At 34.5% G+C, this 144,179-nt stretch overlaps 1 protein-coding gene across 1 annotated transcript; it reads right to left on the minus strand.

Moving 5' to 3' along the window:
* Window positions 1-16,525: 16,525 nt before the first annotated feature.
* LOC142317467 (venom protease-like) lies at window positions 16,526-97,640 on the minus strand. The gene is made up of 7 exons (XM_075354034.1): window positions 97,523-97,640; window positions 82,873-82,936; window positions 63,640-63,817; window positions 60,347-60,573; window positions 41,415-41,620; window positions 35,924-35,978; window positions 16,526-16,644 (listed from the first exon to the last, which is right to left on the minus strand). The coding sequence occupies exons 1-7, from the start codon at window positions 97,577-97,579 to the stop codon at window positions 16,526-16,528; spliced, it is 906 nt and encodes a 301-aa protein (XP_075210149.1). The 5' UTR covers window positions 97,580-97,640.
* Between the last annotated feature and the right edge of the window lie 46,539 nt (window positions 97,641-144,179).

Raw genomic sequence — 144,179 nt, forward strand, 5'->3', positions numbered from 1 at the left:
CATGCAGATGTGTACTGAACAATCCAAAAGGCATTATTTTTTTGGATTCAGAAATGGTTCCAAGTCCATATAGAAACAGATTTAGTAATCTGTTTTATTAAATAAAACTCATAGTTCACTTTCAACTGATTCAAAATATTAAGCTAAGTTATTAACTGAAATGTTTAATACCTTTAACATTCTCTTTTATTAGGGATTATGTTTTCTTTAAATAATTTTTTAATTTGAATTAAATGTTAATTTAAATTCAGTATAATAGATTATAAACTATTATGTTATAAAATATATTCGATATTAACATTTGATATTTATAAAAAGTTTTATCTATAAGATAAGTTCATACCTGCAAAAACATTTTTTATGTTCATAATTGTTAACATTGAACAAAATTTAATTATATTGAAGTCAGTCGGCAATGATCTCATTTTCTTCCTTAGTTTCATTTTAAACTCGTCAATCACTACTTCCGTAATATTGTATTAACAGAAGAGCTGTGCGTGATAATGTATATTTCGTTTGTTAGTCAATAGTTTTCTTTTGCCTTTATAATTTTGTTACAAACTATTATGCATTCACTTTTGGTAATTTCATCAAAGCTTTCTCAATAGATTTTTATTATGCTTTGGCTGCTATTAATTACATTTAAGTCTGAAAGAGAGCAATATATCTTAGTATAGCCTTAATTGTTGTTAATATCATCTTAATATTACCTTAATATCACCTTTTTTATTGTGTTTTTAAGATAATCTTGGTTTCAACAATTTAGTGTCCATGTTGATTCGTTTTTCATGTTACCATTCAAACACCACCTCCTTTGAACTGTGTATTGGTACTTTACTTAGTTGAACATATAAGGCATTATCAATTACTACCCTAAAATTTATTGAAAATTATCTCAGATTCTGCCTATATTGTAAAATAATTATGGTAATCTTCAAGCAAAGTTCCAGTCTTGTACATTTGATTTAAACGCCATATCCCCATTATGTTGTATAATAATCTTGGATCTTTATCTACATGAATTTTGAATCTTCTACCCTGTCATATACACAATCTTTTGTATGAAATGAGACTATAAGATATAAGATAATCTAAATAAACAATGAGCCTATTTATACCTCCATAGTTTTTTATGTTTATTGAATATTTTTTCCTCTAAATATCAGTTTTACTGCTAAGTAATGTCGGTCTGTTTTCTATTTTTTTTTTATGCTATTTAAATATTTACACTTGGTAAAAGCTGTTGATCCTTTAATGAGAAGCATGAAGATGACATAGTTGGCAAGTATTTTTCATCATTATAACTGCTTTTACTACAATTTTTAAATTTGTTATTCAAAATTTTTCTACTGTCTAAACACTGTCAGCATTTTATTACTATATTAAATTTCTTAATATAAGGAACTGTTGCTTATTTATGGGAAACCAACATGTTTATGACTAATATTTTTCTAACTATTATTTGTTTCAGTTGGAATTCCAGTTAGTACTTAACAATGATGGTAATTGTAAGAAATTATTATATGTGTGATAGTTAACCTTATGCAGGGTTTCCTTTTAAAAGTGAATTTATGTTAACAAAATATTTATTGTTACTTGTACTTGACCGTACTAAGTTACAGTCAAGGTACATCATAATTATAAGTAATTATGATGCTTGGTAACTGAATTTATTGTAGGTGTTTAATAAACAGCATTTTTAGAATGTAAGATAACTACTTCTAAGTCATTTCTGCTGGAACTTTGATGGTTTATATGTAATTAAATTATCCCACAACTGTTTAAAATATCCCATAATGATGTTTAAAGTACCCCATAACTACAAAAAAAATAATTTTTTAGAAAATCATCTTTTTTAGAATTTGTTGGAATAATTTATATTTTACTTAATCGTAGAATATTTTGCTCTGTTTGTTTTATAATGTTGAATACTTCAGATATTATATTTAGTTAAAAGGGGTATAATTTTTTATTATTGTGCGGTTGTTTATGTTTGTATGTCTGTCTAAATTAATTGACTTATATACAGACATTTTTATGCATGTATTGTGCATTTGTGTTTGGATAATCTTTTTTATGTATTTATTTTACATTAATTTTTAAGTGGATAATTGAAGATGTAATTCACATCTTCAGAATGAAACTAGTGTTGAGGTGAAAAGAAGCTGTATTCTGTACACCTTAATTTTGACAAAATTTTGCTGTAAATATTCATTTTTAGATTGAACATATAGTTCTGTTTTCAAATATTATTTTTACTTCTTTGTCATTGTCTACTGCAGCATTGCTTATCCAGATGTACACAGAACTAAAAAAAGCAAATATTAAAATACTTTGTTATTAATATTTAATTTGTAGTTAGATTATCATTTTAATGGAGTAAAAGTCTCCTGAGCATGAAAACATCACGTAACTTCAGATAGTAAATTTTTAATTACACCTTATTTCAGCCAAGATTCATATAGGCTTGTTCAATTTTTCTCTATAAAATTGCTGTTTTTATTTCGTACAAGATTAAAAATTGTCATGGCTATTAATTAAACAAACTAGTATAATTAATTTGTTTTCTGTTATCTTGAAATAACTTGAGCATAACATAATTGTTTTGTAATAATTTATTTTTTATTCTAAAATATTTAAATAAGTAACTTTAACAGTGATGAAACTTCTTTATACAAGAAAACTTCTTTATTAAACTTCTTAATTTTGTTTCATTTTGTTAGGTATTATCTCTGCAGATTTGCTAATAATTGTGGGCTCATAATTATAACACATTATTTTAAAACCTAGTTCAAATTAAATAATAATCACTCTTACAATTTTCTTTTGCTATTTATTTTGTTTACTGTTATGTGGGTATTTGTTATTTTTACTGTTTAAAAAATTAAGGAAATTCTTAAATCAGCAGAAGCAAACTTAGGCGGAATAAAGAGAACTGGTAGAAAACCTTGGGTTTCAGACGATATATTGCAGCTGATGGATTAACGTAGAAAATATAAGAATGCTAGTGATGAAGAAAGTAAAAGGAACTATCGGCAATTAAGAAATGCTATTGACAGGAAGTGCAAACTGGCGAAAGAAGAGTGGATTAAAGAAAAGTGTTCAGAAGTGGAAAGAGAAATGAACATTGGTAAAATAGACGGAGCATACAGGAAAGTTAAGGAAAATTTTGGGGTACATAAATTAAAATCTAATAATGTGTTAAACAAAGACGGTACACCGATATATAATACGAAAGGTAAAGTCGATAGATGGCTGGTATATATTGAAGACTTATACGGAGGAAATGAATTAGAAAATGGTGTTATAGAGGAAGAGGAGGAAGTTGAGGAGGATGAAATGGGAGAAACAATACTGAGATCTGAATTTAAGAGAGCATTAAAAGATTTAAATGGCAGAAAGGCTCCTGGAATAGACAGAATACCTGTAGAATTACTGCGCAGTACAAGTGAGGAAGCGATTGATAGATTATACAAACTGGTGTGTAATATTTATGAAAAAGGGGAATTTCCTTCAACCTTCAAAAAAAGTGTTATAGTCATGATACCAAAGAAAGCAGGGGAAGATAAATATGAAGAATACAGAACAATTAGTTTAACTAGTCATGCATCAAAAGTCTTAACTAGAATTCTATACAGAAGAATTGAGAGGAGAGTGGAAGAAGTGTTAGGAGAAGACCAATTTGGTTTCAGGAAAAGTATAGGGACAAGGGAAGCAATTTTAGGCCTCAGATTAATAGTAGAAGGAAGATTAAAGAAAAACAAACCGACATACTTGGCGTTTATAGACCTAGAAAAGGCATTCGATAACGTAGACTGGAATAAAATGTTCAGCATTTTAAAAAAATTAGGGTTCAAATACAGAGATAGAAGAACAATTGCTAACATGTACAGGAACCAAACAGCAACAGTAACAATTGAAGAACATATGAAAGAAGCCGTAATAAGAAAGGGAGTTCGACAAGGGTGTTCCCTGTCTCCGTTACTTTTTAATCTTTACATGGAACTAGCAGTTAATGATGTTAAAGAACAATTTAGATTCGGAGTAACAGTACAAGGTGAAAAGATAAAGATGCTACGATTTGCTGATGATATAGTAATTCTAGCCGAGAGTAAAAAGGATTTAGAAGAAACAATGAACGTTATAGATGAAGTCCTACGCAAGAACTATCGTATGAAAATAAACAAGAAGAAAACCAAAGTAATGAAATGTAGTAGAAATAACAAAGATGGGCCGCTGAATGTGAAAATAGGAGGAGAAAGATTACGGAGGTAGCAGAATTTTGTTATTTGGGAGGTAGAATTACTAAAGATGGACGAAGCAGGAGCGATATAAAATGCCGAATAGCACAAGCTAAACGAGTAAGAAACATAATTTGTTTACATCAAAAATTAATTTAAATGCCAGGAAAAGATTTTTGAAAGTGTATGTTTGGAGCGTCGCTTTATATGGAAGTGAAACTTGGACGATCGGAGTATCTGAGAAGAAAAGATTAGAAGCTTTTGAAATGCGGTGCTATAGGAGAATGTTAAAAATCAGACGGGTGGATAAAGTGACAAACGAAGAGGTATTGCGGCAAATAGATGAAGAAAGAAGCATTTGGAAAAATATAGTTAAAAGAAGAGACAGACTTATAGGCCACATATTAAGGCATCCTGGAATAGTCGCTTTAATATTGGAAGGACAGGTAGAAGGAAAAAATTGTGTAGGCAGGCCACGTTTGTAGAGGGTCTACTGAAATGAAATGTCTAGCACTAGATAGGGAATCTTGGAGAGCTGCATCAAACCAGTCAAATGACTGAAGACAAAAAAAAAAAATTAGTAACATTAGATAGTTTCAGATTCTATTGTCAATGAATGCTTCCTTTATCGACGGGTAATCAATTCTTCCAACAAAACTAATGAATATTAGTTTATTGTAATTTTAAAAACAATAAAATAAAATTGTTTGTAGTTAATGCAGCGTGTCACAGTTATTGTGTGTTTTATTACTTGAACACTTTATTTACTATATATTTCTGCTTAAAATGTTTTCAACGTGCAATTATAGAACCATGAAAAAAAACATTGTTTTTAAAAATTTACTCAAAACATAAATTTTAAATTGGCACCCACATATTTATATGCATCTATATTATGTATATATGCATGTATGTATTTATATGGATCCTTATTTTTTTAATGCATACTGCACAGAATTAGTTGAAAATATTTAATTAGGCCTACTTTTTTACTACCTCTTTTGTTTTTAAATGCTTTCATATTGTAATCGTATTTTTTAATATGATTTTCAAAAATATGTGTAATCAAAAAGTTTTTAAACAATAGACAGAAATTAAATGAGTATGTTCTCTTAGTCTCATTTTATTAAACATTTGTTTTCTGAAAGTTTAATGCTATTGACGTTTTAAGTAATCTTTATTACTTAAAACTTTAATGTTTTAATGCCATATACATATTTTGTATTTATTATAAACATAATCAACCTTTGATTTGTTAAATTACAAGGTAATTGAAGTAACTACCATTAGTACAAAAATCACTTAATTTTTCCTCCACGAGTGATTTTTCATTGTTTTCAATATATATATATATATATATATATATATATATATATGTATATAAGGATGTCATAACATTTATAAATTATATATAAACTATACAAAATTATTAGTGCCCATATGTTTCTATGATAGTTATTATTAAAAGCTAAGTCTAATGATTGTTATCAAACAGTCATTTTATCTGAAATGATGTGTGCTCACTGCTTAGTAATCATATGTACTTTATTTGTAATTTATACGTTTTTTGATGTCCAACTGAGCCTGAAATAGCATGAAAGTGTTCGTAGAGAAAAATTTACAATTTCCCTCTACAAACACTAAAAAATTGTAAATTATCTTTAAGAAATTGGTGTTTATTTTAATTTTCTTATAAAAACCTACTCATAAAAACGCAATTTAATTAAATGTGTAATCAGAAATGGGTCGACGGTAAAGTTTCATTATCAAATCAACTAACTAATCATGTTAGTTGACTTATAACTAACTCATGTTATATGTGACCTGCAAACTAGTTATCCTATTAAAAATTTACTGCATGGTTCCTTTTTATTCAGACTTATCTTAAAACTTATTCCCCTTGAATTTTTCTATCCACTATTAAGTGGATAGAAAAATACCATTCTTTCACATCACATTTTAAAAGCCTTAACTTAACCTTTCTGGCTTTCTTACATCGATGTTTTGCTGTTTTACAGTACCAAATTCTGTCAATGAAGTTAGTTTTTTAAAAATTTCGTTCAAATTCCTTAATCTATGATTGCAGATTGGTTTCTTCATAATGGTTTTCATTTGTTGAGCTAATCTGCATTCAATTTCTTTTTTCACAAGCTATATTTAAATTTTCTGCCTATAACTGTTACTGCTTTCTGTACAGGATGATTCCAAATAGCATGGCAGATGATTCTATAGCTAAAAATAAGGAAAAAACTCATGAACATAAGTCAGAAAACAGTTCATTAGCGATTTTCAGCTTGCGAAACATTTTTTTTTTAGGTTCATGGCTCAATGGAGAGCGATGCTTGCATTTTTTGCTTACAAATCTGATGGAACTCTTGGAAGATATTCCACTTGCACACAGAGTGCAGAACTTCTAGAAGCTGAATTTCTCAAATTTGTGTTAAATTTTAATAGACGTTATTTACATCAATTTTTTCAGAATTAAATTCTCTACAAAGTTAACTAGAAATTGTTTTTTGTTTATTGGTAAATTTACAAAGTTATTTTATTCCAAACTTAAATAGTGTATTTTCTGACAAAATCTTTTTGTGTTTTACCCTGTTTTTCTTAAAGCCTAAGGAAGAAAGAGGTCTGTGACCACTTTTATTCAGTTTCTTAGATTAAAACCCATAAGGAAACAAAATTTACCCCAACAATTTTCATACAGTTTACTTTCACAGAGGGAGCAGAAAACAGGGCTAAATGTTTTGTGAGCTGAAACTCGCTAACAAACCATTTTCTGACCTACGAGGTGTTGAGAAAAGTAATAAGACTGACTTTTTACTTACCAAAGTTTTTATTTTTTTCAAACAACAATATTATCCCCTTCAAAGTAGTTCCCTTGGGCAGCTATACACTGGCGGAGTCATTGTTCCCACTCCTGGTGGCAGCGCTGGAAGGTTTCAACTGGTAGGCCTTTTAATTGGTCGGTCACAGTCTTTTGAATGTTCTCCAGAGTTCCAAAATGACATCCTTTTAAGACATGTTTAAATTTCGGGAAAAGGAAAAAGTCAAGAGGACTCAAATCAGGTGAATAAGGGGGTTGAGGAACCGTAGGAATGCATTTTGAGGTCAAAACTTCCATGATGGAATTGGTCGATGACACGGGGCATTGTCATGATGAAGCATCTACTTGTCTGCATTGTCTGGTCTCACACGAATCACTCTTTTCCTGAGCCTTTCAAGGACACCTTTGTAAAACACTTGGTTGACAGTTTGTCCTGGAGGAACAAATTATTTATGCACGATTTCCTTACTGTCAAAAAAACAAATCTTGATCTTTGATCTGGTTTTGATCTTTGATTTGCTCATTCAACATTTTTTTAATCGAGATGACAGAGTGTGCTACTCTTCACTTTGACGCTTTGTTTCAGGATCATACTCAAATATCCAGGATTCATTACCTGTGATCACACGATTGAAGAATTCTTGGTCATTGTCAATCCTCTCAAGAAGATCAACACACACGTTTCTTCAATTGTCCTTCTGTTCAATTGTGAGGTTTTTCAGTACCAATTTCACACAAACCATTCGCATGTCCAAATCATCTGTCAAAATTTAATGTATGGTGAAAGTGTTAAATTTAACTGTTCACTCATCATCCTTATCGTTAAACAATGGTCTGATCTCACAAGGACCCTCACAGGCTCAACATTTACGTCAGATTTTGAAGTTGAAGGTCCCTGAGCAAGGTTGATCTTCAATGTGTTCTTGGCACTCCAAAAATGATTTGTGCCAGTGGAAAACTTGTGCTCTTGATAAGCAATGTTCCCCATAGACCTGTTTCAACTTTTCAAAGGTCACACTCGTGAATTCCCCAAGTTTAACACAAAACTTGATTGCACATTGTTGCTCTAAATTCCGATGCTCCATTTTCGTAACACACAACAAAAACACAACTTCACTGATGACACTGTCAAAAATAATGTGTTGGCTGAACAGAGTTGAAACTCGTACTGAGCATGTGGAAGGGATGAACAAACCGGTCTAGCACAGACCGGTAGACATAGCGTTGACAGATCACTCGCAATGTTACAAATCTCATTACTTTTCTCACACACCTCGTATGTTTATACGAGCTTTTTTCTTATTTTTGGCTGTAGAATCATTTCTCAAGGGATTACCATACAATTTGGAATCACCTCTAAAATTAGACGTAATACAATCTTATTAAAATTTGCAGGAACTACCTAGTTTCATACATTTTCATACTCTTCCAATCCTATTTCACCTAACAAACAGTATATCATTTAATTCATGATATGCCACACAGTTTTCTAAATTTTTCTTTTAACTTGTTAACTGTTTGATTGATTTCTAACTGGTGTTTTACATCTTACTTCCTTTTTCTTTTTAGCCTCCGGAACCACTGAACGGTATCATACTTCAGAGGATGAATGTAAATGAAGTGTAGTCTTTTACAGTCTGAGGTCTGCATTTCAGAAACCGTATTTCAGATATCAATTCTCTAAATTGTTCTCTTCAGCATCTGTCTTCCCTGAAATTATTTAATTTTCATTTTCAGTGACTGATAATGCTGTTCTTACTCTGGTGGTAGCTGATATTTTTCCGGCAGTTTTTTGAACTTAGACACATATTTGGAATGTCATAAGAAAGTATATCAGATTTAAATCATATTTGTTTAGTTCGTATGATCTTGGGAATTTATTATTTTTTTTATTTTATCAAATATGTCACAATGCTCCTTCTTTTTGTGTGAAGATTGTTATCGATGTTACTGAATTTGTGATGTGAATTTATGAAATACTTAGTAAATGTTGACCTTGTTGCTGTGGAGTTTAAGTGTTCATTATATCTCTGTTTGAAGATATAGTATCCCAGTATCCCATCAGAGAGCAGTGAATTGTGATCATGCTTTTGGTAGTTTAGTGTAGTTTATATTTTTGTTGTTTTAAAGGCCATATTACATCCACATTTTTTAATTGTGAAATATTTTTCATAGCCAATTTATGCATGTTTATGTGATGTTTTTTCTTTAATTTTTTATCACTGTTTTTATTTTTACATTTTTTTTTTATTATTTTGTGTAGACATATGCTCTTATGTCTGTGGATGCAAGTTATTATATTATAGTCTTAAGATCTATGCGGTCTTCAGATATCACAGGTGTTTAAATAGTCTGTGGATTAGAAATCTAAAAGCAGTTAGTTTATATTAAGTGTATGGTTTAAGGTTTATGAGTAAGAACATCTATCATTGTTGCGCTTTTCTATGTATTTTTTAAATTCTTTTCTGTTGGTTGCTTTTTGTGATGGTGAGTTCGGAAAATAAGTTTGTTCAATTGCTTGTGTTCAATAATTAAGTTTAAATTACATTTTTTTTTTGTTCATTTATGCAATTAATTGTTCACATTGTCTTGAATTTCCTCGATACAATTAGATGGCTTCATTAACATGTCTGTGCCAGTTTACTATTTCATGAGAGTGTTTGTTATCAGTATGTATGCAGAAAAAATACTGGGATGTTTGAAATAGAGAAGCCCATAAAATGACCATTTGTTTTATGTAATAAAAATACATGTTGCAAAAATATAAAAGTATTTTGAAAACAAAACTACAAATAGCATTAATTAATACTCAGATTAATAAAAATTAATACTATTACAACAGTTATAGTTTTTACGTAAAATCTAAAGGTGGTTCCTCCCTACAAGCTGCTTCTACATGCATCATCTACCACACTCCTATAATCCTGCATGCAGAACATGTGCTACTGGTTGTCACATAAGTAATGCGTATGGGCGATTTAAAAATAATTTTCATAAATAACTACGCTACGTCATAGAAAATCATAACATTATAGCCTGTAACAAATAAACAACTCATTTCATATACTTTTGTATTACATCATTATTACTGTTTATTTGTAGCAAAACCTTAGTTTAACATACTTGAAAAAAAAAAACACATTACTTTCAACAAATAAATAAATTATTTTATATATATCTTGAACAAAATATTAGGCATAAATAATTTTATTTGTAATAACAAATTTCCAAAACATATTTTGTTATCATATTAGTGACATCATAATTATATGGTGCCAGTCGCAACAAATTAATTGATATGCTTTTGGAGTACACTATTTTGGATGCTGGTGTGAGTAGAATTTGCTGAGTGATGTTAAGAGCAGTAGTGGGAATGCCATAGTGTGATATGGACTCACCTTCAGTTATTGCTTACACTATAGTAAGAGCTGTTAATTTTAAACTGCCTCTGCACAGAGTATCATTATTTTACACAAAATATTGGTAAATCAAACTGCAAACTTTGCAACAAGTCATTTTTCATTCAGAAATTGTTTTTATCATCATAATTTATAACTTTCTTTTATAAATATTCTGAAAGGTAGATGCTATTGAAATGTTAAGAAAAATAACAAAAATGGTTTTTCTTCAGTTTTTTTTTAAAATGAAATAATTTGACCGATTTCAAATTGTTACTTTTTTTAATGTAGGAAATTACTGTCTTTTAAATAAATTTTCTGTCATTCACATTTATAAAATGCATTGCCAGTGGAAGTAATCTAAGTTTAAAAAAGCCAGCAATGAACTGCATGACTTTCCCGGCTGTGCTGGTCAAGTTTTGCAATTTGTTTTTTAAGTTGTATTTATCTATATCTACACGATAAAATAATTACTTTTTATTGAAAAACAATAACCAAAATTCTTTTTTCCACATTTTTTAGCAAAAAAATGTATTTCTAATTTTATGATAATACTTAAATAAATACAAAATAACCTGATTATTTTTATACTTGTGAGGCCTTAATGAAAGTTAAATGGTGGGACTATTGTTTTGTGTTGTTCTTTCTTTATTATAATTTTATCATAATACATTTTAATGTTATTGATATAAACAATTTTTTTTAATATATAAAATTACATGTTTGATTATATTTGAATCTTTTAATTATAATTTTTGAAGTCAGGATGCTCAACAAGATGAGGTAATAACTAAAATTTCTTAATATTAATAACACAGTTTTGAAAAATATGTTTCCAACCTTTTGAAAATTTTGGGCTCATGCATCAGGAAAAATATTCACTAAATTTAATAATTTAGTTTTAATGATTAAAATATTCACTAACATTGATTTTAATAAGTTAAAATGAAAATTTAAAAAATATGATTTGGGAGCTCCCCATCAAGGGAGAGTGGTTAAGTTATTTTACTTGATTGTTTAACAGAATACGTTTTGAGAATTAAAAATTTGAAATTGTAAACAAATTTTTTCATATTTTGGGGCTACCAGACCCAAATGGAGCTGATCTAGTAGAATTAATTTTTAAGAAAATATTCCCTAAGTGGTGATAGTAAATTTAAAAAAACAAAGATTTGGCCATAATTCTAAATAAAGTTGTAATTTTCTCGGAAGAGGGTGAAAGTTTTTGGCTAATTTTTTTCAAGAGATACCAAAGAGTAAAAGCTATCAAAAAATTTGGATTTTTACATTTTTAACGCAATGGGTAACTTGTGAGATTTATTTAAATGTAAAAAGAAATATTTTTTTACCACAGACCATTGGAAAGGAATGGGCAAAAAGTTTTTTTAGTGGATTTAAGGCCAATTGTAGAAAATGCAGATGTAAAAACACTCATAAACTCATTTTTTGAAGCAAGATATAATATATAAAGTCATTTTTGAGGGAGGGGATGAATATTAATTAAAGATTTTTGGTAAACTGTGATCTTGATAAAAAAAAACTTTTATAAGAAAATGATTTTGTTAAAGTGCTCCAGTAAAGGTTTGAAATTTTACTTTGGCCTAAACATCCCCACCTCTTTTTCCAGTTTCTACAAAAATTTAATACATTCTTTCCCCCAAAGGTAGTACCTACGTTTGAAGAAAATCGGTTGAAGGGGTCCAGAGTTAGAAGACCAAATACAGTTCAACATACATACAAACAGGTTGATCTGATGACTGTTTTTTTTTTATTTACTGAAAATAAATCGAGCCCTATATTACATTATCATAATCATAAATTATTTTTATTCTGCTGCCATTTCAGGTTTTAATTTATAGCCGTAGTTTTTAGACTTTCATTCATTTATATAGCTGCCACAATTAATCTTGAAGCTTGGACTACGATGGCTAGTACGGTGCCTTTTATCCAAACTGAAAACATTCAGATTAATTTTCATTCGCAGAAGCAAATTGCTTTCTTGTAAGTTTAATTTATTATTCTATGTTACTGAATGGTATTATGGATTATTTTAAAATATTTTCTAAATCTGTTGTTGATACTTTATAAATGATTAAGTATTTTGATTTAAAATGATTTAAGATTTAAGATTTTTGAATGATTTAAGTATTTCAAAAACTTCTAATCTTTTCTTTTCAGGTACTCCAATTGTACAAAGTTTCACTTCCATGTAAAGCTACACTCCAAAAATATACTTTGAAAAATCTTTTCCTGACGCTTAATTTAATTTTTGATGTAAGCAAATTATATTTTTGATTGAAAGCTTGTTTTGCTTGTACAATGTGGCATTTTATATCGTTCTTGCTTCGTTCATCTTTAGTAACTCTACTTCCCAAATAACAAAATTCTTCTTCCTTCGTAATCTTTTCTCTTTTTGTATTCAGTGGTCGATCTACATTATTTCTACTACATATCATTACTTTCGTTTTGTTCTTGTTTATTTTCATTTGGTAGTTCTTGCGTAGGACTTCATCCATGCCTTTCACTGTTTCTTCTAAGTCTTTTTTACTCTGCAAAAATTACTATATCATCAGAAAATCGTAATATCTTCATCATTTCATCTTGCACTGTTATTCCGGATCTAAATTATTCTTTAACATCATTAACTGATAGTTCTATGTAAAGAACGGGTATAGGGAACATCCTTGTCAGACTCCATTTTATTACTGCTTCTTTCTTATGTTCTTCGATTATTATTGTTGTAGTTTGGTTCTTGTAAATGTTAGCAATTGTTCTTCTATCTCCATACTTGAATCCTACATTTTTAAAATGCTTAACATTTTATTCCAATCTGTGTTATCAAATGCCTTTTCTAAGTCTATAAATGCCAACCTAGTATGTTGGTTTTTTCTTTAATCTTCCTTCTACTATTAATCGTGAGTGCTAAAATTGCATCCGTTGTCCCTATACTTTTCCTGAAACCAAATTGGTCTTCTCCTAACACTTCTTCCACTCTCCTCTCAATTCTTCTGTTCGGAATTTTAGTTAAGATTTTTGATGCATGAGTAGTTAAGCTAATTGTTTTGTATTCTTTACACTTATATACTCCTGCTTTCTTTGGTATCATGACAATAATTCTTTTTGAACAAAGACAGAACTTCCCCTTTTTTGTAAATATTACAGACCAGTTTGTATAATCTATCGCTTCCTCATATGCACTGCACAGTAATTATGCAGGTATCCTGTTCATCCCAGGAGCCTTTCTGCCAATCAAATCTCTTAATGTTCTCTCAAATTCAGATCTCAGTATTGTGTCTCTCTTTTCATCCTCTTTGATCTCTTCCTCTTTCTCTATAACACTCAGTTTCTAATTCATTTCCTTTGTGTTACTCTTCAATATATTCCACCCACCTATCAACCTTTTCTTTAGTATTATAAATCGGTGTACCACTTTGTTTAACACATTATTAGATTTTACAAGGCATGTTTTTAAAGTAAGTACTCTTTTAAAATTAAAAAAAAAGTTCACTATTCTTAACAAATTTTTATTTTTACGTGAAAGCCTGTCGTTACTTTTCTACATAATTGCCACCAATATTAAGGCACTTGTCATATTGTGCAACCAGCTTTTGAACACTGCCATCATAGAAGTATGTCGCCTGACTTAATGACCAGTGCCTGACCGCCTGACCACTGCAACACAATCACAATTTTCAATAATTTAGGTGTTTGGTCATAATTTCATTGGCAACACTAGTTGAAACTTGAGGAAACTCTTCAGTTAGCAAAGAAATCGTAAAGAGTCTTTTCTCTTCCACTTTTACGTCAACTTTCTGTACCAAATCTTCAGTAATGACAGAAGACCGTCTATTCTGTTGCTCATCATAAACATTCTGGCAGTCTTTAAAAGTTCTAACCCATTTTCGTACCATTCTATCATTCATAATATTTTCTCCATACACTTCACTTATGTGACGATGAATTTTAGCCACTTTCATGCCTTTAGCACTAAGAAAACAAATCATACCACATATTTCACAGTCAATGGGATTCTCGATTAGTGAAGGCATTTTAAATACTCGCAAACAAATGTAAATACAGTCAAATATTTCCATAATGGCGTCTGTGCCAACAGATGCAGGTACACAGTGCGCATGTGTAGAATGCCGACCATAGCGGCAAAATATCAAAATGCTACTTACTTTAAAAACATGCCTCGTAATTTATGTACCACAAAATTCTCCTTAACTTTCCTGTATGCTCTTCTATTTTACCAGTGATCATTTCTCTTTCCACTTCTGAACACTTTTCTTTAATCCACTCTTCTTTCACTAATTTGCACTTCCTGTTTATAATATTTCTTAACTGTCGATAGTTCCGTTTACCTTCTTCATCACTAGCATTCTTATACTTTTTACGTTCATCCATCAGCTCCAATACATCCTTTGATATCAAAGATTTTCTACCAGTTTTCTTTGTTCCCCCTAAGTTTGCTTCTACTGATTTAAGAATTTCCTTTTTAACATTCTCCCATTTTTCTTCTGTTGTTTCTACCTTACTACTTTTACTCATACCTCTTGCGATGTCCTTGTCAAAAATCTTCTTTACCTCCTCTTCGTCAAGCTTCTCTAGATTCCACTGATTCATCTGACACCTTTTCCTCAGGTTTTTAAACCCCTGTTTTAAGTCGGTCCCCTCTTTCATTCTTTTTGTACAGCTCGCATTCACCCTCAATATTTCCTTCCCTGCCTTTTCCAATGCTTGCATTCCAGTGTTCAGCTATTATTAAATTTTCATTCCCTTTTATGTGTTTAACTGCCTTCTTTGTATACACATTCTACCTCATCACAATCATGGGTACTTGTAGGCATATAGATGTTAACAATCGTTGTTGACTTAGGTTTTGATTTTATCCTTATTAACAATGATTCTATCGCTATGCATTTTGAAATAATCTACTTTCTTCCCTATCTTCTTGTTCATTAAAAAACCTACTCCTGCCTGCCTTTTATTTGAAGCTGAGTTAATTATTCTAAAACCACCTGACCAAAAGTTGTTTCCTCTTCCCACCAAACCTCGCTAATTCCTATTATATCTACATTTAACTTATCCATTTCCCCTCTTTAAATTTTCTAACCTACCAACCTAATTATCAAGTAGGTTATTAACCTACTTTTTTTAGACTAACATTCCACGCTCTGACTCATAGAACATTATTTTTTAATTTTCTGGTGACCTGTTTGTTAGTAGTCCCCACCTGGAGATCGGGACGGGGGACTAGTTTACCTCTGGAATATTTTACCAAGGAAGGCGCCTCCATCTTTGTTACATGAAAATGCAGAGGGATATATTTTCTTGGGAAAAAAACAGCTGTAGTTTTCCATTGCTTTCAGCTGCGCAGTACTCAGAAAATTAAGTGATGCTGATATGGCCATTTAAGTCCTCTTGATCTATGCCCTTAACAACTACTGAAAGAGCTGCTGCCCTCTTTCAGGAATCATTCCTTATTTTGGCTCTCAACAGATACCTTTCTGATGTTGTTGCACCTTCAGTCCACCTACTGTGTATTTCTGAGCACTCAATCTCCTTCACCATCGGCAATGTCTCATAGTTCATAGGGAGCTGACATATATAAATATAGTTTATAATCAATCGTGATTTTATTTATTGTAAAGACAAAAATAAACAAGTCATATATTATAACTCAGGAAATGAATCACCTTTCTTAGAATCAAATCAAGAAACATCATAGCTACAGCATATTGTTTGCAATTAAATTTGACTATATGTACACTGGGTGTTGCATTTTGATTCCCCCCCCCCCCAGGCGATTTTCTCATAAGCTAATTGATGAATGTGTTTGTCTATTCACACAACATGTGTTGTTAAATGGTTAATTTAACAACAAAAGCTTAATGGTGCATTTATGTACATGAGTATGCTAACTTTTTATTACTGCTATTTCATGGTGGTTTTAAAACCTGTGTAATAAATAATGAGTCCAGAAAACATATTTTGTGACAAAATAGTTTATTTTATAATATATGTATATAAATAAACTAAAAAAAATTAAAAACCTGTTAACTGCAATATACTGCATCTTGTGTGTTATTATACACCCAATCTAAGTAATGTGGTAATCTTGTGTAAATGCCAGGATGGTACTTTAACGCACATTCTATACCCCAAGATACAATACCTGAAAAATAAATTGTTATTGTAGTTTTATAACTAATACTGTTTTAATAAGCGATTAAGTATTGTAACACAGTTATCAATTATCCATTCAATGAAGTGAAATAAATCTGCAATAAAGATGTAAAACTTTCTAAAAGAAAGTAATTAAATCAATATTACTACCTTTACAATTTAAATCAATTATTGTTTATTTATAATAACTTTAATTTTATTATACCAGTAGTCTATAGAATCATATTTATTATGATATAAAATATCTCAAATGTCTTATAATTTACTGAGTGCAATTTAATATAAGTAAAGAATATTAAAAAATACATATTGATTTAAGTACTTGATAATTTATTTTTAACGGGAAATGAAAAAAATGGAAGTTATCTAAATCAGACGTACCTGAAAATTTTTCTGTTTAATGTTCTCAAAGTTTACTTTTCATCTTTTCACAAAATAGAAGTATTATATCATAACAGTTGCTTGCTTTTAAATGATTAAAATTGCATGTTTGCTCTACTGTGACCTATGATGAGATCTGGTTCTTACTTTTCACTCTTGAAGAGAACAGGCGGTAATGAAAGTAGCAATTCTTCTCATTGAAGAAAACCAAAACAATTTCTTAAGGAGGAAAAATTAAAGTTATAAGGACCATTGTTTATCTGAACCCTTACTACTCAAAAATGTCATTGCATTGTACTCAACTCTAACTTAAATTACATAAAAGCAAAAGCAATGCTGACTGTCGGAATGGATTTCAAAAAAGTACACGAAAATTCAATTTTGCTTCTTCAGAGTATTTCTTCTTAATATTTCTATATTAAATCTGGCAATGTCAACTCATGATGTTCTGCCTTAATTTATTTTACACCTCTGACCTCGCTTCATTCAGTTATTAATTATTTGAACATCTGAAACAATTTTTTAAAGGGTAAAATATTAAACCTAAAGATTCAGCATTTTCGAACTTTACGGAATATAGGGTTTCTCTAGCCAATCGGTCATATCTTTTCTTCTGGAGTTAAAATTTGCCGCTTTATCAATACCTGTATTGTAATAAGGGGCGTTATCAACAACTACTACTGACATTGGTGGAAGATTTGAAATCAACTTTTGAACTGGCTTTACAAGTTAGTAATGCGTTCGGAATAAAACCGATTTCTCTTCCAGCTTGAATTACTTTTAAACGGTCACCTTTATTAATCGGCCCATGAAACCCTCAACAATACCATCAGACCACGACTTTGTCGAACAATGCAAGCTTAAAACGTACGTTTCATCCAAATAAATAATTGTAGCATCGCTTTGTCTGTACTTAGCCGTTGCCTGCAGATATTCAATTCTTTTCCACCTGATATCGGATTTCTCAATTAAACGTTTTCTGTTATTTTCGGAAAACTGCCCAGTCCACTGACAGGTTTCGAACGTCGTTTATACTTTTTCGGCGTGCTAAAAGAACACGATGTTGATTGAAGAATGATGACTTTTTTCTCTTCTGAGTCTTTGAACCTGTGTTCTTGATATCCTTCAAGCAGCAGCAGTTGCTTGGAATCTGGTCTATGACGGAATTCTCGGGCTGATTTATCCTCTGGGTGTTTTCCCAGTGGCTTTTGCTGACGACTTGGCCTTGGTTGTTACTGGAAAAACTGAAGTAGAGGTATCGGAGAAGGCAAACGCAGCGATACGAATGGCAGAAGTCTGGATGTCTACTAAAGGCTTAAAACTTTCGCACGGTAAAACAAAATACGTAGTCATGACAGGTCGTAGGAGAATATCTGACATCCTAATTCGAGTAGGGGGTAATCTTGTCCAGCAACAGACTTCAGCCAAATATTTAGGGATCTGGCTTGACAAGAGGAGGAGTTTTACGGCACACGTGAATGAAATACGTAAACGAGCTGAATGCACGGTTAAAAATCTTAGCAGATTACTCGGTAATATGACAGGATCCAGAACTGCGAAGCGTAAGATTTACGCTCGCGTAGTTAATTCCATCTTACTTTACGGTATACAAGTCTGGGAAAGAGCTCTGCGTGCCGACAAGAACAGAAGAGCCCTTGAAGGAATTCAACGGCGCATAGGCTTAAGAGTGATATGCGCATATTCTTCAGTCTCCACCGAGGCAGTACTCGTAATTGCAGAGTTCCTCCGCTTAAACAACTGGCGGAGATGCGAGTGAGTATAGCACGTGGACAACCTTCTAAAGAAGCATATGAAGAGATGCTGCGTAATTGGCAACATCGTTGGGATGTAGCCAACACGGGACGATGGACACATCGTTTGATACCTTTGATCCGACCGTGGATAGAAAGGAAGTTCGGGGACATAAATTACTGGATAACGCAATTTTTTACAGGGCATGGGTCGTTCAGGTCCTATTTATGTGCGAGACTAAGGGTAGATAACAACAACTGTCCTTACTGTGGGGCATATGATTCCCCTGAACATGTAGTATTTGAATGTAACCGTTGGACTGAAAGCAGGCAATCCTGTGTAAGACGTATAGGGCCATTATCTACGGAGAATGTGGTGGATAAAATGCTACTTAACGAGGATAACTTTAATGTGATCTCGTCGTTTATAACCGCAGTTATAGAGAAGAAAGATGAGGAAGCTCGTCAAGAAGAAACCGCTCGCTGATAACGGCTTGTATGTGGAATTTCCACCTACGAAATAAAAGAGCTAACCGGTGAACTGACCTGCCGTGCCGGACATACAGCCGGCGGGCGGGGAGGCGAGCTAGAGTAAAGGACACTCCTCTGGCGCGAGTCAAACTTGATTGTAGATCCGTTCCAGAGGAGTAGGTGGAAATATAAAAAAAAAAAAAAAAAAGAAAAAAAAAGCAGCAGCAGTTCTTCTTCGCATTTTTGAGTGCCAGTTATATGTTTGTCATCAGTTAATTTACCTACTTTTAGAGCTTCTTTTTTCATAAGTTTTATTTTCTTAATTACGGATTTAAATTCTGACATAACAAACCGCACTAATAATACACGAACAAAAACAAAAACTGATATTTTACAAAAAATTTGTGAAAAACAATGTAATTATAAAATAATATGATCGCACAAAAACGCTACCCCAATAGTTTCACTGAACACGATGTAAACTGAGCTAAAGTTTATTTCTTTATACCCCCACATTGTGTACTACGAATAACGGATCTAAATATAATCGTGACGAAAGACATCTTTGTAACTGCTTGTATAAATATTTATAGTCCTGTACATGATACTAATCAGAGCATTAGTCATTGGTTAAGGAATTTTTATCGATTACAAGATTGAGCATTTCTATTCATATAATCGACTCGAGTAGAAAAGTGGAAAGAATTGAACACACAATATAAATGTATGGTTTGGGCGTCCGAATTGTTAGTAAGTCGAAAAATTAATAATTACGCATAAAAATTATGTTTTGGAAAACAATAATACAATTAGATGTCAGCACGTGACATCACAAGCTCGTAGATTCGCCGGGGCAATTATAAACACAAAGGTTAACTGTGAAACCATTATCTTGTATAACCCGAGCTGATGGTTTTTAATGATATTTATTTTATTAATATTGTTTTTTGTTAAACATGTAATTAAATTTTATTTTATTAAAATTAACCTATAATTTTAACAGTATTATATTGTATCTTAAGTTTTATTATCTGTGCAATAATTTAGTAGGTAAATAATACACACTTACATTTGTAACACTATATGACTGACCATTTGTTTTGAAATATATGAATTCATTTAAAAGTAGTGAAAGTGACAGAAAGGCCCCTTTCTGTTAGAAAATAATAAAAGAGACATACACGCCCATTGCTAAATTTCTTTATTCCAAAAGAGAGGAATAAAATTTAACGATAGAAATTTTTATTTATTGTGCCAACCAGTAAAGCGTAGTGGTAACATATGTACATTTCTACGAAAAGATTATAGGCTCATATCTCAGTCAGTCTTTGCATTTTGCATATATAATTCATTTCTTATCATGAAAATGGATATTAAAAAAATTGAACATCAGATTGTAGTTGCCAGGATGAATAAAATATGTGTATACAGTATATACTCGCGTACACGCGCATTTTTTTTTCTTAAAATCATGAATTTACGTGATACTGCGTGATACTCAGGGATTCCCAATTATTTGTATATGGCCCAGTATTTATATTTACCATTTTACTACATATTGTGGTTTAATATACGGTAGTAACGTTAATAAGTAACGTTAATTCAAAACCTAGCACAAAAGATAGGGCTTCATATCTCTTTCGAAAAAACTGAACTAATGGCCATAGATCCTCTGGTAATAGAGCACATTACGGTAAACAATCAGAAAATTAAAATAGTAAAACAATTTAAATATCTAGGGGAAATAATAACTTATAATTTAAATGAAAAAGTGACATGGCAAAACAGGACAAATAAAATGATTAAATCCCAAAAATTAACTCGGTCAACATATAACAAAAAATGCCTTTCTGCTAAAACAAAACTTAAACATTATAAAACTGTAGTACAGCCAGAAATCACCTACGGAAGCGAGACCCTTTTCAAAATCACTCAGAAAAACCGAATTGAAAAAATTCTGAAAATAGAGAGGATAATTGTCAGAACGTGTATCAATAAAAAACACCAAAAAGAAGGCCGATGGTGGATTGTGCCAAATGAGGCGGTGTATCGAGAAATAGAGCCTGTTACTGATACTATGCGGAAAAAAAGAATCTCTTTCTTCGGTCATCTCATAAGGACACCGCAAACAAGACTGTCAAGAAATATCATTGAAAAGCTCTGGTTCCAAAAGCTAGAAGTAGGATGGATCAAAGAAATTAGAGAAGATATGAAAGAATTGGGAATTTCCCTGACTGACCTACAGAATTAAACTGGAAAAATTACAAAGCTAAAAGATAAAAGCATTAGATTTAAACAAAAGACAGACAAACGACAAAATACAACGAAGAGGGTGTTTACGGATGAAGAAAAGAAAGCAAGATCTGAACGGATGAAGAAATACTGGGCAGCTCGAAAGAGTAAAATAGCACGCTTTTCTCAGAAAAGATCCAACTAAAATTGACTTAAGTGGTCCCATGTTGGCCGTAAAAGCATAATAATAATAATAATACGGTAGTAACGTTAACAAATCGTGACGTGTGTCTAATTTTGATTTCACATCAGTAACTTAATATTAGTCGCATACATTATATCAACATTGTCTGTTTATAAATTTTTGTTATAACATTTATTATTGTTCATTATCCTTTTTTTCATTTTTTTTTTTTTTTTTTTTTTTTGTTTAACCTCCGGGACCGCAGTTAAGCAACTTTTTTTCCGCAGAGGATGAGATGAATGCTTTGTAGCGTGTGTGAAAAATGTCATGTCTGACCGGGATTCGTATCCAGGACCTCCGAGTGAAAGGCCGAGACGCTAACACTCGCGCCACGGAGGCCGGCTATTATTCATCATCCTGTGTTTTTATATAGGACACAAGTCGTCTCAGCTAAATACATAACAGTATTGATTTTTTTTTTAATATAGTGAAGGAACACATTTTATAATTATACTAATCTTTTCCAGTTTGTACTTAAAGCGAGCTTAAAATGAACTCTGTAAAACATTTGTGTTTCATTTACGGTCGTCGAAAAATTAAAAGATATTCGTGTAGTTGAGGAAATCGTGCAGAATCCGCAAATTTGATATTTCGGAATCATTTTTAAGAGATTGGAAAAAGAAAATATGTATATAATAGTAATATATAAAATTGTTGATTGTATACAGTAGGATTGTAGTAAAAGAAGAAGAGCATTCGCGGCGGGATTCGGTAATTTCCTGTAGTAGAAGAGTAGTTGTATTCTTACATTCAAGACATACGCGAACAAGAATTTGTTGTTTTAACAGAAATGACACAATTAAAAGCTCCAAAAATCGTAAGGGAAATTAAAATACCGAATTTTAAAGCGAGTCGAGAATGGTTAAATTGTTTTATGAATAGATATGAACTGACAATAGGAAATACATCTATTTGTCAACTTTTGTCGGATGCCTCTGAGGAAAAATTATTGACTTTCCCCTTTTTTTTTTTTTGTCTTCAGTCATTTGACTGGTTTGATGCAGCTCTCCAAGATTCCCTATCTAGTGCTAGTCGTTTCATTTCAGTATACCCTCTACATCCTACATCCCTAACAATTTGTTTTACATATTCCAAACGTGGCCTGCCTACACAATTTTTTCCTTCTACCTGTCCTTCCAATATTAAAGCGACTATTCCAGGATGCCTTAGTATGTGGCCTATAAGTCTGTCTCTTCTTTTAACTATATTTTTCCAAATGCTTCTTTCTTCATCTATTTGCCGCAATACCTCTTCATTTGTCACTTTATCCACCCATCTGATTTTTAACATTCGCCTATAGCACCATATTTCAAAAGCTTCTAATCTTTTCTTCTCAGATACTCCGATTGTCCAAGTTTCACTTCCATATAAAGCGACACTCCAAACACACACTTTCAAAAATCTTTTCCTGACATTTAAATTAATTTTTGATGTAAACAAATTATATTTCTTACTGAAGGCTCGTTTCGCTTGTGCTATTCGGCATTTTATATCGCTCCTGCTTCGTCCATCTTTAGTAATTTTACTCCCCAAATAACAAAATTCTTCTACCTCCATAATCTTTTCTCCTCCTATTTTCACATTCAGTGGTCCGTCTTTGTTATTTCTACTACATTTCATTACTTTTGTTTTGTTCTTGTTTATTTTCATGCGATAGTTTTTGCGTAGGACTTCATCTATGCCGTTCATTGTTTCTTCTAAATCCTTTTTACTCTCGGCTAGAATTACTATATCATCAGCAAATCGTAGCATCTTTACCTTTTCACCTTGTACTGTTACTCCGAATCTAAATTGTTCTTTTTGACTTTCCCCAGGGACATGTAATTCAGTTTCAAGAAAATATCTTTTTAACGGGGCAAATAGATCAAGGGTCGGTTTACTTCGATATACCAGCAGATTCAACAGGGTGATAAAACTTGTTGCGTGCGTACATGCGGTTATGAAAAACAGCCGCGTACAGTCATGAAGACGGTATTGTAGATGGCAAAAAATCCACCATTTATTGTATTTAAAAGAAAAATCCTTCCAAAAATTCCTGCTGGAGTCATTGTTAGGTGCCAAAAGAAAAAGGATGAATGGATAACGCAATAGTTTTGATGTAATAAAGTCTATGAAAAAAAAAATCAACTTTTATTATTAAAAGCAAAACGGAACAAAAAAATGTTATGAATTTGTAAAGATTAAAATTAGCTGTTTTTAGTACAATAAATTTAAACCTAATTAAAATATTTTTAATTCTTTTTCATTTTGTATCGCCAAACTAATGATATCTTCGCGTTCCTTGATGAGGACAGCAACATTGAGAATGCAAGTTATCATAACATAAACACTTTTTGCTTGTATGCATCGCATTTCATCCAACCCATAAACAGTATCCTAAAGGAGTAAGGTCCAATGATCAAGTTGGCCAATTTACCGGCCCTCTTCATCCAATTAATTTACTAGTAAATCTTTTATCTAAGAATTGTCCTGCTTCATTCGTGAAATGAGTTGGCGCTCCATCAAGTTGGAGTACATTTCAATTCGTTTTGCCGATGAGAACTTTTGAAGCACTGTAAGAAATTCATTGTTTAAAAATGCCAAATAACCCCTACACATACGTTGTTCTAGTATGAAAGGGCCTATTACTTGGTTATCGATTATGCCACACCAAATGTTCACTGAAATTCGTCGCTGGAAATCTGATTCAAATTTAGTGGATTTTCTCAGACCACCGATGCGAAATCTGTATGTTGTTTATGCCATTATAGGTAAAAGTTGTTTCGTTCAGAAATAGTATGAACTGAATAAATTGGTAACACTGATAGACAAAAAAATAAATTAATGTTTCTCTAAATATAATACAATTTCTTGAATTGCTTTTTTGCATACGTTACAGATCTGTAAATACATTTTTTCTATCACCCTTAGTTTTAAATAAATTACGCTTCAAAAAAATAAAAATAAATAAGGGAAAATATAATTAAATCTGTAAAATTTATAATTTTGCATGACCATACCTGTGTTAGAATGATCTCTTTGATGCTTTTCTTTTATAAATAGCCTCAGGCACATCCCTAATTAATGTCTAACAGTAATCGGCTAGCATGTTAGTATTCCGTTTCCCTTTATAACGGCTTTCATCACCTAAATGTCTTGGTTAAAACGTTCACCATGTTCGTCACTTACGTCTCCGAAGTTGTCCGGGAAAAAATCCAGATGTGAGTGGAGGAAATGTATTTTCAAATACATATTACATCCCATAGTTCTAAATGAAGTAAGAACTTCATTATCAATTAACAATATCTTGGTAATTGTCGGACTTTTATTTGCCGAAAAAAGTATTGTAGACGTCTTTAAATGAAGCCCAAGCTGCACTTTCCATATTATTTAACATAGTGTTAAATACATCATCTTTGACCAACTTTCTTATTTGAGGAGCAACAAATATTCTTTCTTTAATTTTTCCGTCACTTAATTCGGAAATTTCTGCTTGATGTACGAAAATTTGGGGCTATCCTTCTTCGTTTCTTTTAAAAAAATTTTCGTTAGTCTTAGCTTGATACGGTGAGGGGGTAAAACTATTTTTTGGTTCAACTAACGGCTCATGAATAAGATTTTTCCCATTTGGAGTTAAGTTGTCTCGTTTCTTCCACTCTTTGGTAACAATGATTATCCCTAGCTCGGCTGTCCCATTCGCAAAGAAAACACATGTACTTAGTGTATCCTAACTGCATGCCTAACAAAATAGCTATAATTCAAATCACTACATATGTTCCAGCTATGTTTTATATAATATATTTTTTCAAGAACGTCTTTAATCACATCGTATGTGTTTTTCAAATTAATATCAAGCAATTGGTATCGAATGATATTTGTTACCGTTGAGTAGTAGAACTACTTTTTAACTATACTCTTACGAATCTATGAAAAAGCGCCAGTCCTCAGGTTTATGAACTTGCCCTAAGTGCAACATAAGCTTATTAATATTTGTGCAATAAACTGAATTATTTTCATCAATAAAGTACCGAGAAAGTTCTTTTTGTTGGCTTCGAAAGCCCGAAAACTTTGTATTTTTTAAAAGTAAATATCAATCTTATAGTTTTGATCCTAACAGTTGAGCTTAATTCACCTTATCATATAAAATGTGGCTTATTGGAAGATAATTCAAAATCAAAATCATTGTTATCTTCTTTAGTACTGCCTGATTCTTCATCGCTGCTTTCGAAACATACATTCACAGGTAGCTCAGGACTGGAATATATGTTCACTGCGAGGTACAGGCCTGATTACAATGAAGGATATTTAACAGTATGTTTAGATTTTTTTTAGAAATTCCAGACACACTTGTTAAACAAAAGTAACAATCGATTACATGATACTTTATTTCACGCCAAACCATAGGTACACCAAATGGCAAAGCCTTCCGTTTACCTTTCAGCCATCCTCTTAATTATACAGAAAAATTAGTGTATACTAAATGAGGAGCCCACGTCTTATCCTGATCACCAATTTTGCACTGAAAGTACAAATGATGTGCTTTTTTAATTTAAGGTGTAATGTTTTTCCGTTTGATTTTGCAATAAACTCACCACATACATAAGAAAAGGCATCCACATCTTTTACACAATTTCGAGGCATTATGACACTTCACTGTTAACAAACTTAAGACAGCAATAAAACTGAACAAAATTAATTAATTTCTAAATCCAGTGCTTAATACAAACATATCAAAGCTGCGTTCTCAGCTAAATGTTTTGACCTGCGCAGACATGATTAATTTTGTCTATGCAGGTCAGGCTTGTCTACTACGATATGATTTAATTCTTTACCTTGTATTGTTTATTTATAACTTAAAAATTACGTTATATTATTTCCAAGTTAAAAAATAGAAAATGAGGAGCTTAAAATACAATATAGGAGATTAAAATGCTAACTATACATTGAAAAAAAAATATCCTTTAGTTAAAATTTAAAAATATTTCAAAAATGGTAGGTGATAAAAAGATTCTGAGATTATATAAAAATGTGATATATTGATATCACATTTCCTTTTCAGCATAAAAAAAAAAAACAAACAAAAAACATATTAAAATCATGTATCGCATGTTTTTTTTGTTTTTTTTTGTCTTCAGTCATTTGACTGGTTTGATGCAGCTCTCAAAGATTCCCTATCTAGTGCTAGTTGTTTCATTTCAGTATACCCTCTTCATCCTACATCCCTAACAATCTTTCTTTTTCCTGTTTAGCCTCCGGTAACTACCGTTTAGATAATTCTTCAGAGGATGAATGAGGATGATATGTATGAGTGTAAATGAAATGTAGTCTTGTACAGTCTCAGTTCAACCATTCCTGAGATGTGTGGTTAATTGAAACCCGACCGCCAAAGAACACCGGTATCCACGATCTAGTATTCAAATCCGTGTAAAAATAACTGACTTTACTAGGACTTGAACGCTGGAACTCTCGACTTCCAAATCAGCTGATTTGGGAACACGCGGTCACCACTAGACCATCCCGATAGATTTATTGTATAGTCCAGATTGCTCAAACCATATCTCTAAGTATTGTTTTATTTTTTTGTTGACCTCCAAGTCCGCAGTCAAGCAATTATTTCCTCACAGGATGAGATGAGTGTTTTGTAGCGTGTGTGAAAAAGGATGATGCCTGTTCTGGATTCGAACCCAGGACCTCCGGGTAAAAGGCCGAGACGCTACCACTCGCGCCACGGAGGTGTAGTATCTGACATAGAGCATCATACCTATTCTTATATCATCGACCTTGATGTTTATTTGACGAATTTTGCGGCGCCCTACCACCGCTACTGCTTGCGTTTTTTGGGGTGTTAGCTTTAAACCCCTGGCATACAACCAATCACTCACTCGTTTTATGGCTTTATTTGCAGCCCTCTTCACATCTTCCTTTGTTCGACCTGCTACTAACATTCCCAGATCGTCGGCATAGACAATCAATTCGACATTTTGAAAGCACATCCTCAACACCCCGTCAAAAGTAATGTCCCATAGAACGGGACTTAGTGCTGATCCCTGCGGGACACCGTTCTGCGAATAGAATCTGACTTCTCCTTCTGTTGCAGCTAATAACTCTCTTTCATATAAGAAGTCACATATTGTAGCTTTTAAATAGGAGCTAATGCCTCTTTTCCGTAATTTTTCTTTTACCACAGCACACGGAATGCTACCAAATGCATTGTGGACATCCAGGAGGACCGGCAAAGGAATCTTCCTGGTCCACCAGGTGCCCGCTCTACATGTCTCGCTAATCACTTTGCGGAGTGTGTCGACGGTGGATCTCCCTTTTACAAAGCCGTATTGGGCTGGCGAGAGACCCCCGCTACCCCTAGTTCTACCTAGATCCTCTCGGCTAATAATCGTTCATTCAACCTGCCTAACGTAGGCAGCAGGCATATCAGGCGGTACGTTGGTTCCCGTCCAAGGGATGAGTAAGAGCCTTCCTTGCTTCCATGATGCCGGGAATATGCATCCTTCTAGAGCATTATTTAGGGCTTCCAAGATGATCCATGGGTGTGTCAGACCTAGGCTCTTTCAGACCGTGCCCAGTACTCCACCCCGACCTGGGTTTCTCCTGCTGTTCGTTCTTGCCAATGCCCAACGGATTTCATCTATACTAAATCATCTCCTTTCATTACTAGTTATCTGGACTCTCTCCGTTACCTCGGTCTGGAAGAGGCTCTCTATCGCACGCAGGGTCTGTCCTCTGGATAAGAGAGGGAGTAGCGACCGAATTTCTACATCAACACGCGGTACGCCCTTCCCCATGGGTCATCATTGAGATTCATCACTATCTTCTTCCAAACCTGTCGCTTCGAGATTTTAATTTTGGCACAGAGTTCTTCCTGCCACTCTTATATAGAATCTCCGCTCGTACTACGACTCCCGGTATTATTTGTAGTGCGCGTTGAAGTCATCTTCTGGCTGCTTGTGTGGTGGTTCGCAGTGTCACAATTTCACGTGTCCACCAATAGACCTGTTTTCTAACTCTATTGAGCTGCGGCCTAAGTCTATTCTTTCAGTATCTCCAGCAAATCTTCAGGACTCTCGTTGAGCGAGTCTTCCATCTTAACCACCACTGCCTCCGTGAGCGATAAGATCTGTGACTCCGACGGCTCCCAGTTGGTGCCGTTCTACCTGGTTTCCCAACTGAATGTCGAGTAGTGGTATGGTTCCATGGTCGCTTGCAAATTCTTCATCCAACACATCCTTCAAGACTATCCCTAGGTATTAGCCTATCGGGAATCACAGTGATATGTATAATCTAGCCAGTACCGAGCCCTACAAACGTCTGTACATCGGGCGTGTTTAATTCTGTCATGTCAGAGGCTACTAGCAGTGCAGCCAGCCTATATCCCCTTCGGGTCGATCTTGTCCCATTTAGTTCAATACTCTCAGTATTGAAGTCTCCAGTGAGAATTATCAGCTGATTCGTCGTCCGCATAGCTTCCTCTCATTCGTGTATAAATTCTTCAAATCGTTCATTGCCGCAATTAGGTGAGATAAAACTGCTGATAAGTACGCACCGAGTCAGGATAATCACAGCAAAACCTCTGCCTGCTTTAACCTCTAGAACTGCAAAGCGGTTCGATATATTTCTCATGGCCATATCACCCTCTTCATCTATATGCCAGCTCTCGGCGGCTACTGCCCACTTATTCGGTTCCGTGATTGGTAGAAAATCGACATCCTTCTGAACGGCCACCCACCATACTAAATCGTGAGCTGCCTGCCTTCTTTTTACAATAAGTCGTGGACATTTAATGTTCTAGTTGACGGCATTCCCGGCCTCCGGTCCGGTCCGCGTATTTGCCGCAATCCAGGCACTTAATGGCCCAGTGACCAGCGCCGCCACAGTTGTAACACAAATTGGCGCGGTTGGGCCCACTTCAGTTCGCCGCCACATGCCCCAAACTCCAACATCTGTAGCATCTCACTACTTTGATACGGGGCTCTATCCGGCAGGAGTCCCATCCTATTCTGACTCTATTCTTGTCGGCCAGGATCTTCATTCCTCTTTTACTCACCATAGTGGTCGTGGAAAAAAATCTCTGATCCTTGTTTACTTCTATTAGCCTGTCGAATCTTGTAAATCAACCATCCACTCCGATGTAGGCCTTATTGCCAATGGCAATAAGGTCAATGCAACCAAAAACGAAGTAAGAAGTTAGTCCGTTATCCAATACTCTTAATTTTCATTAAAACACATCCACCAAAATTCCATCCAACAGTTCTAATCGTCCAAATAAAAAAAAAACAACAAAAAACTATCCAAAAGCATGAAAAACGCGGAACAAGTGCTCTATGTTCGAGTGTTCTTACTCAACTTTGAGGTGCATCTGTCGAAAGATTCCACCATGTTTTTTCCCTGTAGATAATGTAATGGAATACTATAATATTTTTGACCGTATGTTAAAAAAATGTATGATTCTTGATTTGACTTGAAAAATTATTATTTTTTTAAGATTGTTTTCAGAACTGAATTTAATTTTTTTTTTGAGTAATCACATAGAACTTAAAAAAAAAATTCTTTAGGTTTGACAAAAAAGTTTGTGTAATTGCCAATTAACAAATTTTGAATGAAATTTAATTCTGAGAAAATTGATGTAAATAAAATAATAAATATTAAATATGAAAGTTGTATTTAGAGATTTGACTTCAATTAAAAACAGATAATGTCTAAACTAACAGAAGAAAAGCAATGCCTAATTTAATACAGTTATTTTATTTACAAATAACTGATTATTATAAAATATTTTCAGTTGAATTCTATTTCTGTGAACAGCTTTCTACAACTTTGAAAATCACTGATTAAATTTAATTTGAATGTGATTTTTTTGTTCATACACTATTATATACTGGTAAACATTTGGCTATTTCAATTATGATATGAATTTAATTTTTAATTGTATTTATGTTTAAGATTTAAGTTCACTTTATGTTTATAAAACTAAAAACTAAAATTTTGTTTTAACTGACTAACAGTGGCTGACTCTTATTCATTCATGCTGAATACACCAATATATGATGGAAATGGAAAATCAGCTTCAATTGCAGAGAACCCATATAGGTATCCTAGTTGCAGAATTTCCAAAATAAATTACTTAGAAGAATTTTTAACAACTTGTGTGAGTGGTACTTTTCCTAGAGCTGATATTTCATCTCAAAGTGCCCGTAAACATGAAGATAACTTGAAAATATTCTTCCTCAAACAATTAAACAAAGCCCCACAACAAGTTTCCAAAAAAAAATCAGGCCAACTTAAAGTTCCAAAATCTTGTTCATGGTGACATTAAATTTTCATGGATTGTATCCATTTCACAGTTAGAAATGACAGAACTCTCAGCCTAAAGATTATGCATTATGACTGCAATTTATTGAAAAACTAACATTTGTCTTTGCAAAAACCTCATACTATGTCAACTCCAATAAACAGAGGTTATATTAATGGTAAAAGACTATAAGAAAATGTGCTCAAATTCCTTATGTATCAAATTGCTAATGGAAATTAATTAAGAACAAAATAGGTCTGAGCATAATCTGGGACATAACAGTTTTGAGTTCCAACTCATTAATAATTATGTAATCCATTTGGACAACTTGACTCCTTCCTCTAAAATAAGAAATGTCAAAGTTATACCCAAAGACACGTTCCTCAATTTTTTTACAATATACCATGACCACTCTGTATCAAGCTTTTTGAAAATCCAAAAATTGATCATTGCCTAATATTTTAATAATTTTCCTAATTAAGAATGTAGCTAATAAGGTTATACATTGCACTTAGAAGTACAGAGTAATTCAAAATGATAAACTCAATTTTGTAACTCTGTATTCCAAATCAAGAACTAATGACAAATGTAAATTACATCTGATAATACTCACAATAAAGTTTAAGAAACAGTTCATAAATGTTTAATGTGGTCTCCTTCAGCTGCTTGGTACACATTTAAGTGATAGCTGAACTCATCTGAGGAAGCATGTCTTGTGTATTACTGAGTTCACTCCAGCTGTGATATGGTTCCACAGGTCGGCCAGATTTGTTTGTAAAGGTGGTACGTAAACTGCATCTTCACAAACCCCCACAGGAAAAGTCATATAACGAGATATCAGGTGATCTTGAAGGTCAGAATTGAAGAGCCAGGTCTTCATTCGCAATGCATCGTATCCATCATTGAGGTAGAAATTCAATTGGCTTCATTTCATTTAAAGATTCATTCATATATGTTCATCAAACATCTAGGTGCCAATGAGGGGGATCTCTGTCCTGTTGAAAAATAAAGTCTTGTGAATCTTCATTTAATAAAGGGAAAAGCCAGTTTTCTGGCATGTCTTGATACATTTTTCCACTAACCATGTGTTTTGCAAATAAGAATGGTCCATAAACCTTTGCTTGTGATAGGGCGCAAAACACATTAATCTTGGGGCAGTCTCTCTCAAGTTGCAATGTGCCATGATGATTTTGTAGACCTCATATGCAAACCATTGTGTCTATTCACTTTTCCACTGAGATGGAGGACACTTTATTGCTAAAAATTAAACATGGAAGAAAAGCATCATCCTCCATGTTTTCAAACATTTGATTACAAAATTCACACTTTAGTTTGTCACCTCCATGAAGAGCCTTTAAAAGTAGCAGGCGGTTTGACTTGAAAAGTAAACAATGCCTCAAAACATGCCAGACAGTTGGTTGAGGTATTCCAAATTCTCTGCTCGCCCTATGGGTTGACTTTCTTGGGCTTTCTTCAATTCATCTCACATTCTCCTCTGCCACACATGGTTGCCTCATGCTCTTGCCTATACAGAGGCACCCTGTTTGTTCAAACTGGTGAAACCAACGACATATGCTCTCCCTTGTTGGACAATCAATGTTAAATCATAAACAAAATGCATGCTGAATTGCAGTTGCTGACTGAGCTTTACCATACTCAAGAACACAGATAAACTTGTGTTGCACTTTAGCACTCACAAGTAACAAATCTCATATTAGTGGTCATTCATGCAATTAGATGTGCTCTAGTAATGTTATTCAAATCTACTCTGTCAACTACTAAGTAGATCAATCAGGTTCAATGTGTAGTTCAGGAAATATATAGTTATTAAATTGAGTCTATTATTTAGAATTTCTCTGTATTTATATCACTTTAGAAACCAAACTGAATAGTTAATAAAATTTTATGCTTTTTTTAAATAATCTACAAGCTTAGTTTTACACATTTCTCTATGACCTTGGATATGCAAGTGAGGAGAAAGGTAGGACAATAATTGTTCAGGAAGATTTTTGTTTACCCTTGTAGATTTTGAAAACAATGGTATGTTCATCTCCTAAGGAAAGCAACCATGCTGCAAGGTACTGATTTTCCAGATATCAGAGGAATTATTTATTAACAATTTAGAATAGAGAATCGGTGCCAGGTACTAATTTACTATATAAGTTCTTGATAAGCATATCAACTTCATTTAGGTTTATTGCCTTCAAGAAAATGGAATGGCTAAACCCTTGATTGAGTACACACCTAAATTTGTAGTCTTACTTTTTTACTTATAATTTGATCAGAGATTGTATCCTAATACTAATAGGATGTTTTTTAAATTCCTCTGATATCTCCTTCCTTTCATCACATCTAATTTTATGCCCATTACAAGAAAAATATCAAAAACAGTTTTTGGCCTCCCAGTAATATTTGTAACCTCATCTACAAAAGTCACTGAGCTAGACTTGTACCAAACAAATTCTTTCTGGAAATATTTTTCCTAGTGTAAAACCATCTTTAAGATTCTGTTATACTTTTGTTTATACTAATTAACTAATTGCATATTAAAAAGTCACTTAATTTATCTAGGAGATATTTTATCTCCTTATCTTACACATTTTATTAAACTACACGTGATCTAAAGTTTAAGATTAAACACTTTATTTTTACCCCCCCCCCACTCTGAAAAATCCCAGAATCATTTAAATGTTGAAACATAAGTACTTAAGTAAATTATTGTAAAACAAGTAAAACCTTATACAAAATCAATCTCTGATTGAACTGATTTGAATGTGAATAATATATTGATAGAAAATGAGACGTTCATAAAATAAAATGCGACCAAATGAGCATATTTACATATCTAATGATAACAGACCATGAACGAAAAAATAAATTTTAGAAATATAGGAGCAAACAAAAATAAAACTAAAAAAAACATCAAATTAGCTGAGCATCTTGTAAAAACAGCTGACAATACAGTTATAGGACTTTCCCGCCACACGGATTTTTTCTGATGCACGGCTTACACATACAACTTAATTAAAAATATTCATAATTTTATTTAAATACAATATTTTTTGTTTATTTAATTCAGTGATTTTAACTAAAGCGCGCGCTCACACCGTATTTCATTCGCGTGGGTGTGGTGGTACTAGCGACCAGTTTAAATACTTCTTACACTTTAAATATTATTCATTTATTTAATTCTACCGCTCACTTGTGAAGTTACAACATAGCTGTCTACTACAGCAGCTATACGTCAGTGCTAAACTAGCGCTCCTTATGGTGAGAAGGGGTACTAATGACGCACTGTACCCACTTAGCTACTAATTTATTTAGAACTTTTTTTGATCGGAGTTGCGATTTTGCGAAAGAATGTTTTTGGAAATATTATTTTTTAATTGTTAACAGATGTGCCTGAAGATGTGTTGAAGATTTAAAGGCATCAATGCCTCATATATAGAAGTAATCTGACCATGTTTGATTGAAATCGGTCCAGTAGTTCTGGAGACATAAGGTGAAATTTTAGGGTGAGACACCTAACACCGAACACACACACGAACATACGAATATCCCAAAAATTTCCATCCGGTTTTTTTGGGTACCTCAGGTGTCAAAACGTCAAGATCTAGTGAAAACCCCATATGACCAAACTGGACCGATTACCATACTTTCCTTTCTGTAGCTATACCGCTAGGTGGGAAAGTAAAAATTTTTTTTGATAATTTAAGGTTTTTAAACATGTGATAAGTGTATTTTTGTTAATTTAAGAAATATTTTGCAGATTTAACTGAATCATACACAATAATAAATTTAATAATAATAATAATAATAATAATAATAATAATAATAAGGAAATAATAATTTTTTAAATATTTTAGAGAAAAATCTGGTTATCTAAAAATATTCTAATCCGGTAATTATTTAATTTTTGTAGAGAGGAGTCAAAAAAATACTTATAATTTTTTTTTTAGTTTTTTTAATTAAGGAATAAACTTGGTGCTTTTTAAAAAATAATTTTAATTTTCAAATTTTTTTTTTAAATAAAAAATGTGAAAAAAATTAGTGGCCCATATTTATTTTCTTATAACTTTACTTCCTTGTATGAAATAAAGAAAGTATTGTGATCGCGAAAAATTTCAGTTTCTAGATTTCAACGGAAATATCCATTTAACCTTCCCTGAAACCATTTTGACTAATTTCGGCATGACGTCTGTACGTACGTATGTATGTATATATACGTAAGTATGTATCTCGCATAACTCAAAAACGATTAGCCGTTGAAATTTTTGATTGAAGACTGATGTAACATCTAGTTGTGTACCTTCTCTTTTGATTGCAATCGACTGAACCAAAAGTGTCCAAAAAAAACAAAATATAAAAATATCTGGATTTTTAACTTTTTCTCAACTGCAGTAGCCCTCATTGAAAACTTTTCAACAATATATCATAATTGGTACTTATTTTCATTTGTTCCAGAGTTATAGCCAAATGAAATTTTAATTAATGTAATATCTGGATCTTACAATGGAAAGGCACATCGTTCGAATCAGAATTCATCTTCTTTTTTTTAACTTTTATTTTTAATTTAAATGTAATGATTTAATAATAATTATTAACTTCTGATTGTAAAATTTTTTTTACGATAAATAATAATTCAATAACAACAATAATAAAAAAAAAAAAAAAAAAAAAAAAATGAAATTGTATTAGAAGTTATAAATGAAATTAAAATGTTATGTACTTTTAAAAATGTGTATATGCAATTTAATAGTCGTACATGGAAGTCATGCGTTGTCCACATCAAATTTTTTGGTTTTATTTTTACTGAACTGACAAAGATTAATATTAAAAGTATACACGTATGTACAAGGAGGAATAATGTTAATAGAATTCTTGTAATAACAAAATAAAAAGTTACCAATCTGAACGAATCCTCTATCTTCATAAACCACCATTGGACCACCACTGTCACCCTGTGAAAATTTTATTTACAGTTTTTTATTATCAAATAATCTATGTTAATTCAATAATAAATATTTTTAAAAAGTAATCATTTATTTGCAACTTTACGAGGTAGAATTTAGTTATTTAATATAAGAGTGCTTTATAAGGATTTTTGATTATTATTATTACTATTTATGCAACTATTTCAGGCAGTTGCTAATTATTCTCATTTTAATCCTTTACTTTCATTGTTTTGATTTCTTAAACTTCTTTATGTTGTCCTTACTATTATTATTATTTATTTTTTGCTTATAATATAACATAAGATAATATGATCCTCCTCTATGAATCATGAGACCTTGCCGTTGGTGAGGGGGCTTGAGTGCTCAGGGATACAGAGTAGCTGGACCGAAGGTGCAACCATATCGGAGAGGTATCTGTTGAGAGCCAGACTAAGGAATGATTCCTGAAAGAGGGCAGCACCTCTTTCAGTAGTTGTTAAGGGCGTGAGTCAGAATGACTAAAACGGCCATATCAACATCACTCAGTCCTCTGAGTACTGCGCAGCTGAAAGCAATGGAAAACTACAGCTGCTTTTTTTCCAAGAAAATGTGGCTCTCTGCATTTTCATATAACAATGATGGAGGCGCCTTCCTTAGTAAAATATTCCGGAGGTAAACTAGTCCCCCATTCGGATCTCCGGGTGGGGACTACTAAGGAAGGGGTCACCGGAAAATTAAAAAATAATATTCTACGAGTCGGAGCGTGGAATGTTAGAAGTTTAAAAAAGGTTGGTAGGCTAGAAAATTTAAAAAGGGAAATGGATAGGGTAAATGTGGATGTAGTAGGAATTAGTGAGGTTCGGTGGGAAGAGGAAGGTGACTTTTGGTCAGGTGATTTTAGAATAATTAACTCAGCTTCAAATAATGGGCAGGCAGAAGTAGGTTTCATAATGAACAAGAAGATAGAGAAGAGAGTAGAGTATTTCAAAACGCATAGCGATAGAATCATTGTAATAAGGATAAAATCAATACCTAAACCGACAACGATTGTTAACGTCTATACGCCTACAAGCGCCCATGATGATGATGAGGTAGAGTGTGTATACGAAGAGATTGATGAACCAATTAAACACGTAAAAGGAGATGAAAATTTAATAATAGTTGGAGATTGGAATGCAAGTATTGGAAAAGGCAAGGAAGGAAAAATATAGTGGGTGAATACGGGCTGGGCAAAAGGAATGAAAGAGGTGACCGACTTATAGAGTTTTGCACGAAGTATAATTTAGTAATTGCCAACACCCAATTTAAAAATCATAATAGAAGAATATACACTTGGAAAAAGCCAGGCGATACTGCAAGGTATCAGATAGATTATATCATGGTTAAGCAAAGATTTAGAAATCAACTCTTTGACTGCAAAACTTACCCTGGAGCAGACATTGATAGTGACCATAATTTGGTGATAATGAAATGTAGATTGGGGTTTAAAAACCTGAAGAAAAGGTGTCAGATGAATCGGTGGAATTTAGAGAAGCTTGAGGAGAAGAGGAGGTAAAGAAGATTTTTGAGGAAGACATCGCAAGAGGTCTGAGTAAAAAAGATAAGGTAGAAAATGTAGAAGAAGAATGGGAGAATGTTAAAAAGGAAATTCTTAAATCAGCAGAAGCAAACTTAGGCAGAATAAAGAGAACTGGTAGAAAACCTTGGGTTTCAGACGATATATTGCAGCTGATGGATGAACGTAGAAAATATAAGAATGCTGGTGATGAAGAAAGTAAAAGGAACTATCGGCAATTAAGAAATTCTATTGACAGGAAGTGCAAACTGGCGAAAGAAGAGTGGATTAAAGAAAAGTGTTCAGAAGTGGAAAGAGAAATGAACATTGGTAAAATAGACGGAGCATACAGGAAAGTTAAGGAAACTTTTGGGGTACATAAATTAAAATCTAATAATGTGTTAAACAAAGATGGTACACCGATACTTCAAAAAAAGTGTTATAGTCATGATACCAAAGAAAGCAGGGGCAGATAAATGTGAAGAATACAGAACAATTAATTTAACTAGTCATGCATCAAAAATCTTAACTAGAATTCTGTACAGAAGAATTGAGAGGAGAGTGGAGGAAGTGTTAGGAGAAGACCAATTTGGTTTCAGGAAAAGTATAGGGACAAGGGAAGCAATTTTAGGCCTCAGATTAATAGTAGAAGAAAGATTAAAGAAAAACAAACCAACATACTTGGCGTTTATAGACCTAGAAAAGGCATTCGATAACATAGACTGTAATAAAATGTTCAGCATTTTAAAAAATTAGGGTTCAAATACAGAGATAGAAGAACAATTGCTAACATGTACTGGAACCATACAGCATCAGTAATAATTGAAGAACATAAGAAAGAAGGCATAATAAGAAAGGGAGTCCGACAAGGATGTTCCCTATCTCCGTTACTTTTTAATCTTTACATGGAACTAGCAGTTAATGATGTTAAAAAACAATTTAGATTCGGAGTAACAGTATAAGGTGTAAAGATAAAGATGCTACGATTTGCTGATGATATAGTAATTCTAGCCGAGAGTAAAAAGGATTTAGAAGAAACAATGAATGGCATAGATGAAGTCCTACGCAAGAACTATCGCATGAAAATAAACAAGAAGAAAACAAAAGTAATGAAATGTAGTAGAAATAACAAAGATGGACCGCTGAATGTGAAAATAGGAGGAGAAAAGATTATGGAGGTAGAAGAATATTGTTATTTGGGAAGTAGAATTACTAAAGATGGACGAAGCAGGAGCGATATAAAATGCCGAATTGCACAAGCGAAACGAGCCTTCAGTAAGAAATATAATTTCTTTACACCAAAAATTAATTTAAATGTCAGGAAAAGATTTTTGAAAGTATATGTTTGGAGTGTCGCTTTATATGGAAGTGAAACTTAGACGATCGGAGTTTCTGAGAAGAAAAGATTAGAAGCTTTTGAAATGCTGTGCTATAGGAGAATGTTAAAAATCAGATGGATGGATAAAGTGACAAATGAAGAGGTATTGCGACAAATTGATGAAGAAAGAAGCATTTGGAAAAATATAGTTAAAAGAAGAGACAGACTTATAGGCCACACTGGCATACTAAGGAATCCTGGAATAGTCGCTTTAATATTGGAAGGACAGGTAGAAGGAAAAAATTGTGTAGGCAGGCCACGTTTGGAATATGTAAAACAAATTGTTAGGGATGTAGGATGTAGTGGGTAACTGAAATGAAACGACTAGCACTAGATAGGGAATCTTGGAGAGCTGCATCAAACCAGTCAAATGACTGAAGACATAAAAAAAAAACATAGATAGTTATTTCATATAGTAAGATATTATAAACTAACGATAACAACATGTATACACGTATATATTTTTATATATGAGATTGTGATCTCCTGCTACTACATCACATACTTCATATGAAATCATTGAGTTCACCACAAGTTTTTATTAAAATACCTTCTCATACAAGTAACTGTTGACCTATTTCTCAGGTATATAAAAATATATTTATTTATTTATTTCCCATTTTAAAATTTTATTTCTCCATTCAATGTAACCTATTTACTACACTATAAAGAGGTTTTTTTTGTGAAGAAAAAAACTATAAGTTCTTGTTTTCAAATGCAGTTTGTATTTATAAGCATAGTCCTCACAATTAAAAACTTGTGTGCTTGAAAAAATGGCTAGTATTACAAAAAAACATCCACTTAACATGAGTTTTTCTCTTTTAGAAAAGAAAGGGAAGAACCATTCTGCAGGGTAGAAGGAAGGTCAGTTTAGCTCTCAGGGTAATTTTAAAATGCAGGCTTATAAAGAATGAAGCTACTTAGATGGCATTTGCAAATCAAACAAAGGAATTTAATATTTATACGTATTAAAATGAAATAAAATGTTTAAAATTTTAAAGAAAATAGACTAACTATCAAAGGGGAAAGTATAAAATCATTGAGATTGTTTTGGAGAAACCAGAAAATGAGTTACAAGAAATTCTGTGTGGCATGGATTCATTGCCATAAGTGAAATTCAATTTGAAAATAAATAGTAATAAGACGTAGATAGTGAGACGGTGAAAGAAAATAAAATAATGAACAGTTAAAATAAGGGATATTCGGAAAATCTCTTGTAATCAGAAATTTATCTAAAAAATTGAATTACAAAGAATGGATGAAGTTATAGAGATCAAAGCAGACAGGAACAAACAAGTAGAACTTTTATGCAGAATAGCATGAATGCTTTCAGCAGATCCAAATTAGATACCAGCAGAAAGTTCTGCTGTTGTCAAATATGGATCTCACTTTTTTAAATACTCATGTAAGTGTAGCATGTTATAGTACATTTTGGAACATAGTTAATTGGAAAATGCAAAGGAAAAGAACAGAAGAAATGTGATGTAACAGAAGGATTTTAAAAATTACATTGATTGATAAACAGATGTTAAGACAAACAGATGTGGAGAGAAATTTGTGACCGACTTGTAGACTGACAAACTAACTTGAGGGATCAGTAGGATATAAAAATAATACTGATTTAGGAAGACTAGGGAAAAACAGGGCTGAACTCTTTGGTACTGCTTAATTTTTTAAGGCAGTAAACATTTTAAAAACAATTTAAATTTAGGAATAGTTCAGTTTTTTATAACGGGGTTTAGAAAGCAAAAGAGGGTTTGAATCTCAACACCAATATATTTCTTAATTTTTTTTTAGATAAAAAGCTTTTACTCACTAGGATACATTTTGAAAAGAACAATATAAATATCCCAGTATTTCACCTTTTTTCAGAAGTAATTTATTGCAAGACCGGGGAACATGGATTTTCAAAATCTTTTCTCCTTTAATACAGTCATGAACCAGAAGAAACATGTTCCACACTTTGGTATATATGTGATAATTGATTTTCTTCTCATGGACTTAATTTAATATCTATAAATTATTAATCAAATCATCATGAAGTTATATGGAGATAATGTTACTGTTTAGCCTATGACAATCAGGAAAGTAGTTTTAATGCAGTTAAGGAATCATTCATTTTGCTTTGGTAGTTCTAGAAATTAATTCAGTGGAACAAACATACATATACAAACAAGCAAATCCTGATTCTTTACATAATTATATAAATTACTTGTTTTAATTTCAACTTTATCATCTGTGTAATAATTATTTATCTTCATTTTTATTAAATGTTGTAACAGCAGTCTGTTATATAATATAGTTAGCGTGATATCTGTACAGTTTAGTATAGTAGTTAGGAATGAATGAAAAGTAATCAATACTGTTATTGTTGAATGACTTATCAGGTATTATGACTACAACAATTAACTACTTGGTTTTTACCTAATTATTATTTTTCAAAGCTAAAAAAAATATAAATTTATTTTCCACATTTAACACATGTGCTTAATATAATTTAGTCCTGAGTAAATGAAAGTTTATAACTTACTTGGCATGCATCAGTACCAATGTTGTAACCACAGAACATAGCTAAAGTATCTTCAGCAAAATGTTCACCTAAAGTTTTGATAGACATACATTTCTGATCATTAATTACTTGTATTGTTGCCTCACGAGGGAATTGTGAGAGTTTTCCTTTGTATGACATAGTGCCCCAACCACTAATAAAACCATAAACTCCTTCATACCTAAATACTGAGACATAAAAGAATGTATTGGCCATCAGTTCAACAAATTAGAGATTAATAGTAACTATTAAAAACATCACTGAAGTTTGCATTTATGGGAAATGAAAAAAATGGAATGATGTGTTGTAAAATGATTGTTATGAAAAAAAAGATGGAACAGTTAGTTTTAATGAAAAGAATTAATTAGATACTAAATATAAATAAATAAAAACAAGTAAAATTATTATTGTTATTATAAACAACGTTTTATACCTTGATTCAATTTAAATTGAAATAAATCTGTTTTAAGGTTGTAGGGGAGAGTAAACTGCATTCCCTTCAACCCGATACTTCTTTAACAGCTAGAATGAGTATCATCCTGGAAGTTAGGATAAATGCCAACATCCATTCTCATACCTAATAAACCAGGTCATAAAAATCAGTTGTTTGCAAACAATGCTGGGTTCAGTTTTGAAGATGTTATTAACACTTATTAGAGGCTAATGACTAGAACAGCTGACATTACTTACAGTTTTTTAATAAAAACTAATTAAAGAGAATGGCCGTGGGATAAAGATTGGCTGGAAAACCCCATAAATATCAAAAATTAAAATTGATAGTTGATAGAAATAAAAAAAAAAAAAAAATATTTCTACCAGAAATATCATTTCTGCTCTCTAGCTAAAAAAGAGAAAGGGAACACTTAAATTGTTGTCTTATTAATGGTGTTTTGCATACATTCCTTTCATAATTTGATATATGAATAGATATTGATACATAAAGTTTCACCATGTCTGTTTTTGTAGCCCAATTAATAATTCATTGGTTAGTGGTGTATTGATTTATAAATGAATCTATATTCTTGAGTGGCACTTTAATATCTGCGGAAAAGTAACTTTTGAGTTAATACAAAATCTTCTATCTCTCCTGCTCCTTTAATCACAGGTACTCCTTTCTGAATAAAATTCTGCAAATTTGTGAAGTATTGTGGACTGGTGGACACCCACTTCCTACACAAGGGCTAAGTGAGATAGTTTATTCTTTTACTCCTACAATAGTTCCTCTAAGGATAGATTATTATTTCCTATCACTTCTAATCTTTAAAGGGTTCTTCTCCAATATCAGTTCTAAAGGCGAAATCTGCTTAGAATATTCTAATAATCTAAGCACAGGCTAGGATGATTCTGCTTAGAATAGAGACACAAAAGTATTCTTGATGTTTGGTTGCTCAGGAATTCCATTTCCTGCCCAAGCTGTATGATAAGCCTAGTGGTTGAAGTAACCATCAGGTGGCTCAATGACAGTTGTTTGGCCAGCTGTAAACTAACATGTAAAAATAGACTGGAATTTTTGGTTCTACCAGTGGCTGCCAACCCCAAGTTATATGGAAGTAACCACCATATTTACCATAACATTGATTCAGGTTTGGACTTCTCAAACTTTTTTGAGAAGTCTTTCCCAACCTGGATCTTCTCAAATTTCTATCAGATTTGCAAATTACCTTGTAATTTATAAACAGTACGATCATTTAATCATGCGCATCATTTGTCTTGAGCATACTGACATTAAGTAACCATGTTTTAGCAATTTTTGAAAGTTACATAAGCGATGACATCAATAGTCAGAAAAAAAGATGTTTTTTTTTTTTATTCCCTCATGCTTGGACCGAGTATCACAATGATACATAACACAGTTCAGGGAGGAGTGAACTATGGTCTTTTCTTTCCCCACAAGAGAACAAGAGAGTCCCGGTGTCTCATCACTGCCATCTATCTGTGCATGCACAAATGAATAGCAGCTCAGCAGAGAACTATGCCTCATCCCTTCGTTGCCCCTTCAGCTCTACCCTTCTGCTGAAGGATACGTGTAACGTAATCGGATATTGCCCGAAATTGCGTTTCATCCGCCATCATATGATCAACGACATTTCTCTAATAATAATAGTCCACTAATTAATTCATATTGCTGACGTTCCCTGTTCCACACCCGTCAGTAAAACAAGACATGCTCCGGTTTATCAAACTACCCGCAAGACAGGCAGAAGGGTTCTCCAGCCCTCTGTCACGCATGCAAGTACACCCGGAACACGCCGTTACCAGTCAAAAACTGGGTCAGTCAGTAGGACTGACCCAGTTGGTAGACTTACCAAATTTTTTATTGATTCAAGGTTTCACTTGCAGAATTAGCGCATGAATCCACCGCTCTGTAGAGGACCGACCCCAGCGGGCCTCTAATACATTCGGTCCACCATCTCAGCTTTGGCTGCTCCATGAAGAAGTCCAATCCGCATGGCAGCGAGTTGTTGAAACGGAGGGACCCCGCAATGAGCAACACCGTCTTAGTCGAGACAGAAGAATATGCCTACACAATGCCGAGAGCGATCCTCCGCTGCACCTCCTCAATTATACGGCGATTCCGGTCCCTCCTCAATGCTTGTGACCAAATCTCAATTCCATATAGTAGCACTGAATTTGCAACATTACCATACAGGGCTATTTTTGAGGTTCGAGGGCCGGCTACAATGCTCTGCAACCTACTGAGGTCAGTTACCATCGTCCCTTCCTTCTCCGACGTCTCTTTAACATGTACCGTGAAGGAGCGGTGATGGTTTAACCATACTCCTAAATATTTCGCCGCCTCCACTAGGAAAATGAGACTGTCTCCAACATTAATTCGTAGCGGAGGCATGGAACGCCTTCCTGCAGGACAGATAAAAAATGTCTTATCAAAGGAAATTGTCAGTTCTTTGCCCTCCAACCAGTCTGGCACAAGGTGAATTGCCACGTTGGCAGTAGCAACCACCTCGTCAGCGTATTTCGTGGAGATCACCAGCGCAAGGTCGTCTGCAAAGGCGATCGGCACCACCCCGGCTGGGTAGTGGAGACGAAGCACACCGTCAAATACCACAGTCACAGGGTCGGGCTAATCTACGATCCCTGTGGAACTCCACACTTGGATGGAAACCGAAGTCGACACCCCGGCGTGTCAACCAGCCATCTGTTTTCTAGATAACGCTGCGCAAGCCATCTCGTACCTTCACCTATCTGTTTAGCCCTTAATGCTTCAAAACCCGCACCAACGTATCGAATCAAATGCATTCTTGACATTAAGAAGCACGACAACTGTAATGCGCCTAGTACGCCAGGTGCCAGCATGTGCTCCCTTGACCAAGCGGCATACCCGCCTCACAGCGTCTGGAGCAGATTTGCCTTTGCGGAAGCCATACTGATATGGCCGATAGACCAACATGTCCTGCTTCAGCGAAGCTTCGAGCATTTTTTTCTAGTACTTTGCAGATGAAATTCGTGACACATATCGGGTGGTAGATGTTTGGTTGTCCAGGCTTCAGTAACATACCAACCCACATTCCTTCCATGACTGAGGTAAGATATCAGATAGTAGGAAACCGTTCATAATCTCAAGCATTTCTATCGGGGTCTTCTCTACAAGGATCCGAATGAACTCTGTGGGGACGCCATCCGGCCCCGCACTGGTATGTAGTTTTTGCCGTTTCCCGGCTTGCAGTAGTTCGTCCATAGTGAAGAGTGACGAGTCTTCAATGACAGTTTCCACCCCCGTAGGATCATCCACTTCGGGAAACAACGTCTGAACAGCCCCCAAAACTTGTTCCTCTGTGAGGACTCTCTTTTTCTTTCTTTACTGTTTAGCCTCCGGTAACTACAGTTTAGATAATTCTTCAGAGGATGAATGAGGATAATATGTATGAGTGTAAATGAAGTGTAGTCTTGTACAGTATCAGTTCAACCACTCCTGAGATGTGTGGTTAATTGAAACCCAACCACTAAAGAACACCGGTATCCACGATCTAGTATTCAAGTGCGTGTAAAAATAACTGGCTTTACTAGGACTTGAACGCTGGAACTCTCGACTTCCAAATTAGCTGATTTAGGAAGACGCGTTCACCACTAGACCAAGCCGGTGGGTTTTCCTCTGTGAGGACTGGAGCTCTTCTCCCAAACTTGCCTATTACCGGCCGAAAAGCCGTTCCCCCAAGGATCTCAATAGCCCTCACACAAGAAGAGCCGCCAACAGCTCTTCTTGGCTTCCATAATAATCGCATTGTATGCTTCCCTAGCCACTGCAAAACAATGACCAGCCGACACTTGAAATTCCAGAGAATCACCAACATCTTTTCATGGATTGTTTGACTTGTTTTACTAGGTCGGCATACGAGTGGCCAGCGGATCGAGCGACAACTGTACCACTCTCCTTCTCGGCCGTCGTTGAACGATGTATTGGAGGTGCGACCACATCACGCCTCTGAGTAGTAACTTGATGCTCCACCACCTTGACAGTAGACCCATCCCGGGTAACCAGGTACAAGATCAGCCGTTCGACACATTTCCCAAGCTTATCAGATGAAAAATAAAGACCGCTTAAATGATTCACGTCCAGTACCTCTCAGCGCAATGAAAATCGGTAAAAGAGACGCTTCTTCTTTAGTCTTGGCATCATAGAATACCGTGAGACATCGTGGAGATAGCACAGATTCCTTCTGGACTAAAAAGCGGGAACAGTCTTCTTCATGTCTCTCACAGAAGCTCCAAGGTACAACTCACGATTCCCGGGGGACGAAAGATTAACATAACGGCACGTATCCATCATAGCAATTGATTTCTTGGCCACCCGAGTCACCAGGGCCATTACACTATGCGACCAAGACCTGCCCACCGTCTCTAGCAATTCCTTGTGAGACAGGACCGGGATAAGAAGTCTTTTACCTCATTTTCCTTCGGGAGGGTTTGAATAGCTACCTCAGCATGTGGCGAAGTTGGTGTTCCCCCCTCCCCGAAGAAGCCTCGAACAAGGACTGTCCAGGCCCCGTGGGACAGCCTCCTTTTCATCATTAACATCTGCTGCAAGGCATACTTGATCCCCCTTTTGGGCACTCCTGTAGAAAGCCTTCTCTACTGCACCAAATAGTTCACGTAAAGCCACCACAGCGCCAGAATTGGCCGGGATTTGGGTCTGCCCTTCACACGGCGCTGGAAGATCCATATATTCTGTCCCAGCCAAAGAATCACCAGATTCCCTGTCTAACCCAGCCACAGGACTCTCTTCCGCTCGAAGTTTCCTTTTCGGGCCAGACAACGGTGGAGATCGTGATTTCGGACTTTTTTGCGTGCTTTCAGCTCCTCTATAGAGCCTTCCTCCATATTTTTCACACAAGGGCCCAAAACCAAGTCAGACAACTCGCCATTTGATGAGCAAACAGATCCCGTAGGATTACAAGACCATACAACCTCCTCGACATGAGATTGGTCCTCTCCCATTACTCCTCACTTCGGCCGCCGTCCTCCACCAGCTTTAGTCTTCATGGTCGAAGAAACAGATACAGACTTGCCCTACCCGGACGAACCGGGTGAAGAGCACTCCGTAACTACCACTCCCCGTCTAGTACTTGTAAGGAATTGCGAGAAGCCTGTCGCACAACTTTCTCTATTTTTTACATAGACTCATCACGATTCACCGGTAACATCCCCTACTCACTAGCGGAATCCGACATCGTCAATTAAATATATCGTAAATATAACTCGAAGAAAAACAAGTCAAAACGTAAACAAATGTATACGTGGTTACAAAAACAAACAATCCCTAACAATGTTAGGTTAGGATAGAAAAAACGGAAAAAGTAAATTAAACCAACAAAACTCAATAAAAACGAACAAAACGAAACGCAAAAACAATACAAACGATGTTCAGTTTTTGGTCAAGGACGCAGACATAACGTTGTTCGAGAAACCACAGTTTTGCCCATTTCGCATTAAACGGACTAGGGTTTGTCAACAAATCAGTGAATGGTGTTATAAACAACATAACTCAAGGTTTTTTTATTACAATTCTGACCTGTGTGGGAATGACGTTACCAGCTATCGCCTGTCTGCTCTCTGTGTGCGTTGGATGTATTAGCTTCGGTGCTGTGTACATAGTTCTTTTGTTGTCAATATATCGTCGCATCAAACTCTTTACAAGATTTTAGTTTTCGAAAGACTTTATTTAATGTTTTACTTTCTGCTCACGGCTGTTTCTGTATTGTCGGAAAAGCTAGAATTAGATTATTTTTTTAAAGTGAAATGTTGTGCTCGGTATAAGGCTCGTCGTGCTATGTGTTTTCGTACTGCGAGTTAAAAATATATGTCTGAATTCCTGTTTTTTTATTTTTTTATTTTGTGAATGTATTAATTATTCTCAGTTAAGTCTTCTCTTCTTGTGTTTCTAGTATAATTATGTATTAAACAAATTCAAATAATGCTGATGTCCTGCTTTATTTGGATTTTTTTCTTATTCATAATCACTACCCAATCCAGACCATCAGATCCTCTCAGAACAAACAACAACAAAAGAAAATTACAACAAATTGCGGCCGTGGTGTAGGAGCTTTACCAAACACATCTGCACCCTATCGAACCCCTTCATGTATCCAGAAAAACAGATATTGGTCGACATAAAATCTACATATCTTACATGAATCACTACTGCACTCACAGAAGGTTTGTCGTCTAATTTCTCGACAACTAATAGTGGGCCCGAATTTTTACAAAACCCTTGACAGTCCGGCATACCACTATATAATTGTGCAATTTGTTGCTCTTCTTCAGCCTGATGAATGCTATTTGTTATCGACAACAAGACGGGGCAACGTGCCATACATCCAAAAAACAGCATGGAAATTTTGAAGAAATGTTTGGTGATCGCGTGATCTCAGAAGGTCTGTGTTCCCCTGATTTATGGTCACCAGACTTTTCTGTGGGGTTTTCTTGAAAGGACGTATATATATCGAGAAAACCCACATACTCTACAAGGCTTGGAGCGAGCCATTACTGCAGAAATGAATTCCCTTGATGTCCTTATGAATGTTAGCCTTGATGTCCTACTAAAAGGGTGTCAAAAAATATGGTATGAATATATGGTGTGATGGGTTCAGACCTGCCTTGAGGAAAATGGTAGACATTTCCAACGTTGTAAGACATTACCAGTTGTGAATAAGAGATAAGAGAGATTAGAGTTGTGTACAGAGATACTCATACTTGATTTGATTCATCGAATATACATAACTACATTCCATGAACCAAATTAAATGTGAGTATCTCTGTATTATAGTCCATAATAGAATTATTATAGTACATAGTATCATGATGTGCACGATGAAATACTGTTTAAAGTACTGTATAATGTATATTGAAAAAAAATAGTGAAAATAAATTTCAACCGAATATAATATATATATATATATATTTAATAATTTAATATTATACGAAATATAAATTATCAAAACACAGTAATTAGATATGTTATACTTACCATACTAATTCCAATAATTGATTTTTGCGGGAAATATTACATGATTCTAGTACTGGACAGTAAAATTTTCGTATACGTCCATAATAATTTAAAAAAGTTTTAAAATAAAATTATCTCAAGAAACTGAAAAATTATAAATATGTTTCATTGTAATTATAGAATTAAATACCAAATGAAGATGCGGGATCCCGTGAAAATCGATTATTGGAATTAATATGGTAAGTGTAACTTATCTAATTACTGCGTTTTGTTGGTTTATATTTTATATAACATTACATTTTATTAACGCAGTGGTCTATAAGGTAATGAATTATTCGAATATTCAACAAAAAAAAGTATATATATGTATGTGTGTGTGTGTGTGTTTCATTTTAATCACCCCAGGTTTCTTTTTTCTCTTAAAATACGCACAATACAAAAAATGACAACATAAGTTACTCAGATTGAATAGGGACACCTCGTGGTGACCTTGGATCTGAACTTGACCTTGACCTTATTTCATTTAACAGGATTTTTCAAATGGAATGTCCTATTTTTGACCCCACCAATGAAAAGAGCAGAAAATTTTACATTGGAATATATATATGTATGTATGTATGTGGTTACACATATGACCTTTTTTCAGAAAAAAAAACCGGTTTAATATTTATACATAACACTTATATGTTAATCCGCTATAACGACTTTAATGTAATGTGAGTGGATTGCGACTGCGCGGTAACACGTGATATGGTGACTAGATATTTATGCGCATTGTGAACTGTCCGATCGGTGCGTGCGATGGGCCCAGTGTGCCAGTCTTTATCAGATTGCAGGAGTGTGTAAATTGACTTGTTTTAACGGGGTCTACGTAAATAAATGTGAGTTGAAATTATTTAAATGAAATTCAGAACCGACTTCAATGTTTATTATTTCGTGGTACAGACTACATTGTTTATCAGTCTGATATTATTGTAATTTTTATACTGTAAGAAATATCGATTTCTAAGTATTTTAACTTATTTATTTATTTTTAGTCCAAAATGTCAGATCTTTGGAATTATTTCAAAAAAGTTGAAAAAGATAAGGCGCGTTGTAATTACTATAATAAAATGTTAACTTGCAAAGGTTCATCCACGAGCAACCTACACAATAATTTAGATACAGTTTATGAAAAAATTAACGGGCAAAAAAAAAAATCATCTGATGCCGGCCTTAGTTCACAAAAACAAGCCAGCATCTTTAATTTCTTGAAAAGGAGTAGTTTAGAAGAAATTGTATCAAGACAAAAAACTGTACCCACGGAAAACCTTTCTATAATTCTAGTTGAGTGGACTAGCAAGAGAAATCGCAGATATTTGAATATCAACGTACACCATCTTGAAAAAGATTTTTTAAGATTAATTCCGATATCAAGTTCTTGTGATATTAAGAGAACGTTAAAAACTGGTTTCCGATAAGCTAAAAATTTTTCATTTGGACTTAGCAACTGATATAGTTGCATCACTGAATGATGGTGCTGCTGTTATGAAAAGGTTAGGCAAATTTCATCGATAATTAATCAACTGTTCTTTTAATATGCCGTACACTTAGCAGTTACTGACGTATTATATAAATATCAAAATCCTGTTGAAACAGATGTAAAATGTTGCAAGTGAGGACTCTGTAAATAACGAGTCTGAAGATGACTATGAGAAGTTAACCCCGTTGACATGGATGATTATAGATTAACTATTTTTGTGTTATTAGATAATTACAAAAAAACTTATTTCTCAAATAAGAGAAATTTGCAAATATTTCATAAAATCCCCTGTCAAAAATAATATTCTTCAGAATTATTTGAAGTAGAAATACGGAAAAGAATTAAATCTGATTCTTGATTGTCAAACGAGATGGAATAGTTTAGAGGCATGTTAAAAAGATTTGTACATTTAAAAGAATGTGTTATTTTAATTCCGAATGACCTTAATGCTTCTCACATGTGGAATGAAGATGAAGAATATTGCAAAACTGTAGAGCTTCTTAAAGTTTTAGGACCAATAAGATTAGCTGCCGAAACCATAAGCAAACAAGACGCGAATTTATTAACAAGTGAAAGCATATTTGAATTTTTGTATGGTGTTTAAAAAAATTGAAAACTGAAATTGGTTGCAAGTTAAAGATACGAATAATATACACGCTATAAAGATACGAATTGAACAAGTAAGAAACAAGGGATTACTAACACTTCTTATTTACAAAATTCAGAGACCGTTTGGGCAAAGTCTTCTTGTAAATTTCTTCCATTAGCTACCAAAACTGACATCATTTAGTTATCCGGATAAATATTATCAAGGTTATTTAAAGATTATTCTACAGACGATGATTACGATGTTAAAAAAAGGGGACGAAGAAGAAAATGAAGTCATATCTATGATGACAAATGTTATGGAAATAGAAATAAATAAGTATCTCCAAGAACCTGAAGAAGTGACTTCCTCTAGTTCTCAAACATTAAAGCAGGAGTTTTAGGTCTTAAAGGCTACAAATAGAAGAACAAAAAATTTAGATTTATTATTTGATGCTTTAAAGACAATTAATTCAGTAGCAAGTGAGCGATTTTTTTTCTATTTCTGGTAATTTTGTTTCCAAAATAAGGACATGACAAAGCAATAAATCCATAGAGGTTCTTTGCTTAAATATACATAAATATAAATCATTTGTTATTTTCTTTGACTTTTTAAAGGTAATATTTTATTATTTTAATAATTTTATGTATGTACGTATGTATTATGTTTCCCTTTTTAGTATTTTTGAATTTTTTTTTTGTCTTCAGTCATTTGACTGGTTTGATGCAGCTCTCCAAAGATTCCCTATCTAGTGCTAGTCGTTTCATTTCAGTATATCCTCTACATCCTACATCCCTAACAATTTGTTTTACATATTCCAAACGTGGCCTGCCTACACAATTTTTTCCTTCTACCTGTCCTTCCAATATTAAAGCGACTATTCCAGGATGCCTTAGTATGTGGCCTATAAGTCTGTCTCTTCTTTTAACTATATTTTTCCAAATGCTTCTTTCTTCACCTATTTGTCGCAATATCTCTTCATTTGTCACTTTATCCACCCATCTGATTTTTAACATTCTCCTATAGCACCGCATTTCAAAAGCTTCTAATCTTTTCTTCTCAGATACTCCGATCGTCCAAGTTTCACTTCCATATAAAGCGACACTCCAAACATATACTTTCAAAAATCTTTTCCTGACATTTAAATTAATTTTTGATGTAAACAAATTATATTTCTTACTGAAGGCTCGTTTCGCTTGTGCTATTCAGCATTTTATATCGCTCCTGCTTCGTCCATCTTTAGTAATTCTATTTCCCAAATAACAAAATTCTTCTACCTCCATAATCCTTTTTCCTCCTATTTTCACATTCAGCGGTCCATCTTTGTTATTTCTAGTACATTTCATTACTTTTGTTTTGTTCTTGTTTATTTTCATGCGATAGTTCTTGCGTAGGACTTCATCTATGCCGTTCATTGTTTCTTCTAAATCCTTTTTATTCTCGACTAGAATTACTACATCATCAGCAAATCGTAGCATCTTTATCTTTTCACCTTGTACTGTTACTCCGAATCTAAATTGTTCTTTAACATCATTAACTGCTAGATCCATGTAAAGATTAAAAAGTAACGGAGATAGGGAACATCCTTGTCGGACTCCCTTTCTTATTACGGCTTCTTTCTTATGTTCTTCAATTGTTACTGTTGCTGTTTGGTTCCTGTACATGTTAGCGATTGTTCTTCTATCTCTGTATTTGAACCCTAATTTTTTTAAAATGCTGAACATTTTATTCCGGTCTACGTTATCGAATGCCTTTTCTAGGTCTATAAACGCCAAGTATGTTGGTTTGTTTTTCTTTAATCTTCCTTCTACTATTAATCTGAGGCCTAAAATTGCTTCCCTTGTCCCTATACTTTTCCTGAAACCAAATTGATCTTCTCCTAACACTTTAGAAGAATAAACACTTTTTTAGAATAAAAAAATTTCTATTCTAAGTTGTAAATATGTCTTGTATTTTATCTGTAAAACTCGAAACCGGTTTAAACCTGTTTCATGGAAAAGTTAAAATTCGAAAACCACTCTTTTAATAAGTCGGTTTTTGTTATCGAGGTTATTTAAAGATTATTCTACAAAAGATGATTATGATGTTAAAAAAAGTGAATCTTTTTATAATATCATACGGCTATCAGAGATAGTGTTATATGGGTGGTAGAGTTCTTCCCTTTTCTTTTTCCTGTTTAGCCTCCGGTAACTACCGTTTAGATAATACTTCTGAGTATGAATGAGGATGATATGTATGAATGTGAATGAAGTGTAGTCTTGTACATTCTCAGTTCGACCGTTCCTGAGATGTGTGGTTAATTGAAACCCAACCACCAAAGAACACCGGTATCCACGATCTAGTATTCCAATCCGTGTAAAAATAGCTGGCTTTACTAGGACTTGAACGCTGGAACTCTCGACTTCCAAATCAGCTGATTTGGGAAGACGCGTTCACCACTAGACCAACCCGGTGGGTCACGGGTGGTAGAGTTAGACGGAGATAAATGTACGGAGTTTTATATGAGTTACTCACGTTTTTTTTGAAGGTCATACAATATTCCTGGAATATTTATATTCCAGGTCATTTATCTCATAAACTACGGTAAAGAGCATAAAAATGACTTTTCACTTTATCTGATGGTGACCTTGACCATGACCTTGATATTCCTTTTGGAGGTCATCCCAAGATCATTGAGATGTTTCAAATGAAATTGCATTTTTCGACAGCACCAATGAAAGAGCGAAAAATGTCACGTCGACGTACTTGAATTTAATTAGAACGTTTTATGATTATATTTTATTTTCATTTACTCCAGCTTCTTGAAGTTCATAGTTTAAGAGCTAATCGCATACGGCATTCAATTAACACAATTTGCTGATTCAAGGCAGTACCAGATATCAATCTCTTTTCACAACTTAGGTACTAGTGACTGTAAATATCTGGGAAAAGCATCCAACACTATCTCTGATGGTTAGTCGTATGACCTCTAAAACTTTTCCAAGGTAATATGTGTGACCAAATATTCCAATGTAAAATTTTCTGTTCTTTTCATTGATGGAGTAAAAAATATAGGTCAATTCATTTAAAAAATCGTGTTGGTCAAACTCAAGGTCACTATGAGGTGCCCTCCTCCAATCTGAGTAACTTCTGTTTAGGTCATTTTTTATATTGTGGGTAGTTAACGAGAAAATCGCCTGGGGCAATTAAAATGAAACATTCTGTATATATATATATATATATATATATATATATATATATATATATATATATATATATATATATATAAGACCCTAATTCAAAAAAGTACTGAAATACTATTCAATATCCTGAATCGATCAACAGAATATTTGTTTGTACATTCCTTATGAGTATATGAGTATTTATTGCACTCATCATACATGCCAGAATAAGTAGTTACATGCCACATTCAAAATACACACAATAAAATATTAACTTTCTAGATCTCACCACATCTGGAGTAGGCAACAAACAGATTTTCAAAATATGAAGGTAATCAATCCATGGATGAAGTCATTTCTTGGTGAGAATCCATCATAATAAAAGAAAATAAATAATAAATGTTTCAATTTTGTTGTTTATTTTTTATTTTTTTGTTATGAAGATAAATGATACACTTGAAAAATCGTCACAACTTACCCTCACATCACACATCTATGATGCATTACATGGTACGTGGTGCACATGGTGAATAATAATATAGAAAAACTCAACACAGTTAATATTTAATCCATCCACAGCTAAAGATACGAGGATTACTCTTTTTCAAGGTCCGATCGTCGCGAAATAAAAACCCGCGCAAAAATCGGATGAATCTTTGCGCATATCTGTTGCGCAGCGTCTCTAATATGGCCTTCAATCACGCCGCGTCACTTCGTTTAGTTCTGAACACGCAGTTAGCACGTAAACATGTCTACAACAATAGCATCTCCCTCCAAATGTGAAGTGGGTGCGGTAATTCGATTTCTTCAGGCTGAGGGGTGTAATGCAGCTGAAATTCATCGACGAGTAAGTAATGTGTACGGTGAAACTTCAATGAGTGACAGCAAAGTGTGACAATGGTTCAGAAACTTTAAAGCAGGACGTACAGATGTTCATGATTCAGGCGGTCAGGGAAGGAAGCGATGTTCTCGTTGAGCGAGTGGATGAGGAAATTCGAGAAAATCGTCGGTTTACAATTTCTGTATTGAGTGATTCATTTCCTGACATTTCAAAGTCAGCTCTCTACACCATTGTGAGTGAGAGACTTCAGTACCGCAAATTGTGTGCGAGATGGGTTCCCAAGATGCTGTCCGACCATTACAAAACAATGAGAATGGACGCCTCCCTAACGTTTCTCCGGCGCTACCACAATGAAGGAGAAAATATTTTGAACAAAATTGTTACAGGGGACGAGACATGGATCCATTTCGAAACTGAAGAAATAAAAGAATAATCCAAACAGCGGATGCATTCTCATTCTCCTAGTAAACGAAAGAAGTTCAAGCGAACCTTCTCCAACAGAAAGTGTATGGCTACTGTTTTCTGGGACCGGAATGGAGTTCTCTTGGTGGAATTCATGAAACGTGACACGACCATCACTGCAGCCTCATACTGCGTGACTCTTCAACGTCTACGAAGGGCAATTCTAAATAAACGGAGAGGAATGCTATCATCAGGCATTGTCTTTCTCCATGACAATGCTCGGCCGTACACTGCAGCTGTAACAAAGAAGCTCCTGCAGCGCTTTCGTTGGGAAGTGTTTGATCACCCACTATACAGCCCGGACTTGGCTCCATCCGATTTTCACCTCTTTGCTCACATGAAACGCTGGCTAGGAAGACAACATTTTGGCACAGACATAGAGCTGCAGACCAGCGTAGAAACATGGCTGAAAACACAGGCGGCTCCGTTCTATGACGAGGATATTGGAAAGTTGATACCACGCTACGACAAATGTCTAAATCGGAGTGGCGACTATGTAGGGAAATAGCGTAACTATGTAAGTACTTGTTACAAATAAAAAAATTTTTATTCTCACTGTGGTTTTAATTTCGTGACCGATCGGACCTTGAAAAAAAAAATAATCCTCCTTGTTATATAAAATGTAAAACAAAAGTGCACCTAAAAAAATATATAATGCCAATACACACCAGAAACATTGATAAAAAATATATCTATTGTAAGAAGACAGGCTATTGTCTTGTTTCAAAAAACAAATAAGATTCACAAGACCATATGTCAAATTAAATATTAATAAAGAAATAAACCTAAAAAAATAAAAAATAAAAAACTGTAGCCTTTACACTATTTATAACACAAGTTTTATTGGATACATATTTATCTATAGATTCAAAACATTAAACACATTTAACATTAAAAGCATTTAACAGAACATCAGTATCTAATACTGTACAAATCATGTCTTAGAAAATAAATAAACACAAAGTATCAACCACAATATCCATACATTACATAAAAGCTCTATTCATGTGAATAATATCATATTTACAAATACCGAGTGATATTTAAGTATGGAAACAGCTTTATACTGCATATCTGAGAGGTATTTTGGGACTGAAGAAATGGGGTTCTACGTAGTTAAAAAAAAATTTGCATTATGATGGGTTTTTAATTTTTGTCGGCCATATTGAATCAAACTTAATTTTTTAAACATCAAGGTGGACATACTCATGATTTCGATTTTAAATTTTACAAGAAAAACAATGGCGAAACCCGTTTTTCCGTTAATGCATTCGTTATCGAGTTACAAGCATTTAAATTTGCAATGACGGAAAAATCGTGTTAACAATAAAACGAGATAAAATGCGTTGCATGAACAATTTTATTGCTTTTACATTCATAATGCATAAAATAACGACATTAAACAATGCTATAATAATAAACAAAACCTACAAAAAATTAAACGGCTAAACTGCAAATTAACTGATATTATTTTCTAAATAAAAATTAACTTCCAGTGTTAATATCAGGTAATATTTGTTACTTATTAGCTGTTAATTTACGATAATGCAGTTTGTATTACGTTGAAACAAAGCAGCTTATTACTTATTACTTTTTTACTTTGGTAAAATTTGATAAGTGCTATTAACAAAATTAAGCTGTAGCCCTAGTAATTCAAATTCGTTTTTTGTGAATCTATTATTATTAGTTTCCTGGTTCATTTATTTACTTTTATTAAATGTTAATGCCTTTTTTAAGTGAAAGAAACGGGTACTGTAAAGAGTCGTCCTCGGACCGGTAGACCAACAAAGTCATTAGCTGTATTGGAGGCCTTAGTTGAAGACCTTTTTCGACTCGGAAAGCTGTTATCCAACATAATATCAGTTATTTTTCAGTTCGGAGAATTCTTAAAACAAATAAATTTCATCGATATAAGCTACATCTGGTGCAAGAACTTTCGGAATATGATTCTGAGCGCCGAGTTGAGTACCGTGATATTATAATGTAAAAATTAGACATAGACGCAAATTTTTCCAATTAAATAATATTTACTGATGAAGCGACTTTTATGTTAAATAGCCATGTGAATAAGCAAAACTGTCGATATTGGTTAAACGATATGACATTTAAATTAAAATCAAAAATTAATTTAAATGTCAGGAAAAGATTTTTGAAAGTGTATATTTGGAGTGTCCCTTTATATGGAAGTGAAACTTGGACGATCGGAGTATCTGAGAAGAAAAGATTAGAAGCTTTTGTAATGCGGTGCTATAGGAGAATGTTAAAAATCAGACGGGTGGATAAAGTGACAAATGAAGAGGTATTGCTGTAAATAGATGAAGAAAGTAGCATTTGGAAAAATATAGTTAAAAGAAGAGACAGACTTATAGGCCACATACTAAGGCATCCTGGAATAGTCGCTTTAATATTGGAAGGACAGGTAGAAGGGAAAAATTGTGTAGGCAGGCCACGTTTGGAGTATGTAAAACAAATTGTTAGGGATGTAGCATGTAGAGAGTATACTGAAATGAAACGACTAGCACTAGATAGGGAATCTTGGAGAGCTGCATCAAACCAGTCAAATGACTGAAGACAAAAAAAAAAAAAAAGAAAAAAAAAGTCGATATTGGAGCGATAATTATCCCAGATGAATGTTGAAAGCTCATACATAGCACCCTCAGAAAGTGAACGTTTGAGCGGAAATCGTTGGTCATTGTATTGTAGAGCCTTTTACTTTATATGAGAATCTTATAGGAGATGCTGACAGCAGCTTTTTATCATATACAAGTTTACTAAATATTCGGGAAAATGTTGGAGAAGCATTAAATAGTAACGTACGGTTTCAGCAACGTGGGGCACCACCTCATTATTACCTAAGAGCACGGAAAATTTTAAAGAATTTTTTCAAATCGCTGGATAGCTTGTAGACGAGCCATAGGATTGCCTGTCAGGAACCCAGACCGGCCTACTCTGGATTACTTTATTTGGGGGTAACTGAAACATAATGTTTACAAAACAGTACCTGCTGCACTGTCGAATTGAAAAGATGAATAATTGACGAATGTGCTTGTGTACCACCAGACATAATACAAGTTATAAACGGATATTACTAGAGGTTAGCACACTTCCAAGCTACAGTGGGGAAGTAATTTGAACATTTATTGTAGAATGGGAATGCTTTCAAAATTTATTTCATTAGTAATTTACGATCGAAAATATATATTTAAAATTTTTAAATAAATATTTTAATATTTAAAATAAATAATATCAGTTAATATATCCGTTTAACTTGTTCTTGTGTTGCTATTAGTTATTGTTTTTTTTTGTTTTCAGTCATTTGACTGGTTTGATGCAGCTCTCCAAGATTCCCTATCTAGTGCTAGTCGTTTCATTTCAGTATACCCTCTACATCCATCCCTAATAATTTGTTTTACATATTCCAAACGTGGCCTGCCTACACAATTTTTCCCTTCTACCTGTCCTTCCAATATTAAAGCGACTATTCCAGGATGCCTTAGTATGTGGCCTATAAGTCTGTCTCTTCTTTTAACTATATTTTTCCAAACGCTTCTTTCTTCATCTATTTGCCGCAATACCTCTTCATTTGTCACTTTATCCACCCGTCTGATTTTTAACATTCTCCTATAGCACCGCATTTCAAAAGCTTCTAATCTTTTCTTCTCAGTTACTCCGATCGTCCAAGTTTCACTTCCATATAAAGCGACGCTCCAAACATATACTTTCAAAAATCTTCTCCTGACATTTAAATTAATTTTTGATGTAAACAAATTATATTTCTTACTGAAGGCTCGTTTCGCTTGTGCTATTTGGCATTTTATATCGCTCCTGCTTCGTCCATCTTTAGTAATTCTACTTCCCAAATAACAAAATTCTTCTACCTCCGTAATCTTTCCTCCTCCTATTTTCACATTCAGCGGTCCATCTTTGTTATTTCTACTACATTTCATTACTTTTGTTTTCTTCTTGTTTATTTTCATACAATAGTTCTTGCGTAGAACTTCATGTATGCCGTTCACTGTTTCTTCTAAATCCTTTTTACTCTCGGCTAGAATTACGATATCATCAGCAAATCTTAGTTATTGTTTATTATTATCAATATTGTAGCACTGTTTAAAGTTCGTTATTGTATGATTATGAATGTAAAATGCAATAAAATTGTTCATGCAGCGCGTTTTACATAATTTTATTGTTAACACGATTTTTCCGTCATTGCAAATTTGAATACTTATAACTCGATAACGAATTTATTAACAGAAAAACGGGTTTCACCATTGTTTTTCTTGTAAAGTTTAAAATCTAAATCATGTGTCATATGTCCATCTTCCTGTTTAAAAAAATTAAGTTTGATTCCATATAGCGGATTCAAGATGGCGGACAAAAGTTAAAAATCTACCATAATGTAGATTTTTTTTTAACTATGTAGAAACTCATTTCTTTCTGTCTCAAAATACCTCTCAGATATGCAGTATAAAGCTGTTTCCATACTTAAATATCACCCGATATATAAATAAATATAGGAGAGATCAGTTATTTGGTCACACATTAAATGTATTTTTTTTTTTTGTAAAATGAGAACCATTGACACCACCTGTGAATATTTCTGGTACCACTTTGTCTAAGTATTCAGAAAGTTAGTAATTATATATTTAGTTTTTTTGAAGTTGAAACTGCGTTTATTCATTGTGAAGAAAAACAATATTATTGTTGTTATTAAGATAATAATTACTATTATTTTTTCTGCTAAAATCACTATAGTTTTGTATCTTGAGTAGTGCTTACCTTTCTTAGCTAAAATATGTACAGGTCTTAAACAGTAATAATAATATTAACGTATTAATTAAACAAATAATTTTTTTTTAGATTAAAATTTAAATACTTACTTTTCTGAGGCAAACAAACGGGAGAAACAGCATCATTATATGTTATTTCTTTGTGTAATTTAATAAGAGCTACATCATGTACATCATGCAAAGAGTCGCCGTGAAATAACTTTGGCATTTTTATAGCCGAGACAAAAAAATACTGTTTAGATCTTTCATCATCATAATTTCTGTTATATGCTCCCAAAACAACAATAAAACGATGTATTTCAGTAATATCTTGTTTTCTAGAAATCAACATGAAAAATGTTACCAGTTTTATTTGTGCAAGATGTTTATATGCAAATTAATTAATTTTTATCATTCAGAATATTGAACAATGAACAAAAAAGAACCGCGCATAAATATTGCGGTATAACATAATAATAATAATACTTATATATAATACTTATATATAATTATTAGTATTAAAGAATTTACAAAACAGATATACATACAAGATTGTTATAAAGTATTTGAAGATTCGGTACATCATAGCAAGGCATTAGGGCATTTTGAGAAATTATATCAGCAGCGTTGAATGCTCTCTCCGATTCTACGGTTTGTGTAACTACCAGTGATTCATGCATAATTTGTATTCATTTTATCTTCTTAAAAAAAACTACAGTCTGGTCTCTAGTTTGCAGAATCCAGATCTCACGAACTAAATACTATTCAAGGAACATTTAGAATCTGAGAGACATTCTCTTTAGCTCTTTCATTGTTTTAAAAGAATATACTATATGCAGAGTTCGATATAAATTTATTTTATCAAAAAAGTCACTAAAACATCTTCTAGAATCATTTTCCACAAACCATCATGAAGAAGTCCTTCTTACTGTACGATCTTCACCGAAGTTTGAGCCAATAGAGAATAATCTTCAGATATGATTACAGTACAGTAGAAAAATCAGAAGGAATATTAGTTCTTTTATGGCACAGAGTATCAGAAAAATAACTCCGGAGATTCAAGGACAAATATAGTTTTGATTTTACAGCAATCAATATGTAATCTTAAAGCGATAACAATTAAGTTCTTCTCTGCTGTGGTACACCGTTACGCAGTTCAAGCTGTTATAAGCCCGGGTTTCAGTACCACGACATCGTCACAAGGAGAGCGCAGTGCGTTTACGGTCTGCAGAAACAAATTCAGTGACTATCGTACAAAGATACTATACGCGAGTCTATCATAGAAATTCTCTAAAAGATAAAAGCATATGTAAGTTGGTTACAAACAGTTGTTTTTTTTTTAACCGGAAGCCTTTGGAAAGGAAATTTATCAGGTAAGCCTAAAACAAGTACCGAAAACAGAATGAATTCGATTGTCTTGACAACGAACTCTAAAACTTTTAATTCGTAACGTTAGTCGTTGAATTGCCATTGCCAACACCCAATTTAAAAATCATAATAGAAGAATATACACTTGGAAAAAGCCAGGCGATACTACAAGGTATCAGATAGATTATATCATGGTTAAGCAAAGAATTAGAAATCAACTCGTTGACTGCAAAACTTACCCTGGAGTAGACATTGATAGCGACCATAATTTGGTGATAATGAAATGTAGATTGGGGTTAAAAAACCTGAAGAAAGGGTGTCAGATAAATCGGTGGAATTTAGAGAAGCTTGAGGAAGAGGAGGTAAAGAAGATTTTTGAGGAGGACATCGCAAGAGGTCTAAGTAAAAAAAATAAGGTAGAAAATGTAGAAGAAGAATGGGAGAATGTTAAAAAGGAAATTTATAAATCAGCAGAAGCAAACTTAGGCGGAATAAAGAGAACTGGTAGAAAACCTTGGGTTTCAGACGATATATTGGAGCTGATGGAATATGAACGTAGAAAATATAAGAATGCTAGTGATGAAGAAAGTAAAAGGAACTATAAAACTATAAAAGGACAGGTAGAAGGAAAAAATTGTGTAGGCAGGCCACGTTTGGAATATGTAAAACAAATTGTTAGGGATGTAGGATGTAGAGGGTATACTGAAATGAAACGACTAGCACTAGATAGGGAATCTTGGAGAGCTGCATCAAACTAGTCAAATGACTGAAGACAAAAAAAAAAAAGTCGTTGAATAAACATTTCTAAAACCAGTTCCATGATGTTGTTTGCAAGTAATTGTAACTTCATATTTTTACTGTTGCTAAAACATGTAATTAAACCTAACGATAAGCCACAGAGTTCAATTTGTATTGACAATTTAGATTGCATTTCTGCTGATAAAAATTACCTGAAGCGCATTTTAATTTTTATAAAACAACATTTTACATTCATTTAAGTCGTAAATTGCCACAACTGTCAGAAAGTTAATTTGTAACATTATATCATGCATAAACAAACTTTTATAAAACTGCAGGACAACTATTCAGTTGTAAAAAATCTACAGATAATTAATTGAAACTCATTTTACAGAAAATGAAGAAAAACTCCAAAACTAGATTTCTGCAAAATACTTTATTCGTGAGAATTTTATTAATATCCACAGCAATGTAGATAAGGTAGAATAAAACTTTTGTGAAGTTATAGAAGAAACTCCACAGTATACTAAATGGAAGATTTAGATTGCCTGAATGTAAATCAATAAAAAAATGGAATTGAAAATACAAAAATTAGTATTATTTCATTATTGATGAGTTTAAATTAATGTGCTGAAATGAATACCGACATTCATTGCTTTCCAGTAATTTTTTTTTTTGAGAAGGATTAAAGTAAAATGTTTTATAAATAAACATTAATGTGTTACATTGCTCTTAAATATTCTATTTTTTCTTGTGCATTTTCATCACCAATACCGTTTTAGAAATCGAAAAGCTTTTAATGTAAAACTAATAATTTATTATTAGAAGTTTTAATATTACAGGATATTACTTCGTCAGTCATAAATATAACTTTGTTCAGAAATATAATAAATATGATATAACTTTAAATTTATATAGTAAATTATACTGTAATTACTAATTTTTTAGGTATACATTTTCTTTCAAAATACTCCTTCAAAATATTTGAGAAAGAAAAGACAGTCTTTGATAAGATAATGTGAAAAAGCAGATCCATACTTAAAACAAAAGCATAGACTAGAAAGTCAATGAATTTTCTATCAATTTATCTATTAAATTAATGTATCAATCATGCTGACTAATACATTTAATTTACAGACAAAATGAGCTATCACTTGTACTTATTGCCAAATCTGATCATTATTTTAACAGTAAATTAATGATGGGTTTTTGCAGTCTGAACTAATACGAATTAAGAAAAGTCTCATTAAAAGGGAAAAAAATATTATATGCTAATTTTATAAACTGGTATAACCTACTTTTCATCAAATACACAGTGGCCTGCAGTCAAAATATATTTATTGTTAATTACTGATCCTCCACAATGAAATTTATTGTCTTTTAATATTATTGTCAGCCATGGGTATTTATGAGGCTTTGTTTGCACTCCTCCAACGATTCGTGGCATCAGAACATCATCATTTGCTTGGCCGCATCCTTCAAAACAGATGATAAAAAAAAAAAAAAAACATTAGACATCAAAAAACTGTGTTTTTTATATTTGACATTAAAGTCAGATATATGATTATAAAGGATCAAATTTTCCTTACTGCAGTTAGAGGTAGTATGTGTAACTAATATCTGGAACTGATGTAAAAGAAATGTTCTAGCATAAAGTTTTACTTGTACTTCTATAAATTTCTGTCAAGCCATTTATTTATCTCTCAAAAAGAAATGAACTTATAAATAATAAACAGATATTTTTCACTTTGCTCATTGAAAATAAACTAAATTAATGGGAATTAATTTACACGATCGATATTCAAACGGGTTTAATTAAATGCATCCAACCCGTGTTTAGTCTTATTCAGTTGGTAAATTCTCTCTCTTACATAACGATGTAGACAACATGTTTTTACGTATTAAATTTATTAGGTTTATTAATGAATTAATACATCTCAGCTCCAAATTAAATTTAATACAAGTCTTCACTGACTGCCATCGCATGATGGAAATAATTTTTATATCATGCTGCACAAATCAACACGAGTCAGGTGATGACTTTTTTTTTTTCTCTACTCCCCTGGGCCGGACCGACTTGATTACGCCACCCAGGGGAGTGTCCGTTACTCTAATAGGCCCTCCCCGCCTACCGGCTATATACCGGCATGGCAGGTCAGGCCTACCGGTGGCTCTTTTGAGATTTTTTATTCTCTATTATGTCCTCTATGGAACCACATCATACCTACAAGTCGTGATGTGATCCCCGGAACTTTCATAATACTCTCTTGTCCCTACAGCACACCCCAAGGAGTCCTCAGCGGATCATTGAAACCAGCACACCTAAGCATGCTGGCTCTCACCGCTGAGGCTGTCCACCCGACCTAACATACTAGAAACCCATACTTCTTTCATCTTTATTCTTCTGTTTTAGTACTGTCTTTATATAATCAGCGACCTTCCTCCAGTTCTCCTTACTGCTGAGCATGAAATCCACGCTCTCCTTCGGCGTTTTTCCATGAATACCTGCGTCGTGTCTTAGTCTTATCCATTTATTACATACTAAAAACGTATGCTCAGAATCATCGTCCTGTTCGCAGTACATGCACGTGGGTTCATTCCTTTTTCCCACCTTATGGAGATAACCATTGAAACACCCATGTCCCGTCAGGAACTGGGTGATCCAATAGTCAGTTTCTCCATGCCGCCTGTTTATCCATCCTGTTAATTCTGGAATTAAGGTTCTTGTCCATCCAGCCACTCCAGCCTCCGCCCATCTCTCCTGCCAGATTCTATGTATGTTTTCCCTGACTTCATTTTCTGCTCTCCCTAAAAACCTGTCAGTTCTATATCTGGCGATAAGGTTAATCGGTAACATTCCCGAGAGCACACAGAGAGCCTCGTAAGAAACAGTTCTATAGGCAGATACTACTCCTAGTAGTATCCCCCTGTGTGCTCTCTTCAACCTGTCTCTATTTCTGCTAATAGTGAGAGCACAACTCCATGCCGGCACGGCATACATCATTGTGATAACTTGCATCACGAAGTTACCCACGTCACTAGTTGCCGCCGATCACAACTTAGTTAACTAACAGAGAACAATTATCATAGAAAAAATGTAAGAAATATATATCTAGTCGGTTTCCAATCATTTACTTAGTAGAGTAATGTAAAAAATACGTATTATTATATCATTTCCATATGTGTAACCTTAATTTAATGTTATTGCATAACATTAGCGGAAATTTTCTTTTAACATCTAGGGATGATGTACGAGTAGGTGTTAAAATATCATTTTTCGAAATTAAATTAATTCTTTTTACGTACATTTTTTCGTTCAATATTTTGTAACTTCCTCTTGCGTAATTTCATTTTTTTTTAAATATATAATATTATCTTTATAAAATTTCGTTATTAAGGAAGGTGTTGTCTCTCTATTTCCTTTGATGACGACTAACTTATTCATTATTTTTTTATTTCGATTTATTTTTTCTTTGTTAACTGTATTTTTGTTTCCCGTCTGGCCCCTTACTGTCGGAATAATTTAATTTCTTATCAAAGCTTTTTTGCAGTGATGTGAATCTTCGAATAAATTATAATCTTTGGCTTTTTAGAACCAGTTTCTTTTATAAATGTTTATTTTTATTTAAATGAGTGAAACTTTCTAAATTAACAACACCTGAGTCGCAAATATCAAAGTGTAAAGCGTGACTGTTACGGGTGGCTAGTGTTATTTCACTTCGTTCCAGTTTCTCTGCATTTGGTGATTCTGAATCGGTAAGTTTATTCATACCAGAAACCAGAATGGTTTTCGTAACTATAACTTTACCTTATGAGTTGCCTCCGCAACTATTATACAGCTGTATTACACAGCTTTTGCTGTATTATACAGCAAAAGGGTACGGTTAAATGTACCGGTTTGTTGGCACACTTAATTTTTCGCAGTTGGGCCGTTAAGCATTAGGGAAAAGAGACTGAGGAAATGCAACAGAACTCAGCAGGAAAATATAATTAAACTTACGATAAATATTTTAAAACGAAGTTATTTTCCTTAAATTATTTGTATAGTTATTAATGATAATTACTGTTGTTGTCGTCGTTGTTAGTAGGGCTTAGGGTTGGAAACCAAAGTGCATTGAACATTAAATACATCTTTTATTGTGATGGGTAAATAATAGTGCAGTATACAGATAATTCCAGAAACAGGTAAGTGTAGTACTTAATACACCGCCGTTAGTACTTAAGACCATTCATGAAAATGTTATGTTAATGTTTATTTCCGCGGCAGGACGGTTAGAAGGGTCGTATTCCATACAAAGGAGAGAGCCCTGCTTGGATTTTTCCTGATGTTTTGTTTTATAAATTATGTTTTTGTTGTTGTTTTTGTCCTTTGTTTTGTTTCATTGTTTCTGTGTTGTTATTGTTCCGTATAAGATTATTATGGTTCTTGTTGTATGTAACTCAATCTTACCTTCTACGGGTAGGTAGTTCAAATCCTTTGTTCAGTCTTGCTTAAGACTCGGTGAGATGTGTTTTGTTTTTAGTTCATTAAATAGTAGTACACCGATAGAAATGTCACTCGTGGCATTCGCATCGGTGGCATCCTGGCCGAGGCAGACTGCAATATGTCAAAAGCCGAGGTTTCGAAGAAGACCTCCGGTAACACCCATAATGGCTATGAATGGGGATGGAGGTGGAGGGTATCTTCCCCTACAGGGTTCAGGTCGTAGTCCGTATCAAGGAAAGTTTTGGTCCCTTAGATACGTTCAGAGTTTGTGTGGCTATCGAGTCTATATTTCAGTATGTACCTTTCACCAGTGTCGATTCTTACTGAGTATTAGAACTGCTGCTGCAGTTTTGCGTCCATTTGTCGTTTTAAACAAATCATAACATCCCTTATGAGAACATAGTTTAAGGCGCTTTATACGGACGTGAATTCGTCTCACAGAGAAGAGGTGGCAACGACTCTTGGTCGTAAATTCGTCTTACAACCAAGGGTTAGCCCTTGTCCTGATTGCTTTCTTTTCAGAACGAGAGCCGTATTTTGTGGCTGCGTGTTACCTCACGTTTCCAATCCAGTAGCGGCGGAGAGATGCAAATAATGACAGGAGAATATTAAGGCCTTCGTCTATCTGTGGCTCGCTGCGGATAGTTGCATATCTGTGGGCTTGCTCAAACTTAATAGATAGGAGGAAGTTGGTAAGCTTCTCTTTTTGTTAGTTACATAAGGGTAACTTTGGCCATGACTGATTTTAAAAAAAATTAGAAAGTTCTGGCGAAGTAGGAAGAACAGGGAGGAAAGCTCTCCATCCACCTCTTCTGAGGATTAATCGAGATCAGGGACTCCCATCCAGGTCGAGAAGTAGGACCTAGTTGCGGACTTTAAGAAGGCCAAGGGCAGACCTGGTAGTTCTGTCCCTACCGGTAGTTCTGTACCGGTGCAGGCGGCTCAGGAGAGCCTAGAGAATCTTCTTCACTTTGTAGAGAACTTCCGAAAAGTCAACGCAGGGGTAAGAAGTAGGTTTCTCCCTAGACTTTGTCAGTTTAGGGAAGTGCTCTCTGCTAGAGCAGAGGGTTACGATAATTTGGTCTCCGAGCCCAAGGAAGTCAAAGTAGTCCAAAAACCCGTTCCGGCCTGAGTACAACCTAGGCGCAATGCCAAAGTTGAAAGAGGTAAACGCGAAGCTAGCCAAAAAAAAGAAAAAGCTAGAGGTGATCTTCGTAAACAAGGGTGAGGGGTCTACAATTCCAGAAGGCAACTCAAAGAGGAGTTTCAGGTTGCCCTTCGTGGCAACGATAAGGTTCTGAAAATTCGTAACATTAAGGGGACCAGCAAAGATGTTGTTGCTGAAGATTGTGAGATTCTCCGATGCATCACGGAATTTCCCGCAGTGAAAAAGTTGGGAGTGAAAGTTGATCCCAAAAGAAAGCGTAGGCTCCGTGCCATTGTCTATGACAGTGACTATCCGATGAGGAGGTTTATTCCTTATCCAGGAGCAAAACACCGACCTGGATGAGGATCCTTTTAGTGAAAAGTGTAGAATGCTCTATAGGACAGGCAAAACGATGCCAGCGGTATCGCAATATTTTTGAGCCAGGTGCTGGTCTCTTCAAGAGGTTCCTTTCTGAGGAAAGGTTATATATGGATTTTGTATTCTGTTGCGTCAAGGAATACGTTGATATGAAAAGATGCTTCAAGTGTTGTCGCTCTGGCCGCAGACCCAAATTCTGTAAGTTTGACTCGGTGTGCGTGTATTGTGGTGACGAGAGCCACAAGCGTGACGATTGTCCGCCAAAGGCTGAGACAACTGCGTCAACTGTAAAAGGTTGTGCAAAGATAATAATCATAGGCACAGATACTGTGCATAAGATACTGTGCATAGGCACAGTAAGGACTGTGGTTACTACTTACGTGCAGTTGAGATGGACTTCAACTCTTTAGATGGTTAGGTTCGGGAATTTACTGCGATGAAGCAGACTCAGGCGAGCCGCTCAACGTGAGAGTGATCCTAATCGGTATGCAGTTTTACTTGCAAGTTATCGTAGGAAAAGAACCGAGTACTTCTATGAGGTTTAGTCTTTTAAACGAGATTCCTGGCGCTATTTTGTACAAGAGAAAGGAAACAAAGATATACGGGGCGTTGTTTATTGATTTCTTGGTCACAAGAAGGAAAAAGATGTTCTTCTATCAGTTCTCATTGCTCAGGATGGTGTTATCTTTGATAAAGATCGTGTTCTCAATTTTCTGTTGAACGATCTGCTTCCTGAGATACTAAGACCGATGAGACCTCATATCATCAGCGTGTTCGTGAGGAAGTTATAGGTTTTCGTTATAAGTTATTGTCTTCTGAGATTACCGAAGTGAAAGTCAGTCAGGTAATCTGTAGTCTTGCTAGGAATAAAGCCTCCGGATATGGTTGTATCACAATGAAGCTTATTGTTACATGTTTGTTTTTGATACGTCGACTATGGCTTATAATAGGATGTTTTCAACTGGATATTTTCCTGTTTGTTGGAAACGTGGTAACTAAAACTTCTCTTCAAGGGTGGCGACAAGAACCCCACTGTGAGTTCTTACAGGCTTCTCTGATAGATAAGGTTTGCGAAAACGTCCTGTACCTCCGATTACAGGACTGTTTCGCGAGAGGCAGTTTCTGTTATTGCCAGCATAAAACCAATGATATCCTTGCTACAGAATATAGCAAGCGTTATTTTTTTCAAGAAAGCAGGCCTTCGTACCACAGGGCACTTGCGTGAAATTGAAGACCAAGGTTTTGAATCTTGGCAGGTTAGGTGGGACTAATCTTCTACTGGCCGATATACGCATGATATCTTTCCAGATGTTACTTGTTTGCGAGCTATTATGTGGGTTTCACTCAATCGATATATAACATAATTTCTATCAAGACATGGCGCTTTTAGGGAAAGATTAGCTAAGTTTAGTTTGGTTGACCAGGGCCTCTGTCCGGACTATAGGGTCGATGACACTATGAACCATGTCCTTTATGTTTTCCGGCAGTATGAGGCTGACCGTACCAGAGTTGGTAGGGAACTTGAGAGAGTGACTTATTTTCGAAATCTACGGGTTAACTAGAAAAACCGTAGAGGATGGTTAATAGTGTTTGGCTTTCATAGGTTTCTTGCCCTGCGAAGAGCAGCTGAAGGGGTTTGATTCTGTTAGAGTAGTAGCCCGGGAGACTAGAAACCCGTTTGGGCGTTTTACTGGCGAAAGTTAGGCGTACTTAGCATCGAGTCCCGGTTAAATAATTTGTTTAAAAGTAAATATGTGGCGGTGTCTTGATAGATACGGTAGTATCCACATTTCCGAGAACGAAACGATTTGTTGTTAATTCTAGGAAACCTTGCGATGGAGCTGCGGATTGGGAGAGTGAAGGCATTGACCTTGCCCCCGTAAGCTGACCAGACCGCTGATTCCACGATGGAGCTGCAAATGGTCTGTACTCACTCCCAGCGAACCAGACCAAAAGTCCAGTTAAAGATAAAAGTTGATTTAATATCATGATAAAATTATTTAATCTAAGGAAAAAAATTAGGTCTAAATTACAATTGTTGCGATCAACAAGTTTTGTGGGTATGAGTTTTTAACTGAATTTTGACTCGTTACAAGAAATTTATGTCATTCTAAGCTTATTTTGGTTAACAAAGTATTTTGAATAGGCGCGGGGTACGCGCTTTCGCGAACTTGGTTAGCTAGTTCTGAAGGTAACGATGTAGAACTGAAGGGAGAAGATGTTCCAAAGAAGCCTGCAGCGAAGGCAAAGGCTGAGAAAGAAATAAGTGTTGTAAATGTCTACCGAGGTATTTACATCGGTGGCATCCCAACTGATGCCTAGCTGATGACTGTAATATGTAGTCAATAAGACGACCGCCGGTAAAGTCCATCAGGGCTAGGAATGGTGCACGTGGTATAGCTACCGGAATCTCCACAAGGTGTCTTCCCCTACGGGGGTTGGGAGTCCATATCAAGGACATCGATTCCAGTATTGATGGGGTCGAGATAAGGGAGTGTATCGCTAGGGCGGTCGGACCAGATGAGAGTTTTCAGCTACCGTCAGTTAGGCCAGCTTTGGCGATACTAAGAACTCGACGATGATTCTTTCTTTCAGCGTGGCCAAAACCATTACTGACAAGTGTAGAATTCAGATTGGCTGGGTTCTCTGCCTGGTTGTCTTGAGAGAGGAGGAGGAGCACTCAGTTCAAATGTATAAAATAACCACAATCAAAAATTAAATGACAACTATAAAAGGAATTTCTCCAAACTCAAAGCCAAATAAAAAAACAAAGATCAAATTTTAAAATAAACCCATCTATAAAGGAACCCAATACAAAAAATTTCTAAACTTAAATTAAATAATAACTACTTAAAAAAGGTCTTCCTCCCCAAACAGTAAGTAAAGCTACCCCTAACTTCAAATTCCAATTTAATGCAAAAAAAACGCAACGGTTCAAATGTATAAAAAAACCACAACCAAAAATTAAATGACAATGTAAAAGGAATTTCCCCAAACTGTAAGTAAAGCTACCCCTAAGCCATGTTGCGGCTAAGTGTTGCCCCTGACTGTTTCGGACTGTGTTTCAATTGCAATAAAGCGGGTCACAGGAGAGACCTGTGTCCCAGCCAATTAATGTGTGCCTTGCGTGATGCAAAGGGCACAGGTTAGGTAGCAAGGCCTGCAAGCATAGGAAATGAAGATAGGTCCTATAGATTAATTGAAATCAGAGCCGTGTGTCAATGGTCACGAGGAAAAATGTAAACCTTGTCTTGGTGTCTCAACCCAACGTCTCAGTAGTCGAGAGCGTGATTGGTTTAACGACGCGCAGAAGGATATTACCATCCGTATAGTTAAGGCGGGTATGCCACTGCTACATAGCGGTAATGGTGAGGATTTTGTTAAGATTGATGTAGAACAGTTGGTTTTCTACAGCTTCTATTGCTCACACAACGTCTGTACCACTGATTTCGATGTGTTCGCCGACGATCTGTTAGCTGAGATGATCCAGGAGGCTTCCCGGCCGTACAGTCGTAGACGATGGTGATTTTAATGCGACGTCTAGGACTTAAGGTGGGCCGGTTTACAGCCCCAGGGGCTTTGTGTTGAACGATCTGATGAGTAGGGCGGGTTTGGTTTGTCTGAATGACGGGCGTCTTCCTACGTTTGAGGGGAAAAATGGTTGTTCGTGAATTGAACTGACTCTCGTCAGTGCCGATCATAGCGGAAGGATCGGCTTTTGGGAGGTCTCTGCTAAGATCTCACCAAGCGATCACCGCAAAATCTTGTTCGAGATGGATGTCTCGGTGGGCAGCGGCGGCGATCCGGTGGCGGTATCCTTAGATTGGTTTATTAGATTCTGAAAATTAATCACGCTAGGTTAGATGAGGAGGATGGGATAAACCCAGATGTCCTTGTAGAAGCGGTCACGGAGGTCTGTGAGAGAACGAGTTTTAGTTAGGAACCCATCCCGCGGCAAGCAGGTACTGATGGTCGGCTGAACTTGCCAAACTGAAGAAGGTTTGTTGGTCAGCACGATGGTGGTCAGAGATTGAACCGTGGAATGGATCTGGATCGGAGGGAACTGGAAAGAATTTGTTTCATCGAGTCAAGAAAGAGCTAAAGTTGGTCATCATGAAGTCCAAGAGATACTATTGGCGGCAACTGTGCAAGGAGGTCGATGGAGGCCTCTGGAGTCGCGGATAGCAGATCATCGCAAAGAAATTCGGATGGAGGCTGCCAGTGCTTAGTGATGGTCAGCTGCAAGGTTATATATCTGCGGTCTTTCAGGAAGGTGATGACACCAGAAAGAAGGAGATTATCGTTGACGGTATCCCTCGGTTCTCCATGGAGGATCTGCTTGCCGCTATCCGGAGGATGAAAACCGGAAAGCGTTCTGGACTTGATAACCTTCTGATTAAGGTGGTCAGAATTGTAGTTGACGCGGCCCCATTCAAGGTCTTAGATGCACTTAACTTCATTCTGGACAGTGAGTAAATGCCAGAAGATTTGAAGATGTTGCGGTTGGTACTGATCAGAAAAGAAGGATGCCCTGCCGATTACTCTTCTCCCTATCGACCGCTTTATTTGATCAATAAACTTCACGAATCTGTTTGAGAAAATGCTGCTGGTTCGGTTTGTTGACAACGTCGTTAGAAACTGTGGTGTAAGTCCGCACCAGCAAGATTTTCAGACAGGCATCTCGACGAATGACGTCGTTAATAGTGTAATGAATACGGTGAACAGTGGGGTTGCTAGCACGAGACATGGAAATCCCGGCGCTCTTCTTCTTTGACTTCATGAATGCCTTCAACGGTCTATTATGGTCGTCGATCTTCGAGTCACTTGCAGAGAAGAGGTCGATGCCTATCCGAGGAGAATGCTTCAGTCATATCTCTGCCACAGGATTATCATCGCATCTAACGTTAATGGTTGGGTCATGTTTACGATCGATCGAGGTGTACCGCAGGGATCTGTGCTCTCATCCTAATGTGGAATGTTATCTACGGTGGGTTTCTGAGGTTAACGTTCCCTGTGGTTGTTGTCCCGATCGCCTTCGTCGATGACTTGATTCTGATGTAATTTGGGTAGAACGATGTACAAAGTAATGGACAGGGACAATAAAATTATACGGCTGTGAAGCCATCGTTGCCCGTTAGTGAGAGGCTGGCTATTCGATAAAGGACTGAAACTGGTCCTGGAGAAGACTAAGTTGTTGGTCACGATCGGAAGGCGGAGACTGGGACACGTCGCCTTTTGAATTCAAGAATACTGTCTTTATGTTTCCCAGTACCTCAGTGAAGTACCTCGGGGTATGACTGAATGAGAGGCGTTCCTTTAAGAGACATATGATTAAAACCGCGGTTAAAGCAGAGAAGATGGTGGCCAGGCTGAGCAGCTTTCTCAGCAACGTGAAAGGGCCAAGATCCTCTAAACGGCGCGTGCACTCCAGTGACGTACTCGTGTTCGCAGTCGAGTGCGAACTCGATCTTGCTATATGGGGCACTGCCTGGTTAAGAGCGATGAATATTAAGCGTAACGGACTGACGCTTAAATGGGCCAGAGAAGGATGTCTCTGGGAATCTGCTCGGGCTACAGAACTATCTCCTCTGAGGTGGCGTTTGTTATCGGCTGTACGCCGCCTACAGACTTGTTGGCACGGTTCAGGAACAACTGTTACCGGGGAAAGGATAAGGCGTCGTCTTACGGTGTTCTCCTACACAGATGGCATTATAGATAGGATGAATCCGACAAGGGAAGATGACAAACATTCTATCTAATCTTGTCGTGCCTTGGATCAGTAGGGAATTTGGAGAGGTAGACTATTTCCTTACTCATTTTCTGTCGAGTTTTGGCTACTTCAGGTCGTATGTGTATACCAGGGAAAGCAGCGAACAGTGGCAGAACTATAATACCGCACGACCCCGCTACGCGGAGGGGAGGGGCGAAATCAAAACGTGCACAAAATTTGTTAAAATTATCCCCAAATTTAAATTAGATTAAAAGCACAGTGACAAAAAATATTTTTTTGTTCACGTTTTACCCAGAGTGGACTAGTAAGAAAGTGAAATAGTTAAAATATCTACAATTTTTTATATCTATTTTCTTCTAGCAGAATTACAAACAGCCCTATAGTAACGACATCTTACATTTGTTATTTTTGGATAAGATTTCTGCCCAGCGGTGTCAGTGGCTATAGCTGTTGCTTACTATAGTTATAGGTTATAGGTAAGAGTGAGATAAGCCCTATATCCAAACAGCTATTTCGTATGGAAGTATGAAGTGTATTTATAAAATACTAAAATTATTATTATCTGTATTATAATATTTATACGTATTATAATTATTGTCGAATTTCAGGAGGTGAGACCCAGTGATCGTCTCCGACGACCAAGAGTAAGACTGTCCGCTCTTCTGCATATAAATATTGGACGATACGGATCCAGTCTTCCTTCTGGAGCTGGCAGCAGCGAAAAATGTGTCGATGCTTAACTGCCTCTCCGTAATGTTTCCGTACGCTACACCTGCAGGCTGAGCGTTGGAAACTGCACGTGTGGAGGATGTGCAAGTGCTCCCACTGCGGGTTGTCGGTTGTATGCCGACAGACGAGCACGAAGGAGTCGTCGCCGGGCCTGTATTTCCTAATACGGAGGAGCTGTTCTCGAATTCTAGAAAGAACTCGTTCACAAGCAACATCTCCTTGTACGGGTACGACCTCTGAGATGAGAAATGGTCGGGAAACTCTGCTGGCAAGTCGCTCAATAACATTGTGCCAGGGGGCACAGGTCTGAGCGACTGACAGGTTGTAATGATTTGATGTATTATCCTGCCGATCTCGTACGGGATCGACTTCATCCGAGCAACGTAAACGTTTCGGATGTGGGGCAGCTGGCTCACCAGTATGCTGGGAAGCAGGGATATTATCGTCATCAGTGTCAGTGTGTCGTCTGCGTTGTCGGAAGCGGTGGTCTTCTTTTGTCGTTTGGAGCTCTTCGAAGTCGTCGTCGTCGCCGTCGTCGTCTGGTCCTCTTCCGTAGGTTTCCTCAAAGAGCCGGTTGAGCTCGCTGTCTCGCCGCCGGTCGTCTTCGTACGTTTTTTTCCTCGCCTGGTGGTCGCCTCCGTCGTCGCCGTATCCGCCGCCGGTGTCGTGATGGTAAGGGAGTTTTCTGTCTGCTGCACGATCCGCTTTAGCAACTCCATCGGCGGCTTCAACGGCGCTAGAGACGCCACCTCCACCTCCTCGCCGCATCTATATTCCCCTTCCTGCAGTGCAGCCGCTCCAAGCTCGTTGTCCGGCAATTGGGTGTCCGCCTCTTCTTCGGAACTCGACAGTATCTGCGCTCGTTCTTCCCTTGTCGTTATATAGTTATCTTCGTCTCTGTAGGTGGTCGCCGGTTCGCCCAGTCGTGGTGCTTTAAAGCTTTTATTCCTCCTGGCCTTCAGCAGGTCGTCGACAGATTGCATTTTCAAAAACTTAGATCTTGTTAATATTATTCTGTTGTCGGTAAGACGTATTGCGATAGTTAGCTGTTTCATGTATATCTGATATAAGCGGCGTACCGCGCTCGCTATTTATATACAAAAACGGTCCGAGAGAGAGAAGAGAGAATATGAAGAGGGAAGGGGCAGGATAGGCAATCGTGTATCGTAGACTGCAACGATGATATAGAAACGGTGGCTATGTGTGTGTATTAATATTACTGTATCATAGCTGAATTGATCGTTGTACCGCACACAGCTCACCACCCCACTACCGCATGATCGCGTACTGGATACTTGTCCGCAGTACCTCGCAGACGAACAGCATGTCTGAATGTATCGGAGGTTCCGGAGCACACGGGCAACTCGTATTTTTGCCGAGGAGACTGACGGGTTAACGGTCTCGCGCGCGTAGAAACATTCGGAGCCGCAACGCCTGTTTTTCTCAAACGCTTAAGCTTTTAAATTAAAATTTTGTTGAAGGTTTTAAGTCTTATTAGCGTTTTTAAATAAACCGTCAGCTCCGTAACTGTAGATACGGTTATTGCAATCCAATGAAAATAACCATGAAGACAGTGAGGCTGCGAGGTGTGAGGCGGGATCTGGTTCCCAGATCCGGACAAGTATCCAGTACGCGATCATGCGGTAGTGGGGTGGTGAGCTGTGTGCGGTACAACAACTGAAATATTATAACAAAATTTTACATGCGTTTTATTCCAACTAAAAGAAGAAGGTTAAGAAAAGAGCAGGAATGCTTATCAAAAGTAGTAATATTAATAAACTTCCTAAAACCTGCTACAACGAAGCCAGAAAACAAAAACACAACTGCAAAGGATGAAAAGTTGGGCAATAACATTAATGATAAAGACGAAAATGGAATTCTAGAATGCTGAGTTGTTCCAAAATGAAGGCGAGAGGGCTAGAGGTGTCTCCGCGTATAAAAACTATGTTACAGATGACTGGGTAAAGAAGGATTCCTCGGATCTCAGCGAGGCTGGAGGGCATTGATGTGACCCCCTCGACAAGAGTCAATTACATCCTAAGTACTTGACTTAGTATGGCTTGTCGGGACGGGGGGGTCCACCGCACATGTCATAGAAACATGCAAGAAGGTGGAGAGAGTTACATCCTCGGTGGTTGCTTTTATTGGGAATTTGTTTGGTCCCCGAGACTCCAAAAGAAGGGTCATTGCGGCTACGGTTGTTTCGGCTATGTTATATGCGGCCCCAGTTTGGTGTAATGCCCTGAAAAAGAAACGTAACAGAGCTCGGATGCACAGCGAATACTACAGTCTGGCGCTGCGTGTGACGTCGGCATATAGGACGACCTCGTTAGGGGCAGTTCTGGTGATCACTGGTATCTTGACAGATACCTGGATGCACACTGCAGAAGCCAGGAGGGAACTGATAAGAAGATGGCAAGAAAGGTGGGACAGCGACAGCAATGGAAAATGGACGCATCGATTTTCATGCACTGAGACCTGGTTAAACAAGGGGGAACGGGGAAGCGGACTTCTGAACGACCTAGTGGTTGGGCCATGGATCGTTAGGTCTACCTCCGCGCCAGGGCGAGGCGAGAGATGCCGATGTGCCAATACTGTTACTAAGAGGAGGACGTAATACATACGTTTCTAAGGTGCTCCAGATGGGCGTCGGAGTACCCATTTGAAAGGGAAGTTTCCCCAGAAGAACTGGAAACTATGATTGGGTTGGTAGAGGGTTGGAACCGATGCGAAAATGGTTCAGACGCGTCCTTGCCAAAAAAACTGGAAAAAGAACACCCCTGATGTAAGGAAGTAAGCCCGAGAATGAGGATGAAAGTATAACCCGCGGAGGTAGGTAGCGGGGATTCAACAGGATCGTCGCGGCTGGGTGCCCTCGCGAGACGCTGAAAGCGTTCATTTGAGGTCGAATCCAGGAGATCTCGAAGACACACGTGGTGACGACGGTAAACCTTCCGGTGATTCCATCACTACGTGGTGTGAAAGGGGGAGGGTTTTTAGTGGGTCCCTGCTTTGGTAGGAAACCCCACATAGGGAGTAGTACGGGCTACTGGTAACAGATTTTCCCTCCTGGGAAGATACAGATTCATGGGAAGATACAGGAATATTCAATCACATTTACTCAACAAGTTTTAAATACTGAAATTGAGAGTACTGCGTCATTTTCAACTGCTTTTTTTAATTTTCCAAATAAAATGTTGACAAACGATATGAAAAAAAAAATTATATTATCTGACTCATGTAGATCTCAAGGACCATTTAAACGAGATCCAGCGCAAAATAATCGGTGTTTTTCAGAGTTTTTATAAAACTTCAACGAAATATGTACTAATTGAAAGCCACACCCTTTCAATTAGTTCATAGTACAATTGCATCCAATTCTCCTAAATTGGATGCAGTATACAGCGAAACTTGTTGGTTGTTTTTAAAAGAAATGAATGATAATTGGCGAACACAAGGAATTAGAGACTGGAAAGATCTTTCCAAAAAGATAACACTTCATGAAAAAAATAAACAGCATGTTCATTTTTACTACATCTATCAAAAATGGAAAAATAACGATTCATTCGATAAAAATTTAGAAGAGCAAATACGATATGAATCCAATTTTTGGGTCTAAGATTTAGAACAACTTGTTAATATAATATTAGTTCTTTCTAAAAAAAATCCTTGGAATTTCGTTCTCCATCGTTAAACGTTCGAAGTGTGTAAAGGTAATTTTTTGACCCAAGTACAAATTTTATAAAAATATGATAATGTTATCAAGAAATTATAGAAAAACCGCATGGAACTACCAAATATTTATGTTATCAAACTCAAGATGAAATTATTCATTGCCTTGCAACACGTTTGAAAACGTGTGATATTAGAAATTCTAATATCTAATACGAGTAATGCACATATTTTACTACTAGCTATAAAAAAAAAAAACAACTTAGTCGAATATTTAGATTTATAAAAATTATTAAAAATAAAGAGACGAACCAATCTGCATAGATATAAAATAAATTTTTTGGGGTTTTTGAATTTCACAAACAAAGAAACAATGTAAAGAAACAATAAATTTTCTGGAAAAATATAACATAAAATTAAGCAAATGTAGGGGATGGATATGATGGTTATGAGTGGAGCATTTCAGGGAGTCCAGGTTCCTTTTAAAAAATACCAACCTAATGCGATGTACATTCATTGCGTATCTTATAATTTAAATTTAATTATTAATCATACAGTAAAAAGTTGTAATGTAGTTTCTGAATTTTTTACAACTGTGGGAAATATTTACATCTTTTTTAGTTATAATATTAAAAGGGGATTCTTACGGTCATAATTGAGAGGAGAGTGGAAGAAGTGTTAGGAGAAGACCAATTTGGTTTCAGGAAAAGTATAGGGACAAGGGAAGCAATTTTAGGCCTCAGATTAATAGTAGAAGGAAGATTAAAGAAAAACAAACCGACATACTTGGCGTTTATAGACCTAGAAAAGGCATTCGATAACGTAGACTGGAATAAAATGTTCAGCATTTAAAAAAAATTAGGGTTCAAATACAGAGATAGAAGAACAATTGCTAACATGTACAGGAACCAAACAGCAACAATAACAATTGAAGAACATAAGAAAGAAGCCCTAATAAGAAAGGGAGTCCGACAAGGATGTTCCCTATCTCTGTTACTTTTTAATCTTTACATGGAACTAGCAGTTAATGATGTTAAAGAACAATTTAGATTCGGAGTAACAGTACAAGGTGAAAAGATAAAGATGCTACGATTTGCTGATGATATAGTAATTCTAGCCGAGAGTAAAAAGGATTTAGAAGAAACAATGAACGGCATAGATGAAGTCCTACGCAAGAACTATCGCATGAAAATAAACAAGAACAAAACAAAAGTAATGAAATGTAGTAGAAATAACAAAGATGGACCGCTGAATGTGAAAATAGGAGGAGAAAAGATTATGGAGGTAGAAGAATTTTGTTATTTGGGAAGTAAAATTACTAAAGATGGACGAAGCAGGAGCGATATAAAATGCCGAATAGCACAAGCTAAACGAGCCTTCACTAAGAAATATAATTTGTTTACATCAAAAATTAATTTAAATGTCAGGAAAAGATTTTTGAAAGTGTATGTTTGGAGCGTCGCTTTATATGGAAGTGAAACTTGGACAATCGGAGTATATGAGAAGAAAAGATTAGAAGCTTTTGAAATGTGGTGCTATAGGAGAATGTTAAAAATCAGACGGGTGGATAAAGTGACAAATGAAGAGGTATTGCGGCAAACAGATGAAGAAAGAAGCATTTGGAAAAATATAGTTAAAAGAAGAGACAGACTTATAGGCCACATACTAAGGCATCCTGGAATAGTCGCTTTAATATTGGAAGGACAGGTAGAAGGGAAAAATTGTGTAGGCAGGCCACGTTTGGAGTATGTAAAACAAATTGTTGGGGATGTAGGATGTAGAGGGTATACTGAAATGAAACGACTGGCACTAGATAGGGAATCTTGGAGAGCTGCATCAAACCAGTCAAAAGACTGAAGACAAAAAAAAAAAAAAACGGTCATAATTTACAGGTGATACACAGATTACATTGAAAAAAATAAATCCTACTCGTGGTGCTGGAATATACACTTCACTTGCGACAATCAAATTACTTTTTGTTGATATACTGAAAGCTCTTTCTGAATTAATTTTCAAAAATAGTAAAAAAAGAACGAAAAGAAGCACCTCAGCTTATACAAAAAAAAAAAATGAATAAATTTGAATTTGTTTTCTCTGCGAAATTTTATCACAAATTTTGAGTGAAACAATCTTGGCTTCTAAGTCATTAGAATCAAAAAATTTAGACCTTATGACGACAACAAAATTTTTATAAACAGCATATAAGAATTTACAACAATATAGAAATATGTACACTTCTTCGAAAAATGAAGCAAGCAGGTAGCAGCTAAATGGAATATCATTCCAACTTTTTTTTTGGAGAAGACAAAGAATAGTAAAAAAATATTTTGACGATTTATCGACTATAGATTTGATAATGGAGATGACATTTTCCGGGTAAATGTGTTTAATGAAATTCTAGATCTAGTTATTAATCAAATTCAAAAACGGTATAAAGAAATAAATGATATCACAAATTTATTTTCATTATGTTATCAGAAAATTTAGCGAAATTAATTGAAGCGGAAATTTAAAAATATGCCGCGACGTTTCAGTCAAATTACCCAGAAGATTTAAGAAATAATTGTTTTATGCAGTTAATACTGTTAACTGTCATGCTGAGAGATGAAATGTCACAATATGAAAGAATTTTCTGAACTGTTAATAGTTAAGTATTGTCATCATTTTTTCAGATTTTCTAACCGCCCTATTTTTATTATTAACATTACCTGTCACTGTGGCTACAGCGGAAAGATCTTTTTATAAATTAAAAATTATTTAAGAAAGTCCACTGTGGAAAAACGTTTACGTAATTTATCTCTTATATCAATAGAAACAAAAATTGTAAACGAAATGGAAAAAAGATTTAAGAGATTTTGCAGTTTTAAAATCTCGAAAAAAATAATTCATCTTTTATAACAATAAATAGATAATAATACTTGTTAATCATTTTTTCCATACACGCCAAATTAGGGAGATAGTCCTTTTTTCTTAACGAGTTGGTTAAAATTAATGACTCATTTTTTTCTAATTTTATATAATTTATAAAATTTCACTTTGTTTGTAATTTTATATATTTAATGCGGGTTAAAAATATAGTTTTTTAGAAGTACATTGTATTTAGGAGATATTATGTATAACTGTTTTTTAAAGATGTTTTATTATTTATGGAATTACTATTATATTTTAATAAAAATATAACCAAATACAACTTGTTTATTTTTTTGGAGGTTCAAAATTAATTTTTGCGGAAGCACTGGCAGCGAAAACGAATTATGTCCATATTGTGGCACCCTTGATGATATCGAGCATGTGATTTTCGTGTGCGATAGGTGGACAAACACAGATTGAGTTTGAGTCAGTTTGAGTTTGGGTTAAAATAAAAGACCAAGTCCCGGTCGGCGGGGTCGTCCCTGCGGGAGCCTAGGTTCTTTATGGGGTCGGCGCTGTCGATTAGAGGCCAAAGGCGTAAAGACCGAGTCCCGGTTCCCTGCTGAGGCGCTGGGGGACGGCATAGCCGGACCTTGGCTCTAAAGCGGGGGATTAGAGGCAGGCAATGTAAAACAAAAGATCCGAGACCGGGGAGGCCAACCTGCCGTGCCGGACCTATAGCCGGAGGGTGGGGGACGCCTCCTTTGAGAGTAAAAGGACACTCTCCCCGACTGAGTATACTTAATTGGATATCCGGTCGGGGAGAGTAGGGGGAAAAAAAAAAAAAAAAAGAAAAAGGTGGACAAACACAATGGCATGGTGTACAGCGGTAACGGGCCCACTAATCACGAGTAACATAATCGGTGTCATGCTCGCTGGGGCCAAGAAGTGGAATGCAGTCTTCGAGATTGCGGAGAAGGGAGCTGGAAAGTAGGATGGGGGAGTTTGCGGGGATAGGGGTATCCATCTGCGTCAATTAGATTAGATTAAGCCAGATTAGGTTAGATTAGAGCAGGCTGAATTAGGCCGGACGCGTTTGTACGTCTTCCGTCGATACTCATGGAACTCCGCTGAGTTCCTTGAGGGAGAAAGGAACATGTTATCAAAGATAAAATGTTCATGATATTCAAAGGATCATGTTATCGCCTGTTAGAAAGGGAGTTGCCACTCCCTTTCTAACAGGCGATCCTGCTATTCCCACCGGAGACTGTGGTGTACTTATGGCGGGTCTGATCTTTATGTGTCGTAGAGGTGGATGAGTTTTAGTCGGTAAGAGCCCAACACTACCATCTGTGCAGGCGGATGGTGTCTGTTATAGATTTCCTCTCCTCCGAAGTAAAAAAAGAAAAAAAAGTGTTATCTACTTACTACTAATATTGTTAGGTATGATTTAACATTTTATCTCATTTTAGTATTTTATCGGTACAAGTAAGCGACTCAAAGTTGAACTTAACATAGTTATTCTGCGTTATACTTACGACAGTTGACATTTTGTAATATAATTCCATTAGATTCTGTGCATGAATGCAATATACTTGAACCCTGTAACAAGTTGAAAATTTAACTGTAATTTTTTTTTACATTGTATAAAATTAATCTTAACATTAATAATATAGTTGCATTAAAGTTAATATTAATGACACTTGTGGACGTAGCCCCGCGACTGGTCGCGAACTTTATGACCGTCCTTTTGTCCTCCGAGTTATTCCCGGTGGAATGGAAGGAAGCGAGGCTGGTTTTGATTAGGAAGCCGGGTAGGCCAGCCGAGGAGCTTGCGGCGTATCGTCCGATTTGTCTTCTTAACGCAGGAGGGAAACTGTTCGAACGATTACTGCTTTCGAAGCTTAAAGAAGAGATCGTGGTCAACGGTGGCCTCGCGGATAGTCACTACAACTTCCATTAGGGCAAGTCAAAAATCGACGCGGTCTCGAAGGTAGTTGGTATCATCAAGGAGGCATCGAGAGGTACCCGTAGAACTAGAAAGACCACGGGTCTGATATTATTCGATATCAGAAACGCGTTCAACACGTTGCCATGGGGCTTCGTAATAGAAGCCTTGGAGAGGAGGAGAGTCAATGATTGTTTGAGGAGGATTCTTCACGACTACCTCAGTGAAAGAAAGATAGTCTAAGATTCGGACGGGATCTGGTTATAAGAGTGGTGACTGCGGATATGTCGCAGGATTCCGTTCTTGGGCCTTTATTATGGAACTTGGCCTACGACCCGGTTCTCAGGTTCGAACTGCCTCAGGGGGCGCAGATCTTGCCCTACTGGTAGTTGCTCGTACGGAGGCGGAACTGATGCCCAAGGCCGACGATGCAGTCAAGAATATCATGGACTGGTTCGACGCTACCGGTTTGCAAGTGGCATTGTCTTTACCGGGAGGAGGAGACGTGACCTTCTCTGTTAGGTGCACTGTCGTGGTACTGGCTCCGGCGGTAAAGTACCTGGGTATCTGGCTAGACAAGAGATTGACTTACCGGTACACATCAGGGAGAACGCCGACGACGCTGAAAGAACAGGTTCGGCCTTTTGCCTCATTATGGAAAACGTTGGGGGACCACGTCAGTTGAAGAGACGTCTGCTGGTATCGGTAGTGGACTCCCTAATGCTATACGGAGTTGCGGTGTGTAGGCGGGGCTGTGTACTGCCCCGCCTACACAGGAGTATGCTGGAGCGGATACGAAGAAGAATGGCGATGTGGGTGGTCTCAGCCTACTGTACCGTTTCGTTTGAGGCAGCTATGTTCCTTTCCGTGCTTCCTTCTCTCGACCTGCTAGATAAGGAGAGAAAGGAGAGGAAGGAGAGGTAGGAAGGCAAGAACAGAAACCAGGCTAGATTTCTAGATCCGATTTCAGGCTAGGATCCGACACCTGCTGGCTTCCTTGCAGAGTAGATGGGAGGGTTCCCTAATAGGACGATGGACAAGAAAGCTGCTGCCTAGCGTGCAGAACTGGATGGATAGAAGATTCGGGGAAGCTGGACTTCTATCTTAGTTCTTTCGCGGCACGGGTGATTTAACTCCTATCTGTTTGAGAGGGGGAGGAGAGACACCTGTGAGTGTATTGCTCGGCAGCAGTCGATTCTGCCGAACACGCGATTTTTGTGTGCCCTAAATGGAAGCTGTTGAGAACGCAAGTTGTCCAAGAAGTGGGTCCAATTTCCACGAACAGTATCGGAGAGACAGTGCTAAGGAACAAGAGGTTCTGAGCTGTTGCGGCTACGTTTATCAGGGCAATCGTGAAAAAGAAAACTGAGGAAGAGACACAGTTTTATCCATAGTTACCAATAATATTGACGGTAATACGTTGAGTCGCAGACTGCTATTGAAGTCGCGATTCATCGACGTGTTTTATGTGATTTCACTTATGTGACAATACGGTTGGGTTATCACTACATGTGCTGTAATTATATTATGAAATATGTATTATGTGATTCCACTGATGTTTCGCGTTAGGTTAGATTGGGTTAGTGATTCTATCTGTTTAATGTTATGATCATTTGATTATACACGCTTAAGTGAATTTATCGATGTTTGATCTGTTTTGTTGGATGGGCGTCCTGTTTTGCTAGGGATACTCGTATTATATTATCATTGTTAGCTGAGGTATATGTTTAGGCTAGGCTTATATTATAAAGACGAGGAGTTGTGGATTCTCATTGTGGATTTTATTATAAAAATTATAATAAAAAAAGGAAACAATAAAGATATAAAAAAATAAACAAAAAAAGGCTATATTAAAAAAAAATTAAATAGGATTGGTTTAATTGTAAGATCGCCGTTGCTTTGTTGGCATTTTTTCTTAGCTTGTGGCGTTTTATTTTCGTGTTTTATCTCCTTTGAAGGAATAAGATTATTAGATTATTCAGCCGCGATTCTTTCAGTTGTGTTATCAGGTTTAGAGAGTCTAAAAGATGACCTCTGTTATAGCCCATCAGGGCTAAGAATTGAGGGGGTGTTGTGGCGACTGAGATTGTCACATGACGCATGTCTTCCCCTATGGGGAAGTCAGGATGTTCTTCATTAATTTTGATGCCTACATGCTTATCATCCCAATTGAGCTTTTTAAATGCCATTTCTAGAATCACTGTAAATATCTTTGGGAATATTGAGTTACTTTGTTTCACCCCTCTTTCAATTTTAAACTTATTAGTATTTTCTCCAACATTATCAAGTTCTGGCAATTCTTTGTAGATATTATTCAGAATTTAAACATAGTCTGTGTCTATGTTTAGTACTGAATCCATCACGAAAGCCAGATTGCTGTTTTGGTTGGTTACATCAGTAATCTATTTATTTGGTTATTAATGACTTCTGAGAAGACTTCTGGACAACTGGAAGAAGACATGTTAGGCGGTAATTTTTTATATCCTTGGTACTACCTTTTTTGTGTAGAAGAATTATTAATGATTTGTTCCATTGACTTGGACAGTCCATCATTCAGTACTGTTTTGCTGTTCTTCATATATTTTATTGCTGTTCTAATACCACAGGGAAGAATTTCTGGTATGTGTTGCTCATTCTTTGACATTTTCAAAATTTTCTCTTTCTCCTTGTACAGGCATTCATAGAATACTTCTGTGTAATATAGAATGTCCCTTTTGGTTGTTAGCCGTTTATCATTCTCAGTTAGAGCAAACAGTTGTCTTTTCCCCAACAAAAGTCTCTGTTTAACCATTCTGTTTTTTTTTTGTCTTCAGTCATTTGATGGTTTGATGCAGCTCTCCAAGATTCCCTATCTAGTGCTAGTCGTTTCATTTCAGTATACCCTCTACATCCTACATCCCTAACAATTTGTTTTACATATTCCAAACGTGGCCTGCCTACACAATTTTTCCTTTCTACCTGTCCTTCCAATATTAAAGCGACTATTCCAGGATGCCTTAGTATGTGGCCTATAAGTCTGTCTCTTCTTTTAACTATATTTTTCCAAATGCTTCTTTCTTCATCTATTTGTCGCAATACCTCTTCATTTGTCACTTTATCCACCCATCTGATTTTTAACATTCTCCTATAGCACCGCATTTCAAAAGCTTTTTTTTTTCTCAGATACTCTGATCGTCCAAGTTTCACTTCCATATAAAGCGACACTCCAAACATACACTTTCAAAAATATTTTCCTGACATTTAAATTAGTTTTTGATGTAAACAAATTATATTTCTTACTGAAGGCTCGTTTCGCTTGTGCTATTCGGCATTTTATATCGCTCCTGCTTCGTCCATCTTTAGTAATTCTACTTCCCAAATAACAAAATTCTTCTACCTCCATAATCTTTTCTCCTCCTATTTTCACATTCAGCGGTCCATGTTTGTTATTTCTACTACATTTCATTACTTTTGTTTTGTTCTTGTTTATTTTCATGCGATAGTTCTTGCGTAGGACTTCATCTATGCCGTTCATTGTTTCTTCTAAATCCTTTTTACTTTCGGCTAGAATTACTATATCATCAGCAAATCGCAGCATCTTTATATCTTTATAAGCTTGCATTCTGTAGCTTCCTTATTCTCAGTAGCTGTCCTCACAAGCCTTTCATTACAGTTTTTGATGCCCTCCTTAATTCTCTTCTAACAGTCTTACAAACTTCAGTATATAACGATGTTGAATTGGTTCAGCCCTTTCATTTCTTTTCTTTAAAAGTTCTTTAATTCCTTCAGACAAGTTTCCTTTCCAGCTTGGTTTGATGGTCCCAGCAATTTCCTTTGCTGTTTCTATAAATAACTCTCAGCTAAATGCAAATTATCATTAGAAACTACTTGTTTAGAAAGCAGTTCTTAGAATTGTTTTAGCTTTTCCTCTAAATGCCCAAAGTTGATCATTTCCCATTTCTTTTCAGTTAGTTTCTTCTATCAAGCTGAACATTCGAAAAAATTCTGTCTCTAACTAGTTTGTGGTCACCATCTGTGTCAAATCTATTTAAAACAAATACATCCTGGACAATGTGCTGTAGGTTACACAAAATAAAATCTATCTCGATTTCATCATACATAATCATGATTTCACCATCATCTGTTGGGATGCTTATTAAAGGAAGTGTTCATGACATACACATTAGAAGATTCAGCAAATTGAACAAGTGTACCACAGCTCTCATTTCTCAATCCCAAGCCAAATTTGCCTTCTACTCTATCATCATGTTGCCATTGTACCCACTTCTGCATTAAACCCCCCCCCCATATTTATTCTAAAGTGACAGTTGTTTTCCCTCTCCAGAAGTCTAGTAATATCTTCACATACTGACTCGACTTCCTCATCTGCATGATCCAATATTGGTAGATATGATTGTGTTATTAGCAGTTCGTAACATTCTGTTAATTGGAGTTCAAACCCAGACACATGATGTTATATACCCTCTATTTTATTGACTCTATCCTTAATATACTTATTAATCAGAAATTAAACATTATTTGTATTTACATTAAAATTTTCTACTGGTAAAACATATTACCATACTGTAACTGTAGGTAATTTTCATCTCGCCGTCAAACTTCACTCAATCCAAAAACATCCCATTTAACATTTCTCCACTCTTCTTCTAGTTCCTTCAATCACATTTCATTGCTTAATGAGCTGCAGTTGTAAGTACACATCCACAAATTCCTATTTCTTTGCCTTTTTCTGTTGGCTGGTACTGCAGTATGACCCACTCAGTTAGAAAGAGAGAGAGAACTACATATATATGCATTCACTTTCCCACTCACTCACCCCACCACTCTCTGAATATGTCATAAAAAACCCTGTATCCAGCAGTACTATATCCATTACAACACTCAGCACATTATTACTTTTTTAACTTTAAAATAAAATGAACCAAATAATAATTGATATCAAAAAATTAGTAATAATAAATAATTGGTAATCAATAAAAATAATTAATTTCAACAAATTTTATCAATAAATATTACAGTTCATAAGCATGAAAAAATACAAATTTTACATAATTACTTAAGGTAGTTAGATATTGAGTTGCTCTTGGATGCTATTGGAAATATGTTGTGACTGGATGTAGTGCTAGTATTTGATTTTTTTTATGAATTCAAAAACAAAGAAAGAGAATGTTTGTGTGTGTGTGTGTGCAGGTGTGTGAAAGTGTGGTTTAAATTTTGTTTGGTCATCTAGAATGTGGTTTTATGTCTTTGTTTATTTAGAGCTGCTAAAGAGTTCTAGTTTTTTTCATTATCTGTAACATTTCTTTACAATCTTGGATTTATAAGATATGATTTTAAGTGCTTATGATTGTTGAAAAGTGAAAATGTTTCTTAACAGTTAATCACAGATACCTTGTGACAAGTTTTTAGATTTATCAATAACTTAAAAGTTGGGAAAAGTTTGGGAAAAGGAAAGGAAGTTCAGAGTAGGCTTTTCTGAAATTATAGATTTATAAATTTAAAACTAATAAGGATATCCAAGAATGGGGATGAGAAAGATGTATTGGGAGTGTATCTGCCATAGTTTAATAATATTATTAATTTGAGAGGTGGCAAAGATAGTTTCAGTAGAATTAAATTGATTAGTTAATTAAATGTTAGGTGGTCATAACTTTATAATACTATTTGATATATTATTTGTTTACTTATTCAAGTCTCCCTCTATGAATCATGAGACCTTGCCGAGAGTAGCTGGACCAAAGATGATGATGATGATGAAGTAGAGTGTGTATACAAAGAAATTGACAACGCAATTAAACACATAAAAGGAGATGAAAATTTAATAAAAGTTGGAGATTGGAATGCAAGCATTGGAAAAGGCAAGGAAGGAGTGGGTGAATACGGGCAGGCAAAAGGAATGAAAGAGGGGACCGACTTATAGAGTTTTGCTCAAAATATAATTTAGTAATTGCCAACACCCAATTTAAAAATAATAATAGAAGAATATACACATGGAAAAAGCCAGGTGATACTGCAAGGTATCAGATAGAATTATGGTTAAGCAAAGATTTAGAAATCAACTCGTTGACTGTAAAACATACCCTGGAGTAGACATTGATAGCGACCATAATTTAGTGATATTGAAATTTAGGTTGGGGTTTAAAAACCTGAAGAAAAGGTGTCAGATGAATCGGTGGAATTTAGAGAAGCTTGAGGAAGAGGAGGTAAAGAAGATTTTTGAGGAGGACATCGCAAGAGGTCTGAGTAAAAAAGATAAGGTAGAAAATGTAGAAGAAGAATGGGAGAATGTTAAAAAGCAAATTCTTAAATCAGCAGAAGCAAACTTAAGCGGAACAAAGAGAACTGGTAGAAAACCTTGGGTTTCAGACGATATATTGCAGCTGATGGATGAACGTAGAAAATATAAGAATGCTAGTGATGAAGAAAGTAAAAGGAACTATCGGCAATTAAGAAATGCTATAAACAGGAAGTGCAAACTGGCGAAAGAAGAGTGGATTAAAGAAAAGTGCTCAGAAGTGGAAAGAGAAATGAACATTGGTAAAATAGACGTGGCATACAGGAAAGTTAAGGAAAATTTTGGGGTACATAAATTAAAATCTAATAATGTGTTAAACAAAGATGGTACACCGATTTTTAATACGAAAGGTAAAGTCGATAAGTGGGTGGAATATATTAAAGAGTTATAGTTTCACAATTTAGTTTCGGGGTAACAGTACAAGGTGAAAAGTTAAAGATGCTATGATTTGCTGATGATATAGTAATTCTAGCTGAGAGTAAAAAGGATTTAGAAGAAACAATGAATGACATGGATGAAGTCCTACGCAAGAACTACCGCATGAAATTAAACAAGAACAAAATGAAAGTAATGAAATGTAGTAGAAATAACAAAGATGGACCACTGAATGTGAAAATAGGAGAAAAGATTATGGAGGTAGAAGAATTTTGTTATTTGGGAAGTAGAATTATTAAAGATGGACAAAGCAGGAGCGATATAAAATGCTGAATATCACAGGCGAAATGAGCCTTCAGTCAGAAATACAATTTGTTTACATCAAAAATTAATTTAAATGTCAGAAAAGATTTTTGAAAGTATATGTTTGGAGCGTCGCTTTATATGGAAGTGAAGCTTGGACGATCAGAGTATCTGAGAAGAAAAGATTAGAAGCTTTTGAAATGTGGTGCTATAGGAGAATGTTAAAAATCAGGTGGGTGGATGAAGTGACAAATGAAGAGGTACTGCGGTAAATAGATGAAGAAAGAAGCATTTAGAAAAATATAACTAAAAGAAGAGACAGACTTATAGGCCACATATTAAGGCATCTTGGAATAGTCGCTTTAATATTGGAGGGACTGGTAGAAGGATAAATATGTAGGCAGGCAACGTTTGGAATATGTAAAACAAATTGTTAGGGATGTAGGATGTAAGGGGTATACCAAAATGAAACGACTAGCACTAGATAGGGAATCTTGGAGAGCTGCATCAAACCAGTCAAATAACTGAAGACAAAAAAAAATTGAATAGTTTATGGTAAAAGCATAACATTAACAAACTTTATAAAATTTTTCTGAGTTGTTTATGTTTCCAGCCATTAGAACTTATGGAATGATGAAGGGAGTGAGTGTTCTACTCAGTTTATGTAGACTACATCTGTTAAGTTCTTAAAAATTTAAAAAAAAATGTTGCCCTTTTATATTTTCAAATTTTCACATGGAAAAATAATCATGGCCTTTGGAGCATATATTTGACTGTTGAAAATAGTGGGCACTAGTCCTTTACTTTTAAGTGAAGTAACAGTATCTAAAGATGTATAGTACAATTTTTCAAAATAATTTTATCAATAGTGTTAATCCTGTAATATTTTATACCAGAATAATCATCACTTATTATTTTTCTCAAAAATATGTAGCAATTGTTGCTTCATGATTTTGAAACTCTGAGTTTCAGAGTTGTTTCACATAAACCATCTTGACATACCTCAGTCATGTATCAAAATGCGCAAAATCTAATTGAATGCTTCTTTGAACTGGAATGGTAGATGAACACATTATGGTAGAGCAAACAGTGTGATTTCAGTGGATAAAGAAATAGAATGAAGTTGTTATAAACTTGTAAGTGTATACGAAGCTGTTTTGTCACTGGCATTCAAATGAAGGAGAAATATCAAAAATATAGTTTAACAATATTACAAGAGGAATAAGTTTACCCATACAATTCAAAATCTTGTGTAGAAGCTTCATCTAACATCTAAATGTAGATTAGAGTTCTGCAATATGCTCAAATTTTTATATGCTCACTCCTCCCATTTAGTGTTATCACATTCCCCTAGGGGTGCGTGTCCCACAGGTTGAGAAATGGTGTGTAGTATGGTGTGTGTTACATGTATAATGTGAGATTGAGTGAGTGTGTGTGTGTGTGTGTGTGTGTGTGTGTGTGTGTGTGTACACAGTCAATATGTGAGTTGTATTTATTTGTGAGAAAAATTGTGAAAGTTGAGGTATTTATACAATTTAATAAAATATATTAATATTTTTTATAAAAAAAAAGTTATATTTTATATAAAATATTAGAATCTACATTTGCAAATCAACGCGTAGAAACTGTCGACAAGTACAAACTATTAACCACAAAATGCAAATTTTAATGAATCATAAAAGTCATGAACTACTTTGAACACTGAAATTTACGATCTTATTCGAGCGTTTGTTCTATCGAATATATGTTCTCCCACCCCTTTAACAAAATCGGTTATACTGTGTTTTTGCGTAGATAAGACATTAGTCATAACAACGATTAGTATTAAATTAGTCTTTACAAATAAAATTTATATGTTTCTAAATAAAATGTTTATATTATGTTTACAAATTATATAATCTTATAATCTGTATAGCTTATGTAATCTGTGCGTTTTAGACATATTTTCGAATCTCTATTGAAATGGAAAACATTAATGAAAATAATATTTTTAATGGCCGGTTTTTGGTTATTGATAATTACTGCTCGAACCTAGACGAATTTTCGCAAGATTACTCCAGTTTATCGAAACTGAGTATACTTCATTTAAATATTAGGACTATTCGCGGTCATCGGGATGAATTCTTGTTTCACCTAGGTAATAGTAACGTAGATTTGATAGTTCTCACGGAAATAAACATTACGGATAATGAAATAAGTTTAATCGATTTTTATCAGATTAATGGCTATGACTCCTATCACTGTGTCCGGAATATTAGGTCTGGTGGTGGTATTTTAATTCTTTGTCGTAGCACACTCAGTGCTGAAAGAATAATGTTGGATTTGACTGTCTCAAGTTGTGAACTATTATGCATTCAGGTATCAGTAAAATTGGGCGTTAAGACCGATGATTTTACGGACATTAATATACGGAGATTAATATTTTAACGGACGTTAATATGCTTTTACAGACCGCCAGATTTAAATGTTCATGAATTTTTACATTATCTTGAAAATATTCTACATAATTGTAATAATAATAATGCGGTCTTAATCGGAGATATGAACATTGATGTTACTAAGGAAAATACTGTAGTTAGTTACTATCAAACCTTATTACATACAACGGGATTCATGTGTTGCATATCTGATATAACGAGGGAGGAAATAAGAGATGGGGTAATTGTTAGATCTTGTATAGATCACATTTTTATTAGAGGCTTTCCTGATACGTTTTTTCTGGAGTAATTGAAACTAAAATTTCTGATCGCTATGTGGTAATAGCAGATCTGTTGTACAAGAATTCATCCCGACGATCGATGGATGACAGTCTTGGTTCATTTTACTTAGATAATGCCTTAATTAGATATAAGTTAGATAGCATAAATTATGACACCTTAGGTAATAAGATGGATAATAATCCATCTGCATATGAGAAATTCGTTGATATAATTAATTCTGTGTATAACAGTTCTTTAGTTCGCAGAAATACTGATAGGATTAAAATTCAAAATAGAAAAAAACCATGGATGACGGATGACATTCTAAATAAAATAAAGTATAGAGACAAACTGTTCAAAAAATGGTAAAAAGCACCAGCTAACCTGGAAATTCGAAAAGATTCCGTATTATATAGAAATAAAATTAATATTGAAATACGAAAAGCGAAGGAGAAGTAAGATCTCCTTATCTTCGATCCCAAAGACCGATAAAAATTATTTGTCATACATGTGACTGTATAAAAAATTACCACATAAACTGTAATTGAGAACATCTCCAGAATGCTGACAAATACAAATATTTGGGTGTACATTTTGACTCTTTTTTTAGATGGGATCACCATATAAAACATATACGTAAAAATTTAAGAGTGGTTGCTATGAAATTCCACATCTCACCCCTATTACCGATTCACTGTCAACGCTTACTCTATTCATCCTTGTTTGAATCTGTTATTCGATACGGCTTGACAGCACAGGGATCAGCCGCAGATTATCTCATAAATAAAATAAATTTAATACAAAATAGGGTCCTCAAAGATATTGCTCTTTATGATTCTGATAACAATTATGACACTAATTTAAATAATCTTACAAGGTTTCTGTCAGCTAGAGGTCTATTTAAATTCTTAATTATTTTTAAGAACTTTTACAACAGTGAATACAGGGTAAATGTAGAAAGTGGATACAATTTGAGAGCAATGAGCTTTATCACTGATAGATATAATAATACTTACAGTAAACGATTAAAGAAGTACGTTGTCCTGCATTACTTAATTCTTTACCGAATCACCTCAATAATGTAAAAATGGAAAAAAATGATTTAAAAAAACTTCTCATTGAGTGGGCATTAACTACTAACAGGATTCATGTTGGATTTATACTGGCAGTTCAGACAATTATAACATGATTATAGTTATTATTTTAATGTTGATAATTATTGTAAATCAATAAATAATGTATTGTTGAATGGTTAAAGTTTAGTTATTTATTTTCTTTATGTAATTGTTGCAACAAGATATTAATTGTATAATTCGTTGTTGTAATTAAGTATAGTTTTGTTTCTTGAATATAGTTTTAGTTACTAAATCTAATACATCACAAATATTAAAGAAATAATTTGTTCACTAGTTTTTAAATATATAGTTTAATTTTGTTAAATTAATTTTTATAATTGTACTACTATTATAACTATTATAAAACTAATAATATCTTTAGTTGTTACATAAAATTGGTTATTGCATTAACCACTTAATAATGTAATAATAATTCTTTAGTATATCTGTCGACAGACTTAGGTCTGACGGATGATCATGTAAGTTTTAAATTGTAAATTAAATAAAAAAATAAAAAAAAATAAAAATTTACAAATGCAAAAAATTTGATAAAAAATCCATACTTAATGAGCACACACAAGGCAGATAAATGCATTATTTGAATATATACTAGAATGGTTTCTTAATTAATTTAAGATAATTGTTATTAACACCATTATCTGTTACACCCCTGAGAAAGGTACCAAATAATGTGTTTGAATTACAAACACATTATCTTCTAGAAGCATTATTCCAACAATCTAGACAATGTTTTATATAAATTTACTTTTTTACAGAAATTATTTTTATTTGTTAAGTTAGTCGATACAATCTAATGAATAGGAAATTAAAATATTTATGAGCTTCAACATAGCGTGATGTTATTAGATCATTAAAAATTAACAGTGTAACAGTGTGTAAAAGACAAATCTAAAGGTATTTCAGCTAGATGAAAAATTAAGTAAATGCTTTGCTGACAAATGTTAACACACATTCATCCATGCATGCATAAATTATCCAGCCCTTTGTCATCTAATCAATCTGCACAAAATTTAATTATTATAATTTCAGAGTAAATTAACTGAGTAAACTAAATTATTAATGAATTGTTTATAATTCATTTATTACTACCCGTAAACAATATATTTTTTTTACAGTTATTAAAAATCTACCAATGCAATGATAAAAATCATTTGTATGTGTGTAAAATAAATTTGTGAATTTTTTTTTATAGTTCAATGATTTAAGTGATAAATTAGCAATTTTGATTTGCAACAAGGTATAAATCTCCTAGAAAAGTATCCCTCACAAGTAAACAGAAATATCTGAATCTTATCTAAAAAAAAATTAGAGATTTGGCCATTAATTTCTTTATTAGTGTTACAGACTGATAAAAGAAAGAAAGTTTAATTTTCCTTAATTATGGTCATGTGAAAAATTAAAATATTTACTCATAACAACATGTCACAGACAACTTTGCATTATTGTTATTACTTATATTATTGTTTACAGTGTTTTTAATGTTATGCAAGTCATACTATTGGTAAATAATTAATCACAAAAAATTGCTTGCCAACTTTGTATAGGTATACAAATGTTGTTATGCATACATTTTCACGATTTCCTTGGCCTATATTAAATATCATAAAAATGATGTTTAATTTTGGCCAAGAGAAATTACTTAAAATAAGTGCTATGCAATTATATTACTTCATGCATTAAATTACGAAAATGAAAACTAACTTGGACTGGTAAAAATAACAATTGAATTTATGAACTGGTAATATAATATGTGTGTAACTGATATTTAAAAGGTTAGCATCAGGAAAATTAAAACAAGTAAAATTATTCACAAATTTTATACCCTTTGTTTTATCGTTATTTTTAAAAAAATGTCATAATAATGAATAACTTTAAATCTTAGCACAAATCTGCTTGAAATGTACAGTAAAAGAAAACTTTATTATACGTTTATTTTTTTCATTTTTTATATTTAACTTTAAAATGTTGACATGAATGTCAATTTTATTATTAATAATTTCATTTAATTTTTCTTATTTTTATAGTTATTTTTATTATTCTACTTTATTTACACATGTGTTCACATGTTTTTAAAATCTAATATTAACAAAAATTAAATTTATTATGTTAATGGATTAAAACCAACTTAGAAAAATGTCTTTGACGATAATTAAAAACTAGAAATAGAAAAGTCATTAAAAAACTAAAATTCTGGAAAATGGAAGGACGTTATTATTTTAAATATTGCATTTTTAAAATTTAATTATTGAATTTTGATATTAATTGGCAAAGCTCTTTACAAATCATTAAAGGAGATTCATGAGTCACTCAAAAACATAAGTTTAGGAGTGAATTAACATGTATACAAAATCGCTGATTTTGATTATAATTTTGTAATGATTGAGAGTAGGTTGAAATTAAAGAGCCAAAAAAAAAAAAGCTGTGAATAAAGAGTAGAACGTAGTTGGTCAAATGATCAAATTAGGTAAGATTTCAACAAAATTTTAGGATTAATTCTTAGAAGTTATTATAATAATGGATTTACTAGGAAATAAACAGATCGATTAAAAATTGAGATAGATAAAAACTAAAAATCAATATTTGATAAAATAAAAGCAACTAAGATAGAAGTGGAGGCTCTGGGTAGAAAACAAACAATCATTAATGACAAGATTCATTAAAGAGAAATATATTTGCTATCGGTAGATGAATGCATTAAGTATAAAAATGTAAATTATGACAAGGTTATAATATACATTAAGAAAAAATTTTATCCACATAGTACAAAAAATAGTTAAATAGAAAAGGTAGACTTATTAAGGAAGATTGGTTGAAAATGGATTTGGTGATGCAGAGAAGAAAATAATTGTGGTAAACTAACATGCACAAGAAAAGAATAATATTTTTAAATAGCATATACAAAATATATCAGATTTCTACATAGAAGAGCACTGTTAAGTTGAGAAGAAAGAGCTAAAAGGACATAGAAATACTGAAGAGAAAGAAAAATATTATTCCATAATACTTTGAAATCAAAAGTGGAAGATAATGAAATCGATAATGTCTGAGGAAATTCTTTATTATGATCTCAGTATGAATTAGTCTGACAGATTAAACCAAATATAAAGCATTATAAATTGATGATTACAACCATTTTAATTACAATGCTGTCTAACAAAATGGAACTGCATAGGGGAAACATATAGTATAAAACATTTTATGTATATTAATTAATAATACAGACTAAAGGTCCTTATTTATATTGAGAATTTAACTAAAAATTTGTCAAATTTCATTTACATGTACTAAAGATAGTAAGTATGAATATCTTATATTTTGAAAAACATCAATACTTCTCAAATTAAATTAAGGAAGTAATAATAATCAGTCTAAAAGTATTGTTAAGTATTATGATAGAAAAGCAAATTATATAAGCTTAAGATTTTAACATACAATTAAAAAGTTGAAGAAAATCCAAATGAAAGTGATACAAAACATTTCAGGAGCCATTATACATTTTAAATTTTCAACTGCTACAGTGCAAATAAATCAACATGTTTTGTTCCCGCTTCATGAAACTATTAGTACTGACATAATTTGCCAATAAAATTTTTCACAGAAGATATCACTTACTATAAAAGTGATGATCACAATGTTAAAAATAGCCAACCCTCATAAAATGTAATTGTTTCTTTTTGTTGTTCACACAAATTTAAGTGCACTTTCTTACAGTTAATTTTATTACAAACCCTAATATAAAACATAATTTTATTTGGCTCTGCTACATTAATAATTTATATCAAATGTACGTAAATTAAGATAAGCTAAATGGCAAAAATAATTAGTCATTAATTTTTAGTAGCTATTATTTTTAAAAAAAGTATAAAACTTATCACCTACAATGTATATCTAAACATTAAAAAATTACTGACTGTGATCAGTAAACATCTTTTATTGCCGATATAAACAATTTTAGGAAAGCAAAGTTTAACGTGTTGATTTAATAAATTTCAAATATGAATTTTTAAACTTCTCAAATTTAAGAATTTATAAATGTTACTATTTTTAATAGTTTTCGTCTTTACTATTTTGTAGTAAAAAATGTTATACTTAATTTATTAATTTTTATTTTAGTGACATAATTAAATAATAACAATTTCTTAAACAATATGCAATCCCAAGGACGCATTTCAGACATTCTAATAACTTGTCTTTATTAGGTTCAAGTTAACGTTTATTGTTTAAGAACTTTTTTATTAATATTTCTTTTTAACGTTTATGAGTTTGAATGGACACAAAATTTTAACGGTTTACTTTATTATTATTTTAATTTTTAAAAAACATACTATTTTGGATGCTAAGCGGCCAGATTGTGTAAGTTTTTTTAGAGAATTCTTTTTTATTTTCAGTTCTGTGAATAGTTATGTTAAGTGTATTTAATTTGTGTTTTATAAAATTTTACTATTTTGGTAGGTTGTAGGCCCAGATAATGTTAACAGTGAAAAGTGGATATGAAATTTTATTGAGAATGCAAATAGTGATGTTAAGTTAACCGCTGTTATTAATTAGAAATTGGTAAACATAAAGTTATGAGAAATTTGCTAAAAAGTACTACAATACTGAAAAAAAACATTATTAAATAAACAAGTAAGGGGAATAATTGGTCGGTATAAAAGTTTCAGCTCAAATTATTACCCGAGTCAAACAGATTGTTAGAACATGTGATTTAAAAACCAAAGATATGAAGAAGATATTGAAGCTTTTATGATGACAAAAGTAAGGAAAATCAGAATATGAAAATCCTCATTGCTAGAATAGATGAAGGTGCAAAAAATGGAATAATAAATGTTCCATTTATTGTTATTTCTGATATGTGTCAGAAACTTTGTGTTTAAATTACATAGGGTTTTTGAGCAATAGTCAGAAAATAGCATCCAATTTTTGTAACAAAAATGACTTCAAAATTAATCACTTAGTTTGTCGGTGTATATAGTTAAAATATAGAGATCGACTATAAAAATCCGTGAGCAGGGAAAGCCTTTGTTGATAACTTACCAATAAGTTATTGCTTTAATATCAAACTCAGACATAACTCAAATTTCTTCAGTTTTTAGACGCTTTATTTCAGCCTTGAAGTGAACGTCAAATGATAAAAGGAACTTTGGGTGCCTTGACAGGGTCATTTTAAGAATAAATCTGATAAAATGAATAGTGACCCTCCAAATTCCCTTAATGCTTTGTTAACTACCAAAATAACATTCTTCATTAGAAAAAACAGAACATACTTTTTCATTATATACAGTTTAATGTTTAAAAAACTTTATTAAGACATTAATAAAATAGTATTTAATATTAATACTTACAGCTCTTACATAAATCAAAGCTATGTTAATTGAGTTAACAAACATTAGTTTTTAGATTTTCTCTCCTTTGATCATGGGCAGTGAATATTTTTCTTGGTTTTAGTGGCAGTGGTTGTATTCCTTCATTATTCATTGTTTGATTTGATAATAATCTTCTTCTGTGATGATGAATATTTGTTGGAAGTTTTGTAAAATCCTCGTCCATATCTGCACGTTCTAATTGTAGACCAAGATTGTCAAAAAGTTATTTTTTTGAGTGGGGTGCTCATGTTAGCACCCCACTCTTTAGGCCATTCATCATGCTTATGATAAAATTGGCAAAAACATCAAATTTTTAATTTGAAGCTATGACTTTCACATCATCTTACGTATCACCATCAAAGCTTGTTATCAAATTCATTCTGAGATACTGTCCTAAAAATGTTTTTTTACCTTTTAGTGTGTTTAATTTAAGAGTGGTGTTTTAAAAATTCTTTTTACGTATTTTTTATGTTCTACTTTTTAATGCATTTAATATAAGAGTGGTTTTTAAAAAGTTTTTTAATATATTTTTTTCTGTGAATTATGTTCTTTTCATTTTCCCTTTCTATATCCCAGTTTTCCCCAGAAGAGTATTCTGTTTTATGCTTAGATTAAATATCAATTTCAACTTCACATTTCCATCATCATCATATTTTTCAACCTTATCTAACCAACAAAGTGGAGTATCCTCAAAATCAGACTTAGTTGGATTTACATACTTCTAAACGTGCATCAAACACATACAAACAAACATACATACATTTAAACGAAAACAACACAATGGGGCTAAATCACTGGTTTGTAGCCGAGCTCTGCTGTAGTTTTTAAACGAAGATTTATGTTTGGGGTTGTATAATAAATTAAAGAATTGAATGAAGTAGATTTTACTTATTTTTAATTTTTTACAATATAAGTGAACTGTCTCTTCTGAAATGTCTCTGTCTTTTCCACCTGAACTGAAGAAGTGCGACTCTGTAAAAAGAAGGAAGTATTTAAGGAGCGACCTCCTAAACAAAAAGTGGACATAATTGAAGATAGTGAAGGCGATATATCAGACAGATATGATACGGATCATTTAATGATAGAAATTTATCAGATGGTAAGCCTGTTCCGGCAACACATAAATATAAAATTTGAAATTAAACAGTGCGCCAACCAAATTTTGGAAAAGGCTAAACATGTTGAACTTTGATGAAATCTTTCCTCAAATTTCTCTCCCAAACCCGGGGTTTAACAAAGAGACGCAGACTGAAACGGGTTCAGGAAAAGACGCTAAAGGTGCTCAAATACGGACCAAGAAGAGGGCAATAATACAGCTGGTGTTAAGCCCCGGTGATTTTTAAGATGTCATCAAAATGCATTGGCAGAAGGATTTATTCCAGAAGGTGGAGGTGTCGCGTGGTTTCCCTGCGAGTGAAGTTGAAGGGTTTCGTGTTTTTTTTTTATCGCTAAGGAGATACGGTTAAAAAGTCGTTACATGGATTCCATTCAGGAGCTGGCACCGGGCATTGGTAGACGCCTCGACCCGGGTGCTAATATACCCAGCGGCACGATCGTCCGGGATTCGAGGAGTGTAGAAATTTACTACCCTGAAGATGAAGACAAGTACACGGTATTCGCGATAGCTGTGGAGGAGGACAACGCGATGTTAGCCCGATAAATCTACAAAGCACTCCACCGTGTTGCGAATGCGGATAAGGGCAGATTGCTAATCATTGCCTCAAACGATGAAACTGGTGTAAAGTTCAATAAGTTAATAGAATTCTGGAGCAAGAGGGAACAAGAAATGAAAGAAAAACAGCCCCTTTATCTCATAGGCAGGGAGCCGAAGAAAAAAATTCCTCATGGACTCGGCCTCTTCGGTAGTAATAGTCCAGAAGCCGGATGTATCGTATGCTAAGTTATTAAAACAGGTGAAGAGCGGCTTCGGGGAGGAATTGGTGGAGGTCATCCTCTCCGTGAAGAAGAGCAGAACGGCAGAGATACTATGGAAATTAGAATTGCTTAATCACCCGCGAAGCGAGAATAGGTAAATGAGACGTGTGGGTTCGAAGATTGAGGAAGCGGTGATTGGCGAGGGTCCCCAAAATACTCATATGAGAGCATTTCATGTTAAGGATTTGGATTTGGACGCTACTGCAATAAGCAAAGAAATAAGTGCAGACGTTCTGGTCAAAGTGGCGTCGTTGAGGTCGGCTTATGGGGGAACATAAAGAGCTACGGTCCTACTCCCCGCCAGAGGGGTTAAGGTACTTGCTAGTAAGCAGAGAGTAAGTAGTGGTTGGCACAGCTGCCTTGTCGAACCCAGTGTGGATGAAATAAAATGTTTTAGATGCTGGAGTCTTGAACATAGAACGATGGAATAAGAGGTCCCAACCGCTCCGACTTATGCTGTAAATGCGGTGGGGCAGGACCTAGAGCGGCAGTTTGTAGAGAACCAAGAAAGTGCTTGGATTGTGATAAATTTGGACACCGGACTGGAGGCCGGAATTGTGATTCACGGAAATCATGAACTTTTTACAGATCAACGTGAATAGGAGAGCGACTGCCGAAGACGTTGTGTGGCATTCGGCGGTCGAGAGAGAAATTGACTTTTTACTGGTATCGGAGCCCAACAAGAAGGTGATCTCCTCCGGGGATTGGTATGCTGACGTCAATAAGGACGCAGCAGTATTAAATGTGTCTAATCGTTGGGCAATAATGGAAGTTAAAGCTGGCAGAGGCTTCATTGCGATAACTCTATATCTGTACGTAATAGTCAGTAACTATATTTCTCCGAATAGCAGTGATGAGAGGTTCACAGAATTCCTACAGGACTTAGAAGATCTGATGAGGTTGGCGGAGCGGCCAGTTGTTCTCTCGAGAGATTTTACCGCGGAATCTTTCAAACTCGGGAGCATGAGGTTGACCAGACGTGATTACAGATTTACAGCGTCCCTTGCTTCATTGGACGTGACGGTCTGAATAGCCCGGGCGTCCCGACCTTTGTTGGTAGGGGGTTCGGAGTTGTCATTGACATCACGTCACGTGAAGGAGGGCATATCGGATATTGATGAAGAGGTTTGGTGCGCTCCTCTCTCTGTTCACCAGGGATCAGGCGGAACGAGCTGTAAGACTTCCAAGTAAACATCAAATGCGACGAGGAAAGACGCTTCAGCACGGATGAATTTCACCGGGCAGTATCGCATATCTCGGACCAGCAGCAAGAAGAGCCCAGGACGAGACTGGGTTCCGGGGGGACTACTGAAGGGGCTGACTGGAAGACTCCCCTGGCTTACACTTGAAGCGATAAATAAAGCCCTGAGAGCGGGTTGTTTCCCAGTCACTTGGAAACGGGGAAAACTCCTATGGATTTTCAAAACATCACAGAGCGGTCGAGTTCCAACTTTCCGACAGATCTGCCTGCTACCTTGATGTTTCCCTAGATAGGGAAAGTATATGAGAGACTATTAGCGGAGAGGATCTCGGAAGAACTGAGCACGGCAGGAGGGCTAGCTCCGTCCCAATATGGATTTATTCAAGACAAGTCCACTCTGGATGCCCTTCGACAAGTGACGAAATGGATAGATACATGCAGTGCGGGCACCTGGAGAAACAGAAAGATCCCCTTGATGGTCCTCCTGGATGTCCGCAATGCTTTCAGTAGCATATCTTGGTCAGAAATTATGGCAGCTATGAATGACAGAAATATTAGCCCGTACTTAAGAGCGACGATCGCAGACTATCTTCGGGACAGAGAACTACTGACGACTACAGAAAAAGGTTACATTGTACTCCATATGCAGACAGGCGTACTCCAGGGGTCTATTTTAAGCCCACTCTTATGGAATATCACTTTTGAGACTGGGTTACTCTGAGGAAGTATCCCTAATCGCCTTCGCAGATGACCTGGGGTTGTTGGCAGCCGGTCGTACCGAGGAGGAAGTGATGCAAACTGCGAATGAAACAGTGAGCCGAGTGAGTATGTGGCTTCAATCCAAGGACCTGGAATTAGCTTCCGATAAAACGTAGATGATTGCAGTGACCGGGATGAGTAAGATCTGTCATATTAGCGTAGCGGTCGACAACATCCAGATAGACGCGAGGCCACACGTGAAATACTTGGGTGTTTGGTTTTCGCGGTCAGGTAACTTCAAACAACACCTTCAAGAGACAGCGCAGAAATCAAAAAAAGCCATTAACACCCTAGGATGCCTAATGGGGAATAAGTGAGGGCCGCGGGCGACTAAGAAGAGACTGCTGTTGTCGGCCGCGGCCTCCGTGCTCTTGTACGTCGTCCCGGAATGGATTATTGCCTTTAATAGCAAAAGGAATGTAAGAAGACTTGACTCTCTGCTGCGGACGATGAGTCTAAAAATTACTAGTACGTATAGGTCAGTGTCTACGGTGGCCGCCGGGGTGATGGCAGGGATCCCTCCAGTCCGCCTGCAGGCTCTACAGAGGTGTAGACGGTTTGAAGGAAATTTTGGGTTTTTAGGACATTTAACGTCGCAGACACCCCTCATCCAGAAAATTTAAAGGTTTTAGAACTCGTAAAATAAAATTGAAGTAAAGGTTTCAGAAAATAAAACTTAATCAGTACATGATGACACTTGGTGAAGAACATAAATTTTAAAAAGTATACCAGATACAACTTAAGAGGAAAGTTGTAGGTAACTGTGAAATATGTGGTCTAATCAAGTGAATTTGAACAACCAGTACATATTTAATGATATCATCAGGCGATGATAGCCAGCTTAGGTTTTATTTTCATATAAAGAACAGTGTATTATAATTGCTTTTTAATGTTCATGTGGTGAAATCGATACAGTAACATTGCAACGGTTTAGTGTTATTAATTTAAATAACATGTGATACTGGGATGCTAAATATCAAGATTAGTAAGGTTTTATTCGACATTGTCTTTTTATTCATTTTTTTTAGTTCTGTGAATTATTTGTATTTCTTTTTGAAGTAGAGTAAATAAATGTGATTTTTTGTATTTTGTAAAAGTTTACTATTTGTTAGGTTTTTTCATAATATATAAATAGAGTTTTTAGTTCTTATCACATGCATTGGATTTATTGCGCTCGATAAAAACTATTTTTTGACACAAAAAAATGAAATTATATATCCTCTATGTGATTTACAACAACACGTATGATTGAATAAAAGAAAAATATGTGATGAAAAGTACTACAGTACACGTTTTTTAAACAGGGAGTTGTAAAAAGAAACATCATCTTTGTCTCAGTCTGTGTTAAGATTATTCAGACAGCCGCTGGGAGGACCGAGTGTGTGGTACTGTTAAATGTTTGAGTTGGACTCTGAAAAATATTTATTTTACGAATTCTTCAAAGTAATCGTACGTGATTTAAATCGTGCTTATTCATTTAAAACTTCGTTATTAATATGTTGCATGTTTCACGTCACTCAAATGTGTAGTTTGCACTTTTTATTTTTATGTGAAACATTTTCACATTATTACCGATGTTTGTGGTTGCGTAGTTTCTATCAATTCGATAATTTGAATAAGGATTCACTAGCGCTTATATTCGTAAATCTCTTTGTGTAGTTGTGAGTTGTGAAAAGCTGTTTTGTCCTATGCAGGACAAAGTGTTACAATCTGAGCGGTTTATTACTATATTCTTCTTCTTCTTTTTCCTGTTTAGCCTCCGGTAACTACCGTTTAGATAATTCTTCAGAGGATGAATGAGGATGATATGTATGAGTGTAAATGAAGTGTTAGTCTTGTACATTCTCAGTCCAGCCATTCCTGAGATGTGTGGTTAATTGAAACCCAACAACCAAACAACACCGGTATCCACGATCTAGTATTCAAATCCGTGTAAAAATATCTGGCTTTTACTAGGACTTGAACTTACTACTATATTCTACATAGATTAAACAAAACGCAACTTTTCCCGACGCAAAGCAACCATAAAATCATTTAACTCCATCGTTTAGTCTATTTCAGCAAACCACATCATTTAAACTAAATACAACAACAATCTGTATACAGTATTAAAGGAAGGAAAAAAGACTTCCTTAAACATTTAAAATAAACTCATAAAAACAACATTCTATATGGCCAAAAGCAACTTAAACAACAATCTTTGATCATATCTCCATTTACAAAGATTCTTCAAAACCTAATCCCTAAATTATTACTACATTCAGCCGAACAAAAGCATTTATCAGTGTAGTAATAGTGTTTGAATAAACATGTTTCTAACACAAACACATGCTGGTTTTTCCAACAAAAACTAGGCTACTCACTCTGAAGTACAGTTCTTTCAAAACTGTATGACTGTCTGGCACAGTTTTTATAACTTTAATTTAAGCTATGATCTAGGTAATTAAAAAACTATATTTTTATGATTGTACCTATGGATATCAAAAATCAATTATCTAATTAGTATTCCCAGCTGATGAATTATAAATTTATACGGTTTAATACTTCAGTGATCACTCGAAATTTTAATCGAAATAATGAAAAATTTCAACCCTTAATTTTTCAATTAACAAAAATTGTGATAACTGCTACGCTCGTAATATTAGGTACTACTGAAATGACCCTAACTGTCTCCTTGTCATCCGTTACGACAATCAGACCTTTCTTGTTATCCTTTATGTTCCTAATTTTCAAATATGACCTCTTTTCCCGAAGGGCAGACTGAAATTCCTCTCTAATTTCTTTAATTGTTTTTTTAGAGCCCTCTTTCCTATTTAAGAATATGAATTTTGGCTGCTTGTGGGCTAAGCTGACCTTTCACTTGCCTTTAAGTACCTCGGCGTAGCGTTTCCGCTCCGCCGTAATAGACACAGGCCCTGGACCGGGACGGAAACTGCCTCTTCACCTGTAACCTCTTTGACTTCAGTTGGTTTAGAGGGAAGCGTCTCAAATCCATTCGCCAAAGGAGAAAACATAGCCTTTAACTCATTAAGTCTCGGGATCACTCGTCTGCAAACGGCTGCTAAGGCGATTTGAGGTTTTCAAGAAACCCTAACAACTGCTCATATTGTTCCTTAAATTATGTTAGTAGAGGGACAGAACTACCAGCTTTGTCTTCAGCCTTAATGAAAACACTAATCAAACTACTTTTTGATACCCGGGTGGACGTGTCTATCTGACTAGCTTGGCTTTCGTTATCGGAGGAGAAGATGGAAACATCTTCCAATCGCTTTCCGACGACCTCTTCGTTCTTCCCGCCTGGGTTTTTATCCATGTGCTGTCCAGACTCTACAGTCGACATCTTCGCCAATATTTTTCTAAATAAATAAGATAAGCTAGGCTGATCTATCTAATTACTCCCTGATATCTATTACTTTATTGGACGAGCCCATAAATGCGACAAATGCACCCGGTGAGCTACGGGTAGTCGGAGGTCTGATTGTCCTCCTGTCACTCTTCGCACCTCTTAGCCACTGCTGGCGCGCAAGTGCAAGCGATTACGAAATCACTGATCATGGCCCCGCTCTGAAAAACAGCGCATGTAGGACTGTGGCGAACCCTACCTGGACGAACCCATGAGTGTTCCAAGGCAGTTAAACCAGCAGTCGCTGCCATTTCATCGCCTAGTAACTTTTAGAACAAAAACTCGATCGCTTTACAAGGCCCTTTATGAAATGGATGCGCATATAAATTAAACAGCAGGTACCGAGTAGACCTCGGCGAAAACGGGAAAATGATGACCGTTCTAAGCTTTTCATACAAATGCTATTAAAGTTTTAGTCGGTAAAGAATTCAACACCGGCAGAAGGTACACACTCGACCACCGGTTTAAATGAACGCCAAAGCTGATTCAAGTCACAACAACAACTTCGATCATACGTATCAGAAAAAAGACCAAAGTATTAGGTAATACTACTTCAATAAGATTTTACAATCGATTATTGCTTAACGGTACTAGTTTGGCGGTTCCCGATTTTCTCAGTTTTCTTTTATCCTACACCCATTTCAGTGTTGGTACAATTATGAAGCTTTGTATTTCTTCCAAAGACAAAGAGAGGCGTTTTCTCAGGTGAATTTAGACTCTATGTTTACTAAATAAAATGGGGAAAGCAGTGAAACGGATAATAGCGACTCGCATCGTGGAGGAGTTGAACGTTGCTGCTGGCATCCACGACAACCAATTTGGCTCTTGGAAGGATCGGTCCACTGTTCAGGCCATACAAGGTGGTGAGTTGGGCGGCGACCGTACTCAGTGGAACATGGACTCGTCTGATACTTGTGCTCATCTTATTATATGTTAGCAGTGCATTTTGAACTCTGCCTTGGGACAGGATAATATCTGCGTTGAGAAATAAGGGGATTAGTGACTATCTCCAATGAAAGATTAGGAATTACCTGGACGACAGGTGGATTTCCGCTGATACCGACTGTAACACGTTAAGATTTCAGACATTTTGAGATGTGCCACAAGGCTCACTTCTTGGCTTTCTACTGCGCCTCATTTTTTATGATGAGGTGCTTAGGCTGCAGTTATCGGAGGGCTCGGAATTTTTGGTATTTGCAGATGATCTTGCGTTATGGTCGGCGTTAGGGCGAGCTCCAAGACAGTAGTAATGCGATCCTGGCAGCCATTAATACATGGGTGGCAGAGCACGGTTCGAGATGGTGGCACCGGCTAAGTCTCCCGTTAAAGCCCATCAGGGCAATTAACGGTGGGGGGGGGGTCTGGCGACCGGAACGTCACTAGGCGGGTGTCTTCCCCTACGGGGTTGGGATGGCACCGGCTAAGTGTGCATATATTATATTGGCTGATAGAAGAACAGTAGTTCCCGTAGATCTTAGACTAGGTACGGTGCCCATACAGAGACAGGAAAGAGTAAGGTACCTGGGCGTAATGACCGATAAATCGTGTAGATTTAGCGACCACATAAGTGAAAGTTGTGACAGAGTTGAAAAGACAGTTATATAACGTATAAAGTTCTCAGTACAGTTATGACATCCAATGTAGCGCCAAGAGCTTCAAAGAAGAAACTAACTATGACATCAGTTACATCGGCTATGCTGTATGCTGCCGCGATCAATACCAAGAGAAATGTAGAAAGACTGCAGAAAATCCACAAATGACTTCGACTGGGTGTCACATCTGCATTTCGTACGGTATCTTACGATGTATCGTGTGTATTGGCGGCCACCTCTTTAGTCGATTTATTAGTTAGAGAACGTGCTATGAGACACGAAGGACCGAGCAGATCTGAGGCAAAACAAGTCACTCTCGATAGTTGGAGGAACAGATGGAGAGCAGGCCCTACTGCTGGACCAGAAGATCGGTCACAGATTTATGGACCTGGTGCAGAAGAAGGCACGGTGAAATTATCTTCTACTTAACTCAAATGATGACCGGACACGACAACTTCGAGTTTTACCTACACCGTTTCGGCAGGCGTGAGTCTCCCATCCGTATGTTTTGTCACATAGTGGAAACAGTCGAACATACTCTTTTCTTTTGTCCTGAATGATATAGTCAGCGTACAAGAGCTGGGCTTGCTAATATGAGACCTGAAGAACTGGTTCGTTACATGTTAGCCTCATTAGAATACTGGAGACTGGTGGACTTGTTCGCACCCATCGTACTGAGTGGTAAGGATTCTGCGGGTAAAAGACTGGGCTATTAAGATAGGGTCGGATGGACAACCCCGGTCGCGAGAGTCATGCCGACTCTCACGTCACACCTGAGCATGCCGCACCTGAGCATGCCAGGTGTGTCGGTTTCAATGAAACCGACACGCCTGGCCGTGGACACCAGGGACGATTAGGATTGGGCAATTAAAAGACTGAGACCTAGCCACCGGATGGGGTTCTGTGGACGAAGTAATCGGGCCTGGTTCCCCTTCCCGGCGGTTAGAGGCAGACGCAATTAAAAACCGAGACCCGGTCTCTGGGTGATGGCCCGAGGACGACAGAGTCGGGCCCGGTAACCCTTGCATGGAGATTTGAGGCAGACACATAAAATCTAACCGGTGGTGGAGGGGGGCTGAACTGCATGCCGGACATACTGCCGGTAGCTGGGGAGGCCTTAGAGTTAAAGGGCACTCTGCTGGGCTGAGCTATATTTCACTGTATGTCCGGCCCAGGGGAGTAGTGAAAAAATAATAATTTGGCAGTCTTATAAAAAAGAAAATTACCAGTTTATTTAGCTCATTTTTTAATATGTAGAATGCATTAGCAAAACACATAAAAGAAACTTTGATCGGACGTAAAACTCTAGTTCAAAACTATACTTGATTTAGTTCTGGATTAACATGCTCTAATTCTGCAAGTTTAAGGTGAAATTTTCCATTTACTCTAAACTAAAAAAATAACTAATATAAAAAAATTATTAAACAAATGTGTAAATATCCTATAAGCAATTTTTACCTAAACTTTTAAAATGTTCTAATGAAGTTTTATAAAATATTCGTAATTTAAATAAAAATACTAGATTTTAATTAAAAAGAAGAGACAGACTTATAGGCCACATACTAAGGCATCCTGGAATAGTGGCTTTAATATTGGAAGGACAGGTAGAAGAAAAAAATTGTGTAGGCAGGCCACGTTTGGAATACGTAAAACAAATTGTTAGGGATGTAGGATGTAGAGGGTATACTGAAATGAAACGACTAGCACTAGATAGGGAATCTTGGAGAGCTGCATCAAACCAGTCAAATGACTGAAGACAAAAAAAAAGTCGATATTGGAGCGATAATTATCCCAGATGAATGTTGAAAGCTCATACATAGCACCCTCAGAAAGTGAACGTTAGAGCGGAAATCGTTGGATAAAGTGACAAATGAAGAGATATTGCGGCAAATAGATGAAGAAAGAAGCGTTTGGAAAAATATAGTTAAAAGAAGAGACAGACTTATAGGCCACGTAGTAAGGCATCCTGGAATAGTCGCTTTAATATTGGAAGGACAGGTAAGAAGGAAAAAATTGTGTAGGCAGGCCACGTTTGGAATATGTAAAACAAATTGTTAGGGATGTAGGATGTAGAGGGTATACTGAAATGAAACGTCTAGCACTAGATAGGGAATCTTGGAGAGCTGCATCAAACCAGTCAAAAATGACTGAAGACAAAAAAAAAAAAAAGGGACGACAGGATGATTGTATACATACTGGAAGTTGATGTCATGAATCCCCCTCAATTGCACGAAGCGCATACCGATTTTACCTGTGAATGAAGTCACTCTGGATCTTTAAATATCCAAAACTTATATGGACGTTACGGGACAGATCGAAATATAACTGTCATTTCGTCATTTTAAAACAGGCGATTAGAAACGGACTTGGGGTGATCAAAAGTCATAACATGTTACAGTTTGTGCAGTCCCCTTGGATGAAGAGTTATACACATATAACTCTTGAATTGTATTAAACTCAAAACGGATAATTGTCGATAGACCACAAACGATTTCGAGAAACATCCTTTTTTAACTTATTAAAAGCCTTGTTCGGAAAGTGTGTGGAGAACGTTAGAAAGCGGGTAAATATCGAACCGGTGTCCTGTAAAAAATTTCTGATGAAACTCATCAGCAAGCCCTCATTCCAGGACAGGGTCGTTTACAACGAAATGTAATGCGCCAATCAATGCGCGAAACAAAAGGTTTATACGACAAACTGATATACTAGGCTTTTGCTGGAATTGAGTAAAATTCTGATGTATGAATTTATTATGTTATGAAAGGAAAGTACGGATCGAACTTATATATGGATAAGTTATTTTATAAAGTGGAAACGAATGATTTTTTCAAGATTTGCAAGAAAAAACGTACATGGATTATTCCGATACGTCCGACTACCCTAAAGCCCACTCATGTTTTTCATTAAAAAATAAAACATTTTAGAAAAGTTTAAGAAGAATGCAGCGGTGGTCCTCCTATTTGCGAATTTATTGGGTTGGCAGTTAAATTTTATCGTTTACGACGAGTTCGAATAAAATAATAAAAAACCAAACGAAATTAAAAAGAACGTATATAAAAACGAAATAAAATTTGAAGATTATAAAAAGCGTTTATTCAATAATACCACTTTTATTTATAAAACAATGAAAATGTTTAGATTCAAGAAACAGTTTATCGAAATGATTCATATGAATAAAGTAGGCTTTCGTAATTTTGATGATAAACGCATCGGTGTAAATAAAATTCATATCCAACCGAGAGGCTGTGTTGACACTCCATTAGAATTGAAATAGCTATTTTCGGATAATTTTTTTTTTTTTGTCTTCAGTCATTTGACTGAAGTAGTCAGTAGTAATACAATAAAAGAAAGTAATGTACACCTATTGTGCTATCATTACAGCACAGAAAAAAAGTAGTAGTATTTTGTATAATTTAAAAATGATAGAATACCTAAGTCAGCATTTTTTATTTATTCAAAAGGTTATGTTTTCCTTTTTTATGATATAGTACGATAAGATTCACATTAAAAGTGTTGTATGCCTTTTTTTTTTGTTTTTTTTTTTGTCTTCAGTCATTTGACTGGTTTGATGCAGCTCTCCAAGATTCCCTATCTAGTGCTAGTCGTTACATTTCAGTATACCCTCTACATCCTACATCCCTAACAATTTGTTTTACATATTCCAAACGTGGCCTGCATACACAATTTTTTCCTTCTACCTGTCCTTCCAATATTAAAGCGACTATTCCAGGATGCCTTAGTATGTGGCCTATAAGTCTGTCTCTTCTTTTAACTATATTTTTCCAAATGCTTCTTTCTTCATCTATTTGTCGCAATACCTCTTCATTTGTCACTTTATCCACCCATCTGATTTTTAACATTCTCCTATAGCACCGCATTTCAAAAGCTTCTAATCTTTTCTTTTAAGATACTCCGATCGTCCAAGTTTCACTTCCATATAAAGCGACGCTCCAAACATATACTTTCAAAACTCTTTTCCTGACATTTAAATTAATTTTCGATGTAAACAAATTATATTTCTTACTGAAGGCTCGTTTCACTTGTGCTATTCGGCATTTTATATCGCTCCTGCTTTGTCCATCTTTAGTAATTCTACTTCTCAAATAACAAAATTCTTCTACCTCCATAATCTTTTCTCCTCCTATTTTCACATTCAGTGGTCCATCTTTGTTATTTCTACTACTTTTTTTTTTCGGATAATTTAAAAAAATGAAATCACTTGCGATAAAATTTAATCGTAAGATTAAATTTATACTATTTTAAACATTCTTCAAAATCTATAGCGATTGGATTAACAATGCCCCTGAGGTATTGAGGGAATGTTTTTATCTATGTATGTAACTTAAAAATGTGTTGTAATAAAAATAAATTGTAGTAATTTAAAAATATATTGATTTAATAAAAATTATAATTTATTATTTTAATACTGTACAGGCAGTTATGTGTTCTGGAAAGAAGATAGTACTTTTTTTGCAAAGACTTACATGATATAGCGTGCTGAGCGATCTCAAAATGGATATTGAATGGTTCGAGCTGATTATCCGCCAGAATACAAACAATTAGTATGGTATTGCGCATTAGTAATCCCTTCCTCGTTGCAATTCGGGTACTGGGTAAACTCAAAACTACTCATCCGGACAAAGTCGCGTAGGTAATGTTATAGAAATACTTAAAGAAATTCTTTCCAAAAAAGCAATACCTTGTCCTGGTGAGAGTATAATTTGGATGCATTGGGATGTATTGATAGATTTGTTGTTAACTCAAATTTTACCAGTACAAAATATTCTATCAATAAAAGTTGAATGTAACTGCGTACTTTCTTTTCTACACGTAATTTGATTGTATACATTACGATTCATTATCTAACTACTAGACTGGAATAGTACAGTGTAGAAGCAGGATATAATGAATCGTAATATCCAACTACTAGATTCGAATACTTCAATCTAAAAATCGATCAAAAAAAGGATATGTCGATTATTATGCGCTTCTTTTATATCTTGCAAAAATACCTACAAATTAAAAAAATTGTCAGAAATTTTTGTTAAAGGGACACACCCGTATGGAAGCTGGTTTAATTGAAAGAAAACATTTAAAAAATGAACATATTTTCAATTCTGACTCCTTGGGACTGGCAGCAGTTCATTTGTCAGTGCTCTAAGAAAATTAAAGCGTTAAACATGGAATTGAATGACTTCAAAAATTTTAAAGCCCTCTACAATGCTCCATCTTCATCCCCTTTTATTAACAGAAAAACCATTGCAAATACACAAGACCTACAAATATCTCTGTGTGTGTAAATTCAGGCATCAAGAGAAAATATTTGAATTCTATATTACAAAACAACATTGGATGGCAGCAATGAATTTGTTAAGAAATAAAAGAAAAGATGCACCATTTTTTATATATCAATTACGAGTAGTTCGAGGAATTACAAAACGAATTTCCACTAAGAAGTATAATGATTTATTATCATTATTGAAATTTTTACGTCATTTTTGGAGAAAATGACGTGAGTGACTCTGACTAGACATTACACTTTCTTCAGATACGTTCTTTTATTTTAAAAATCATATTTTTCACTTTTGTAATAACTCTGTAATTTCTTATAGTAATTCTTAGTTTTAAGATCACACTAATACTTTTTAATTTTGGTAACCTAATGAAGACGAATATATTATTACAGTCAAATAAAATTATAATTGATACAATTTAAAATGTTCAGCATTTAAAAAAAATTAGGGTTCAAATACAGAGATAGAAGAACAATTGCTAACATGTACAGGAACCAAACGGCAACAGTAATAATTAAAGAACATAAGAAAGAAGCCGTAATAAGAAAGGGAGTCCGACAAGGATGTTCCCTATCTCCGTTACTTTTTAATCTTTACATGAAACTAGCGGTTAATGATGTTAAAGAACAATTTAGATTCGGAGTAACAGTACAAGATGAAAAGATAAAGATGCTACGATTTGCTGATGATATAGTAATTCTAGCCGAGAGTAAAAAGGATTTAGAAGAAACAATGAACGGCATAGATGAAGTCCTACTCAAGAACTATCGCATGAAAATAAACAAGAACAAAACAAAAGTAATGAAATGTAGTAGAAATAACAAAGATGAACCACTGAATGTGAAAATTGGAGGAGAAAAGATTATGGAGGTAGAAGAATTTTGTTATTTGGGAAGTAGAATTACTAAAGATGGACGAAGCAGGAGCGATATAAAATGCCGAATAGCACAAGCTAAACGAGCCTTCAGTAAGAAATATAATTTGTTTACATCAAAAATTAATTTAAATGTCAGGAAAAGATTTTTGAAAGTGTATGTTTGGAGTGTCGCTTTATATGGAAGTGAAACTCGGACGATCGGAGTATCTGAGAAGAAAAGATTAGAAGCTTTTGAAATGCGGTGCTATAGGAGAATGTTAAAAATCAGATGGGTGGATGAAGTGACAAATGAAGAGGTACTGCGGTAAATAGATGAAGAAAGAAGCATTTGGAAAAATATAGTTAAAAGAAGAGACAGACTTATAGGCCACATATTAAGGCATCCTGGAATAGTCGCTTTAATATTGGAAGGACAGGTAGAAGGGAAAAATTGTGTAGGCAGGCCACGTTTGGAATATGTAAAACAAATTGTAAGGGATGTAGGATGTAGAGGGTATACTGAAATGAAACGACTAGCACTAGATAGGGAATCTTGGAGAGCTGCATCAAACCAGTCAAATGACTGAAGACAAAAAAAACATCGAAATACAGAAAAAATGTTTAAAATTATTTCAATTTTAATGGTATAAATTAGTTTAACATATAATTTCAACGTTTATTAATATTACAAATAAAATATATTTTTCCTGTAAAAAGTGTTGAATTAATTATCACCCAAATGTACTAAAATAATGACTTGGTATCTTAAGCAATATAATCTGTGTCATTATTTACAGTGGTAAAAAAACATTATGTCCACTTTTTTTATCTCAATAAAAGATAAACATTTTGCATTACAACACGAGTTACAATTCATCTAATAAGTTTGATTTGTCAAAAAAAGAATTCTATTCCATTGCCGTTGTTTTATTGTATTTGTTCAATTATAAATGAAAAATTGTTCATCAATAGTTTTATTTAATCAAATCTATCTAGTTATTAACTTCTGTGTAATAGGTTATATGGCTAATTTATTATGTTCCTTTTAAATCGTATAGGAAACGATAAGCTTTATTTAATGTTATATTAAATGCTATGTATTTTTACAGCAATAAAATCAGAAAAGTGAAGAATAGGAGGTTGGAAAATTTATTATACTAATTGAAAAGTCAGGTTTAGCGTAATTATATGTTTGAAATTGTACAAGAATTTTTGGTTCGTATTGGTTTTCTACCAATATAGTCTATGGAACCTGATTGCATGGCTTGCACTCTCACGAGGCTGCACGCGCACACTCACATACGTACATATATATATATATATATATATATATATATATATATAAATATACGAGTATATCTTTTTTTTGGTTTATTTATTTATTATTTATTTGAGAGAAAGGGATACCACATGCAATTAAAGTAATTAGAATAAAATAACCTTATAATTACTGTCGTAAAGTAACAAATTAAATCATAATGACGATAATGAATTCATCGGGGTGATAAAAAGATCTATAAGTTACAACAAAACAATGATGAAGCTATAAAATTGGAACACAACTCAACGTCACCAATAGAATTACCGAATACAGAATTGAACAAACACTGTGTTTTGTCTATACCTGATAACTGTTAAAAAATGATCTTGCATTAATTTCAAATATGGGCAGAAAACTGATAATATCAGATTATTTTAGACTTATAATTTTTGAGGTTATACTGATTTAAGAGAACTTGCTTCTTTTCCTTGGCATTTATAATTTCCTCTTAATCCTTTCCATTCATTCCCTCGCGGGTGGTTTTTTAATTGGGTTTTTCAATGTAGTAAACATCTAGTTTATTATAAAATTCATATTTGTCTACAATCACTACAATTAGGACATTACTAATACCGGTGTGCAGTGTATATTTTTTGGTTATTTTAACAAATATTGGCGTTAAATAATTATTCACAACGAAAAGCATTAAATTAAAAAAAAAAAATTGAAAAACTCTAAATCTAAAATTCGTCACTGCCTAAATAGTGATAAAAAATCTCTGCAGGCATGAAAGCAAACCCACCGGGTTGGTCTAGTGGTTAACGCGTCTTCCCAAATCAGCTGATTTAGAAGTCGAGAGTTACAGCGTTCAAGTCCTAGTAAAACCAGTTATTTTTACACGGATTTGAATACTAGATCGTGGATACCGGTGTTCTTTGGTGGTTGGGTTTCAATTAACCACACATCTCAGGAACGGTCGAACTGAGAATGTACAAGACTACACTTCATTTACACTCATACATATCATCCTCTGAAGAATTACTAAACGGTAGTTGCCGGAGGCTAAACAGGAAAAGAAAGGGAGTTGTTACTCATCCGATCAAATTTTCACATGCACAACGAGAGATATACCATTACAGCATATCTAAATTTTAATGAAATTGATATGCTGTATTGTATAATGTATTTGATTGTAGCTTTTTGCAATTTTGGAGATTTTTGAACCACAAATTTTATACATAGGCGTATATATATATATATATATGAACTCTTCATATCTCAGAACGTAAAGAAGATTCAGTTCCACCTTCAGCTCCTTGGTGGATGGGTTTCAATTAACCACACATCTCAGGAATGGTCGAACTGAGAATGTACAAGACTACACTTCATTTACACTCATATATATCATCCTCATTCATCCTCTGAAGAATTATCTAAACGATAGTTACCGGAGGCTAAACAGGAAAAAGAAAGGCCTGGAAGCAGGCATATTTCATCCTGCACGCCTTCTAAAATTGCCTTCTCCAACATGTTTTTAACACCACCCTTCACAAAGTTTATAATTTTGATTGGACAGATGCAGAACACGCCATCTGTCAGTCTGTTGCTGACAAAAGTATCTAATATTTCTGGACAGATATTGTAATTTTCGATTAAATGGGTGAATCGCATCATATTTTCATTATGGTTAGACATTTCGCAAAAAGGCTAAACACTTCACGAAGTGCTGAATTGCGGCACGTGGCTACAACAAAAGAGAAGAGTGAAAGTCCCTTAAAAGTTCTTAAACGTAAGGCGGTATTGCGAAATAAAATGAAACCTAATAATTTTCTAAAATTTTAATTATCTCCGAAAGGAAAAACCTGTTTAAAAACTATTACTACGACATTTAGCAGTAGTAAATTATACACTCTTACGTGCTTTACTGTATTCCCAGGTTTTTTTTTTACTTAAAAATTTTTTTGTTCAATTGTTATGATGCTTACTCTAATAAAGCTACTAGTAAAATCATTTTATTACAGGGTAGCTTGGCATATTATTTATTTAAACCTAAATCATGCTCGTCATTGGCTTTCCTTATCATTCATTGTTTATATGATTTTTCCAGTTTAATACTTCTATGAGACTTTTAGAGACATCATATTTAAGATTTTACTTTAATCTGCAAGTTTTTTATCATAAATTAATTACATCAATTTTATAATAAACTGATTTTCTTTTGTGAGCTAATTATAAGTTTTATTACCATTCAATTTTTATTATTTAGTGCATGCTTTAAAATAGCCATAAAAGTAGTTTGTTTTTAATTATTACTTTTTCAATAAAACCGAGTTAAGCTGCTGTTAAACAATAAAATGAACTGTTAGAAAATTAGTTTTAAAAACTTAAAAGCATCTTTAACTAAAATTTTATACTTTATATTAAACATTCTGTAAAATCAAATTTGTAAAATTATAACTCAAAATTTTGAAAGTAAAGTAACATGGTTCAATAAAGGCACGATAAAAACTAGCACTATAAAAAGTAAAATGAATCAATCCTTCGCTTTTAAAACCTTGTAAAAAAATTATAATAAAATGTAAATGGTCAGTTTATTTTTTCTAATAATATGAGGATAATCAAAAATTTCCTTCAGGTTGGCTTTTGAAAATAAACTGATGCAACTCAACTCCATGTGTAATTGTATCAGGAATCAAAATCTTATTGCAATCTCATCAGCCATCTAATTTATCATTACTGGTAAAAAGAGTGATGAAGAAACATAGAACTATCATTGCTGTCCTACCAACTGTGAGATTCATGGTTTGATTAGTTTTTTGTGAGCTCAAAGATGCAGCACCATTAGATCCATCAACAACTTTATCATACTTATGGGAATAGTATTTATGAGCAACAGCTCTGTGAAAGATTGGTGTCAAAAATGTGGAGGGAGGTCAAAACAAAAAACTCAAGTAGCCATCATCAAAGTGAAAAATGTTGGCTAAATGGTTTGGGACTGCAAGGAAATTTCCTGATATAATTCATGGAAGTGAGGTCACAATATTATTAGAAATTAATTGTTAAATGCAGAAAGATATTTGAATATCAGTGAAAAACAAACATGTAGGATGCTCAAGGAAGGTGATTACCATCTCTTCCTGAGATGGTCTGGCTGACTACCTAGCACATTAAAATCCATGAGGTCATGGATGGATGAATAATTGGGCCAGGCATCCTGTCTATGATGTTCTTTGACAATGGTCTGTAAAAGCTTATTTCATTCTGTTTTCATTAACAACTGATAACTGTGAGAAATAATATATATGTTTAAATAATTTCTGTAAATTATAGATATTTTGCAGTTTTTTGTTTTTTATTTTTATTAATCAATCAGGTGTTAATCCTGAGTAGCTGTTTTTCAGAGTCCTTTGTGGTGTTTTGATATAATTAAGGAAACTAAATAATTATTTTTAAAGGATAGCAGAGTTCTTACTCCTTTTATATTTCCACATGAAATACAGCAGAGCTTGATTTGGTCAATACAATCAGAGCATCTGGTGGGTAATTAAGCACCCGGTAGGTCCCCAGTCACCTGGGTTGTTATTCTATCTATACACCTACAACAGCATCAGACACCCTCAGCCATTCTCCACGGGGCTAAGAATCTAAGAAAACCACCAACTATGTCCCATTCCCTTTCGGTTTTCAAATTAACTGCAGATCAAAACCACAATTGATCCTCACAAGCTTTCAAACTACTTTGGTATGTTCAACTTCATACCTGGGGCAGACATATAAAACATGGTGCACATCATTAATGGCCCTACACTCTGGACAAAAGCCTGAATTAATCAAACCAAATCTGGCCAACCTATCTCAAAAAGCACCATGTTCAGAAAGAAACGGTGTAATATGCCAATTGGGGGAAATCCACCTAACCACCTACATACTTCTCACATCAGGAAAAATTCCATGTGTGTACAGCCATTGAATGATTCAATCGACCTAAGCTGCCATAAATGGAAACCTTGGTCATCTATTTCTTTTATGCGCCCAGAGGTAAGTTGGCCTACTTCCTTAGCATCATAACATAATTGGCGTTTAGTCACCAGGATATCAATGGGCTTAGTACCAGAAATAATAAGGACTGCCTCTCGAGAGACATCCTATAGGCACCAATCATAGATAACAACAGAAGACGCTGGACTCTCAACATAATATTTCTATAACATTTGTATGAGCCCATACAGGTGCAGAATATAGCATTATAGCTTTCATACACCCTTATATAGAACTCACATTGTTCTGAAATTAAGTCCCCAATCAGGATGTACTGCTCCCTGAACACCAAAGAAAGCAGAACAAGTCTTTTTGGTAGCATTATTAAAAGTGCTCCTTGAATCGAAGATGCTCATCAAGGATAGCACCTCTGAGGATAATACCTATCAAGGATAATACCTCTGCAGCGGGATATTTTAATTCGATGACCTGCCATTGATACACAAGGTTGTCATGTAACAGCTAGTCTGCCCTTGAGCAACATCATCATTCGTTTCTCTGGCTAAACACTATCTTAAGTTGCAAACTTCACAACTGGACTATCTTGCAAGCCTGGGATTGCAATTCAATACTATTCCTTGAATCTCCCTTTAACCAGCAAAATCCCATCATCTGCATACGTGATGACATGGCATTCACTGAGTAACCTCAATCACATCAAAGAATCGAATTCAACAAGCCAGAGCAGGAGTCCTAAAACACTACCCTGCAGACAACCTTTAGATAGCACATTTTTCCTGCTTTAGAGACGCTGTTTTGGAGAATAACATCTAGATTGCTGAAATAACTATAACACATATTCAGCTCATTCTGCACACAATCACGCTTCTGCAGCTGAAACAGAGCAGAGGGCCATCACAAATTATTAAAAGCCCCTGATATGTTTAAAAAAGATGCCCTAAGCCATACTCAGACTCGCTAGAAGAAACAATGTTCATGACCTTAACTATAGCATCTTCCATGTCCCTGTCTGGGTGAAAACCATACTGATCATCCATCAACAACTTTCTAGAATTCAATCGAAAATACAATACCTTCTCAAAAACCTTTCCAACAACTGGCAGGAGCGTTAAAGGCGTAATAGGAGCTTACAGTGGGGTCCTTGTCAACACCCTTAAACAACAATTTTGGAACACCTTTTTTTTTCAGAAAACTGGGAAATAGCTACCAAAGAGTATCTTACTAAAAATTCTTATCAAAGTACCAACACAAATTCTGACAGAATGATGGATAAAGAGCTCCACCGTGATTCTATCGAAACGTGGGGGTTTATTTCTACCAGAACTGCAAATTACCTGACGTACCTTTGGCCCTGTAATTTCCACAGACAAAACATCAGAGTGAAAAACAACTTTCTCTTGGACTCGCAGATGATACAAGGTTTTATTAGTCACAACATACAGTAATAAATTATTCAAAAGAATATTTAATATCTCAGGTTTATTAGAAACAACACCCTACTGGATAGAGAGAGCCGACAAAAGAATAATTTTCTTACACTTATTCCCTAGGAATCTATACACAACACCCCAAAGATCCTTATTCCCCTCCTCTCTAACAAAAGGATGTAAGAATCCATTTTTAATGCCCTAACCAAATGAAAACATTCAGACCTTTGCCTTCAATAGTCATCTACTAAAACTGCTTGCCATTCAGGATCATGCTCCTGCTGAGCAGCTCTCTTGATACAGTTCATGGACTATTTCAACAAAGACAACTGTCTAGTCCATCAAAGAGCAATTCTCTCTCTACCCAAACTACAGGGAATTGAATCCTCTGTGGCATCAAAGAAAGTCAGAGAAAATCTTTCTGCCAGATCAGTAATTTGGTCATGTATAGTATCTCAGCTAAGGAGTATGATAAGTTTGAAAAAAGGAATTAGTAAATAACAGTAAAAAAATCACAAAAATAATATCAGTGCACATTGGATTTCAGTTCATAAATGAAAACCTAAATAGACAGCACAACCAAACACTGTCTCCAATTAAATGAATCTGGCAAATATGTTTTATATTCTTATGATAAATCCTTGTCTAAATTTTTTCTTCCTATTAAAATTTATTTTTAACAAATTGAAAATCAAATTTCATTAAGTTCTTTTGAATATAAACATCAATAGCAGAAGTATAGCTGACAATAACTACATAACTATTTCTCCATCTTCAATTTTTTCACCAACTGCTTTTAAATCAGAGACTGTACATTCTAAATCTCTTATGAATTCACCCATAATACCTTTTACCAACTTCATATTTCTTAACTTTTCTGAAATTCCACTTGAGCAGCAAGTTCCTTTTTAACATATGTAGTTTTAAGAGCATCATACCAGAGCACCATTTTATTTTTTACAGTTTCTATTACACTATTCATCATCAATCTAAAACAGCATTTCCAGCTTTGACATCTTTCTTTCAGAAATTTTCAGATATTCACACTGCTTTCGCTTCATCTTCAATACTTGTTAGTAAATCTTTTTCTAATAAGGTTTTACTTAAAAATACCAATATTGAAAATTATTCCCATAAATTGATGTTAGTTACAAACTTTGTTGATGATGCTATACTCATTAATTTTAAATAATGTTATTATGAATATGACATGCCATGACACGCATACATAAAATGGGTAAAATAAACAAAATCAAACACCTGGGCACTCCAAGCTACTGAAATAATAGATCTAATGGCTTCAATGAATGATAAGTTTATTATCAATAATTATTTCCATGTGGTCTACAGTACAACTAACTTAAAACAACAAAAAGAAGAAAAAAAGAAATCATCTGAAGTAGAATAAACATAATCAACATAATCAAGTATTGTTATCTGTTGGTTAATATCTTACTTAAACAAAATCGGTATGTTCTTCATTCTTCAGAATAAACAACATATATTTGTTGTATGTCCAAAATATATATATGAAGCCTATATTTAAAAAAAAAGTAACATATAAATATTTTATTTAATAATAACGTGAAACCATTACTGATTATATCTTTTTTAATTATTTCTAACCCTTGATTCATTTATAAATATATTACACTTATTAATACAGACTATGATGCTCGTCCTCCAGGCATTGGCTAATATTATGAATACCAGTGTCCACAGTCGACCTTGGTGGCCCGTGGACCACCATGTATTTTTTTATTTATACTTTTATTAAAAAGTACAAAAAGAATTTTTTAAAATTAAAAACAGCAGTGCAAAGGGTTTTTATTCAATTTATGAAATTAATTAATCACCACTCGGTAAATTTAAAATATAAAGCCACACAGTATATATTTAATTTTTTTGGTTGGATTGAATGTGTTAATGAGAACACAACATAAGCTCTCTGATAGTGTAAATATTATCTCAATAAATAATATTAAGGTTTTTTGTTAGTTTGTAGAAAAAAAAATTTACTCTAAAGACTTGGATAGTTAAACCAACCATCTGATTCCTGTTTTTTTTTTTATTATGGTCACTTTATGTACATTAGATTCTAGTTACTTTTTTGTGTTTTACAGTAAATTTTCAGTTATTAATTCTCCATGGCACATTTGACAGAATATTAAATATGTGAAGTCTTGATTTTATTATAGTTTTTTTCACATTCTGATAAAGAGGGTTTAATTAGCATCTTGGTACTTTATGTTATTTCTTTTACACATATTTTAAATCAAACATTTGTAAATATATGTTTTATTTTTTTTCATCAAAAATATTTTTATATTATAATAAATATAATGCATAGTATATAATATACATAGTAATACACCACTGAACATGTAAATAACTACCAGTAGTTGCTTACTTGTCTCTAGTATACCTTATTAACTGCTTTTATTATAAAAATGAAGGCAACATTTAGTTTATGGCAAAAATGATCGTAACAATATGTACTCATTCAATAGATAAACATATTACACTTGCAAATTCTAAGTTTTAATACTACAAGCAAAAAATTCATTTTAAAAAATGTTAGCCATTTATAACTACTGCACTCACTCAAATTTTCCATAAAAATTTTAGAACTGCATCAATTGAAAGATTTAATATTTAATCTCTCTTTTTTCTACTTCCAGTCCTGGCTGATAAAAACATCTTCATCACACTTGCACTTTGTATATCAGTTTGAAATTATTAAATATTTTTAAACACAGAGAACATCTAACTGTAAATTTTTCTTTCCTTTTCAACCAGTGGTATATATAATGCTGTGATATCACTCGGTTAGTTCAATCTGCCCCTTAAAAACAAATGGTTTCTGGAAGAAAAGTTATCAGTGGGTGATTACAAAATAATTTTGTCTATGTTTCCAAGAATTGTATTTTGAAAATGTTCACTCTCATACCTTCTTTTACTTTGTCAAAATATTTCTTAAAGAATAATGCCCTTTGCTATATTGTGTTTTCAATTTGTGAATCCAGTGAATCCTGTCAGTTTGGATCTTGAGGAAAGAATGCATGTGTTTACTTCATTTTTTATGTGCAATCTTATTTGTTAGACTTTCTGTCAGAGAGTAAATTTATGTTGTGTCATTTGAATTTTTAATAATAACACTGCTGACTTCAATAATGAAAAATTTAGTTAAACTACAATTATCTTTCTAATGGTCAGAAAAAAGGAGCAAATAAAAATAAGTTTAAAAGGTTTTTTTTTGTGTTATTTTTGTTATCTTAAAATATTAGTTTAAATCTTAAGAGAAGTTCTTAAATCTAAAGATATTTTTTCATAGAACGTAAGCTGGTAAGTCTTGTTTCAATACCTCTTGTTATATAAGTTGGAAAACCTATTATTAATTGCACAAATGATTATTTTTAAGTGAACTAAACCTAATTTAACAGAAGTATTTTATAAGTCAAAGTAATATTATCACTTCATTAGTGACTAACACTGCTGTTTTTGTTGAAGTATGATTTTAGCTTAAATTACAACTACTGTTTTTTCTTTATCAAATTTAGGTATGATAGAAATCAATATTGTTATATCTTAAATGTACCTATCCTTCTATATCAATATTTTGTTTTGTTTTTTTGTAAATCAACCACTGTTCATTTGTATTAAGAAGTAGTCTCCCCATCTGAATATGACTATTATGAAAGAAGAAAGATAAAAACATTAAGAATTAGAACATGGAATATCTTAACACTACTACAAGGTGGAAAACTTGAGAATACAAAGAATGAGATAGTCAAAAATAATTACTCTGTATGGGTGAAGTAAGATGGAAAGGAGATGGAGAGTTATCAAGCGGAAATTTCCAGTTTCACTTTTCAGGGGCAGAAAGGTGTGGTAATAATGGATAAGTATACTGATAAAACCCATCGGCTTGGTCTAATGGAAAACACGTCTTCCCAAATCAGCTGGTTTGGAAGTCAAGAGTTCCAAAACTCTTTATACGGATTTGAATACTAGATTGTGGATACCGATGATCTTTGGTGGTTGGGTTTTAATTATCCACACAGCTTAGGAATGGTCGAACCGAGACTGTACAAGACTACACTTCATTTGCACTCATACATATCATCTTCATTCATCCTCTAAAATGATATCTGAATGGTAATTCCTGGAGGTTAAACAGGAAAAAGGTATACTGATATATAAGAAATTGGTGGGAAAATTATTAAAGGTTGAGTATGTTGATAAAAAGTTGATGATGATGAGGATAAAGGAAGAAGATAAAGATATTGTAATAATTCAAGTGTACATGCCAACCACTCAGCACACAGATGAAGAAGTAGAACAGAGTTACAAAAGGATAGAAGAATTAATTTGGAGAGAAAAGAAGGAGGTGGTTGGAGAGGAAAGGGAAAACAAGACAGCAGGAAAATATGGTCTAGGAATTAAAAGTGAAAGAGGAAAAAGATTAGTTATTATGCATGAGAAGGAATTAGTGTTGGGAAACACCCTATTTGAAAATCATAGATATACATGGGTATCAAGAATGAATAAAGAAAAATATGAAATTGATTATATTATGTTACAATGAAGATTTAGAAATTGTTAAAAGAATGCTAAGGCTTATGCAGATGCAGATATAAATTCAGAGTACAATCTAGTTGTGGCAGAAGTGATCATTAGGCTCAAGAAAATTGGAAGTAGCAGGAGAAGAATTATTATGATTTAGAAAACCTAAGAAACAGGAAACAATTCAGGAAATGGAAAAATTGATGCTGGAAAAATGAGAGATAAACCAAGTAATGTAGATGATAAGTAGATGAAAATTAAGAAGAGTTTAAAGGAAACAGCAGAAGAGCCAATAGGGTTTAAAATCAGAACAGAATATGAAAAGAGTGGGTTACAAGTGAAATCGTAGACAAGATGAGTGAAAGGAGAAAGTTGAAAAATGTACAAACAGAAGAAGGTAGAAGGAAATATAGAAGGGTAAATAATGAACTGAGAAAGCTAGGGAAAGTGGCTTGAGGAAAAATGTACAGCAATAGAAAATTTGGAAAAAGAAGGGAGATATGAGTTAATGTATAAAAAAGCATCAGAAATAGTTTTTAAAAAAACCAGGGGTAGAAAATGTATCAGATAAAAACAAAGTATGGGGAAACACTTAATGAGAAGAAGGAAATAAAAAGGAGATGGGAAGAATACATTGTAGATTTACATGCGTTAGGAGAAAAGTCAAGAGAAATAAATTTGCGGGTGGAAGAAGAGTACAAGTTCATGAAGATCAAAAAGTATGCAGTATATTAAAAAGTGAAATAAATGAGGTAATTAAAATGATGAGAAAAAGAAAGGCTGAGGGATCTGATAAAATACCAGTTGAATTTGTTCAAAGGTTGAGGAGAGACAGGAGAGTTATTACTAGATCTATGCAGTGGAATACATGAAGAAGGAAAGTGAACTGAGGAATTCCAGAATACAATAATGGTACCAATAGAAAAGAAAAAAAATTCAATGAGGATAAACAAAATGAAGGCAAAATGTATGGTATTAGGTGGAAAAACAGAAGGGATTGAGATTAAGACAGGAAATGAAGTTTTAAGAAATAAAACTTCAAAACTTCACTTTTAAGTTTGTAAAGAAATTTCAGTATTTGGGGAGCTTTATAGAACTGATGACCTAACTTGCACAGTAGAAATTAAGACAAGAACATCAAAAAGTAAGCAGGCATTTAGTAAGAAGGAAAGACTGCTGTGTGGAGAGTTAAACTTAGCATTAAGGAAGAGATTAATGAAATGTTTTATTTGGAGTGTGATGCTCTATAGAGCTGAAACATGGACAATGAAAAAGGCAGACAGAAAATGGATTGAGGCTTTTTTGAGATGTGGTTTGTGGTACATCACAATGATAAATATCAGATAGCAAGACCACATAAAAAATGAAGAAGTATTAAGGAGAATCGGAGAGAACAGGAAAATGATAATTGTGATGTATTACAAGAAAAGGAAAGGACATTCATTGTATGAGATGTTAATTAGTGGATGCAATAGAAGACTTGGTGAATTTTAGGAAAGGAAGAGGAAGGAAGAGGTTTAAAATAATGGATGGTATTATGGAAAAGGGAAAATATGCTGAAACAAATAGATTATCAAAGGATAAAAAAAAGTGGAGAGCAGCAGCCATAACAGGACCTGCCGTAATGACAGAACACTATGAATGAATGAATTATGAAAGTTAAGATTTTTTTGATTGATTTACTAAGACAAATACATAACAATAAACATATATATATATACAGAGACTGTATAACTTCCATTATATCAAACAGAAACCATTATAGCAGATACTACAGTATACATATGCCCAAAAAAATAAATAAAGAATTATTTTAAATAATTTTTTTTTTAGGTTAACATATATATTATATTACTATTTGATCTACAATGTTGCAAATATTTTTTATTATTTAGTTATTAATTTAAGAGCATTTTTACAAATATGATTTTTATTTAGGTAAAATTAATACATCTGCCATCATAAATTTCTTAATTTCTAAAAGAGATTTTTTTTTCTTTTCATATTTATGGGTTTAACATCTAATTTTAGCAATGTTTTTTAATTTTTAATATTTATCTCTTTTTTAAAGTTTTATAAAGTATTACACAGAAACCATACAAATAAAAAAAAATTGATAAAAACAAACCTACAATAATATTCTAAATAAAAGCAAAAAAATTTATTACGCAAAGATATCTGAATAATAAAATTCAATAATAAAGTATAACCATTTTTTTATGAAATAAATAACAACATGCATGTATGCAAATGACATACTTAACAGAGCATTTTACATTTCATATTTTTATTGCATGTAGCAGGATCACGCCATGATTTTTCCTACTAGAATATCTCCTCAGAAGAGTATTCTCAAGAGAAAGTTCTTCTCGTTTTCTGTAGAAAATTAAATACCATGAATTTATTTCATATTGTTATAAAAGTCTTACCGATTGATTTCTAGATTGGTATGTACAATACAGAAACTGATAATAATAGGAAGGGAGATTCAGTAATAAATAAAAATATTGTTTTAAACTTTGCTTTCCGATTGTTACTGTTGGACAACAACATAATAATAATAATCTGGAGAACCAAAGGAATGATACATGACTAATTTAGTTGTACAAAAAAAAAAATCAGTAAAGTGAAAATAAGAGTTACACAGTAGAATAAGCTGCATAAATTGCATCCTAGAGAAGCTAAAAAGGAATATTACAGCCATATAATTACTAATTCATTAAATGTATGCAAAGCAGTTGGAAGATTATTAATTCTGTATTCAACAACATGAAAACAGTAGTAATTTTAACATCATAATAGTAATTCTACTATTACGTATAGTAATTCTTTTACCACAGATTCCAGTGAATCGGTTGAAAGTTTCATGAGTTTTTTTATTTTTAATTCTTTTTTATGAATTTGTGAAGAATATTTTTTTTTCATTTTCAAAAGTTTCTGCTGAATCATTATTGACATCAGTGTTTTACTATGACAATTACATCTGTAACAATTTTTTTCTATCGCCTGTAGTTAAAGACGTCAATGAAGTTATAAAATTTTGAATTTGCTTTAGATTAATTTTCTAATGTGAAAAAATATGATATACATACTGAATAATGTATGTGCAGTATCCGCATACAATTCAAATTAAAAAAATTTGAGTATAAACTTTTCTTTTATAGGTGCTGGCCATATTTTGTACACAAGGTGTAAAGTTCAGCTTTTCATTTTTCACGAACTGAAGTATTCTTAAAAAACAATTTTTATGGGTTTGAAAACTTGAATACCATTTTAATCCAACTGAGAAAAAATCAAGAATAAAAATTTTAAAGGTATACTGAAGTCATAATTCATATCTAATCAGATTTTCATTCAAAATCGAAGCAACTAATTTTAAAAATTGTTTTTCTTTTATATACTTCACTGTTTTGTGTATAATTTAACTATTGTAATTTTCTGTGATTTTGTTGTAGTATGAGATATTTTTGTCTCAATTTTACATATTTTATTTGATGACTATATATTAATTAGGTTTATTTATCACAAATGTAATTATTGTTTATTATATAAATGATGAGAATTAACTTCATTCACATGCAATTGTTTCTACAAAAGAATAAATTAGAAAAAAGGAAATATCATGCAAGCCTAAAATTTAATAAAATATATTCTATAAAAAAGGTCATCCAATAAATTATAAATATGATATATTTGTAATTTCAGAGGTTTTCAAAGCACCTATAAAAGTGGTGGAAAATATTCAAATTTGTATTAACTTCATATTTACTTAACTGCATATTTTTAGTATTTTCATATTTATCAAAACTGAATCATTTTATTGTCTGACATCGTAATAAATTATAATCAAAGCTAGTCAGCTAGATACTTTTTTTTTTAACTGACATTTACAATTCATAATAAAAATAATTGTAATCGCAAGTATATAAAGACTTAATTTACTTAAAGAATCAGCACCCATTTCGACATACATTTTTTATTGGTTCACTGACCGTGGATATGCATTTAATTTACATTTTTGAAGAATTCATCATTTAATCTACCAGAACTACGGATAATTCTACAATTTGAAGAAACATCATTCAAGAATCTTCATATTCAATAATCTACTACATAAAGGGACTCAAACCGTTTAAATCTAAAAATCATTTAAATCTATACAAAATTTTAATTTTCATTTAAAATAATTTAAATCTATAACATCTTTCTTAATTTAATTTACATTGTATCATCATTATTGTAATATCATTAAATTCATTTCACATTTAATTTACATTATTAATAACTCACATTGTTATTTATTTTTTTTGAGGTTTTTAGGGGCATCGACTACTTTGGTCATTAGCCCCATCACACTTTAGTTCAATTATTCACATTCTTATGAATCAAAAATGTTCAAAAATTTACATTCTTCTAACTTCAAATCCAGAATATTACTTTCTAGGCTTTCCTTTCGGCCATCCTTTCTTGCGTTTCTCCATTCTTCTGACGGCCTCAACCTCTGATGACAGCGTATCTGAGGCCTCAGACATGGCATCGTCTTCCTCTCTTTCGGATGCTAGTGACGTTCTGCGGCTGACGTCAGTTGATGAAAGTTTTGTCGGTGCTGTTAGCATCTTTGCCAAAGAATCTAAACTAATAAGCGATGCAGTCTCCGCGGCGGATGAGCTGGACTCTATCTCTACTGCAGTACTGGGTCCAGCTGAAATAGATGCTCTTACCGAAGCTGATCTTTGCGCTTTTGGAGGCTCTATTGGTACAGGTTTTATTTCATCTGCGTCTGGTGGTTTCTCAATAATAACTTGCACCTCCATTTCCGCAGATTCAGATTTTCTTGTCACAATTTCTTTAAACTTGTGACTAGACGACGGAGTGATCCGTTTCTCTTTGCTAGATAAGTCAAGATTTTTTATTCTTACTTCAGTTGGTGGCTCAATAATCGCAGGTTTAGCTGGTGATTTAAACAGTGCTGGTGCGTCTCTGATGTCAACGGCGTCAGTCCGGGGATGAGCCTTCTCATCTTTACTTTGTTTTCTCTGATGAGTCGACTCAATCTTTGAATCAATGATTCTTTTAATCATTGTCGCAAGACTTGGTGCCATCGTGTTAAGCAACTGCTCCACATTAATTTTAGATGTGGAAGGGGCAGCCGCTGCTTCTGCGTAAGAAGTCGATGGTCGTGGTGTACGTTGATTGACTATTTTCTTCGCTTCAGGATAAGTGACCTTCTGAAGCGTTTTAACTTCCTGAATCGCTGTTTCTAATTTATATGTAGGGCAGTTTCTTGAACGACAATTGTGATGCCCTTTACAGTTAACGCAGGTTGGAGGGTCTTTACATGGGTTCCTCTCATGTGTTTTCTCTCCACATATGCATATTTCCTGCGCTTCACATCTAGCTGCTGTGTGTCCGAATCGTTGACACTTAAAACATCTCATCGGCTGCGGAATAAATGCTCGTACATTAAGCCGATGGATGCCAGCTCGTACCTTTTCAGGAGGATTCGGCCTATTAAATGTTAAAACATGCGAGGCCGAAGGAACAACTTCACCATTTCTTCGCATGGTTAATCTGCGACACTGAGACACTCCCTGACTCGACATTTCTTGTACAATTTCTTCTTCTGTACAATTAAGAAGATCGCGACAAACAACTCCTCTGGATGAGTTCAGTGTGTTATGCGGTTGAACAGAAACCGCAAATTCACCGATCTTCTTCAACGCCTGGACTTTCTGGCTTTGCACGTCGTTGATAGTTTTGACGTGCAATCCATTAAAAGTCTTTCGAATTTCTTTAACGGGACCACCAGCACAATTTGTAATTTCTCTTGCGATTAAGAACGGACTAACTTTTCGGAAGTTTCCATTCTCCTTTGTAATAATTAAAAATCTTGGCTTAGGTACACTATAGCCAAATAAGCTTTTACGTAAATCTTTACTGATTCTATCAGCATCTTTCTTGATTTTGTCACACTCTTTGCTCTTTTTCCTCTTCGCTTGTGGCGAATCGGAGGATTCTAAACGAGGGTGTTTACTAGCACCCTCTGCCACGTTTGATTGTTCAACATTCATGAACGGTTGATCCCTTCTGTAGCAAGGCTAGCCGCCGGGGTACATCCCCACTCCAGGGCTACTAACCTTGGAGGTCCGATCCGGTACTCCGGTGGAACCGGCATATGTCCTGGCAGAGAGCGGATCACACTGTTATTACTATTACCATTATGGATAGGAAACAATTAATTAGATAAAGAGGGTTAATAAAGGCCACCATAACTAAGATTGACACATTTACTCACAATTGTGATCCTTCACTAGGTGATAATTCCCATTTTACATATTAAAATAAAAAATCTTATTGAATTACGAAGCAAATATGACACTATGCAATCAGAAATTGAATTGAAATTTGTTGTTGAAGTTTTAAATTCGGATCGTACACAAGTCAAAGAAGGCTTGTGTGTTATAGAATCTAAATTGCAACATTTAATAAATTATACTAATCCAAAATCATTCATCAAGATCATTAATCATTAATGTATAAATACATTATTTAAACAAACTCAATTATGACCTATTCATGCACCCATATTTAAAGGTAAATTTCTCAGAATGGCAGTATTATTTTAATACATTTAATTAACACATAATAGAGATGATTTAATTGAAATTCAAAAATTTTACTATCTACATTCTTCTTTGAAGACTAAAGTTCTAACTATCATTAAAGATCCAATAACAAATAAAAATTACACTGATAGACAAAAAAACAATTTTTAATGTTTCTGTAAGTGTGATACCATTTCTTGAATTGCTTTTTTGCGTACATTACAGATCTGTAAATACAATTTTTCTATCACCCTTAGTTTTAAATTAATTATGCTTCAAAAATAATTAAGGGAAAATATAGTTAAAATCTGTAAAATTTATAATCTTTCTATGGTAATACCTGTGTTAGAATGATCTCGTTGATGCTTTTCTTTTATAAATAGCCTCAGGCACATCCCTAATTAATGTCCAACAGTAATCGGCTTTCATCACTTAAATGTCTTGGTGGAAACGTTCACCATGTTCGTCACTTACGTCTCCGAAGTTGTCCGGGAAAAAATCCAGATGTGAGTAGAGGAAATGTATTTTCAAAGACATATTACATCCCATAGTTCTAAATGAAGTAAGAACTTCATTAACAATATCTTGGTAATTGTCGGAATTTTGTTTGCCGAAAAAAGTTTTTCAAACGTCTTTAAATGAAGACCAAGCTGCACTTTCCACATTATTTAACATCGAGTTAAATACATCATCTTTGACCAACTCTTTTATTTGAGGAGCAACAAATATTCTTTCTTTAATTTTTCCGTCACTTAATTCGGAAATTTCTGCCTGATGTACGAAAATTTGGGGTAATCCTTCATTTCTTTAAAAAAATTTTTCATTGTCTTAGCTTGATATGGCGAGGGGGTAAAAATATTTTTTTTTGTTCAACTACGGACTCGTGAATAACATTTTCCTATTTGGAATTAAGTTGTCTCGTTTCTTCCACTCTTTGGTAACATAATGATTATCCCCAGCTCGGCTGTTCCATTCGCAAAGAAAACACATGTACTTGGTATAGTCTAACAAAATAGCTATAACCTTCAAATCACCACATATGTTCCAGCTGTTTTTTATGATATATTTTTTCAAAAACGTCTTTCATCACATCGTATGTGTTTATTAAATTAATACCATAACCGATTGGTGTCGAAGGATATTTGTTACCGTTGAGTAGTAGAACCACTTTTAACTATACTTAAACAAATCTATGAAAAGGCAGCAGTCCTCAGATTTATGAACTTGTCCTAAGTGCAACATAAGCTCATCAATATTTGTGTAATAAACCAAATTATTTTCATCAATAAAATACTGAGAAAGTTCTTTTTGTCCGCTTTGAATGCTAGAAATTTTTGTATTTTTTAAAAGTAAATTCCAACCTTGCAGTCTTAATCCTAACAGTTCAGCTTAAATCCCTAACCAAGTCATTTAATTCACCTTGCGATATAAAATGTGACTTATTAGAAGATAATTCAAAATTAAAATCATTGTTGTCTTCTTTAGTACTGCCCGATTCTTCATCGGTGCTTTTGAAACATACATTCATAGGTGGCTCAGGAACTGGAATAATTTCACTGTAAGGTACAGGTCTGATTGCAGATTGCAATGAAGGATATTTAATAGTATGTTTAGATAATTTAGAAATTACAGACACACTTAAACAAAAGTAACAATCGGTTATATGATCCTTTGGTTTATGTCAAACCGTAGGTATACCAAGTGGCAAAGCCTTCCGTGTACCTTTCAGCCATCTTCTTAAATATACAGAACGATTAGTACATACTATATGAGGAACCCACATCTTATCCTGAACAACAATTTTACATTAAAAGTACAAATGATATGCTTTTTTAATTAAAGGTGTAATGTTTTTTCTATTTGATTTTACGGTAAACTCACCGCATTTGGTACAAAAGGCATCCACATCATTTATACAATTTCGAAGCATTATGACACTGCATTGTTAACAAACCTAAGACAGCAGTAAGACTGAATAAAATTAATTCATTGCTAAATCCAGAGCTTAATACAAACAACGCAGCTGTGTTTTCAGCTATATGTTTTGACCACCTGCACAGACATAATTAATCTTGTTCATTAAGGCTCACTCTTCAATATTAGATATGATGTCTTAATATGTGATTATGATGTGATTTAATTCTTTGTCTAGTATTGTTTATTTATAGCTTACAAATTATGTTAAAAAAGTTAAACAGTAAAAAATGAGCTAACAAAATACGATATAGGAGCTTAAAATGCTAACTATACATTGAAAAAAAATATCCTTTAGTTAAAATTTAAAAATATTTCAAAAATGGTAGGTGATAAAAAGATTCTGAGTTCACATTCATTTTCAGCATCAAGAAACAGATAAAATCATATATTCCACGTTAGGAAACAAAAATCATGTTTATCAGTGTTATCTTGTTGCTCTAGAATTATTAAAGGTACAATTTGACAATAAATATATAACTGTTTTTCACAATGCTGAATACATTTTAAGATGAGATTCTGTAAAAAGAGAATTTCTAGATACTTTGTCCAAATAAAATTTCCTAAAATGTGAAACTCGCTTAAAGCGACGCAACTTCCTGTTAATACATATGAATTTATTCTAGTCCAATTTCTAACATCTAAATTGGATTATAACACCTCAAGATTATGGAAGGAAAGGTTGTCAAATGAGAGGTTTCCCACTTTTACAGATTTCATTTAATTTCTTTATTCTAGTGGAGAAGAGTTAGGAGAAGACCAATTTGGTTTCAGGAAAATTATAGGGACAAGGGAAGCAATTTTAGGCCTCAGATTAATAGTAGAAGGAAGATTAAAGAAAAACAAATCGACATACTTGGCGTTTATAGACCTAGAAAAGGCATTCGATAACGTAGACTGGAATAAAATGTTCAGCATTTTAAAAAAATTAGGGTTCAACTACAGAGATAGAAGAACAATTGCTAACATGTACAAGAACCAAACAGCAACAGTAACAACTGAAGAACGTAAGAAAGAAGCCGTAATAAGAAAGGGAGTCTGACAAGGATGTTTCCTGTCTCTGTTACTTTTTAATCTTTACATGGAACTAGCAATTAATGATGTTAAAGAACAATTTAGATTCGGAGTAACAGTACAAGGTGAAAAGGTAAAGATGCTACGATTTGCTGATGATATCGTAATTCTAGCCGAGAGTAAAAAGGATTTAGAAGAAGCAATGAACGACATAGATGAAGTCCTACGCAAGAACTATCGCATGAAAATAAACAAGAAGAAGAGAAAAGTAATGAAATGTAGTAGAAATAACAAAGATGGACCACTGAATGTGAAAATAGGAGGAGAAAAGATTATGGAGGTAGAAGAATTTTGTTATTTGGGAAGTAGAATTACTAAAGATGGACGAAGCAGGAGCGATATAAAATGCCGAATAGCACAAGCGAAACGAGCCTTCAGTAAGAAATATAATTTGTTTATATCAAAAATTAATTTTAATGTCAGGAAAAGAGTTTTGAAAGTATATGTTTGGAGCGTCGCTTTAATTGGAAGTGAAACTTGGACGATCGGAGTATCCGAGAAGAAAAGATTAGAAGCTTTTGAAATGTGGTGCTATAGGAGAATGTTAAAAATCAGACGGGTGGATAAAGTGACAAATGAAGAGGTATTGCGGCAAATAGATGAAGAAAGAAGCATTTGGAAAAATATAGTTAAAAGAAGAGACAGACTTATAGGCCACATACTAAGGCATCCTGGAATAGTCGCTTTAATATTGGAGGGACTGGTAGAAGGAAAAAAGTTGTGTAGGCAGGCCACGTTTGGAATATGTAAAACAAATTGTTGGGGATGTAGGTTGTAGAGGGTATACTGAAATGAAACGACTAGCACTAGATAGGGAATCTTGGAGAGCTGCATCAAACCAGTCAAATGACTGAAGACAAAAAAAAAAAATTCTAGCTGACAACTTTTAGAAAATATCAATTCATCCCCCTCAAACACACAAGTAAATACAGAAAACGGAAACCAAGGAACATAATAAAAATACAATCAGATCTTTAATCAAACGTTTTAATTTAAACCCTAATAAACAATAAAAAAAATGTAATGTTAGTTATTATGCAAAATCCAATTTTAATCAGTGTTCATTTTGTAATTCAAATCATTAATTATATCAATGTAAAGAATTTTTAAATCTGTCCATAGATAATACTAAAACCTTTTTGTTGTTTTAATCATTTATTTAAAGCCCATTCTATTAATTAATGTTGTTCAAAGAGTCTTTGTAAAATGTGGTAAGAAACACAATTCATCTCGACAAAATTAATCATTGTAAGGAAGATGGCAATAAGCCTGAAAGTATAACGTATTGTTCGTTTAAAAATCAATCAAATGAAAATATAATTCTGTCAACAGCTGTAGTTACATGGTAATACGTGTTGTTCATGTATTGTACTGTAGATTACTGTTATATTCTGGTTCACAAGCAAATTCTTGTACATTTAGTTTTGCCCGCAAATTAGGTCTTAAACTTAATAAAAATAATTTACCTGTTTCAGGCATAAATAATTCATTATTTCAATCCAAATACAGTGTTACACTTACATTGCACTCGCGTTATAAAAACTTTTCCTTCAATGTAAATGTGCTGTTTTACCTGATATACGAGGTCTGTAAATAAAGTAATGAGACCGGTTCAGAAAAACTTTTTATTTACAATGCCATTATACGTGGACTCTATCATCTTCTAAATAGTTCCCTTGGGAAGCCACGCAACGCTTCAAACGATTTTCCCACTCTTCATAGCAGTGTTGGAACTCAGAAACTGGAATATCCTTCAGATATCGATTACATTTTTAAAAAAAATATTTCTACCGTTCCAAGATGATGTCCTTTGAGGTATTTTTTAAAGTTGGGAACAGGAAAAAGTCGCAGGGACTCAAGTCAAGTGAATAAGGTGGTTGAGGAACTACAGAAGTGTCTTTCTTTGCCAGAACTCATTACTTGAGAGTGCAGTGTGACAAGGTCCATTGTCATGATGCAGCATCCAGTAGTCTTAGATGGCTATTCTCACGCGGGCAACTCTTTTTCTCAGTCTTTCAAGAATTTATCGGTAAACATTGATTTACAGTCTGTCCTGAAGGCAAAATCTCCTTATGGACAATGCCATTACTATTGAAGAAACAAATTAGCATAGTTTTGATTTTTGATTTGCTCATTTTTGCTTTTTTGGGACGTGGTGAGTTTGAAGTGTGCCACTCCTTGTTCTGTTTCTGGGTCGTACTCAAATATCCAAGATTCATCATCAGTAACATTTTTTTAAATCAGGATCAATTTTAATTCACCCTAGAAAATCGCTCAACACTTCCACCCTGTTGTTTTTCTGTTCAACAGTAAGGGTTTTTGGGACCAATTTTGCAGAAAATGCTTTCGGCACAGTAAAGTGGAGTCAGATTCATAAGGCATTACAGGCAAAAAACATCAGCCGGTACTTGAGGTGACAGGTGGCGAAATACCTTTCAGAAAGGACTTGTACAGTGAATTCACAAGAAGGAGAATTGATATTCAATATATACGGTGGAGTTCCCCAAGGTTCAGTTTTGGGTCCTCTTTTGTGGGTCCTCACCTTTGATGATGTTCTACAATTGATGATGTTCCCAAGACGGGATTGGAGGTACAGGAGAAGGCCAATATGGCGCTTGCAACATGATAAAAGGGTTAAATATGATCATGTCAACAAAGAAGGATCCTAGAGCGTCCAAAAGAAAGGTGACAGCATCGGCAGTTGTATAATCTTTATTGTATGCAGTGCCTGTATGGTGGACTTCATTACGAATCAAGAAAAACAAAAATAGACTTGTGAGAACGCATAGGAGGCTGTTGCTGGGAGTGGTTTCCGCTTACAGAACAGTCTCCTATGAGGCACTTTGCGTTTTGGCAGCAGTACCTCCAATCGACTTAATGGCCCATTACAGGGTAGAGATAACGCAAAGACTGGAAACTCAGGAGGCTAAGCGTAGGCTGATAACTAGGTGGAAAGAAAGGTGGAGAGAGGTAGGACCTGCTAGCAGGACAAAACAGTTAATCCCTGACCTTGAGTGTTGGATCAATAGGAAACACGGGGAGGTGGACTTCTTTTTGTCGCAGTACTTTACGGGCCACGGTAATTTTAATTATTACCTTCACAGAGTTGGGAGAAGATAAACGCCGGCCTGTATGTACTGCGGCATTGAGGACGATGCAGACCACACCTTCAAGGAATCCATCAGATGGATACAAAATAGACGGGACACAAATTTATCAACGATGAGACCTGAGGAGATTACGAGTAACATGCTACATAGTAAGGACAATTGGAAAAGAATTGAAGGAACTATCAGGAATATCTTAACAGTACAAAACGAAGACGAGAGGAAACTGGGCTTCTGAGTGAATAGATTGGGGTAGGGTGGATAGCCCCAGTGGTGAGGGCTGTGGCATGCTTAGGTGTGTCAGTTCCAAACCCACCGGGTTGGTCTAATGGTGAACGCGTCTTCCCAAATCAGCTGATTTGGAAGGCGAGAGTTCCAGCGTTCAAGTCCTAGTAAAGCCAGTTATTTTTACACCGATTTGAATACTAGATACTAGGATACCGGTGTTCTTTGGCGGTAGGGTTTCAATTAACCACACATCTCAGGAATAGTCGAACTGAGGATGTACAAGACTACACTTCATTTACACTCATACATATCATCCTCTGAAGTATCATCAAAACGGTAGTTACCGGAGGCTAAACAGGAAAAGAAAGAGGAAGGTGTGTCAGTTCCAAGGATCCACTGGGGACTCCGAGGGAGAATAGGTCTATACAAGTCCAACAAAGCAGATGGGTGGATAAAGTGACAAATGAAGAGGTATTGCGGCAAATAGATGAAGAAAGAAGCATTTGGAAAAAATATAGTTAAAAGAAGAGACAGACTTATAGGCCACATACTAAGGAATCCTGGAATAGTCGCTTTAATATTGTAAGGACAGGTAGAAGGAAAAAATTGTGTAGGCAGGCCACGTTTGGAATATGTAAAACAAATTGTTAGGGATGTAGGATGTAGAGGGTATACTGAAATGAAACGACTAGCACTAGATAGGGAATCTTGGAGAGCTGCATCAAACCAGTCAAATGACTGAAGACAAAAAAAGAAACTGGAACTCAATTCTACTTGAGTTTTATTCTTCCTGGAAAATTCATTCGTAATTCCAGTTATCCTATTACATAGAAAACTAGATTATGGTACATAATTAGTGGTCACCTTCCTTATAACATTGAGGGCAACAATAATGTCGCATCTTTTCTTGTACGTAAAACTCATAAAGATCCATCTACACTAGTATACTCGAGAATTGCTGAAAAATCGAAGAAATTAATACTGATGCTTCAGATAATGAAACCTCAACATGTGAAAAACATTTCCAAACCAATACTACTCGAAACAATTACGGCAAATTTGTCGTGTCGTTACCACGCAAAGATAATAACATTCAACTAGGTGATTCTTTTGTTAATACTAAAAATAGATCCTTAACTTTAGAAAGAAAACTAATTAACAGTGCCAACCTTAACAAAAACTACTCCGCTTTCATTCAAATTAGGTCTCATGTCGTTAATTCAGATGATTTGTTAATTAACAAATCGAATGTGTATTATTTACCTTACCATCCAGTATTTGAACCATCAAGTTTAACTACTAAAATTCGAGTTGTCTTTGATGATTCAGCGAAACCCACTTATGGTTTATCCTTCAACGATACTCTTTTAGTTGGATCTGTAGTTTAACAAGATTTAATTTCCATATTGCTTAGATTCAGAATTCATAATTACGTCATTACTTCTGTCATAGCTAAAATGTATCTTCAAATATTAGTTAAATCTAGTGATTCCAATTAACAGCGAAACTTTGGCGTGGTTCACCAGATCAGGAAATAAAACACTACGCATTACGTACGGTAACGTATGGGACCGCTTATGGTCCATATTTAGTCACACGGTGTTAATTCGAATTGCAAATGAAAATGAATTTCCACTTGCATGTAAGTCAATTCGAAATAATTTTTATGTCGATTATCTCATAACGGGTTCAGACAATTTTGAAAAAGTTATTCGGTTAAAAATTGATGTTTCTAAATTATTACAACAATATCGTTTTCCACTCCATAAATGGTTTTCCAATAATAGCATCATTACTACTACTGAATACAATACTTTCATTCCTTTAAATCAAAAACAGAACTTACGTATTTTAGGAGTTCTATGGAATAATTCCTCATATACTTTTCCAAATTGCTTATGCTCTTGATTCTAAGAAACACACTAAAAGAAATATTCTGTCCACGATAGCAGGTGTATTTGATCCTTTAGGACTCATTGGTCCTGGTTGTTTTCTCATATAAATATTTTATGCAACCATTGTGGCAACTCAAAATTAACTGGGACGAAACATTACCCAACACGTTATTAACACGATGGCTCAATTTATAGAACCAGTTGGATTTGATTGAATCCATTAAAATAAATCGTTCCATCAAACCCTGTAATTATAGTAGAATTAATTCTGTTCAAATATATGAATTCTCCGATGCTTCCATAAAGGGCTATGGTTGTTGCATTTACATAAGAATTGTATACACTAATCATAAAATTTCTTCTAATTTACTTTGTTCTAAATCAAAATTGGCACCCTTAAAACAAGTTACACTTCCAATACTTGAACTTTGTTGTAGTTTACTACTTAGCCGTTTATTATTAAAGGTAATCAATGCCTTAAACATATAATTTGACGAAATCCATTTATACACTGATTCTACGACAGTACTACATTGGATTCATGGACAACCATCTAATTGGAAAGTATTCGTCAGCAATAGAATTTCTGAAATTCAGTAAATTATCACAAATGTTAATTGGTATTACGTCAAATCCTCTGGTAATCCAGCAGACGTACTGTCTAGAGGTTGTTCACCAACTAAATTAGCTGACATGTCACTTTGGTGGCACGGTCCTCATTGACATTCACAAACTTCTGCCCATTGGCCGAAAGAGATTAATATTACCTTTAATAACTGTAATATAAGCGCTGAATGTCTAATAGAAAAACGCAAACATATATTAACATCATTTATATCTACTGTTGTATTCTATTGCACAGAACGATTTTAATCACTACATACTCTAATCCGCACTTTTAGTATTTATTTCAGATTTATTCATAATGACAAATCAAGACATTCAGACCGAATCTCTTTAACTACTCAGAAACTAAACCACAGTCTTACCTTTTTTATTCAACAATACAACACACGAATTTTAGTGAGGAAAAATAATCTTAAAAACAATCAAAATATTTCTAAACAAAGCAAACTCATTTCACTTGATCCATTTCTGGATAATTCAGGCTTAGTACGCGTAGGTGGCAGATTGCAACATTCTTTGTTATATTTAATTACCAAGTGAAACATCTTATTGTTTTACATCCTAATGCTAACATCATAATCATTAATGCTGAACACTTGCGACTCTTGCATGCTGGTGTTCGATTTATTCATCATTCATAACGACAAAAATATTGGATAATAAATAGCAAGAGAGTTATTTACTCTATCATTCGTAAATGTATGACATGCTTTCGATATATTGCAAAAACCCAACAATAACAGTTTGATCAACTACCACCCTCCAGAGTAATTCCTTTCCCACCACTTTCTACTTGTGCAGTAGACTGCGACGGTCCAATTGTTTCGTCATGGCGGACAGAGGTCTAACATATTAAGCAAATCTTATATAGTACTTTTTATATGTCTCGCCATTAAGGCTATTCATTTAGAATTAGTTTCTGATCTCAACTTACAGTCTTTTATAGCAGCACTTAATAGATTCATATCTTTGTGTTGGAGATTTTAATATTAGTTATTAGCGAAAATTCTCCACCAATGTATTGGAAACATGAGATTGTCACCCAGGCACTTTATCCGGGCACTGACAATGTTGTAAACATTGAGTTGATGATTTGCAAACAGCTATTTAGAAGACTTATTCGTAAATTATGTCTGTTGCCAATCTCAAATGATTTAATTCAAATAAATTTTTTTTGAATATTTTTTATTAATTTAAATATTTCATAAACTTGTTCTTTTAATTTCATTTGATTGTAATTTTGTAAAATGTCCGTGAACACTTATAAATATTGTTTAAATTACATATTTGTATTAGTTTAATTATGATTATGTAAAAAGCAAATTACGCAATTATGTTATTATTTTAACAATATGTTAATCATGTCATTGTCTATATATTCAACTAAACTTGTTATTCGTTTATTTAAACGAATAACTTCATATACCTTTTATTTAACTTATTTGTAATTGCTAGAATTATATATTTTTTTTAAATCATATGATTCATGTTATCATTTGCAATAATTTAATTCATTTATCATATGATTTTTGGCGGGGAGTATGTATAGACTCAGGTTTCATTCATGTTATTTAAAATTCACTATTAATTAGAAACATTCATTTTCATTTAAAACAGGACTTTAAAATTTAAAGATCTTCGGCTTCGGTCGGATTCATACTCGAGTCCTGACAATTCAGCGGCTCCGTACACAGTATATAAGCAGGCTCAACGATTCAAGCAGTTCAAGCACTTCATACCAAGGTTAATGGCATGTAACTTCGGTTACTGTCATTTCTCGGAAAGTGCAGGCCAAAGAAGAAAGAAGAGGTCATCGGTAAGAGGAAGAAGAAGATGAAGAAGAAAGAAGACCCTCTACTAGACCCGACGTCACGGACAGGAGTCCGGAAGAGAGCCCAGCGAAGATGCACCGTGAAAGGCAGCCATCAAAGAAGTGGATGAAGAACTTCTCCTCTTACACTTACAATGAAATTAAATCAATCATCAACTGCGACTCCTTCCGGAGAAGGGGGCGCATTGTTCCCTCCATACAGTTAGTGCCCCGTTGTGGCGTATTCCCTTCTAGCCTATGAAGCGTTAGCACCGAAAGGACTTCAGTTGACGGTCTGAAGGGGAATTACGTCGGGAGGACAGGTTTCAAAGGCCCTAGCCTTCCGCGGTCGGCCAATAAAATGGGTTTGATAGCGCTGGTTTAACAACGGATTGTAATGCAATTAAATCCGTCCTTAAAAAGACAAAATATAAAATAAGACAAAAATTGAAAAATTAGACCCGTCATATAAAATAAACTTTTAAAAACACGCCCGATAGAATCATCCAGCAGCAAGGGACACTGTCCAGGTTCTGCGATCCGTAGGAAGAATTTGTAAACTCCGGCCAACTTTGCATTCCATTCCATTCCATTTAAGCAGTCCTCTTCCAGTCTTCGTCGAGTCTATTACAAGTCTCCAAGGACTCAACAAGTCTTCTTTCACTCATTACATGATATTATATAAATAAATACAATAACTTTACATAAAGATTCACAAGTTAATAATGTTATATATATGAATTATATTTACAATTCATGATAAAAATAATTATAATCGCAAGTACAGAAAGACTTAATTTATTTAAAGAATCAGCACCAATTTCGACAGGTATCCACCAACTCTTGTGAAGAAATCACAAATCTGCCACCACTGATAACTAGATTGTTTTACATATACACAAAAATGGATCACATATTAACATACCTGAGTGTTATGAAATATATAAACTCACAACAGTGTTATATTATATAAACAGAGGCAATTCACATCAAAAAACTCTTCAGCAAGTTCTAAATATGAGTATATAAATTCAAAAAATCCACTAGCAAATATATTTTCTTATATCAGAGAAAGAATAGTAACATCAATAAATAAAGATGTTCACAACCGTG

This window comes from Lycorma delicatula, chromosome 1, assembly GCF_047948215.1.
Source record: "Lycorma delicatula isolate Av1 chromosome 1, ASM4794821v1, whole genome shotgun sequence".
Classification (NCBI taxonomy): Eukaryota; Metazoa; Arthropoda; class Insecta; order Hemiptera; family Fulgoridae; genus Lycorma; species Lycorma delicatula.

Bases quoted from the DNA above. Each gene is read 5' to 3' on its own strand.
- LOC142317467 (XM_075354034.1), bottom strand. From the start codon at position 97,579: ATGGCTCCTGAAATGTTTTGTATCACTTTCATTTGGATTTTCTTCAAC. The intron at 82,937-97,522 runs GTATGTTAAAAT...AACTTGTTACAG, and splicing joins TTTTCTTCAACTTTTTAATT to GGTTCAAGTATATTGCATTC. The intron at 16,645-35,923 runs GTAACTTTTTAT...TTTATTTTTCAG, and splicing joins TAGAGGATTCGTTCAGATTG to GTATTGTATCTTGGGGTATA.